The sequence below is a fragment of the Symphalangus syndactylus genome, chromosome 4, assembly GCF_028878055.3.
Source record: "Symphalangus syndactylus isolate Jambi chromosome 4, NHGRI_mSymSyn1-v2.1_pri, whole genome shotgun sequence".
In the NCBI taxonomy this organism is placed as follows: domain Eukaryota; kingdom Metazoa; phylum Chordata; class Mammalia; order Primates; family Hylobatidae; genus Symphalangus; species Symphalangus syndactylus.
In genome coordinates, this window is record NC_072426.2 from 43515858 (window position 1) to 43624056 (window position 108199).

Sequence of the window (108199 nt, forward strand, 5' to 3'; positions counted from 1 at the left end):
CCCTGTCTCTACTAAAAATACAAAAATTAGCCGGGCGTGGTGGCAGCCTTCTATAATCCCAGCTACTGAGGACGCTAAGGCAGGAGAATCGCTTGAACCCAGCGGATGGAGGTTGCAGTGAGCTGAGATCAAGCCACTGCACTCGAGCCTGGGCGACAGAGTGAGACTCTGTCATGAAAAAACAAAAACAAAAACAAAACAAAACAAAAAACAAAGAACGCAGGAATACTGGTCCCCAATGCACCTCCATTTAATTTACCAGTCTGGGCCTCACAAAAAGCAAATGGAGAGTGCCAGTGGACTATTACAAATTCAACCGAGTACAGAGGGTCCCCAACTTACAATGATTTGACTTAATGATTCTTTGACTTTATGATAGTGTGAAAGTGACACACATTCAGTAGAAACTAAATTTCAGTTTTTGAATTTTGACATTTTCCCAGGTTAGTGATATGCGGTGTGATGCTCTCTGGTGGTGCTGGGCAGCAGTGGAGAGCATGGTTTTTCGCTTTCAGTATTCAATACATTACATGAGACATTAAAACTCTTTATTATAAAATAGGCTTTCTATTAGATTATTTTCCCCAAGTGTAGGCTAATGTAAGTGTTCTGAGCATACTTAAAGTAGGCTAGGCTGAATAAACTATGATGTTTGATACATTAGGTGTATTTAATGTGTTTTTGACTTAAGATATTTTTGGCCGGGTGTGGTGGCTCACGCCTGTAATCCCCGCATTTTGGGAGGCCGAGGCAGGTGGATCACCTGAGGTCAGGAGTTTGAGAACAGCCTGGCCAACATGAAACCTTGTCTCTACTAAAAATAGAAAAACTAGCTGGGTGCGGTGGTGCACACCTGTAATCCCAGCTACTCCAGAGGCTGAAATAGGAGAATCGCTTCAACCCGGGAGGCGGAGGTTGCAGTGAGCTGAGACTGCGCCACTGCACTCTAGCCTGGGAGACAGAGTGAGACTCAGTTTCAAAAATAAATAAATAAATAAATATTTTCAATTTATGACGGGTTTATTGGGATGTAACCCCTCTGTAAGTTGAGGTGCATCTGTAGTAGCTCTATTGAAGTAGCGTCCCCAGGTGGAACACTTTTGCTAGAGCAGAGTTACGTAGCTTTAGATACCTAATAGTCATTTATTTGACAAATGCTTTCTTTTATATCCCTATCAAAAAAAGAGGATAAGGCTGGGCACAGTGGCTCATGCCTATAATCCCAGCTCTTTAGGAGGCTGAGGTAGGAGAATCACTTGAGCCCAGGAGTTCGAGACCAGTCTGGGAAATACAGCGAGACCTCATCTCTCCATTTTTTAAAAGAGGATCAGAGGCCAGGCCCAGTGGCTCATGCCTGTAATCCCAGCACTGGGAGGCCAAGGTGGATGGATGGCTTGAGCTCAAGAGTTCAAGACCAACCTGGGCAACATGGTGAAACTCTGTCTCTACAAAAAATACAAAAATTAGCCAGTTGTAGCGGCATGCGCCTGTAGTCCCAGCTACTCAGGCAGATGAGGTGGGAGGTTGGCTTGAGCCTGGGAGGTAGAGGTTGCAGTGACCTGAGATTGCGCCACTGCACTCCAGCCTGGGCAACAGAGCCAGACCCTGTCAAAAAAAAAAAAAAAAAAAAAAAAAAAGAGGATCAGAAAGAGTTTACATTCTCTTGGAACAGACAGCAGTATATTTATAGTCTATTCCCAGGACTATTTTAACTTTCCCACTCTCTGTCATAGTACCATCTAAAGAGACCTGAACTGGCTGGACATCTCACAGAAAAGCACGGTGTCCACTGACCAGACCCCCATGTCATTGCCACTGATGCACCAACATTTCTTCCTGGGCTCACATCTATGGCTGTATGAGGGCTTCCTAATGACCAACTGCCAGGGTAGGAATAAACTCCAGCTTGGTTCACACATGGATTTGTCTAGTATATGGGAGAAAGCCAAAAGTGGATGTCAGCTACACTACAGTGCCACTCAGGAGTGGACTTGAAAAGCAGCTTTGAGGGGAAATCCTCCCAGTGGGCAGGAGGGTTGGGTGGTGCTCCTGGCCATCCATTCTGTGTAGAGAGAGAAGTAGCCTGAGGTTGGAAGATACTCATTTTCACGGACTGTGGTGACTGTTTTGCCCAGTTGATAAGGGGCCTAAAACAGAAAGATTGGAAGATTGGGCACTAAGCAGCTTAGGGTAAAGGCATGTGAATGGACCAACGAGAGAAGACAAAGTGTGAAGATGTACGTATCAAATGTGAATGCTCACCAGAAAACATCCATCACAGAAGAGGCACTAAACAACCGGGTAGAAAAAATGACTTGGACAGATGTCAGTCAGCCTCTGTCATGGGCCACCCTAGCACAATGAGCTTAGGAAGGAGTGGCCACAGTGGCAGCAGTGGAGGCCACACACGGGCTCCTGCCGACCAAGATTGATCCAGCTACTGATGTTGCCAAATGTCTAGTATACTAGCAACAGAGCTCATTGCTGAGCCAGTGATATGGCACTATCCCTGAAGGAGACCTTGGTGGCTAGTTGACTACATTAGGTCCCTTCCATCCTGGAAGGGCCAGAGATTTGTTTGAACAGTGATAGACATGTATTTCAGGTATGTGTTTGCCTTTCCTGCTCAGGGAATGTCTAACACTAAAATCTAAGGGCTTACAGAGTATGTTTGATTTATCAACAGGGTTTTGCATGTAACATCACATCACAGCATAACAGCAGGAGATGCAGCAGTGGGCACACGACCATGGGCTCCACTGGTTTTATCATCCACCACATCACCTCAGTGTCCTCAACATGACAGAATGATGGAAGGGCCTGTTGAGGGCACAGCTGAGGCAACGCTTGGCTATGATGCACTGAGGTTGGCGTCACAACCTTCAGGATGCAGTTTACATGCTAGATCAGTAACCTTTATATGGTGCTGTGTCCTTAATAGGTAGAATACATGGGTCCAGGGACAAAGGAGTGGAAGTACAAAAAGACTCAACATCAGAACTACGTGGGGTGTTTAGCTGGACACAATGGCTAATGTCTGCAATCCCAGTTACTTGGGAGGCTGAGATGGGAGGATTGCTTGAGGCCAGGAGTTCAAGAGCAGCCTGGGCAACATAAAAGACCCTGTCCCCTTACCTAACAAAACAAAACAAAACAAAACACTACTTGTGGAATTTATTCTTCCTATTACCGCAACCCTGAGTTTTGCATATTTAGATGTTATGGTTCCCTGTGGGAAATGTTTCCACCAGGGGACATGGTAAGAGTCATATTGAACTTTAAGCTATGGCATCTTAAACTCTTTGTGGCAAGCGATGAATGGTCAAGAAGTCACCATCTTGGCGGGGGCTATGAACCTGATTATCAAGAGGCAGGGCTGCTGCTACAAAGTGGGGACAGGGAGGACTACGCTGGACACCCAAGTGATCCACTGAGTCTTCTCTTAGTATTTAGAGAAGTACTAATGGTTTAATGGTAAATGGGTAAATACAGCAGCCAGGCCTGAGAAGAACCTGCCAACTAGGGGCTCAGATCCTCATGGCTGAAGGTCTGGGTCAGTCCTCCAACTATGCCATCTAGACTAGCAGAGGTGTTAGCCAAGGGTGAGAGAAATCTAGAATTGATAGTAGAGGAGGCATTTAATGAGTATCCATTGTAGTCTTCATACCAGCTGCAGTGGCAGTGGCTGCAGTTCATTCCACTGACCTTTCTCCAGGAAAAGAGCCCTGCACTATCCTGAAGGAGCTGTTCCCAGAATTTATATGAAGCAAAAAGATCTAAGTGGCACAAGGGGTAAACTGTTACGAATGCTGTGCTGTGTTACCGAGATTCCCCCTTTGGGACTGGAAGATCTATTCCCTCGGCCACAGGAAAGGTTGGCTGACGGCTGCAAGTTCTTAGATGCAGACAGCCAGTTCATCCAAGGTCATGCTCCCTTCTCATGGACAGCTCACAGTCAAAGACTCATCTATGTGGGAGTATAGAGTCTCAGAGCTCATGCTCCACTTGGAACAACTCAGAAGAAACACCCCAACTTCAGAACTCTCTATGTGGTCAGCTGATGCCTTGTGATTATACTGCAGGTCAATTTATTCCTCTCTAACCCTGTTTCCTTCTTGTTCTGCACAGGTGTTGATTCTAAGGCAACTCCATCATTAACTTCCTCCATGCTATTCATCATCTCAGAGCTTGCTTCTCATAGAACACAACTCACAGGAATATGTTTATAGCATTTTACTTTTGGTGACAGTTGTAAATTATACCCTGATCTTTCTGTTAATAAATCTGAGATTATTTAATAGGAACTTAGTTAGTTTTATGCCCAATGGGGTATTACTGTCAAGAGGCCTATTTTTGGCTTCCATATGATATAGCAGAGAAAACAAGGCATGTTTTAGAAAATATACCTGTTGCTTTGTACCACTAGTTAAGTGCTAGATTTTACACCTTTAAAGGAGAGGCAGGTAGTCTAGGTTTTGTTTAAAACATGACATTTTTGTTAAAAAAGATCTTAAACTTGCCACAAAGGAACTGTAGAGTATTTCTCTTTTGTAGAAAGAGTTTGAGTTTTAGCATTGCAAAGTCCTGGCTTGAATACCAGTTTTACTCTTTATTAGCTGTATAACTTTAGAACAACTAGCCTAATTTAGCTAAGTTTGTCTAGGGAGAGCAGAATAGTAAGGGGTTAATTGTGTAGACTCCAGAGCCAGATCATCTGGATTGAAAGTTCTGTCGGGCCCGGGCGCAGTGGCTCACGCCTGTAATCCCAGCACTTTGGGAGGCCGAGGTGGGCGGATCACAAGGTCAGGAGATTGAAACCATCCTGGCCAGCATGGTGAAACCCCATCTCTACTAAAAATACAAAAATTAGCCGAGTGTGGTGGCATGTGCCTGTAATCCCAGTTACTTGGGAGGCTGAGGCAGGAGAACCGCTTGAACCAGGGAGTTGGAGGTTGCAGTGAGCTGAGATCATGCCACTGCACTCCAGCATGGTGACAGAGCGAGACTGTCACACACACACAAAAAAGTTCTGTCACTTACCAACTAGATAAGCTTAGATGAGTTACCTAACCTCTGTATACCTCAGTTTCCTCCTTTTTAAGGTGAGGATAATGATAGTACCTACTTTGTAGGTTTGTTAAGAAGATTAAATAAATTAATACATGTAAAGTGCTAGAGACAATGCCATTGAGCAACTGATCAATAAACATGAGCTATTATCACTACCTGTACTATAGGTTAACAATACTTGCCCAAAGGGTTGTGGTGAAGATTAAATGAGGCAATGTATACGATATAGTTAGCTCAGTGTTTGGCAAATAGTAAGCCCCTAAAAAATTGTAATCATGAAAATGAGTGTTGATTGACAGAGCCCAAAAGGTAAAAGAGTAAGAATTTAAAAACCTACACAACTTAAAAAAAGTAAGAGTAAGAATTTAAAACTACACAAAACTACACAAGCTATTTTGTAAGATTATTTTAAAGATTACATCTATGTGCTAGGTGATGGGAATACAGAGGGAAACAAGGACACATCAGATGGTATTTGTCCTTGAGCTTAGTCTAACAGGGTTTGAATGAGAGTGAATGTAACATGTTAGTCTTGCCTGGCACTAAGGAAGGTATTATGTGAGTGCAATAGTAATTGAGGTTTTTGCATTGTTGGAATTTGCCGTTTGATATTGGAATGCATTCTTAAATAAATGGGGTTATGTTATACATCATTTTAATGGGCCTTTCTCGTTTTGTGTTTTTGTGCTAGTGACTTATTACTTGCTGTTTATTTTATGTTTATTTTAGACTATGGAAATGATGTTAAGACAAAAGCAAATTCAAGCTATTTTCTTATTCGAGTTCAAAACAGGTCTTAAAGCAGCGGAGACAACTCGCAACATCAACACATTTGGCGCAGGAACTGCCAACAAACATACAGTGCAGTGGTGGCTAAAACAGTTCGCAAAAAAGATGAGCGCCTTGAAGATGAGGAGCATAGTGGCTGGCCATGGGAATTTGACAGTGACCAACTGACAGTAATCATTGAAGCTGATCCTCTTACAACTACACAAGAAGTTGCCAAAGAACTCAACATTGACCGTTCTACAGGTCGTTCGGCATTTGAAGCAAATTGGAAAGGTAAAAAAGCCTGATAAGTGGGTGCCTTATGAGCTGAGCGAGAATCAAAAACATCGTCGTTTTGAAGTGTTGTCTTCCCTTATTCTACACAACAGCAATGAACCATTTCTTGATCTGATTGTGACGTGCAACAAAAAGTGGATTTTATACGACAACTGACGATTACCAGCTCAGTGGCTGGACCAAAAAGAAGCTCCAAATTACTTCCCAAAGCCAAACTTGCACCAAAAAAAGGTCATGGTCACTGCTGCCAGTCTGATCCACTACAGCTTTCTGAATCCCGGCAAAACCATTGCATCTGAGAAGTATGCTCAGCAAATCGATGAGATGCACCAACAACTGCAACTCCTGCAGCCGGCATAGGTCCACAGAAAGGCCCAGTTCTGCTCCACGAGAATGCCCGACTGCAGGTTATAGAACCCATGATTCAAAAGTTGAATGAATTGGGCTACAAAGCTTTACCTCATCTGCCATATTCACCTGACCTCTTGCAAACTGACAACCACTCCTTCAAGCATCTCGGCAACTTTTTTTTTTTTTTTTTTTTTTTTTTTTTTTTTTTTCTTGAGACGGAGTCTCGCTCTGTCGCCCAGGCTGGAGTGCAGTGGCCCAATCTCGGCTCACTGCAAGCTCCGCCTCCCGGGTTCACGCCATTCTCCTGCCTCAGCCTCTCCGAGTAGCTGGGACTACAGGCGCCCGCCACCACGCCCGGCTAATTTTTTATATTTTTAGTAGAGACGGAGTTTCACCGTGGTCTCGATCTCCTGACTTCGTGATTCGCCCGCCTCGGCCTCCCAAAGTGCTGGGATTACAAGCGTGAGCCACCGCGCCCGGCCGCATCTCGGCAACTTTATGCAGGGAAAACGCTTCCACAACCAGTAGAATGCAGAAAATGCTTTCCAAGAGTTTGTCAAATCCAAAAGCATGGATTTTTACGCTACAGGAATACAAACTTATTTCTCATTGGCAAAAATGTATTGATTGTAATGGTTCCTATTTTGATTAATAAAGATGAGTTTGAGCCTACTTATAATGATTTAAAATTCATGGTCCAGGCTGGGTGCGGTGGCTCACACCTGTAATCCCAGCACTTTGGGAGGCCAAGGGAGGAGGATCACTTGAGATCAGGAGTTTGAGACCAGTGTAGACAACATAGTGAAACCCCGTCTCTACCAAAAGTAGAAAAAATAAGCTGGGCTTGGTGGTGGGCACCTATAATCCCAGCTACTTGGGAGGCAGAGGCAAGAGAATCGCTTGAACCCAGGAGGTGGAGGTTGCAGTGAGCCAAGATCATGCCACTGCACTCCAGCCTGGGTAACAGAGGGAGGCTCCATCTAAAAAATAAAATAAAATAAAATTCACAGTCCAAAACTGCAATTATTTTGCACCAATCTAGATAGCTGGAAGTAAATATTACTTTTGCACCAACCTAGATAGATGGAAGTAAATATTATTAGCCACATAGAAGAAACAGAATATAAACCGTATAGGTGTTTTTTTTTTTTCTTTTGAGACATGGTCTGGCTCTGTTACCCAGGCTGGAGTACAGTGGTGTGATCTAAGCTCACAGTAGCTTCCAACTTCTGGGCTCAAGTGATCCTCCCACCTCAGCCTCCCAAGTAGCTGGGACCACAGGTGCACGCCACCACGCCCAGCTGTTTTTCCTTTTGTATTTTTGGTAAAGACAGGGTCTTCTTGTGTTGCCCAGGCTAGAGTTTTTTTTTTTTTTTTTTTTTGTGAGGGACAAAGTCTCCCTCTGTCACCCAGTCTGGAGTGCAGTGGTGCTATCATGGCTCACTGCAACTTCCACCTCCCAGGCTTAAGCAGCCTTGAGCTCCTGGCCTCAAGTGATCCTCCTGCCTCAGCCTCCCAAGTAGCTAGGACTACAGGCATGTGCCACCATCCCTGGCTATATATATATTATATATTATATATTCATATATATATTAATTATACTATATATAATTATATAACATATAATATATTATATATAATGCGTTATATAACATAATATATAGAATATATTATACATTATATAATTATATATAGCATTATATATTATACAATTATTATATTATATAATTATTATACATTATATAATTATATATATATATACTCTGTAATTATGGTAAATAGCTGATTGAAAAAAGAGAACCCAAAAGGTAAAAGAGTAAGAATTTGAAAACCTACACAAGGCCAGGCATGTGGCCACATATATAATTTATATATTAAATATTTAATAATAAATATAATATATAATAAATATCTATATTATTTCTATATTATATAATAAATAATATATTTATTTATATATTTATTTATATAGTATATATAATATATTATATATATTTGTAATATATAAAATATATATTTATATAATGTATATTATATACATTTTATATTAATGTATATTTTATATATTATATATTATATATTTTTTATATTAATATATATTTTATATATTATATATTTATATAGTTATATATATTTATTTAATATATATATTTTTATATATTTATACATTTACATATAAATATATACCTTTACATATATTTTATATATTGATATATTTTATATTATATAAAATATATATTATACATTATATTATATATTATATAATACATATATTATATGTATTATATTTTATATAATATATATAATATATATTATATATAAATATATATATAATTTATATATTATATATAATATATAATATATATTATATTAATATATAAATATATTATAATATGTATTATATTAATATATGTTAATATATTATAATATGTTATATTATAATATAATAATATATTATATTTATATATATTATATAATATATATTAATATATAATGTTATATATATTAATATATATTATATATAATATGTAATATATATTAATGTAATATATATTATATAATATATAATATATATTTTATATAATATATTATATTATGTATTTAATATATTATATATTATATTTTATATATTATAAATATATATTATATATTATATATTTATAATATATATTATATATTATAAATATATAATATATAATATATATTATAAATATATAATATATAATATATATTATATATAGTATATAATATATATTTATAATATGTAATAATATTATAATTATAATAATTATTAATATAATAATATTATTAATATAATATATAATTAATATTATATATAATACATAATTAATATTATATATAATATTAAGATATTATATATAATATATAATACATATAATATATTTTATATAATATATATATTTATATTATATATTATATAAAAATTATATATATTATATATTATATATATTATTTATATGTAATATATTGATATTATATATTATATATAATATCAATATATTATGTATAATATTAATATATAATATATAATATATAATATATTATACATTATATATAAATATATATATTATTTATATAATATATATTATATATTATATATGTTATATATTATATAAAATATATATTATAATAGATATTTTATATAATATATAACATATATTATAGATAAACATATATTTATATATTATATATAATATATTATATATTATATATATTTATATATTATATATTATATATATTATATATTATATATTATAATTGAGTGACCCAAGAGAGGGCAAGTGAGAAGCAGCCGTGAAAGTCATACACATCACTTCCATCTTATTCTGTTGGTCACACAGACCAGTGTTGACAGCATTTGAGAAGGGACTTCAAAGGAGTGTAAATACTGGAAGGCAAGGATCATCGGGGAATATCTTGGAGGCTGGCTACTATAACACAGTCATTTCAAAAAAAAAATCATAAGAGTTGGAACATAAAATTGGAGAAATTATTTAGAAAGGAGAACAAAGAGACAACTAGATGGAATATAGAAAAGAAGAGATAAGAAAATGACATAATCAATTCAGGAAGTCCAATATATGACTAACAGAAGACCCAGGACGAAAGAGGAGAGGAAAAGATGGGAAGAAATTATCAGAGAAATTTAGCAAGGTTTCAAGATACCAAGTTATTGTAGAAAAGTCACACACAAACACATGCACAAGCAATGAACAATTAGAAAAATTTTTTTTAATAAAATTTTAAATTTGGTATAGAGACAGGGTCTTGCCATATTGCCCAGGCTGGTCTCCAACTCCTGGGCTCAGGCAATCCTCCTGCCTTGGCCTCCCAAAGTGCTGGGATTAGAGGTGTGAGCCACCACACCTGGCCAGAAAATTAAAAAAAAAAATTAATGCCATTTACAATAGTGTGAAAAAATAAATGCTTAGAAAAAAATTTAACAAAAGATGTGAAAGGTACTGAAAACTACAAAACATTGCCGAAAGAAATTAAAGCTATTTTCTCTACTTATTTAGAAAAATAGATAAATACACCATATTCATCTATTGCAAGACCCAATATTGTTAAGATGCCAATTTTCCCCAAATTAAGGTGTAGCTTCAACTCATTTCCAACCAGTAGATTTTTTTTTTTGGAGAAGTGGATTAACAATTTATAAATGTATGTTGGAATACAAGAACTTAGAATAGTCAATGCATTCTTGAAAAATAACAAGTTGGAATAATTACAGTACCCTACTTCAAGGTTTACTATAAAGCAATTGTATTGAAGACAGTGTAGTATTGCATAAAGATAGACAAACAGATCAATGGAAAAGACTAGAAATTTCAGAAATAGGCCCACAATTATACAGTCAATAGATTTTTTACAAAAACACCAAAGATGCATCTATCTATATAGACATATATATATATATATATATATTTTTTTTTTTTTTTTTTTTTTTTGAGATGGAGTCTCACTCTGTTGCCCAAGCTGGAGTGCAATGGCCCGATCTTGGCTCACTGTAATCTCTGCGTCCGGGCTCAAATAATTCTTCTGCCTCAGCCTCCCGAGTAGCTGGGATTACAGGCATGCATGACCACACCCAACTAATTTTTGCATTTTTTTAGTAGAGCTGGGGTTGCACCATACTGGCCAGGCTGGTCTCGAACTCCTCACCTCAGGTGATCCACCTGCCTCAGCCTCCCAAAGTGCTGGGATTACAGGCATGAGCCACCGCGCCCGGCCAACACCAAAGTTATTTAAGGGGGAAAGATAAGTATTTGCAACAAATGGTGCTGGAACCATGTAGACACAAATAAGCTCTCAAATCTTACCCCATACTATTTGCAAAATTTAGTTTCAGATGGATCTCATTTTACATTTTACACCTAAATGTAAAAATCCAAATTCTCAAGTCATCAACAGACATTGTTGGGAAAGTAAATAAGCACACAGAGTAGGAGAAAATATTTGCAATTACTACATTTGATACAGGACTTATATTCAAAATATTTGATAAACTATAACTCAATAATGAGAAAATAAACATGTTAACTAAAAATTGGCAGTCTTGACAGGCACTTCCCAAAGGGAGGTATATGTGAATGATACATATGACATGAAAAAGTGTTCAGAATCATTAATCATCAGGGAAAAGCAAATTAAAACCACAGTGAGAAAACCATACACTCATAAGAATGATTAATGTTAAAAACACTGACAACACCAAATGTTAGCAAGGATGTAGAAACATTAATATTTCACACACTCATGATGGGAGGATAAAATGGCACAACCAGTTTAAAAAGTGATGTGGCATTTTCTTGTAAAATTAAATATACACCTACCCAACCCAGCAATTCCACTTTGGTTAGTTTCACAAAAAAGGTATTTACATAGTAGCACTTTGTTCACAATAGAAAAAAACGGGAAAAAGGATGTCCACTGACAGGAAAAAGGATATTTTGTGGTCTCTTCACAAAATGGAATACTACTATAAGCAATGAAATGTAACAAACTGCTGATGCATACAACAACATAAATAAGTATCAAAACCATTTTGCTTAGGGAATGAAACAAGACACAAAAGAACACTTGTGGTATGATTCCATTATTATTTCATTATAGAACACACAAAGCTAATCAATATCAAAAAAATCAGAACACTGGTTGTGTCTAGGAAATGGAGATGGTTTGATTGAGAGAGGATGTGAGAAAGTTTTCTGGGGTTGACGGCAGTCATCTATATCCTGATGAAGGTGTGAGTTAAACAAATGCACGCCTTTTTTTTTAAGAGTCAGGGCCTGGCTCTGTAGCCCAAACTGGAGTGCAGTGGCACCAGTGTGGCTCACTATAGCCTGGAACTCCTGGACTCAAGCAATTCTCCCACTTCAGCCTCCTGAGCGGCTGTGACTACAGGCATGCCCCACCACCTGGATAATTTTTTAATTTTTTATAGAGACTATGGTCTTGCTCCATCATCCAGGCTGGAGTGCAGTGACACGACCATTGGAGCCTCGAACTCCTGGCCTCATGCAATCCTCCTGCGTTGGCTTCCCAAAGTGCTGAGATTATAGACATGAGCCACTGCACCCTGTGACACCATGCATGATCAAAATGTATGCATTTGTCAAAACGGATCAAACTGCACACTTAAGACTAACATATGTCACTGTATGTACATTTTATCTCAATTTAAAAAGAAACGAGGAATAGTGAGATAAAACATTAAGTATTGGTACATTTAAGAAAAAACTGTATATTGTGAAAAAATGTTTGGCTTTTATAATTGTAATTAAAAAAAGAATATTTACCATGATTACAGCTACGCTTGCTAAAGTTTTTAAGCAAAATCTGTTCTATCTGCTCTGGGAGGTTAAAAGAAAAAAGTGTTTCTGTACTTCACTGGCATGCTTTAAATTGTATTTTCTTTTTAAATTAAATTAATTTATTATTTATTTTTTGAGACAGGGTCTTGCTCTGTTGCTCAGGCTGGAGTGCAGTGGTGAAATCTCTGCTCACGGCAAACTCTGCCTCCCTGGCTCAAGCTATCCTCCCACCTCAGCCTTCTGAGTAGCTGGTCCAATAGGCACATGCCACCATGCCCAGCTAATTTTTGTGCTTTTGTAAGAGACAAGGTCTCACCATGTTGCCCAGGCTGGTCTCAAACTCCTGGGCTGAAGTGATGCACCTACCTCAGCCTCCCAAAGTGTTGGGATTACAGGTGTGAGCCATTGCGCCCAGCCTAATTGTATTTTCTTTCTTTATCCTTTTTGTGTATTTGTATTTTATTCTGTTCCCTTAACTTTGCCAGTGAACTCCGCAAACAGCTGCTTCCTGACACTCTCCCAGTTATTAATGTGAATTTTCAGTCTTTGTGAATTTAAATAAATGACTATTTTTCTCTTAACTGGTTTCTGATAGATAAAAGCTCAGATTATCTTATCAGCTAATACTTTCTGACCTAAACTCGGTACTTTTGTTGATGAAAGTCAATCCCTGTAAGTTAGTCACATTTTCCTCACACACCCCACCTTTTTTTTTTTTTTATTTTTTTTTTGGCAGAGGGCAAATATAGAGATGCCACAGTTCTCAGCTGGTGAAACACTGTACTGCTCACAATCTAGCTCTAACATTCTGGCTTGCTGAATAAATTGATAGGTAGGCAGACAGACAAATAACTAGCTCAACAATTCTGTTGCTCCTTGTATTTATTATGATGGCACAATTATTGATTGGGTTTTGATCAGTAGAATAAATAATTAGTACAAATTGGTCTCTAGTGTGACTTTCTTTGCCACCTCTTATTTATACCTGGCTTCACTAGTATTTCTTTCTTTCTTTTTTTTTTTTTTTTGAGACGGAGTCTCGCTCTGTTGCCCAGGCTGGAGTGCAGTGGCGCAATCTCGGCTCACTGCAAGCTCCGCCTCCCGGGTTCACGCCATTCTCCTGCCTCAGCCTCTCCGAGTAGCTGGGACTACAGGCGCCCACCACCACGCCCGGCTAATTTTTTTTGTATTTTTAGTAGAGACGGGGTTTCACCGTGGTCTCGATCTCCTGACCTCGTGATCCACCCGCCTCGGCCTCCCAAAGTGCTGGGATTACAAGCGTGAGCCACCGCGCCCGGCCTTTACTAGTATTTCTTTGCCTGTGTGGCATTTTCATCTATCCTCTTTGCTATGTTGATATTTAAGTCCCAGAAAAGAGTGGGTAGGAACCAGAGTAGCTCTCAAGGTGACAGGCAAATCTTCCAAGTGAAAAAAAATTTTTTTTTCACTTTTATTAATTAATTAAAGATTTGCATTGTTTTTGCTGCTTTCTTTTCACAGTTCAAACAGACAACAATATCAGTGTTACTATAGTTATTTATTTTTGAGACGGAGTCTCGCTCTGTCACCAGGCTGGAGTGCAGTGGCGCGATCTTGGCTCACTGCAACCTCTGCCTCCCAGGTTTAAGTGATCCTCCTGCCTCAGCCTACCGAGTAGCTGGGATTACAGACGCGCACCACCACCATGCCCGGCTGATTTTTGTATTTTTAGTAGAGACGGGGTTTCGCCATGTTGGCCAGGCTGGTCTCAAACTTCTGACCTCAAGTGATCCGTCCGCCTCGGCCTCTCAAAGTGCTGGAATTATAGACCGTAAGCCACCACGCCTGGCCCAAATATGTGCATTTAAAGCTACAAATTTTCCTTTTACACAGTGTCACTGCATTCCACAAATTTGATATGTTGTATTATTATCTTTTATTTCAAATTATTTTTAATATTTTTTATTTTTGAGACAGTCTTGCTCTGTCGCCCAGGCTGGAGTGCAGTGGCTCCATCTCGGGCACTGCAACCTCTGCTTCTCGGGTTCAAGAGATACTCGTGCCTGACCTCAGGTGATCCACCTGCCTTGGCCTCCCAAAGTGTTGGGATTACAAGTGTGAGCCTCCGTGCCCGGCCTCAACTTATTTTTAAATTTCCATTGATCTCTTCTTTGACCTAGAGATTTGGAATTATGTTGCTTAATTTCCAATATTTCCGGAATTTTCTGGCTTTTTGGGGTTGATTTCTAATTTTAATTCTATTACGGTTGGAGATGATACTCTGATTTCAATCCTCTTAAATTTGAGGCTCACACTGAGGATTAAGTATAAAAAAAAATTTTTTTGAGACCTGTTTCATGGCCTTGCCTCACAAACTTTTGTTTTAAGGTGGGGTGATTATAGTGCGTTCAGGGATGGATTTTTCTTCTGCTTTGGTTATGCAGAGTGCGCTGTGGCCCTTCAACACTACACTGTGAAATCTCACACGCTATTTTCCTCATCTGGAGGTCCTATAGGCTTACCAACTAGGGAGGAGCATCCAGTTCAGGCCAGCGTAGTCTTCAGCTGCACCTTGGGACTTTTGGGGGAACGCCGTTGCCCTCTCAGAACGGCTGGGCGGAAGGGTGGGTTTGTGAGCCCTCCAGGCTCAGGGTGGGTCGCTCAGGGGCCATCTGGGGACTTTGGGAAGCAATGAAAGTTGTATCCTAGAATTTTTTTCTACTGGTCTTCTCTTTAGAGGCGAGAAAGCCAAGTTAAGAAAACCCAGACTCAGACGGAGGTGGAGCGGGACTGCGTTCAGGCAAGGTGGCAGAACGCCTCGCCCTGGACGAAGAGAGCACATCTCTTGCGAGGCCTAAGGAAGCAGGGCTCCCATTCGCCTCGGCAACCCAGGGACCCAGCCAAGGAAAGCGCCTCCAAACGAACCCTTCCTCTCCTTCTTCCTTTCCAGCCGCTCAAACTTTCACGAAGAGGAACTGGGTGTGGCAAAGAGGCCGGACCCGGAACCGCTAGTCCGGTGACCGAAGAGAGGGCGAGGAGGAGCCCGCGAACCTGCCTCTGCCCAGGCCCCGCCCACTCGACGTAATTTGCTCGCCCCTCTCCACCCTCAGAAGGGTGGAGCCTGAGGCCCCGCCTCTAAGCCGCCTCTCCCCTGAGTGCCGGGCGGCCAGCAGGGCGGGGCAGGAGGCTGGGAGGGGACTGGTGCGGGGGGAGGGGGAGAGGAAGGGAGCGGTCACGTGTGGCGAGCGGCCCGAGGTCACGTGACGGGGCGCCGGAGCAGAGGGAGCCGGGGCTGGGAGTTCTCCTGAGTGAAGAGGAGTGGAATAGGGGGGACGCGGCGGCGGCGCTGACAATGGTGAGTGCGCGGCGGCCCGCGCGCTCGCCTCCCGCCCTCGCCTTGGAGCGTTTGGCGGGCCGGCCAACCGCGGGCCGGGCGTCGCCGGAGGAGGGGACGCGGGAGCAGGGCGGGGAGCGGGGTTAGGCCTGGCGGGCCACCCCTGGGTCTGGGAAAAGCGGGCGGCGCCACCTCTTCCCGGTCTCGGCTAGGCCCGAGCACTTACGGGCGGCGGCGTGCTCTCCTGGCCAAGTCGGAGCCTCTGCCCGCGTTCTTCGACCGCTTGTCGGGGCTCTTGCTGGGGACTCGGACCCCGCCTCTGTGGGGGCTCGTCGCCGCTTTCCCTTCCTAGGTAGCCAGTCCCTGTTCTCCTCCCGGGCAGCCTCTCTTCCATCCAGGTGGGGTGACCCGGGAGCCCTCCAGCTCCGGACCCTGCGGTGGACTTGGGCACTCTGTCACGAACTTGATAAACTCTGATATTTTAAAACCTGACTGTGGTGACATTCTTCGATTTCATGACCCCAGTTCAGGCTTTCTGTTGACACTTGTAAAATGGGAGAGAAAAATAAAAGGACGTTGGAATGGGGGACATCTTTAACTCCAGAGACACCCGTTTGGTGCCCGCCGTTTTAAGCATTGGCTCTCATTTCCGTCCCCAAGCTATTTCTCCGAACTTAACGCTCTGGGTTGTTGAAACGGCCTGGGGAGGCAGAGGAGGGAGGGGAATCAGTGCTCTTACCACAGTCCGCGGAAGCAGTAGCCTGGGCATTGTGGTACTTAGCTGGGTGTCGGCAGTCTCCTCTAGGTTAGATCTCATTTTACCCATTTTCTGGTAGTAGTCGTCAATTCGCTTCATTTAGCGCCTACTGTATGCTCTCCCAATACTACCTGGTTTTCCCAAAGCTCACTGATTGGATAGGCTGCTTGAGACTTTTGGCTTAAAAGGCCGAGCCAGGTATATTTTTTAAAAACTACTTCGAATAAATAACTTTTAATTTCAGTAATGGTGTTGGCTTTCATAAAAAAAATCCAGACATTAATGTTCATTCTTAGAGCTTTTTTTCTTTCATTCAACAAATAATTGCTCAGGTGTGCCCAGGGGAGCCGAGTAAAATGGAAACAGCGCCTACCTGCTCTCGTAGCTTACAATGTAGGGAGAGATAAACATATATTTGTTTAACGTGGAAATTAGAATTGTGACAGATACTAAGAAGGAAGTATTGGGGGACCTTGCCTAGTCAGGGAGTTAGGGCAGGCTTCTTTAATTGAGTATCATTTGAAAAGAAAACTTAAAAGGTCCTCCTATTTTTTGCTTACATTTTTAATTATTACTTTTAATACGCTTTTTTGAATTATGTTCAAGAGCAGTTTATATTTTTGAGTTACTCAAACAGAAAATAAATTGTAAAACTTTAAAACATTGAAATGGGCACAGATGTAATATATGTATGAAAATATGCTGTTTCATTGCTTGTGTATGGGCTAAGTGAATGAATTTTGAGAGTCAGCCTTCTACCTCAGAAATGCAATGAGTTGCATTTCTTTACATCCACTGGACTTAATGAAGTTCCTTCAGTAGGGACTAAAAAGTTGCCTTTTTATGTATCTACCATGTATTTTTGCTAATTGGTAATGCTCAATATTTGGTTTACAAATTATATGAAAAATTTTAAATTAACCTAAAGTCAGTGATGGGAGGTTTAGGTCAAGATTAGAAAACTGTAAAAACAATTGCTAGCATGTTTTTATAGTCATATATGTTGCAGTCCAGTTATTTAAAAGCTCCTTAAGAGTTTTAACTTGCATATTAATAGTTAATCCTGAAAATCGCAATATTCCAGATGCGCCCTTGAAGATATCTTTACCAAAAGAAGTGAGTAGTATTTTTGCACTTAAAAGATCTCACCGGATGCAGTGGCTCACACCTGTAATCCCAACAATTTGGGAGGCCGAGGCCCGAGCACCTACGGGCGGCGGCGTGCTCTCCTGGCCAAGTCGGAGCCTCTGCCCGCGTTCTTCGACCGCTTGTCGGGGCTCTGGCTGAGGACTCGGACCCCGCCTCTGCGGGGGCTCGTCGCCGCCTTCCCTTCCTAGGTAGCCAATCCCTGTTCTCCTCCCGGGCAGCCTCTCTTCCATCCAGGTGGGGTGACCCGGGAGCCCCCCAGCTCCGGACCCTGCGGGAGACTTGGGCACTCAGTGTGTCACGAACTTGATAAACTCTGGATCACCTGAAGTCGGGAGTTTGAGACCAGCCTGGCCAACATGGCGAAACCGCGTCTTCACTAAAAATCTCCCCCCAGAAAAATTGGCCAAGTGTGGTGGCGCATTGCTGTAGTCCCACCTACTCGGGAGGCGGAAGTTGCCTGACCAACACGGTGAAACTCCATCTCAACTAAAAAGAAAAAAATTAGGTGTGGTGGCGCACACCTGTAATCCCAGCTACTCAGGAGGCTGAGGCAGGAGAATCACTTGAACCCGGGAGGCAGAGGTTGCAGTGAGCCGAGATCGCGCCACTGTACTCCAGTCTGGCGACAGAGTGAGACTACGTCTCAAAAAAAAAAAAAAAGATCTCAAAACTGAATTGCTGTCTACATCATATCCTAACCCTCAACAAATTTTATTCTTTCCTTCTAGTCTTTACCAGCTTGACAGTTATGTGTTTTACTTCCTCTTTGACATATCAGAAGTATTAGAATTTTATTTAGAATAATTAGAAAAAGAATTTGATTTCGTTACCCTTTATTTCAAATGATAGAAGTTGCACATCTTGGAAAAAACTTTGAAAGCGAGACTTTGGGTTGAGATCTTTCTTTTTCAGTTCTTTCTAAAAGGCAAGCTTTTTTCCTCATTTTTTTCTTTTTGTTCTCTACCTGTAAAATGTAAGATATCCACAATTTTCTGGAGGTGTTTTTTAGTAAGACTAGTTCTTTTATTATTATTATTATTATTTTTGAGACGGAGTCTTGCTCTGTCGCCCAGGCTGGAGTGCAGTGGCGCGATCTTGGCTCATTGCAACTTCCGCCTCCAGAGTGGCTGGGACTACAGGAATGCGCCACCACACCCGGCCAATTTTTTTTTTTTTTTTTTTTGTATTTTTGGTGGAGACGGGGTTTCGCCATGTTGGCCAGGCTGGTCTCAAACTCCCGACCTCAAGTGATCTGCCCGCCTTGGCCTCCCAAAGTGTTGGGATTACAGGTGTGAGCCACTGTGCCCGGCCGACTAGTTCATTTTTGATATGCCCTAATGTAAAAAAATTGAATGTTGGCCGGGCGCGGTGGCTCACGCCTATAATCCCAGCACTTTGGGAGGCCGAGGCGGGCGGATCACGAGGTCAGGAGATCGAGACCATCCTGGCTAACACGGTGAAACCCCGTCTCTACTAAAAATACAAAAAAAAAAAATTAGCCGGGCATGGTGGCGGCGCCTGTAGTCCCAGCTACTCGGACGGCTGAGGCAGGAGAATGGCGTGAACCCGGGAGGCGGAGCTTGCAGTGAGCCGAGATAGCGCCACTGCACCACTGCACTCCGGCCTGGGCGAAAGGGCGAGACTCCATCTCAAAAAAAAAAAAAGAAAAACAAAACAAAACTGAATGTTAACCCAATGCTATATTGTCATGGAATAACTTGTTAAAGTGCAGTAATTTATTACTCAACCTATTACTTTTTTGCATATGCTATACTAGGCTTTTTAAAAATGCCTTTTGATTGCTTCCAATTTTAGTGTTTTGCTTGTATTTAAAAATATCTTTTTTTTTTTTTTTTGAGACAAGCTCTTGCTCTGCCGCCCAGTCAGTGGCTTACTGCAGCCTTTACCTCCTGGGTTCAGCCTCCCAAGTAGCTGGGACTGCAGGCATACACCACTACGCTGGGCTAATTTTTAAAATTTTTGTAGATATGGGGGTCTACCTGTATTGACCAAGCTGGTCTTGAACTTCTGGTCTCAAGTGATCCTCCAGCTTCCCAAAGTGCTAGTATTACAGGTGGGAGCCACTGTGTCCTGCTACTGTTTTTAAATTATGAAATATTTCTTGCATCCAGAAAATAATAGAGGATAGCACGTAGTTTTTCACATATTTTTAATGGTTAGGAATTTAAACATTTAAAGAATGGTGTCAAAACATTGTTTATCATTACGTTGTTAATTGTGAAATTTTATAAAATGAACTTGGTTTATACCATTTTAATTAGTGGCAATTTTAGTTCTATTAAAATTTTATTTAACTTTGGTGATTTGATTTTTTTTTTTTTGAGACGGAGTCTCACTCTATCGCCCAGGCTGGAATGCAGTGGCAAGATCTCGGCTCACTGCAACTTCTGCCTCCTGGGTTCAAGCGATTCTCCTGCCTCAGCCTTCCGTGTAGCTGGGACTACAAGTGCATGCCAAATTTGTTCTATTTTTGTAGAGATGGGTTTTCACCGTGTTAGTCAGGATGGTCTTGATCTCCTGACCTTGTGATCCTCCTGCTTTGGCCTCCCAAAGTGCTGGGATTACAGGCGTGAGCCACCGCGCCTGGCGATTTGATCTTTTAATGTCAGCTTTCAAATCCCAAGTGGAACTCTATGTGTGTTTAAGTATATGCATGTGGAAAAAAGTTATAATATTTCATTTTCTCTGTAAAACAATTTTTATAGTTTTCAAATCTCAGTTTTCTTTTAAGTAGCTCTGGGAAGTGTCAGGAGGAATGAGAAAATTAATTTTAAGGCCAAGCAAGGTGGCTCACGCCTATAATCCCAGCACTTTGGGAGGCTGAGGCGGGTGGATCACTTGAGCCCAGGAGTTTGCACCCGGCCTGGGCAATGTGGCAGAAACCCTGTCTCTACAAAAAATATAAAAACGAGCCAGGTGTTGTGGCTCATGCCTGCAGTCCCAGCTACTTGGGAGGCTGAGGTGGGAAGCTAGCTTGAGCCCAGGAGGCGGAGGTTGCAGTCAGCTGAGACCATACCACTGCGCTCCAGTCTGGGTGACAGAGCGAGACTCTGTCTCAAAAAAAAAAAAAAAAGGAAAATTAATTTTAATTTTTCTATCTCTGTTTTATAACTCAAATGAGTTAATGTGGATGTCATAAGGAAGGAGAGCTCATTCTTATTGCTCTCTCTGCCAATTAGCATTATCCTTCAATATAACTGATTTTGTTTTCCATCTAAAATAGACTGCTACTTGAAGATGTTGTCTTCTACCCTTTCATGATTGCTCCTCCCACACAACCCCTGTACCCTGCTAGCTCAGCACATATTCGATTAGTAAATGTTAGCTGCATGATTTTGAGCTGCTATACATTCTCATTTCTGTAGCCCTTAGAAAATGTACTACAGTATTTCAAAATTTACCGTTTTGATCAAGTTTTGAGTTTAAAACTCAAAACTTGGAGTACGAAAGCCACCTAGGAATGGACAGTGCGTGTGACCTATCACTGATGCTTTTCATTTTCTTTTTTCTAAATTAGTTCAGAATAGTTTTCTGATTAAAATTAGTTTTCTGGTTAAAATTTGAGTTTGTTATTTGTAATTTTGCCAGAAAAGATTAAAACATGTCAAAAAGAAAAATTTTTTTTTGAAAACAGAGTCTCTCACTCTATCCCCAGGGCTTGAGTGCAGTGGCGCGATCTCGCTCACTGCAACCTCCGCCTCCTGGGTGCAAGCGATTCTCCTGCCTCAGGCGCCCACCACTACGCCCAGTTAATTTTTTGTATTTTTAGTAGAGACGGGGTTTCACCATGTTGGCCAGGCTGGTCTCAAACTCCTGACCTCGTGATTCGCCCACCTTGGCCTCCCAAAGTGCTGGGATTACAGGCGTGAGCTACCGCGCCTGGCCCAAAAAGAATTTGCTACATATGTCAAAAGTACTAATCTGGTAATTCTTTTAGTTGATTGCTTAAAATTATAATCCCTTTTGTTAATATAGGATTTAGGAAAACATCTCATTTGAGTATAGCATCACTTTGTGCCCTACATAGCCACAAAGCAAGCTAACAGAAAGCAAACTAATGACTCTCGTAAGTGAGGACAGAACTGAGGTTTAATATAAATTTGATATAAATTGCTACTATACCAATGCTAATTTGCTCAGAAAGGCTAATATTAACTATTTCAGATTTCAGTTAATTTCTCTTGTGTATTTGTTTATTTTCTGTTAGTAGAATGGTATGTGTTTATTCAAAATTAACATTCAACAGGTATTTTAATGCCTTCTGCTAAATGCCATACACTGCCTTAGATGAGCCTCATGGAGTTTACAGTTCAGTAGGAGAGTCAAGTACTAAATAAGCCTTGTGAAACCTAAATTTGGAGAATCCAGTTTTGATTAGGAAGTCAAGGAAGGTCTCATGGAGAGGGAGTCAAACTGAAACTCAAAGGGTGAATTAGGTTAAGAATACTTTGCTTGGCTCTGAGACAAGAAGGACACTAGCAAATTGGAACTGTTGAAGAAAGAACTCTGAACGTTAGAGGCTGAGTAGCTGGAGAGATGACTAGTGTCAGATATATGTAGGCCACATTAGAGAATACATTGCGTGTGTGTCTGTTTTTAAAATAACAATTGAAGTAAAATAACTATGGAAAAGTACACGAATAGGTGTATAGCTTGATGAATTTTCACCAAGTGAAATACCTCTGCATCAAATGCTCAGTTATAAAAAAAACAGCCAGAACATTGCTAGCAGCTGGAAGCTCCCTTTGTGCTTTCTTTCAGTCACTGCCTGACTTGTAATACCATAATGTACCTTACATGTTTTTTGCTTACTATGTGAGTGGAGTTATACATACGTTTTGTGTATTCCTTTTGTGTCTGGCCTCTTTCACTCAACATTATGTGTATGAGATTGATTCTTGTGTGTAGTTGTAGCTCCTCTAATTCTGTTGCTGTTTGGTGTTCCCATTTATATGAATGTATACTAAAATGTATATATCCATTTTCTTGTTGATTGATATTTGGATTGTTTCTATTTGGGGCTATTATGAATAACACTTGTGAACTTTTTTTTGGAGACAAATTCTCGCCCTGTTGCCTGGGCTAGGGTGCAGTGGTGCAATCTTGACTCACTGCAACCTCTGCCTCCTGGGTACAAGTGATTCTCCTGCCTCAGCCTCCCGAGTAGCTGGGACTGCAGGCATGCGCCACCATGCCTGACTAATTTTTGTATTAAAGACGGGGTTTCACCATGCTGGCCAGGCTTGTCCTAACTCCTGACCTCAAGGGATCCACCTGCCTCGGTCTCTCAAAGTGCTGGGATTACAAGTGTGAGCCACTGCGCCCAGCCAGATACATGTTTTTTTAAAGATCATTCAGAGCCAGATGCAGTGGCTCACGCCCACAATCCCAACACTTTGGGAGGCCGAGGCAGGAGGATTGCTTGAGCCCAGGAGTTCGAGACCAGCCTGGGCAACATAGTGAGACCCTGTCTCTACAAAAATTTTTTTTTAAAAAAGATCATTCTGGGCTGGGCGCGGTGGCTCATGCCTGTAATCCCAGCACTTTGGGAGGCCGAGGCGGGTGGATCACAAGGTCAGGAGATCGAGACCATCCTGGCTAACATAGTGAAACCCCGTCTCTACTAAAAATACAAAAATTAGCCAGGTGTGGTTGCAGATGGCTGTAGTTCTAGCTACTCGGGAGGCTGAGGCAGGAGAATGGTGTGAACCCGGGAGGCGGAGCTTGCAGTGAGCCAAGATTGCGGCACTGCACTCCAGCCTGGGCAACAGAGCAAGACTCCGTCTCAAAAAAAAAAAAATCATTCTGGTTGTTATGTAAGACAGAATATGAAGGGATGTAGGCTGACATGATAGGAGACTGTTCTCTGTATAAACTTAAAAAGATTAGAAGACTAAATTTCATTGTGGTTAAAATAATCCATAACTATATCCAGTATCAAAATTGCTAATGGATTCTGTATTATTACCAACTAATGTGTTTTGGCATTGATAAGCAATTGATCTTTGTCCCTTATATTTGTCATATTCAGGATTTATAGAACAAGGCTTGTAGATTTTCTTTGGAAAAATTCACAGAAATTTTATTGTCCTTCATTATAGCCAGTTTTACTACAAGGGCTTTCACAATGTAACATATCCTGTTCAGACCAAATATAGCAGTGGATTTTATAGTAAGTAGTACATTTGGATTTGTATGAGTACTTTGAATTGTGTAAATTCTGCTATAATAAAAGAACTTCATAAATAAAAGTAGAAATAAAGGTAATTTTTCAAGCCTAGATGTTAAGAATTAACTTCTTAGATTTCTGACATATGTTAATATTTAATTATTTATAGTGGTTTTGTATGGGATTGAAATTATAGCATGCTAAAATTTGTTTAGGGTTTTTTTTTTTGGTCTTTTTTGTGATTAAAAACATAACATGAAATCTACCCTCTTAACATTGTACTTAAGTTGCTCAGTTTTGATGTAGTTTTTTTTTTTTTTTTTTTTTTTGAGACGGAGTTTTGCTCTTGTTGCCCAGGCTGAAGTGCAATGGCGTGATCTTGGCTCACTGCAACTTCTGCCTCCTGGATTCAAGTGATTCTCCTATCTCAGCCTCCCGAGTAGCTGGGATCACAGGCGCATGCCACCACGCCCAGCTAATTTTTGTGTTTTTAGTAGAGATGGGGTTTCATCATATTGGTAAGGCTGGTCTTGAACTCCTGACCTTAGGTGATCTGCCCACCTCAGCCTCCCAAAGTGCTGGGTTTACAAGCATGAGACACCGCACCCGGCCTTTGATGTAGCATTTGGTATATAAGTTTTTATCATTTCCTTATGAACTCACAGATTTGCAGTCTATTTAACTGTAGTTCACAGGTAATTAAATTCAAATTATAAAATGTAGTGACTGACTAAACATGATAATTATGACCATTTTCATTTTATTTCAGAGTTTTCTTGGAGGCTTTTTTGGTCCAATTTGTGAGATCGATATTGTTCTTAATGATGGGGAAACCAGGAAAATGGCAGAAATGAAAACTGAAGATGGCAAAGTAGAAAAACACTATCTCTTCTATGACGGAGAATCTGTTTCAGGAAAGGTAAATCTTCTGTTTGACAAAACTATCTAATTGTAAGATATCAGAATTAGTTATCAAAGTGGTCTGCGCTGTTTCTTAAATTTGAATAATTTTATGAGGGAGAGAGTTTTTTTTTCCCTAAAGGTCAGCTAAAATATTTGATTGATTAGAAGATAATCTTTCCTGCAAAGGAAAGATTCTTACCCTGGAAGGCTTTCAAGGGAAGAGCCTCTAAATTTCATGCAAAATTTCCTGTTTAAGTCTCCGGTGTGGTTCATTAAAAAGAAATTTTTTTTTTTTTCTGTTTGTGATTATGTGCTTCTGTCTGGCTTCAGACAGTTTCTTCAGATCGGAGCTGTAATTCGCCCAAAGTTTGTTTTTCCTTTAACGTTAAGTTAGAGATTGAGAGTAATTCTCTGGTATAACTTTCTAAAGGTTTTTTTACATTCTTTGTAACTTACCTCTCTGTACTGCTACTATTGTGTCTGTTGATCTTATTTCTAGGTACTCTGTAGAGGACTTGAGTACTTTTGGGATGTGTCTTTGCATGGTCAGATATATTTATAACACCTTCTATAAGGTTTCACTTTTTTCCCCTTTTCTTTATCCGGTAATGTATATGGTTTTTTGTTTTGGGTTTTTTTTTTTTTTTTTTTTTTGAAATAGGGTCTCACTCTGTTGCTCAAGCTGGAGTGCAGTGGTGTGATCATGGCTGACTGCATGCAGCCTTGTACTCCTGGACTCAGGTGATTCTCCCACCTCATCCTGTCTGGTAGCTGGGACTACAGGCACACACCACCACTTCAGCTAATTTTTATATTTTTTTGTAGAGATGGGGTTTGTCCATGTTGCCCAGACTGGTCTTGAACCTCTGGGCTCAAGCAACCCACCCACCTAGGCCTACAAAAGTGCTGGGATTACAGGTTTGAGCCACCACACCTGGCTGATTATTCTTATATTTTAGGGAGTATGATCAATACTTATTAGTGGTCAGTGATAGTGGAGAATGGTACTATCATAGACAAAAGCAAACCACAAAACATTTGAAATAATTTTTAAAATAGAAAATACTAGGATTTTTCTCCCCTGCTTATTCTGTTAATATATTCATGTGGTAGACAGTTTTGGAAATATATATAGTCTCTTCATATAGAAATAATTCACTGTTAAAATTTGGATGTGTTTAATCTCTGCATTAATTGATATTTATGTATATGTAATATATTAAGCATACTTTTTCCTCTATTGTTTGATATGTAAGCAGTTCCTGTTTTTCAGATGGCTTTCTTCATATCTTTGGTAATATGGACATCTGTATACATAAATTTTTCTCTAAATTTCTGTAGGACAAGATTATTTCCTTAGAATAGATTCCTGAAAGTGAGCTGCTAGGCCAAAATTCATGAAATATCTGAAGGATCTTAATACACATTAATCTGGAAAATGTATTTGCATTAAATTACATGTCCACCTATGGGTCTTTTTCACCCAACGGAGCATTGAATATGATCACTTTGTAATCTTTGCTATTTTGGTAGGCAGAAACAATCTTACTATTTTAATTTGCATTTCTTTGGTTACTAGATAAATTGAACTTAGATTTACCAGCCATTTGAGGTTTTTTTTTTTTTTTTGTACTGCATTGTGTCTTCTGGTCCTTTGCCAGATTACCTATTGGGGTCTTAGTGTTAAATCTGAAGTGAATTTTTTGGTTTTCAACTTTACTTCCCTTGTATTCTTCCTTTTAAAAGATGAATAAAGAAAAAGGCCAAGTGCGGTGCCTCACACCTTTAATCCCATCACTTTAGGAGGCAGGATCACTTGAGCCCAGGAATTTGAGACCAGCTTGGGCAACATGGGGAGACCCTGTATCTATTTAAAAAAAAAAATGGAGAAAAAGAGAGGCCTAAAGAAGAGCAGACAATCATCAAAAGGATGGAGCATGCCAAATGAAAGACGTGTAAAAGTAGTAGTGTTCGGCCTATTGAAATGACTTGTTAATGGGCTGGGGGCATAGGAATACCAATGTAGTTTTCTTTCTAGGGAGAGACTGAACCTAGTATCTCAGGTATTTCCTTTGTAGATATGACATGTAAATATCTCTCCTGCTAATTTGTAAGCTCCTTAAGTTCAGAGGATCAGAGTGTGCTTCTGTAGTCTCCATAAAATACATGATAGTGTTGATTATATAATAGGCTTTCACTGAATATTTATTTGGTTTCTTTACTGTTTTTAAGTCTTGTAGAGAATATCCTTAGTCTAGTTTAAAGTAATCTTATGTCACCTGGACCGGTTGAAGTTCATGGCTGATGTTTATGGATTAAAGGAAAAGGGGGGTGTTTAAGGTAAAAGTAAAGCTACTCCAGTGTGTTTTTTAAAAAGAATAGTTGGTGTTCGAATTACATTTTGATCCTGGGTGTGGTGGCTCATGCCTGTAATCCCAGCTCTTTGGGAGGCTAAGGAGGGAGGATTATTTGAGCCCAAGAGTTCAAGACCAGATTGGGCAATGTAGCAAGATCCTGTCTCTAACACTAAGTAAATAATTTTTTTTTAAATTACATTTTGGAATTGCTAGAAATCATATGTAGACCTGATCAACTATGGATAGCATTTTTTAAAATGATAAGATCTCTTATAGGTAAGTATTTTCAGTTCAAAAGTTACTGTATCTTGAATCTGATTATTTATTGGTTTGAGATTTTTTCATTTTTAATGTTTTTATTGAAAAAACACATGTAGAAAACCATACACAACAAAAATAAATTATTATAAGGCATATTTTCTTATAATCACCATCCAAGTCAAGAAGTAGTACTTTGCCAGCTACCCCATGTGTCCTGTCTTCATCACACTCCCATCCCCTCAAAAGTAACCACTGTACTGACTTTTATAGTAGTACTTTCTTGTGTTTGTTTAGTCTTGCTCATTTAAGAAAAATTTGATACGGTTTTTAAATCTCTCTTAATCTCAGGTTCCCTCTTCATACCTTTCTTTAACTTGCAACATCTGTTGAAGAACACTTTGGTCATTTGAACTGTAGAGTTCTCTATGTGTATTCCTGGTATAGTTATTGCCTATAAGTTGGCAGCTAGGTCCAGAGGCTTGAATCAAACTCAAGTTTGATTCTTCTGGCAAGAATATAGGTGGTGGTGTGTCTTTTTCTTTTTCTTTTTTTTTTTTTTTTTTTTTGAGACAGAGTTTTGCTCTGTCCCCCAGGCTGGAGTGCAGTGGCGTGATCTTGGCTCCTGCAACCTCCACCTCCTGGGTTCAAGTGATTCTCCTGCCTCAGCCTCCTGAGTAGCTGGGATTACAGGCACACGCCATGACATCCGGCTAATTTTCGTGTTTTTATTTTTAATAGAGACGGGGTTTCACCATGTTAGGTCAGGCTGGTCTCGAACTCCTGACCTCGTGGTCTGCCCACCTCGGCCTCCCAAAGTGCTGGGATTACAGGTGTGAGCCACTGCGCCTGGCCTGTCTTTTTTCTTTTTTGCAACTGTTGATACTCAGTACCTAGATTGATTTAACTCATTGGGAGTTGCAGAATGGTGATACTTTAAATTCTGTCATTTTGTTTTTACTTATGAGATGGAATACATTTACAAAGAGACGTTATCTATCTCTTGTGACCTAGTGGTACAGCTCATATAGAAAAAAGAATGCTTTACCTTTTTCGGCCCGTTTTATTTATTTAATTATTTTGAGATGGAGTCTCGCTCTGTTGCCCAGGCTGGAGTGCAATGGGGTGATCTCGGCTCGCTGCAACCTCCACCTCCTGGATTCAAGTGATTTTGCTGCCTCAGCCTCCCGAGTAGCTGGGATTACAGGCACGTGCCACCATGCCCAGCTAATTTTTGTATTTTTAGTAGAGATGGCGTTTCACCATGTTGGTCAGGCTGGTCTCGAACTCCTGACCTCATGATCCACCCGCCTCAGCCTCCCAAAGTGCTGGGATTACAGGCGTGAGCCACTGTGCGCGGCCTTTGGCATGTTTTAAAAAATAATAACTTGGTTCCTTATCCTCCAAAGGTGTAAACTACGAGTTTTATTTCTCAATAACTTATAAATTCATGATTTAAACATACTTGATGTTTATAAATATTGCCCTATTGAAGCTCTAGTTGTACAATCCTGTGTAACAAATTATCACAAACTTAGCAGCCTAAAATAACAAATTTATGTCTTAGGATTTTTGTGATTTAGAAGTCCAGGTATAGGTTAGCTGGGTCCTATGCTCAGGGACTTACCAGGTTAAAATCAATCCAAGGTTGCAGTCTCGTCTGAAGTTCAGGATTCTCTTCCAGGCTCACTGGTTTTTGGCAGAAATTTCCTTGTAGTGCTGTGACTGATACCCTTGTTTCTTGTGCAGTGGGCTTTCTGCTCCTGTAGGTTGCCCTCAGATCCTTGCTGAGTGGCCCCTTTCTCTCAGTCTGCGTTGTCTTCAAGTTCAGGAGGAGACCATCACTCTGACATTCATCTTCTTTTAAAGAGCTTACCTGGTTTGATCAATTCCAGTTAGGATAATCTCCATTTTGATTAACTAAAAAAATCAACTGATTAGTAACCTGATCACAGGAGTGGTATCCTATCATATTCACTGGAGTCACCCACACTCAAGAGGATTATACACATGTGTACACCATGGGGTAGTAATATTGAGGGCTATCTTAGAATTCTGCCTACCACATTTGTATTGACTCTTACGAAGGACATGGGGCCCTAGGATTTTTCTTTTTTTAAGCTGTATTGATATATATATATATTCGCTATAAAAATTCACCCACTTTAAGTGTGCTTAAAATTTTTAGTAAATTTGGAGTTGTACAACTATCACCACTAATTCCACAACATTTTCATTACTCCAGAAATTTTTATAAATGCTGTAGCCGGGCGCGGTGGCTCACGCCTGTAATCCCAGCACTTTGGGAGGCCGAGGTGGGTGGATCACGAGGTCAGGAGATCGAGACCACGGTGAAACCCCGTCTCTACTAAAAATACAAAAAATTAGCCGGGCTTGGTGGCGGGCGCCTGTAGTCCCAGCTACTCTGGAGGCTGAAGCAGGAGAATGGCGTGAACCTGGGAGGCGGAGCTTGCAGTGAGCCAAGATCGCGCCACTGCACTCCAGCCTGAGCCACAGAGTGAGACTCCGTCTCAAAAAAAAAAAAAAAAATGCTGTACCATTAGCAGTCATTTTCCATTTCCCCTCTTCCAGTCTGACAACCACTGATCTCTGTTTCTATGAATTTGCCTATTCTGGACATTTCATATAAATGTAATTGTACAATGTGTGGTCTTTTCCTGTTTTGTTTCTTTCACTTAGTATAATGTATTTGAGATTCATCAATATTGTAGCATTTGTTATTAGTATATCATTGTTTTTTATTGATGAATAGTATTCCATTTTATGGCTATACCACATTCTTGTTTATGCATTCACCCGTTGGGTATTTGGGATGTTTCTACTTTTTCGCTGTTGTGACTAATGCTGATGTGAACATTTGTGTAGCAGTTTTGTGTGGACCTATATTTTCCTTTCTCTTGAGCATGTACCTAGGGGTGGAATTGCTGCCTTATGTTAAATAATGTTTAAGTTTTTAATAAACTGCCAAAGACCCTAGGAGTTTTTGGTGGCTTTCTTGCTAACTGGTATGACAAGATGTGTAAGGGTCTTTTATGTTTCTGCTTCATACCTGCACTCAGCCATATCTTTCAAGGCCATAGTTGCATGCAAAGATTGCTCATTGCTACTGTGTTGGACATTATTTCTAGGCTGCTCAGTGGATAGATCGGGAGAGTTTTTAAATATAGATTTAATAAATACATTTATTTTTGTGTATATTGTTTAAGATAAAATACCTCAGGGGCCAGGCGCGGTGGCTCACGCTTGTAATCCCAGCACTTTGGGAGGCCGAGGCGGGCGGATCACGAGGTCAGGAGATCGAGACCACGGTGAAACCCCGTCTCTACTAAAAAATACAAAAAATTAGCCGGCCGTGGTGGCGGGCGCCTGTAGTCCCAGCTACTCGGAGAGGCTGAGGCAGGAGAATGGCGTGAACCCGGGAGGCGGAGCTTGCAGTGAGCCGAGATTGTGCCACTGCACTCCAGCCTGGGCGACAGAGAGAGACTCCGTCTCAAAAAAAAAAAAAAAACAAAAAAAAAAACCTCAGGAATCATATTGTCATTTCCAATTCAATTTCAAAATTAGAAGTTTTTACTTAACCTCTTATGTTACATGTGTATCTCCTTTCTTCTGCATCAAGAATACTGATTTTCAGAGTCAAAGGGGAAGATGTAATTAGCATATCCCATAATTTACTCACTATCTTTATCCCACATTATATACATAATAGTCTCAGAATAACAATACTAATATTACCACTACCAATATGATTATGAAGTTAGTTAAAAAAAATTTAGCATTTGCTCTGTTTTACTCACATTTCTTAAATGTACCATAGTAAGTACACTGTCAGAGTGTATAGTAATTATATACTTTATGTGCTTCCTTTCGCCCTCACTTAGTCTTGGTTTTATAAATAACTGTTCATATAGTGTGCACCACCAGTCCTTATATCTTTGTCTCTTTATTTGTTTCATTGTCTGAAGCTTATTCTCTAGTTACTAGAGTCTAATAGATTCCTCAGGAAATGCTCATGGGAACAATAAGGCCTAAGTTTTTGCATATTGGTAATGGCTTTTTGGTGTCCTTTATACTTAAAAGTTTTTCTGAATAATCTTGGCTTACCTTTTCTTGAGTATTTTATTTATTTTGTATTTATTTATTGTTTTTGAGATGGAGTCTTGCTCTGTCACCTAGGCTGGAGTGCAGTGGCATGATCTTGGCTCACTGCAACCTCCACCTCCTAGGTTCAAGCGATTCTCCTGCCTCAGCCTCCCGAGTAGCTGGGACTACAGGTGCCCACCACCATGTCTGGCTAGCTTTTTTATTTTTAGTAGAGATGGGGTTTCACCGTATTGGCCAGGCTGGTCTCAAACTCCTGACCTTGTGATCCGCCTGCCTTGGCCTCCCAAAGTGCTGGGATTACAGGTATGATCCTCTGTGCCCGGCCTTCTTTAGTGTTTTAAGTCTATTATTACTGCATTGTCTTCTGGCATAGGGTATTGTTAACAGTTTTTTCATTTGAGGAAAGTTTTCTTGAATTACAGCCATTATTTATTAGTATTTATTCCATTCCTTTGCTTTGGTTTTCTTCTTGATATCAGTATTTTTGAGTCTTGTTTGAGTGTGGTTTTTTGCTCTTGTATTCCTTCTGCTTAGCCTTTATTTCTAAAATGATTTTTTCTTCTATTTCTAATTCTTTTCTGATTTTTCTCAGCCTAGCCTAAGATTTTCTTTCATGTGTTATATCATTTTCTTAATATTGTATAGGCTGTTTTGAAATAAATTACAGTTTTGATCTATCTTGTCTGTAGAAATGCCATTCTGTTCCTTCTCTTTTTTTCTTAAAATAACTTTATATGGGATTTGACCTTGATATATTTATGTTGCTAATTTTTATGTGAAATTAGTTTTCCCCAATTTTTTTTTTTTTTTTTTTTTTTTGAGATAAGATCTTGCTCTGTTGCCCAGGCTGGAATGCAGTGGCATGACTATGGCTTACTGCAGCCTTGACCTCCAAGGCCCAAGTGATCTTCCCACCTCAGCTTTCCAAGTAGCTGGGACCATGGGCATGTGCCACTGTGCCTAGCTAATTAAAAAATATATATTTTTTGTAGAGACAGGGTCTCGCTGTGTTGCTCAGGCTGGTCTCAAACTCCTGAGCTCAAGTGATCCTCCCATCCTGGCCTCCCAAAGTGCTGAGATGTGAGCCACTGCACCCGACCTCCTGAACTTTTTTTTTTTCGTGACGGGGTCTCACTCTGTCACCCATGTTGGATGCAGTGGCGCGATTTCAGCTCACTGCAACCTCCGTCTCCCAGGCTAAAGCGATCTTCCCATCTCCCCCTCCTGAGCATCTAGGACCACAGGGGTACATTACCATGCCCAACTTTTTTTTTTTTTTTTTTTGGTATTTTGGGGTAGATACGGGGTTTCACCATGTTGCCCAGGCTGGTTTCGAGCTCCTGAGCTCAGGCGATCCACCTGTCTCAGCCTCCCAAAGTGCTGAGATTACAGGTGTGAACCACAGTGCCTGGCCCTTCATGAACTTTTGATGGTTTGGTTTAGGATAGTTTTTCTAACCACCTATCCTAGACAGGAGGCCTGACTGGTCAGTTTTGAGTGTTCTAATATTGGATTGTGCAAAACCCCTTCCAGCTTTAGCTCTTATTCTCAGATTGACACCGTGCTTTCCAGTGAATATATGTGAGTGATTTGGGAGTTCTTAGGTCCATCAGACACTCCATTGCTTTCTTTGATTCCTCCTGCACAACACTAGTATCATGCAGGTTTTGTGGCTATTAACCTGGTTTGTCCCTACGTATTATGTTTTGGGATTGTGGGAATACTTTATCTTTTTCTGTGGTAAATTGGATCCTTAGGTTTTTTTGGTTTTGCTGTCTAGTTGGTCCATCTGTTTTTATGTGAGGATCTGGGGAGATTCAAAGACTGTGTTGCCATCTTCCCAGAAATTGATCTGAGATTTTAAAAGGCCATGTGTAACCATTCTGGCAGTTTAGCAATATGTATCAAAATCTTCAAAAGTGGATATCATTTATAGTAGCCAGAATAGGCTGGATTATTACTATGTAAGAGACAACCCCAAAACTCAGTGACTTAAAAACAACAGTGGCAGTGGCTTCTTTCTTGCCCAGGCAACGTGTTCCTTGTGAGTTAGCTGAGGGCCTTATTCTGTGCCATGCTCAGTGATGGAGCAGCCAGGAACATCACACTCATCGTGGCTGAGGGAGAGAAATCTCTGCAGAGTCTCTCACAAGCCATTAAAATGCCCCATCCTAGAAGTAACAGAGCATTTTTGATCAAATTTATTGTCTCTAGAAACAGTCTCGTTCGTACATCACCCAACCACAAGAGGGTAGGGAATACAATCATACCATGCATTCAGAATGTATACAGCTGGAAATATTTGAGCAGTGCCTATATTGATTAATATTATTTTGATCCGCAGATTCTTCTGATCAGATTTTATCCTAAAATAATCAACTTTGTTCATTGCACTGTTTATAATATTCAAAAATTGAAAGCCACTTAAATGTCCAGACATTAAAAAACCTAATTATGGTAATAACCATTAAGTGTGCTTAGGGCCATTATTAATGTGATGATATAGACCTGTATTCATTCACATGAAAAGAGGTTTGCTGTAATAACAATATTTACTGAGTACTCACCATGACCCATGACCCAGGTATTCCTTCTTAAGTTCTTTACAATGATTCCTTTTTTTTTTTTTTTTTTTGAGACGGAGTCTTGCTTTGTTGCCAGCCTGGAGTGCAGTGGCGCAATCTTGGCTCACTGCAACCTCTGCCTCCTGGGTTCAAGTGATTCTCCTGCCTCAGCCTCCTGAGTAGCTGGGACTGCAGGCGCATGCCACCACGCCCGGCTAATTTTTTGTATTTTTAGTAGAGACGGGGTTTCACCATGTTGGCCAGAATGGTCTCGATCTTTTGACCTCATGATCCGCCTGCCTCGGCCTCCCAAACTGCTGGGATTATAGACGTGAGCCACCATACCAGGCCTTTTTTTTTTTTTTTGAGATAGGGTCTCACTGTGTTGCCCAGGCTGAGTGCAGTGTCATGATTACGGCTCACTGCAGCTTCATCCGCCTGGGGGCCCAAGTAATCCTCCTCCCTCAGCCTCCGAAGTAGCTGGGACCACAGACATGTGAACCACCCTGCCTGGCTAATTTAAAATTTTTTTTTTTTTTTTTTTTTTTTTTTTTTTAGCGATAGGGTCTTGTTGTGTTGCCCAGTCTGGTCTCGAACTCCTGGACTCAAGTGATTCCCCAACCTTGACCTCCCAAAGTGCTGGGATTATAGGTGTGAGCCACTGTGCCTGGCCGAGGATTATTTTAAAGATGATCTTGTGCTTAGTAAAATTAGGATAACTAAAGAAAATGAAAAAAGTGGTATACATTTTGTAATAACCTCAAAAAGACTATCTTGAGAATCAGCTTGAGGCTTTTAAAGGTAAGAAGGACATTTTAAACCTCATATTTAGAATAAGATGAATAAGAAAATAATATGCTCGTTTGGCACACTTATTTTAATATAACAAATGCAAAAGAAAGCTTCCCCCCCCATTCAAAAAAAAAAGATTTAAATTGGGAAAGGTAGGATCATTAAAAATTAAAACAGAATGAAATCTTTGTTATGATTAAGGAGATTAAAAATAAACTAACTAGTTTTCAAACATCCTGGTGACCATACCAGACAAATGCTATGCAATAATACTGAAAGAATTTTGCAGAACTGGTCACCAAATCTCTGCTAGGAGTCCTTTAGTAATTGTGGAAAATGGGAGAGGTTCTAGAATATAAGAAAAGCCCTTATTTATAAAATGGAGTAGAAAGTTTGTTTCGGGTAAACTTAATATTGGTTCCTGACATATCTTTAGATTATTAAATAGATGATCAGTGAACATGCTAAAAAGAAAGCTTAAAGGAAAAAGAAGAGGAAACAATGGGTTGTTTATGACCAAGCATGTGTCACTAAGAAAAAATCTTGCCACACGAATCTAGGGTTTTTGAAATGTCCTAGTGTAATAAAAAGATCACTGGGCTAGCACTGGAAGATCTAGCCTTAACTTTACTGCTGTCTTGGTAGGTAACTCTGGACAGTCATTTAATTTCCTGGATCTCACCTATAAGTTTAGGAGGTTAAACTGCATCGATTTCCAAACTTGGCTTTGCACTGTAGGATGCTCTGCATGAAAATCTTTCATATATTAGATATTATGTTGGATCTTGGAGGTCTGACATCTCGCCCACAGCAAGAATAAATTCCTTTTTAATATTCCTGACGTGAGTTTCTGTATGCCTACTTTTCAGAGAGTGGGGATTCTGCTGTTCTGTTAACAGTATCCACTCTGCTTTTTAGAGATATGCAAAATAAATCTAATCCTTTTCTAAATAAGAGTTCTCTTTAAACATTTTCCACATCACTGTCTTGTTATCCTAAGTCTTCTCTAAGCTAAATATGCTATTTCCTTTAGTTATTGTTCAAGAATCCTGGGTTTTGAGTCTTTATCACCCAGATTGCTTTCTTTTATTTTTCAAATTAAATTTAATTTTTTTTGAGACAGGGTCTTGCTATGTCACCCAGGCTGGAGTGTAGTGACGTGATCATGGCTCATTGTAGCCTTGACCTCTCGAGCTCAGGTGATCCTCTCACCTCAGCCTTCCAAGTAGCTCAGACAACAGGCACACACCACCATGCTCAGCTAATATTTTATTATTTTTGTAGAGTTGGGGTCTGCCCATGTTTCCCAGGCTAATCTCAAACTTCTGGGCTCAAGTGATCCTCCTGCCTCTGCCTTCCAAAATGCTGGAATGACAGGCGTGAGTCACTGTGTCCAGCCTCAAATTCTTACATAACCATATAGAAAACTGGTTTGCATTATCTGTATCTAGCAGTTCCACTCCTAGATACATATTCAAGAGCTTACTTTTTTTTTTTGAAAATATATGCTTTTATTTTTCCGTGATTACAAACACAACTGAATATCAAATGCACAAAGTAAGAATTATATGAGGGAAAAAAATCAGATACGTTCATATATATGTTGCCTTTTCAAGGCTATTTCCATCCAGAATAACCTTGGTTTGCCAGGGCCAATAGAAAGAAGTCACAAAATCACCTTTAGTCAAATTTGTGTGTTTGCTTTCTTCTATAATTCCAATACCTCCACCATCAACGACTTGAGATAGCTGCCAAGGTGTTATATAATCAGTGCCAGTGTCTTCATTCATTCTACAACGAAGGCTGTCACTTCACACTTGGAAGGTTGCACAGCAGCCAGGCAGAGGCGCTCCTCACTTCCCAGACTGGGCGGCCGCCGGGCAGAGGCGCTCCTCACATCCCAGACGATGGGCGGCCAGGCAGAGACGCTCCTCACTTCCTAGATGGGGTGGCGGCCGGGCAGAGGCTGTAATCTTAGCACTTTGGGAGGCCAAGGCAGGCGGCTGGGAGGTGGAGGTTGTAGCGAGCCGAGATCACACCACTGCACTCCAGCCTGGGCAACATTGAGCATTGAGTGAGTGAGACTCCGTCTGTAATCCCAGCACTTCGGGAGGCCGAGGCGGGCAGATCACTCGAGGTCAGGAGTTGGAGACCATCCTGGCCAACACGGCGAAACCCCGTCTCCACCAAAAATACAAAAACCAGCCAGGCGTGGTGGTGTGCGCCTGCAATGCCAGGTATTCGGCAGGCGGAGGCAGGAGAATCACGGGAGCCCGAGGCAGGGAGGCCGCAGTGAGCCGAGATCATGCAGCTGCACTCCAGCCTGGGCAACAGAAGGAGACCGTCTCAAAGAAAGAAAGAGAAAGAGAGAAAGGGAGGAAGGGAGGAAGGGTAGAGCTCTTACTTTTAAGAGCAATTCTAGATTTTCAGAAAAATTGAGCAGAAAGTAGAGTTCTATGTACTCCCTTCTTCCTCACCCCAGCCCCACATGGATTCACTGTTAATAATCTTGCATTAGTGTGATACATTTGTTAAAGCTGTGGAACCATTATTACATTATTATTAACTAAAGTCCATAGTTTACATTAGGGTTTACTCTGTTGTACATTCTCTGGGTTTTGATAAATGCATAATGTCATGTATCCATCATTGTGATGTCATATAGAATAGTTTAACCACCCTAAAAATTCCCTGTGTTTCATTCACCTAGTCATGCCGCTGTGGCACCTGCACTACCACCACCATCCAGTCATCGGCAACTGCTGTTCTTTTTACTGTCTATAATTTTGTCTTTTCTAGGATGTCATGTAGTTGGAATCATATAGAATGTAGCCTTTTTAGATTGATTTATTTCATTTAGCAATATTCTTTCAAGGTTTCTCCATATATCTTTGTTACTTGATTGCTCATTTATTTTTTAGTGCCAAATCATATTCCATTGTATGGATATACCAAAATTTGTTTATCCGTTTACCTACTATCTTGGTTGGTTCCAAATTTTGCTCATTTTTCTATCTAGTTGACTCTTTTTCTCTTATTGATGTGTAGGATTTTTTTGTATGTTCTTGATAAAGGTGTTTTATATATCTAGATATGGAGTCCTTTATATATGTATCATAAATATTTTCTCCTAATTTCTGGCTTGACTTTTTAGTCTCTTAATGGTGTCTTATGATAAGCAGTTCTTAATTTTAATACACTAGGATTTAATGTTTCCTTTTTGTTTATGCTTTTCATATCTAGTTCCAAAAATCTGCCTACCCTTTGGGCACAGAGATATTCTTCTGTTTTTTTCTCCTATAAATGTTATTTAATTTAATTAATTAATTTATTTATTTTTGAGACAGAGTTTCGCTCTTGTTGCCCAGGCTGGAGTGCAGTGGCACCATCTCGGCTCACTGCAACCTCTGCCTCCCGGGTTCAAGCTTTTCTCCTGCCTCAGCCTCCTGAGTAGCTGGGATTACAGGCACCCACCACCACACCCACTAATTTTTATATTTTTAGTAGAAACAGGGTTTCAGCATATTGGCCAGGCTGGTCACGAACTCATGACCTCAGGTGTTCCACCCACCTCGGCTTTCCAAAGTGCAGGGATTACAGGCGTGAGCCACCACACCTGGCCTAAATTTTATTTTTATACTTCACATTTAGATCCTTGTTTTGCTTGGAATTGGTTTTCAGTTTGTCTGTGGTGGTGACATAGGAGTCAAGTTTATTTTTCTTCTTCTGTGTGGATACTAATGAACCCAGGATGTATACTGAAAAAGCCATCCTTTTCCACTGCACTGTCATACCACCTTTGTCATAAATCAGTCTGTGGTGTGACATAGGAGTCAAATTTATTTTTCTTCTGTATGGATAGCTAATAAACCCAGGACATATATTGAAGAAGCCATCCTTTATCCTGCTGCACTGTAATATACCACCTTTGTCATAAATCAGAGGTTGTGTGAACCTGTTCAGAACTTTATTCTGTTCTGTTGGCCTATTTGTGGCACGTACTTTTTTCTTTTCTTTTTTTAATAGCCTAATTGAGTTATAATTCACATGCCATAAAATTCACCTATTAGAGTGTATAGTGATTTTTACTATATTTGCAGAGTTGTCACCATTATCAAAATGTAATTCCAGAACATTTTCACCACCCCAAAAAGAAATCCCATACTATTAGCAGTCACTACCTGAGAACCACTAATTTACAAATCTCCTTTCTTTATTTCTGAATTTGTTGATTCTGGACATTTCATATAAATGGTATATACTGTGTGGCCTTTTGTGTCTGGCTCCTTTTACCTAGCATAATGTTTTCAAGGTTCATCATGTTGTAGTATGTACCCATACTTCATTCTTTTTTAATTTTTATTCAATCATTTATTCATTCATTCATTCAAGATGGAGTCTCACTCTGTCACCCACGCTGGAGTACAGTGGTATGATATGGGCTCACTGCAACCTCTGCCTCCTGGGTTCAAGCAGTTCTCTTGCCTCAGCCTTCCAAGTAGCTGGGATTACAGGCGCCTGCCACCGCACCCAGCTAAGTTTTGTATTTTTAGTAGAGACGGGGTTTCACCATGTTGGCCAGGCTGGTCTCAGACTTCTGACCTTATGATCTGCCTGCCTCGGCTTCCCAAAGTGCTGGAATTACAGGTGTGAGCCACCATGCCTGGTCAACACTTCATTCTTTTTTAAAAAATTGTGGTCAAATATATATTACATAAAATTTGCCATTTTAACAGTTTTAAAGTATATAATTCAGTGAAATTAATTCCATTGATAATGTTTTGCAAGCATAGCTACTATATTTCCAAAATTTTTTCATCACCTCAAATAGAAACTTTGTACCCATTAAGCGGTAGGTAACTCCCCATCTTCCAGCCCCTGGTAACCGCTAATCTACTGTCTGTTTCTATGAATTTGCCTATTTTAGATATTTGGTATAAGTGGTCATATAATATTTGTCCTTTTGTGCCTAACTTATTTCATTTAGCATGTTTTCAGGGTTCATCCATGTTATTGCATGTATGAGAACATCATTCTTTTTTTTGTTTGTTTTTGGTGCCAGACAATATTCTAATATATCTGTGTCGTATAAGAATATATCACATTTTGTTTATTCATCAGTTGAGGACATTTGGGTTGGTACTATTTGACCATTATGAACAATACTGCTATGAACATTCATGTACAGGTTTTTGTGTGAACATATGTTTTAACTTCTGTTGGATGTTAGGAGTAGAGTTGCTGGGTCATATGTTAACTTCCTGTTTAATTTTTAGAAGAACCGTCAAATTTTTCCAAAGCAGCTGCACCCTTTCACATTGCCTCCAGCAATATATGAGGGTTTTGGTTTTTCCATGTTCTTGGCAACACTTACTAATGTGTCTATTTTTTATTATAGTTATTCTAGTGGGTATAAAGTGGTATCTCATTTTGATTTTCAGTTCCCCAATGAGTAATAATATTGAACATCTTTTCGTGTGCTTATTGCCATATGTCTGTGTTTTTTGGAGAAAAGTCTATTCAAAGTTTGACTATTTTTTTAATTGGGTTATTTTTCTTTTTATGGTTGAGTTGTAAGAGTTCTTTATATATTCTGGGCACAAGTCCAGATATGTGTTTTGCAAATATTTTCTCCCATTCTGAGTTCTCTTTTCACCTTCTTGGTGTCTTTTGCAGTGCAAAAGTTTTACATTTTGATGAAGTCCAATTTATCAGTTTTTTTTTCTTTTGTTGCTTGTGCTTTTGGCATTATTTCTGAGAAATCATTGCCTAATCCATAGGTCATGAAGATTTGCACCCATATTTTCTTCTAAGAGTTTTTTAATTTTAGCTTTTACATGTAGGTGTTTTATCCAAATGAGTTAATATTTGTGTATGGCGTGAGGCAGCAGTCCAACTTTAATCTTTTGCATGTCAGTATCCAGTTGTTTCAGCACTATTTGCTGGAAAGAATATTCCTTCCCCATTGAATTGTCTTGGCACTTCTGTGGCATTTTATTTTTTATTTGTTTTTAGACAGAGTCTTGCTCTGTTGCCAGGCTGGAGTGCAGTGGCGTGATCTCGGCTCTCTGAAACCTCCACCTCCCAGGTTCAAGTGATTCTTCTGCCTCAGCCTTCCCAAGTAGCTGGGACTACAGCACATGGCACCATGCCTGGCTAATTTTTTGTATTTTTAGTAGAGATGGGGTTTCACCATGTTGGCCAGGATGGTCTCGATCTCTTGAAGCATTCCTTAAGACAGCTGGAAATATTTAAATTATCACAAAATAAATAGGGAAATTTTTTGTTTTTGTTTTTAAGACAGTGTCTCGCCCTGTCGCCCAGGCTAGAGTGCAGTGGCATGATCATGGTGTGCTGCAGCCTCAGTCTCTTGGTCTCAAGCAATCCTCCCACCTCAGCCTCCTGGGTAGCTGGGACCACAGGCACATGCCACCACACTCAGTTAATTAAAAACACTTTTTTTTTTGTAGAGATGAAGTCTCACCATGTTGCCCAGGCTGGTTTCAAATTCCTGGGCTCAAGCAATCCTCCTGCCTTGGCCTCCCGAAGTGTTGGGATTAATGATGTGAGCCACCACTCCCAGCTGGGAACTTCTTAAACTTGATTTACTCAAGTCTTTTTTGTCTTTACTTAGAATATTTACTGCTTTTGTTCATGTCAAGTGACAAATCATCCTTAACCCATTTATGCCTAGTGTTCCACTACTGGAACGCTAAGCTTGTGGGAGTTATTGATATCCTACTGCTCAAGGTCATCACCAAGGTCTGATTTTTCACACACACAAATTTGCAACCTCCAGCATAAATGGGTTAAGTCTAGCTCAACTGGACAGTGCCCTAAATTTTTTATGCCTTAAGAATATATCTGACCTAGGTTCCCCCTTTTTAAAAATATAGCTTACATCTCTGTACCTTCTGAGTAATTTTGCGAGTCTTTTTGACTATGTTTAATTAAGTATTGAGGTATAGTTGTTTTTTTGGAATCGTGAGCATTTTGACTAGTGATTTATCTGGGGATTTTTTTGAGAGGGGTTCATAAGTTACAATTCCTTAACCAGGACATTTTTTAAAAGGCAACCCCTCAAAATATTAAAATTCATGTTTGTTGACAGTTTTGTTTTTAAGTTTTGATTTTGACTTGCAATCCAAATTTATAATGAAGTACAAAAAGTAAAACTCACTTTGAAGAGAGGACTTTTCTCCTTTAATTTATACAGTTTTGGCCGGGCTCAGTGGCTCAAGCCTGTAATCCCAGCAGTTTGGGAGGCCAAGGCAGGCGGATCACTTGAGGTCAAGACCAGCCTGGCCAACATGATGAGACCGCCATCTCTACTAAAAATACAAAAATTAGCCAGGTGTGGTGGTGGACACCAGTAGTCCCAGCTACTGGAGAGGTTGAGGCAGGGGAATTGCTTGAACCCGGGAGGTGGAGTTTGTAGTGAGCCGAGATTGCGCCACTGCATGCATTCCAGCCTGGGCAACAGAGTGAGACTCCGTCTCTAAAAACAAAAACAATTTATACAGTTTCCAGACAGCAGCTTTAAGAAGGAATGGTTTTTGCTCTTTTTTTAACCCTTTTTTGAGAGAGGGTCTTGCTCTGTCACCCAGGCTGTAGTGCAGTGGCACAATCTTGGCTCACTGCAACCTCCACCTTCTGGGCTCAAGTGATCCTCCCACCTCACCTTCCCAAGTAGCTTGGACCACAGGCATGTGCCACCATGCCCAGCTAATTTTTATATTTTTTTGTAGAGACAGGGTTTCGCCATTGTGCCCTGGCTGGTCTCGAACTACTGGACTCGAGATTCGCATGCCTTGGCCTCCCACAGTGCTGGGATTACAGGCATGAGCCACCGTGCCCAGCCCCTGTATTGTGTTTTCATATGAAAACTTTGTCAAACTGTTTAGGTATTGCTGAGAATATTTTTTCTATAAATATGAAATAGCTACTGTCACAACACACAGAGAATAAAAGAACCTCTTATTGTATCTATTTAAGGTAAAGACATATTTAGTAATTAAGATAGTTGGTAATTATTTCAAAGTGAGATATTGTTTTAGAAGTCAAATTTTACTGTTCTCTACTTTCATTTATAAGACATTTTTATTTCTTTTTTAGAAATTGAATCTGGTAAGTAAAATGGCTTGAGGTGGTACTACTATTGACAAGCCACTTACAGTGAACTCTGGATCTATTCCCTGTTGCAAAAGTCAACACAGGGGTATGTTTAGTCCAAGATTATAGTAGTTTATAGTTTAGTTCTTTAAGCAAGGAATATTTTTGTGGCATCTTTAATCAAAATGCATATGGACTATGACAGCAGTTGCAAACTAATCTTGGATTTCCACTGGCAGCAGTTGGAAACTAATTTTGGATAATCACAATATCCAGCAACAATAATATACAGATAATTTGGTATCTGATTTAAAATGAGTGTATAAGCCAGGTGCGGTGGCTCACGCCTGTAATCTCAGCACTTTGGGAGGCTGAGGCAGGCGGATCACAAGGTCAGGAGTTCGAGACCAGTCTGGCCAACATAGTGAAACCCCGTCTCTACTAAAAATACACAAAAAATTAGCCAGGCATGGTGGTGTGCGCCTGTAATCCCAGCTACTCAGGAGGCTGAAGCAGGAGAATCGTGTGAACCCAGGAGGCGGAGGTTGCAGTGAGCCGAGATCGCGCCACTGCACTCCAGCCTGGGCGACAGAACGAGATTCCCTCTCAAAGAAAAAGAGAGAAAAAATAAATAAATAAAATAAAATAAAATGAGTGTATAAATGGTGTGTGGTACATCGATAGTATATGTTTGTCTTAAACAGTGTAGAATAATACAACTCCTTAAATAAATTCTGAAGATATCATTATTCAAGACATCTAGAATATTGTATACTGAGGCATGAGCTTTGAGACTCATTTGTTGGAGCAGAGAGTATGGTTTTTTTTTTTTTTTCTTTTTTTTTTTGAGATGGAGTCTTACTCAGTCGCCTAGGCTGGAGTGCAGTGGCATGATCTCAGCTCACTGCAAGCTCTGCCTCCCAAGTTCACTCCATTCTCCTGCCTCAGCCTCCCGAGTAGCTGGGACTACAGGCGCCCGCCACCACGGCCAGCTAATTTTTTTGTATTTTTAGTAGACACGGGGTTTCACCGTGTTAGCCAGGATGGTCTTGATCTCCTGACCTCTTGATCTGCCTTCCTCGGCCTCCCAAAGTGCCGGAATTACAGGCGTGGGCCACCGCGCCCAGCCGAGAGTATGTTTTGTATGTAGATTTGTTTTTTGTTTTTACATTCAGTTTAAACATATATAGTCTCAAGTATCTGCACACAAATTACTCATTAATAGCAAAGGGGGGAATAATAACTTTAAATTAGAGAAACTTGGTAGATTAACCAAGTGACCAAAATTAACATCATCAATATTGGGACAGAGTGGCATCCTATGCTTCCTAATATGATGCATTGAAATAGATACAACTACACTTTTGTGGTCTTTTTTCCAAAAGTGTGTAAAGCTGAGTCTAACTGTGATGAAACATCCGACACACCAAATTGAGGTACAGTCTATAAACTGTCCTGTATTTTTAAATAAGTCAGGGTCAAGAAAGATGATGATTGAGGAATGTTCTAGATTAAAAAGGATACTAAAGAGATATGTAATCCTGGACAGGAGAGGAAAAGACTATAAAGTACATTATTGGAACACATTTAAAAATTTTTTTAAGACGGTGTCTCCTGTTGCCCAGCATGGAGTGCAGTGGTATGATAATGGTTCACTGCAGCCACGAACTACTGAGCTCAAGTGATCCTCACACCTCAGCCTCCCAAAGTGCTAGGAGTACAGGCCTGAGCCACTGTGCCTGGCCCTATTGGAACAATTGATAGAATTTGAATATAGGCCATGGAATGTTAACTTTCCTGGTTTTTTTTTTTTTTTTTGAGATGGAGTCTTCCTCTGTCGCCCAGGCTGGAGTGCAGTGGCATGATCTCAGCTCACTGCAACCTCTGCCTCCCGGGTTGAAGTGATTCTCTAGCCTCAGCTTCCTGAGTAGCTGGAAGAGGCACATGCCATCATGCCCTGCCAATTTTTGTATTTTTAGTAGAGATGGGGTTTCACCATGTTGGCCAGGCTGGTCTCTAACTCCTGACCTCAAGTGATCCACCCCCCTTGGCCTCCCAAAGGGCTGGGGGAGGGCTTACTTGAGACTCAGTCTTACTCTGTCACCCAGGCTGGAGTGCAGTGGCACGATCTTGGCTCTCTGCAAACTGTGCCTCCTGGGTTCTAGTGATACCCCCACCTCAGCCCCCCAATTTGCTGGGACTAGAGGCATGCCCCAACACACCTGGCTAATTTTTGTATTTTTTTTGTAGAAATGGGGTTTCACCATGTTGGTCAGGCTGGTCTCGAACTCCTGACCTGAAGCGGTCCGCTCACCTAGGCCTCCCAAAGTGCTGGGATTACAAGCGTGGGCCACCGTGCTCAGCCCAACTTTCCTGATTTTGATAATTGCATTGTGATTATGTAAGAGAATGTCTATTTTCTTTTCTTTTCTTTTCTTTTTTTTTTTTTTTTTGAGATGGAGTCTCACTCTGTCCCTCAGGCTGGAGTGCAGTAGCACAATCTCGGCTCACTGCAAGCTCCGCCTCCCGGGTTTCACACCATTCTCCTGCCTCAGCCTCCTGAGTAGCTGGGACTACAGGCGCCCACCACCACACCCGGCTAATTTTTTCTATTTTTAGTAGAGACAGGGTTTCACCATGTTACCCAGGATGGTCTAGATCTCCTGACCTCGTGATCTGCCCACCTTGGCCTCCCAAAGTGCTGGGATTACAGGCGTGAGCCACCGTGCCCAGCAGAGAATGTCGATTTTCTTAGGAAATACATATGAAATGTTTAGGGGTAATGGAGCATCATGTCTCCAACTTACTCTTTGTTGTGGAAAAAAGTATATATATGCATGCCCATATATATGTAGAGAGACGATGATAAAGCAGATGGGGCAGAATATAAAACTTGCGCTGAATCTGGGTAAAGGTTATTTGAGATTTGCTTGTGCTATTCTTGCAAGTTTTTTGCAAGTTTTTGAATCATAATAAGAAGTTAGAAAAGTATAACTGAATTGGTGTTAAGACTTTTGACATAGGTCAGGCGTGGTGGCTCACACCTGTAATTCTAGCACTTTGGGAGGCCGAGGCGGGCAGATCACGAGGTCAGGAGATCTAGACCATTCTGGCTAACATGGTGAAACCCCGTCTCTACTAAAAATACAAAAAATTATCCAGGCGTGGTGGCAGGCACCTGCAGTCCCAGCTACTCTGGAGGCTGAGGCAGGAGAATGGTGTGAACCCAGGAGGCAGAGCTTGCAGTGAGCTGAGATCACGCCACTGCACTCCAGCCTGGGTGACAGAGTGAGACTCCATCTCAAAAACAAACAAACAAAACCCACAAAAAATTAGCCAGGCGTGGTGGCGGGTGCCTGTAATGCCAGCTACTCAGGAGGCTGAGGCAGGAGAATCACTTGAACCTGGGAGGCAGAGGTTACAGTGAGCTGAGACCGCACCAATGTATTCCAGCCTGGGCTACAGGGCGAGACTCTGTCTCAAAAAAAGAAAATTCTTGACCCAGCTCACCAGCATAGTTAGTTTACTTTTCTGTGCTTCCTTGCAGAATAGCTTTTAAACCAAAATGCTTAATTATGCCTTGAAATTCTGGGATTCTTCAGATTGCAGAAGAGCCTACAATAAGGCTTAAAAGCAACTGTGTTTTAACATCAGTGGGAGATCAAGGAAAATTTCAGAGTTTGCAGTTCGGTGGGAAAACTGAAAAACTTTGCATTTCTATTTTAATAGTGTGGTTTCATGATGGTTTTTGAAGAACTGTAAGTTTTAAAAATATCAGACAAAGCCATGTTCAAATAAAATCATTCTTAAAAACTGCTGCCATGTAGATATTTTCAAAAATATAATTTTTTCCTATATGCATTATTGGTACAGATTAGAGAATAGTTGAAATTACTGCTTAGCTTTTGAAATAGCTGGGATTATGCTTGTTTTATTATTTGTGGTTCAAATATAAAATTTTTAATGTTAAGCCTGTTTAATTACTACTTTTCTTTCTTAAATATTTTTCTGACTTTAATAGTATTTTTTGCCTTTTTTTTTTTTTAAGAGGCCTGGGCAACATAGTAAGACCCTGTATAAAAAAAATTAGCCAGGCATGGTGGCATGTGCCTGTAGTTTCAGCTATTGGGGAGGTTGAGGTGGGAGAATCACTTGAGCCTGGGAGATTGAGGCTGCAGTGAGTCATGATGGTGCCACTGTGCTCCAGCCTGGGTGACACAGCAAGACCCTGTCTACAAAAAACAAAACAAAACAAAAACTTAAAAACCAGAGAAGAAAACAATTACCCATAATCAATAATCATTCATTCCAGAAGTAACTGCTGTTAAGAGTATTCTGTAGTTTCAAAAAATATAATCGGCATATACTTGTATACAATTTAACCACGCTTTGTTCACGTAACACATCATGCACATCTTCCCACATCATTAAAAATTCTTTATCATTATTGTTTTTAAACTTTTAATAATATTCCATATGGTGTATCACAATTTACTTTTTTCTGAGTTATTTTGAAGGCAAGTAACTAACTTACATTGGTTATAAGATAGGGAAGACACAGAAGATGAATATTTTAATCTATGCAGTTTACAAACAGAAGTAATTGGACCTCTTTTTCTTGGTCCTTGATTTCTATTATCTTTTGAGAAACATTGTTTGTAAGAAAAGCTTTTAAAAGTTACATTACCAGTATTTGTTATAGTAAAGAATAAACGGCCGGGCGGGCGCAGTGGCTCATGCCTGTAATCCCAGCACTTTAGGAGGCCGAGGCGGGCGGATCACGAGGTCAGGAGATCGAGACCATCCTGGCTAACACAGTGAAACCCCGTCTCTACTAAAAATACAAAAATATTAGCTGGGCATGGTGGCAGGCGCCTGTAGTCCCAGCTACCTGGGAGGCTGAGGTAGGAGAATGGCGTGAACCTGGAAGGCAGAGCTTGCAGTGAGCCAAGATCGCGCCACTACACTCCAGCCTGGGCGACAGCGAGGCTCCGTCTCAAAGAAAAAAAGAAACCTAGAAGTATGCTTTTTTGTATGAAAAAGGATCCTACCTAATTCTTAAATGTTAAGTTTTTTTTGGGGGGGCGGGGGCGGGGGAGATAGAGTCTTGCTCTGTTGCCCAGGCTGGAGTGCAGTGGTTCACTGCAACCTCTGCCTCCCGGGTTCAAGTGATTCTCCTGCCTTAGTCTCCCAAGTAGCTGGGATTACAGGCATGTGCCACCACGCCCAGCTAATTTTTGTATTTTTAGTAGAGACGAGGTTTCACCATGTTGGCCAGGCTGGTCTGGAACTCCTCATCTCAAGTGATCCACTGTCCTTGGCCTCCGAAAGTGCTAAGATTACAGGCATGAGCCACTGTGCCCTGCCTCTTTTTTTCTTTTTTTGTTTGAGACAGGGTCTTACCCTGTTGTCCAGGCTGGAGTGCAGTGGTGTAATCTTAGCTCGTTGCACCTTCGACCTCCTAGGATCAAGGGCCCCTCCTGCCACAGCCTCCCTAGTAGCTGGGACTACAGGCACACACGCCCCAATGCCCAGCTAATTTTTTTTTTTTTTTTTTTAGTAGAGACGGAGTCTTGCTATATTGTCCAAGCTCGTCTTGAACTCCTGACCTTAATTAAGCAGTCTTCCTGCCTCTGCCTCCCAAAGTGCTGAAATTATAGGCATGAGCCACCATGCCTAGCTTGGAATTTTATTTCTAACATATATAGTTTACAGAGATCTTTCTCAAATTAAAAAGTTACAAATTTGGCTGGGTATGGTCACTTGAGGCAGGAGGATTGCTTGAGGCCAGGTGTTCGAGACCAGCCTGGGCAATATATTGAGACTCCACCTGATTCTCTGCTTTTTCTTTCCTTTTTCTGATTTCTGTTCTTTGACGGTAAGATTATATTCTCAGACTACATACACCTTTCAATAGTAGCCAGCACAGGGCTGGGTACATTCAATGAGCAAGTGAATAAATGAATATACAAAATACAATCAGAACCTTAGAGAAGGGGAACCCGGTAGGACTGTAAACACATGCAGAGAAACACCCATCATAGGGGCAGGCTGGCTTCAGGTTTAGACCCTGGTCATCTCACAGTGAACTAATGGTACTTAAACGGAGCCCTGACTCCCATGCCAAACAATGTGAAGTTGTATCCTTGACTGTCTCAGGTAATACTTAGAGAAGAAGAGTATTATCAAGAAAGACAATTGAGAAACAACCTATATGACCATACAGGGGATTCAGCAGGTAAATGGTGGTGTCGCCAAACAATAGAATTCTTTGTAGATCTGGCCAGGCATGATGGCTCATGCCTGTAATCCCAGCACTTTGGGAGGCCGAGGTGGGTGGATCACCTGAGGTCAGGAGTTTGAGACCAGCCTGACCAACATAATGAAACCCCATCTCTACTAAAAATACAAAATTACCTGGGCGTTGTGGCACATGCCTGTAATCCCAGCTACTTGGGAGGCTGAGGCAGGAGAATTGCTTGAACTTGGGAGATGGAAGTTGCAGTGAGGTTGCACTCTAGCCTGAGCAACAAGAGCGAAACTCCGTCTAAAACAAACAAAAAAGGAATTCTGTGTAGATCTTAAAGATGAGTTTGTGGCCAGTACAGTGGCTCATGCCTGTAAGCCCAGCACTTTGGGAGTCCAATGTGGCAGAATTGCTTGAGGCCAGGAGTTTGAGACCGGCTTGGGCAATATAGTGAGACCTCATCTCTACAAAAAAAATTTTTTTTAATTAGCCTGGCATAGTTATGCATCCCTATAGTCCCAGCTATTTGGAGGCTGAGGCAGGAGGATCACTTAACCCTAGGGGTTCAAAGCTGTAGTGAGCAATAATCATGCCACTGTACTCCAGCCTGGGTGACAGAGTGAGACTCTATCTCTTAAAATGTGTGTGTGTGTGTGTGTGTATTTTTTTTAAGATTTCCACTTGGCAGATATATGAGTTTAGGGATTTTGAGATTATATACTTTACTCCAAAAGTATGTAAGATAATGGCCAGGTGCAGTAGCTCATGCCTGTACTTCTAGCACTTTGGGAGGCTGAGGAAGGAGGATCATTTGAGCCCAAGAGGTTGAGGCTGCAGTAAGCTATGATTGTGCCCCTGCACTCCAGCCTAAGCAACAGAGTCCTTTCTGGAAAAAAAAAACTATGTAAGATAAATCATACTTGAATTTAAATCTTTAGGCATTCTTTTTTTATGGTGGGTAGCAGACTCAGGACAAAAGGCACTGCTTTTAAGGTTAGGAATTATAATAATATATTGGTTACAGAAAACTGAAAGTGATACCTCAATTACAACAAGTATGAAGCTATGATTTGACCCACAAATTTCTGAGCATTGTCCATAATATAGTCCTAGTTGTGTGGATGTTAGTCTTGCTTGATTTAAATGTCCTGGAATTGCGTCTGTTTTTAGGTCAGTTCTTGAAATTAGTAATTACCTCACATTAAAATGCTTTTATTAGTCATAGAATTAACTGTTTGACCAGAAAACAAGTATGAATAGTTGAAGGCTGTTCCTTTTTTGAGTCTTTTTATAGTTCTCCACCTATTAAGGATTCCTTCTTAACAAAGCAGACTTAATGTTGATGTAAGTAAGAGGTTCACCCATGATTGTGTATAACTAAATTACACCTTCTCTGGTGCTATAACATCATCCTGATTTAGGTATGTGGTGGTGTCTCAAACTTCATAAATGAATACCTGAAATATTTATATATTGCATTCATCTGAAAGGAAGCTACTAGTAGGCCCACTCAAAGGATTGTTAACATCTCTTATAATTTCATGTTTTGGCAGGTAAACCTAGCCTTTAAGCAACCTGGAAAGAGGCTAGAACACCAAGGAATTAGAATTGAATTTGTAGGTCAAATTGGTGAGTTTTAAAATAGTATTACTTCTTTTTCTTTGATAACTGAATTTGAAGAGGGTTGGATTTTGCACCAAAATAATTGAATTAGAGCTTAGGTTTGTAGAAGGAAGGAATTGATTTTGCATAATAAAAGAGAGGACTTACTTTATAACTATATTAAATTGTGTTTCTTTGACTTGTATGAAATGATATTTGATACATCATTTCATGATATATATGAAACTACCAGCCTTGAAAAATAATTCAAGTAAATTAGTTGACCTACTGAAATTTTCATCTGCCTACATTTTTCACCATCCTTCTTATAATTAGCAGTCTCACCTTCATTCTTCATTTTCTAATTACCCATGCCATTTGTCTTTCTGATCTAGTGTGTGCCTGTAGCCAGACTCACTTGTGTCAACACAAAATTCCATGTGAGAAGGAAAGGTGTAGTTTCTTCTTGACTTAGATCAACTTATGTACATTTCCATACATGATTCCAGATACATGCTTGATTTAGTAGGGAGTTAAACTATATAAATCTTTCTATACTGCAGATCCAGAAGAGAAAAGAAAATATGTCTTTATAATATTGTCTACATAACTAGGCTTAAAATCTAGCTTTCTAAGTTTCAGTGCATATTTTTAAAGTATCAGAATTGGAATGGGTAGATATTTGTTTATATGTCTGTTCTGACTGAGTGTACTTACATGTCTATTCTGACTGAGAGGCAAGTTGTAGCAACTGATAGTTGGTTTTAGTCTTTTTGTGTTTTGTAATTTTATGAAGGTAATATATTTGCCTAACTAAAGCAAAACAGAATTTTTGCCTTGTCTGGGGGAAGTTCAAATAATTGCTGGTAATGTGTCAAATGGCTTCATATTGGGAGAGCCCCAACTACATCAAAGGAATGAACTCATTTTTAATAGAAATTTTCTTTTTTTTTTTTTGAGACGGAGTCTTGCTCTGTCGCCCAGGCTGGAGTGCAGTGGCGCAGTCTTGGCTCACTGCAAGCTCCGCCTCCCGGGTTCACGCCATTCTCCTGCCTCAGCCTCTCTGAGTAGCTGGGACTACAGGCGCCCGCCACCACGCCCGGCTAATTTTTTTTTTGTATTTTTAGTAGAGACAGGGTTTCACCATGGTCTCGATCTCCTGACCTTGTGATCCACCCGCCTCAGCCTCCCAAAGTGCTGGGATTACAAGCGTGAGCCACCGCGCCCGGCTTTAATAGAAATTTTCATTGTGCTATGCCACTTGAAATCTTTTATGCCTACATGAAGTATAATTATAAAAAGGATAATGGAATTCAGAGCATAGGTCTAGTTTATTAGAGACAAACTTAATAATTCTTTTGGTAAAAATTGTTTGCGTTTGAAGTAGATGTTTGGGTTTTATTGAAATGGATATTAAATAATTGGTCTTTTTGCCTTTTAAAATTTCTTAGAACTTTTCAATGACAAGAGTAATACTCATGAATTTGTAAACCTAGTGAAAGAACTAGCCTTACCTGGAGAACTGACTCAGAGCAGAAGTTATGATTTTGAATTTATGCAAGTTGAAAAGCCATATGAATCTTACATCGGTGCCAATGTCCGCTTGAGGTATGAATGTGTATTATAAACTAAACAGAATCAAAACCAGAAAGTAATGGCTACTGTTGATAATCTTATTTGAACCTCTAATTATAATTCTAGATTGGAAGATTTAAGATTTTTAAAAATTCTGTCACATACTTTGTGGCTAATGCTGATTTGAGGTAATAGAGCGTTCTAACATTATAGAGTTAGACAACATTGTTATGAGACATTTCAGTTATACACTTCCCTGGTATGAATTGTCCCTTACGTACTTCATTTGTCACGTAAACTGAATGCTAAATCCACTAGTGTCCCAGAAAATCTCATTTAGTATATGGTTCAGAAGTAATCTGGAGTACCAGAGAGGCTCTGATACATCTAAAATGACACAAGTAGTGGATGGCAGAACAGAAGTAGGAACTGGGTTTTCTAAACTCTCAATTCAGTGTCCTTTCCCTTCACTAAGTCTGTATGCAGGAAGCCAGGGATGCCTCAGAGTCCAGGGCATTTGAGGATCTTAATCTGAATGCATCAGGTCCGAGATCCTGCTTTCCCTGTTTAACTTGGCATTATCTATCTGGAACTGCGTTTGACAACCCAAATTTCAAATAGCAGTTCCTTAAAGAAGTGATCTGGAGAGGTTTCTTCAAGTAGGCTTGATGACAGCCCTCCAAACTCACCTGGTAAAGTATTTACACTATTCTTAAAATTGAACTTTGTATTTTTTTCATGTCGGGGGCATTCAAGAAAATTGGAACTCCTTCGTGAAGTAATGAAGTAAGTTGATCCCAAAGGAGTTCCAGCAAGAAGGAGAAGCCTGAGTTGCAGTTAATGTTTGCTGATTTAAAACGTGAAAATTTATTACAGGCGATTTAACTCATCCTCTCTTTTAACTTTATAGGTATTTCCTTAAAGTGACAATAGTGAGAAGACTGACAGATTTGGTAAAAGAATATGATCTGATTGTTCACCAGCTTGCCACCTATCCTGATGTTAACAACTCTATTAAGATGGAAGTGGGCATTGAAGATTGTCTACATATAGAATTTGAATATAATAAATCAAAGTAAGTATCTTTCACAGATAAGTTGTTCAGGGAAAATTCAAAAATTAACTTTTCAGGTGTTTGTCAGTTGGTCAGAGTAAGGATAGAATTGACATTAATCTGATGTTAACAAATCAACAGGATCTCTGAGCTAAAAGAAATTTTAGGAGTTTGGTCTGGCTTCCACCCAGTAAAGGTGTCTTTTATGTTCTATTCCTGATAAATCTCTGCTTGGCCACTTTGTGTAGAGGATGTCACCATCTCAGAAGGCAGCCAATCCTTCTGAGGATACAATTTATCTTACTGGCTTGACATTACCTCATCCTAGCCATCTCTTTTCACATATTTTCACCTTTACCACTTAATCACTGTTAATGTCTCTTTGTATATCATTCCATGGGGGAAGGGGGAAGAAGGCATATATGTTTATATATGTTGTATTTCTACAAAACTGGCTCATATTTTGTGTTTAATGCCTTTTTAAATTTTATTATGGGAAATTTCAAGCATATACTAAAATATTTGAACAGTATACTGAATAATATAATGAATCCTCATGTACCCATTGCCCAGCTCCAACAGTTACCAACACACGATCCAGTTTATCTGTATTCAGCTCTCATACTCTCCATAGGTTATATTGAAGCAAATTCCAGACATTTAACCCATAAAATTATGTATCATTTTATCAATTAAATTATATATCTGGAATTTGCTTCAATATAATCTATGGGAAGTTGTATCTATCATTTTATACATAGACTAAGATGTTCTCAGAAACATTACTTACATGAACAAAAGATTGCCATTTAAATGCCCACTGGTACTATAACAGTTAAATAAATTATGGTCCAACCATACTGTGGAATGCTAAAGAAGGGTTAAAAAGATTGAGGCCAGGTGCGGTGGTTTACACCTGTAATCCCAGCACTTTGGGAGGCCAAGGTGGGCGGAGTTCGAACACCTGAGGTCAGGAGTTTGAGACCAGCATTGTCAACATGGAGAAACTCCGTCTCTACTGAAAATACAAAAATTAGATGGGCGTGGCGGTGCACGCCTGTAATCCCAGCTACTTGGGAGGCTGAGGGAGGAGAATTGCTTGAACCTGGGAGGCAAAGGTTGCAGTGTGCTGAGATCGCACCACTGCAGTTCAGCCTGGGTGACAGAGCGAGACTCCATCTCAAAAAACAAACAAAAAAAAGATTGAGACATATGTATTTAGTTCTCCAGAAGCATGTCCATGATATATTAAGTGAAAAAGCCATAAAAACAGCACACGTAGTACTGTTTCATTTCTGTAAAATACTCATGTATTTGGATATGAATAGAAAAGAATCTGCAATGATACTCTGTTGTTAACAGTGGTTATCTGTAAAGGATGAAATTATGTATTGACTTTACATATCTCTTATTTAAATGTTATATGACAAGCTTGTTTTCTGTGTCTATTCAGAAAAAAGTTTTAAAAAGTTATATATCATTCTAAATATAACTACAATACTCTTATATCTAAAAATATTAGTAATTCCTTAATATCTTCATACACCCAGGCAGTATTCACATTTCCCTAATTGTCTCACAGATATCTTTCTTTTTTCACATGCTTTGTTCAAATCAATATTTAAACAAGGGCCACACATTGCATTTCGTTGTTTGAGCCTTAAATTTTTTAATTTATAGGTTTCCCTTCTTTTTTTTGTTTATTAGTTTGTTTGTTGAAGAAATGGATGTGCCCTGTATTATCCCCTTCATACCCCAGTCTTTTGTTACATTATTTTTATTGGTTGTCACTCCTAGGTTTATATCCCTGAATATGTAATACATATGGCCTTCAGAATCTTAAAATTATATTGTTGATGAAATTATCAAATAGTTTAGGACCTGAAACCACTGAAGCTTCCCTTCAGACTGACATTATTTTACACACACACACACACACACACACACACAGTTTTTTGTTTATTTGAGTCTCGCTCTGTCGCCCAGGCTGGAGTGCAATGGCGTGATCTCGGCTCACTGCAACCTCCGTCTCCTGGGTTCAAGGGATTCTCCTGCCTCAGCCTCCTGAGTAGCTGGGATTATAGGTGCCCGCTACCACGCCTGGCTAATTTTTGTATTTTTAGTGGAGACGGGGTTTCACCATGTTGGTCAGGCTGGTCGCAAACTCCTGACCTCATGATCCACCCGCCTCGGCCTCCCAAAGTAAGCCACCGATTGTAGGTGTGAGCCACTGTGCCTGACATATTTTTTTTTTTTGGAGTCGGAATCTCTGTCGTCCAGTCTGGAGTGCAGTGGCACGATCTCGGCTCACTGCAACCTCTACCTCCTGAGTTCAAGCAATTCTCCTGCCTCAGCCTCCTGAGTAGCTGGGATAACAGGCATGTGCCAGCACGCCCGGCTAATTTTTGTAGTTTTAGTAGAGATGGAGTTTCACCATGTTGGCCAGGCTGGTCTTGAACTCCTGACCTCAGGTGATCTGCCCGTCTTGGTCTCCCAAAGTGCTGGGATTACAGGCGTGCCCAGCCTGACATAATTTATATTAATCAACTCTTGAGATACAATTTTGAGAGCCAAACCTGGGAGGACGCTAAAAAGTCCTCTGGATATTATAGGGATTCCTAAGTTTATTACCACATCATTACAAGGTATGTGGGAGCGACCTTTGGTTATTAGCTATCACAACAGCAGACTCAACCTATGTAGGTAGGTTTCTTTTACTTTGTCTTTGTGGGCAGATGATTTATGTTAGCTGCACTCTTGTAGAACTTGAGAAATAATGACACTAAACTCTTATGTCTTTTAATGTTGAAAATATCTTCATACACCAAATATTTCAAGTATTTTTGTGTGTGTGTTTGTTTTGAGAAAGAGTCTGGCTCTGTCACCCGGGCTGGAGTGCAGTGGCACAATCATGAGTCACTGCAGCCTCAATCTCCCAGGCGCTCAAATTACCATCTCACCTCAGCCTCCTGAGTAGCTAGGATCACAGGCATGTGCCACTAATTTTGTACCACCCAGCTAATTTTTAGAAGAGATTACATCTCCCTACGTTGCCTAGGCTGGTCTCAAATCCTGGGTTCAAGCAATCCTGTCGCCTTGGGCCTCCCAAAGTGCTGGGATTATAGGTGTGAGCCACTGAGCCCAGCCAGAACAGTTAACCAGGGTAATTCTTCTTCTGAGGTAGTCAAGTAAAAAGTTTGATTCCTTATTTGCATAGTGAAATGATGAATACTTTTTTGAAAAAAAGAACACTAAACAATATGAATAATCAAAATGGTTGTTGTTGGTTTTTGTTTTTGTTTTTTGGTGAGCCAAAGTTTTATTTATTCATTTGAAGTATTCTTTGATGACATACTGGCCTGAGACTCCTTGCCATAGTTCTTAACTACTGCACAACTGGAACCAACCACTTTACGGGGTTTCCCCCATCTGTCAGTTTTATAGAGGCTTACCCATTCCCCAGTTTCTTGTTGTCATCAACCGGGGTTTAGCACAAAGGACCTCCACCAACTTAACATACATGGGCTCATCACAATTAGATGCAAGCACACAAAGATGAGCTTGGTGCCTGTCTAAGGCTTTGGCAGCTTTGCGAACTCCACATGCTAGGCCATCATGGATGAGGGTGGTCTTCAGCACCTCTTGTAAAGCAGTAGTAACGTCCATTATACCTCCAGCAGCAATGCCTTCCTCAGCCATGGTGGTGAGTGAAACTGAATCTTGAATGCACTCAGGTCGCCACCTCTGTGCAACTCAGTAGCGGCCAGGAAAGAGCTCAAAATAGTACTTTTTTTTTTTTTGAGATGGAGTCTTGCTCTGTCACCCAAGCTGGAGTGCAGTGGTGCGATTTGCCTCACTGCAGCCTTCACCTCCTGGGTTCAGGCAGTCCTCCCGCCTCAGCCTCCCAAGTAGCAGGGATCACAAGCATGTGCCAGCACGCCCAGCTAATTTTTGTATTTTTAGTAGAGACACAGTTTCGCCATGTTGGCCAGGATGGTCTTGAACTCCTGACCTCAAGTCATCCGCCCGCCCCGGCCTTCCAAAGTGCTAGGATTACAGGCAAGAGCCACTGTGCCCAGCCTCAAAATGGTATTCTTAAGTAATTATACTAAAGATGTCTATCGAAGTCTTTTAGGACATAGTTCACTCTTTTTGCTTGTTTTTAAACTGATATTTAGTGAGATATGTTCTTCCCAATAGGTATCATTTAAAGGATGTGATTGTTGGAAAAATTTACTTCTTATTAGTAAGAATAAAAATACAACATATGGAGTTACAGCTGATCAAAAAAGAGATCACAGGAATTGGTAAGTTGAAAAGAGTATGTAAATTAAAATTCTTTGTTTTAGTTGACATTTTAAAAATCTTAAAATATTGTTTAAACATAATTAATTTGATATCCACATTGAGTACTAATTTTGCTAGTTAATATTGCTGGCAGTAAGTGATTTAATGCTTTTTTAAAATTAATTTTTGATTGGAATTTATTTTTTATAAAAAATTAATTTTTGAACAGGTAATAAATTCACATGGTTCAAAAATAAAATGTAAAAGAGTATACAGTAAAAAGTATCTTATTTCTGTACTCTAGCTACTCATAGGTAATATGTTTATTATAAGCTTAAAAATCCTCAGTGGAGCAGGTCAAAACTCCTGTGCTGATCAGTAGGGGGATTGTGCCTGTGAATAGCCACTGCACTTCAGCCTGGGCAACAGAGTGAGACCATTCCAAAAAAGGAAAAACAAAAACCGAAACTTTCCAATTAGTTATTATGTGTACAAGCAAGTACCTATATATAAGACACACCCCTTTTTACTTAAATGGTGGTGTATAATGCATACTTCGCTTTGCCACTTAGTAGTGCATCTTACCACAGTCAAGCTAATTAATATATTCCATTATAGTTTTAATTTTCAGTTTTCTTATTGAGGATGAACCATCTCTTCATATGAATAAAAACGATTTTTATTTTCTGTAAGCCATTCATATTCTTTGCCCCATTATCTATTGGACTATTCTTTTTCTTACTTATTTGTAGAAACTATATATTAGAGAAATCAATCCCCCTCCACTTTTTTTTTTGAGACAGGGTCTCACACTGTTGCCCAGGCTGGAGTGCAATGGTACAATTACAGCTCACTGCAGCCTTGAACTCCTGGACTTGAGCAGTCCTCCAGCCTCAGCATTGTGGGTAGCTGGGACAACAGGCGCATGCCACCACACCCAGCTAATTTTTTATTTTTTGTAGAGACAGGGTGTCACTATGTTGCCCAAGCTGGTTTCGAACTCCTGGACTCAGCGATCCTCCTGCCTCAGCATCCCAAATTGCTGGGTTTACAGGTGTGAGCCACTGTGCTCTGAATTCCTTTTTCTAATATTAAGGGTAGCAAAAATTACCCTCATTTGTCTTGTTTGTGGTGGTTTATGCCATGTAGAAGTTATTGATGTTTATGTAGTCAGATTTATCAGTTTTTCATTTTATGGCCTCTGGGTTTTATGCCATGGTTAGAAAGGTCTTTTTCACACTGAAGTTCTAAAAATAATTTTCTGTGCTTGATTCTACTGGAGTAATACATTGTGGTTTAGGGATTTTGTTTCATTTTTAAAATTTTAATTCATTTGAAATGTGTTGCGATGTAAGAGGTGAGGTATGTATCACCTTTACATTTTTCCAGATGGCTGACCAGTTGTCCTGATATCATTTATTGGTTCATCCCTGCTTTTTGATTTTAAAATATAAACTTACTTTGTCCTCTTAACATTGTTGGGTGTTTTTTTTTTTTCTTTTTTCTTTTTTTTTGGAGACGGAGTCTCCCTCTGTTTCCAGGCTGGAGTGCGGTGGCGCGATCTCGGCTCACTGCAACTTCTGCTTCCAGGGTTCAAGCAATTCTCCTGCCTCAGCCTCCTGAGTAGCTGGGATTACAGGTGCACGCCAACATGCCTGGCTAATTTTTGTATTTTTAATAGAGACGGGGTTTCACCATGTTGCCTAGGCTGGTCTCGAACTCCTGAGCTCAGGCAGTCCGCCTGCCTTGGCCTCTCAAAGTGCTGAGATTACAGGCATGAGCCACCGCTCCTGGCCTCATTGTTGGGTTTTTGCTGAAAGTAATTCTAGGCAACACTTTATAAGCATTTATAGTCAGTATTCATAATTTAAAACATCTGTGATTTCTTTTATTATTATTATTATTATTTTATTTTTAAATAAAATTCTCACCCAAGGCATGATCTCAAGAGGTCCTGAGAACATGTACCCCCACATGTGATTTCTTAATCTCCATGTTTCTACTTGCTAGTAAATTTAAGTGATTTTAAAATCACTTCAGATTCTCCTTTGTTGTTTCAAATAACTTCAAATACTCCTTTGTTGTTTAAAAAGAAATTGTTGGCCAGGTGCAGTTGCTCACCTGTAATCCCACTACTTTGGGAGGCTGAGGCGGGCAGATCACTTGAACCCAAGGAATTCGAGACCAGCCTGGGCATCATGGTGAAACCCCATCTCTATCCCAAAAAATACAAAAATTAGCCAGGCATGATAGTGCATGCCTGTAGTCCCAGCTACTTGGGAGGCTTAGGTGCGAGGATTGCTTGAGTTCAGGAGTTTGAGACCAGCCTGGGCAATATATTGAGAACCCATCTCTACAAAAATTGGAAAAAAAACAGGCATGGTGGTGCACACGTGTAATCTCAGCTACTTGGGAGGCTGAGGCAGAAGGATTGCTTAAGCCCAGGAGGTTGAGGCTGCGGCCAGCCATGATTGCACCACTGCACTCTAGCTTGGGTGACAGAGCAAGACACCGTCTCTAAAAAAAAAAAATGTAGTGGAAAAATAAGAAGAAGGCATAAGGCTATTAATTATATCCTGGAATATTTAAATTAATGTTATTTACATTATTGCACTAGGACCCAGTACCACAACAGAAACAGAAACAATCGCCAAATATGAAATAATGGATGGTGCACCAGTAAAAGGTAACACTTTTCAGTTACTTCTTTTGTATAGTGCAAACAGCAGTGTTCATGGCAGTTTTGTTTGTATTTATTTAGTGTGAAAGTATCTTTGAATTCTTAAACCATTCTTATAATGATAGCTTTTAAGGTCATCTTTGTATAGCTGCAAAGAAGACTGTAATTGTATTTCCTAGTCTGAAATAAGGTTTAATTTTTCAGTTTCAATTTAGGATTTACTAGAGACAGTTATGTGTATCTATTCTCTAGTTTTGAATTTGTAATCTTTTCATTGTCTTCTATTATACAATAGTTCATCTTTGTAAATCTTTTTTCTCCTGCTGACCACAAAATGGAGTATGGCTGAGCATTAATTCATGTAGGTTTTTGGAGTCATTATAGCCCTCAAGAAAATAAGCCGTTCCATTACTAGATAATCTTCAGTATCTGAGACAATGAAGCCAGTATTTATCATTTTAAAATTTATTTCTGGGTTTTCTTCACTATTTGTACTAAAAATCACAAAGCCAGAACCATTTATTAAGTGCCAAGTGTAGATGAGGCGATGTAGTCTGAGGTGCTCTAAAACTCTTTGAGCTAGGTGGTTGTGTCCCTTATGAGGCATGTCTGTGTACTCTTGTGTTATGCAACATTACTTTGTAAAATACCAGCAGCCACCAGTTTTTATGTAAAATTATGAGTTTTATATCTTTCAGCAAATTGGTATGCATGAGGAAATTATTATGTAAAAAATATTCAGGCCAGGTGTGGTGGCTCATGCCTGTAATCCCAACACTTTGGGAGGCTGAGGTGGGCAGATCGCTTGAGGTCAGGAGTTCAAGACCAGCCTGGCCAACATGGTGAAACCCCGTCTCTACTAAAAATATAAAAATTAGCTGGGTATGGTGGTGCACGCCTGTCATCCCAGCTACTTGGGAAGCTGAGGGAGGAGAATCGCTTGAACCTGGAAGGCGGAGGTTGCAGTGAGCTGAGATCATGCCACTGCACTCCAGCCTGGGAGACAGAGTGAAACTCCGTCTCAAAAAAAAAAAAAAAAAAAAAAAAATTCAAGGGCCAGGCGTGGTGGCTCACACCTGTAATCCCACCATTTTGGGAGGCCAAAGTGGGTGGATTGCTTAAGTCCAGGAGTTTGAGACCAGTCTGGGTAACATGGCAAAACCCCCATTTCTATAAAAAATACAAAAATTAGCCAGGCATGGTGGCATGCACCTGTGGTCCCAGCTACTTGGGAGGTGGGAAGCTCACTGGAGCCCAGGAGGCAAGGTTGCAGTGAGCCAAGATGGCACTACTGCACTCCAGCCTGAATGACGGAGGGAGATCCTGCCTCAAAAAAAAAAAGAAAAGAAAAAGAAAGCCGGGCGCGGTGGCTCACGCCTGTAATCCCAGCACTTTGAGAGGCCAAGGTGGGTGGATCACCTGAGGTCAGGAGTTCGAGACTGGTCAGCCTGGCCAACATGGTGAAACCCAGTCTTTACTAAAAATACAAAAAAAATTAGCCGGGCATGGTGGCAGGTGCCTGTAATCCCAGCTACTCAGGAGGCTGAGGCAGGAGAATTGGATGAACCCAGGAGGTGGAGGTTGCACTGAGCCAAGATTGCGCCATTGCACTCCAGCCTGGGTGACAGAGAAAGACTCCATCTCAAAAAAAGAAAAAAAAAAAAGAATATGCAAATAATTACCCTTAGGAAAATAGAAGCAATGAGAATCTGAATAACAGTCTTTTTGGTAATAAAAGAATGTCATCATTCTGTCCGTTTTTAGCTTTGAATGTATGAGTAACAAGTATTCGATAATTTATACACATGATTAGAAATTATGGTAAACTGCATGAAAGAAGATAACAAAACAACTTATAGAGCACTTATCTGTTGGTACTGTTTGAGTTTTTTAGGCATATTAACCCATATAGTCCTTACACATTCCTTGTGAATACTATTGTTATTCCCCATTTCACAGATGAATAACTTAAACAATGAGAAAGTGATTTTTCCAAGGTCACACAACCAATAAGTGGTTGAGATTTGAAGCCAGGTATTCTGACTCTAGAACAGTAGTTCTCGTCTAGGGGCAACTTCACCCTACAATGAATGTTTGGTGTTGTCTGGAGATATTTTTGGCTGTTACATTTGGAGAATACTATTGGTATCTAGTGGGTAGAGGCCGGGGTTGCTGCTAAACATCCTGCAAAGGATAGGACCCTCCCTACAACAGAGAATTATTCAGCCCAAAATATCAGTACTACTGAGGATGAACCCTGTCTGGTCTTTGTTATTTTGCATCTCATGAGGATGTGAAGCATTAGTGTCAACTCTATAGTGCGTAGTCCTACCTGTTATGTGACTATATTTAATCATCTTTAGAATTAAGTGGAAATTCCTTTTCTTTCAGGTGAATCAATTCCAATAAGACTATTTTTAGCAGGATATGACCCAACTCCAACAATGAGAGATGTGAACAAAAAATTTTCAGTAAGGTACTTTTTGAATTTAGTGCTTGTTGATGAGGAAGACCGGAGGTACTTCAAACAGCAGGTATGGTGCCACTTAGGCTGGTATTATGTTCTGCGGCAGATCTAAAAATACCTCGAAAGCGCTCTTCTAAGCTTCATTGTACTGAGCGAGTGGGAGTTTCTAAATAAATAAATAACACTGTGGGTATGATAGATAAAGAAGTAGAGGAAAATAAAATCCTGTGATAGATGCCTCACCAATCATTCTGCAGTACTCCAGAATGAGCTATAATTTTTCAGGGCTTTTAGTTTTCTCTTACAAGTTCTTTTGTTTTTGTTTTTTAATAAAAACAACACCTGCTGCTTATTTAGAAAAAAATAAGGCAATAAAGAACAAAGAATGAAGTAAAGGTCAGCAGAATTTCCACCACCATTGCAACTAATGTGTGTATGTGTGTTTAGATCATATTATGGATACTGCTTTTTTTTTTCTTACTGTTTTTAATTTTTTGTAGGGACAGAGTCTCACTATGTTGCCCAGGCTGGTCTTGAACTCTTGGGCTTAAGCAATCCTTCTGCCTTGCCCTCCCAAAGTGCTGGGATTATAGGCATGAGCCACCGTGCCCAGCTGTATTCTTTAATTTGCGTTTTTACTCAGTAGTGTCTTGAATGTCTTTCTCTTATCAACAAATATGCATTATTATTATTACTATTTTTATTTTTTGAGATGGGGATCTTCCAAGCAATCCTCCAGTCACAGCCTCTTGAGTAGCTGGGAGGTACAGGCACGTACCACTGTGCCCTGTTGATTTATCCCTTTTTAAGCAATTCTGTTATAAATGTCCATGAGATGACTGAATTCTAATAATTTTTTTTTTTTTGAGACAGAGTCTCGCTGTGTTGCCCAGGCTGGAGTGCAGTAGTGTGATCTCAGCTCACTGCAACCTCCACCTTCCAGGTTCAAGCGATTCTTGTGCCTCAGCCTCCCAAGTAGCGGGATTACAGGTGTGTGCCACCACACCAGGTTAATTTTTGTATTTTCTTTTTTGTAGAGACAGGGTTTTGCCATGTTGGCCAGGCTGGTTTCAAACTCCTGGCCTAAAGTGATCCGCCTGCCTTGGCCTCCCGAAGTGCTAGGATTACAGGCGTGAGCCACCATGCCCAGCCTCTAATACTGTTTTGTTTTTTGTTTTTTTTAAAATTATTTATTTATTTATTTTTTTTTTGAGACAGAGTCTCGCTCTGTTGCCCAGGCTGGAGTGTAGTGGTGCGATCTCAGCTCACTGCAACCTTCACCTCCTGGGTTCAAGCAATTCTCCCGCCTCAGCCTCCTGAGTACCTGGGATTATAGGCATGCACCACCATGCCCGGCTAATTTTTCTATTTTTAGTAGAGACTGGGTTTCACCATGTTGACCAGGCTGGTCTCGAACTCCTGACCTCAGGTGATCCGCCTGCCTCAGCCTCCCAAAATGCTGGGATTACAGGCATGAGCCACCTCGCCCGGCTGCCTCTAATTCTTTGTTTAATATAAAGTGTTCATTACAAACTTGTTCTCCTTTGAAAATCAATTAAAAGCTTTTGGTGAATTTTGAATGAAGATAGTAATTAGAATGGTATTTTGTATTCTGAATCAGATTAATAAACATGTTGGATGTCAGTTGAGTGTTCAAAGCTAAGTTAGAAATTATTCTGGGCTAAGTACTGTGAAAAATACAAAAACTACCTTTTATAAACGTGATCTGTCCTCCATGTTCTCACATTGTAGATATCTGGGAAAAAGAAAAATAATATAAACTAACAGAATTCTTAAATAATAGTTTGACAGTAATTTAGAAGAGAGAAAATCTATTCCAGTATTGCCATCCTAATGTTGTATAATTAAACATACATGATTTATAACTTCGAAATAAACTACATGATTTTTACAATTTCAAAATCAATTGCATATCATGGCACTATTGGAGGTAGTCTGTTATTTCCCATGTGTACTCATTTGGATGTTTAAATTCTGATATGTTGGGGGAAAAAAAAACTCAGCCTATAATGACTTCATGAAGCAAATAATTTTAGGAATTTAGAAGAGGGAAGTTCTCAGGATGGATTGGTTAGGGTAAGAGTTAGGTAGAGAAATCAAGATTTGAAGACTGGGGAAGATGTAGGGCGAGTTTATTTGGATTGCATTGGAGGCAGAGAGTAACTCAGTTTGGCTGATGGGGGAAAATGGTCTAGGGAGGGAAGAGAATAATGTTGGTAAATTGGATAAAGGTTATAGAGGGGCATGAATACCTGTTTGGAGATTTATCCTGGAGGCACTGAGAACTACTAAAGAGCAATCCAAGCAATGTGCTAGAGGATTAACCTGGTAGTGATAATGAAGGATTAGATAGAAAGGGCTCTGCCTCTCTTGCCTCTGAGGAAGCTGTTTTAATATCTAAGTGACAAGAACTTGAATTTGGATGAGGGCAATGGAACAATTAAAGGATGGATTTGGGGAATTCTTTAAAGTAACAATAGGACTTGTTGACACATTGGATTGGTGGTGGTGGAATGCATGGGTGCTGGTGATAGGAGCACTAGAGGTAGAAGGGGCAGTCAAGATTAGAGCTGGAAGAAAGTAGATCAGTTGGAAAAGAGGAGGGCTTTTGTAGGGAAGAATTTAATTTTATTATGGTTAAAATTGAAGTGGCAATCATGATTTCCATGGTGAAAATTTAAGGCCATCATAGAGATAAGGCATCATATCAAACATTAATTTGTTAATATCTTGCATTTGTTTACTAGGAGATAATTTTATGGAGAAAAGCTCCTGAAAAGCTGAGGAAACAGAGAACAAACTTTCACCAGCGATTTGAATCTCCAGAATCACAGGCATCTGCCGAACAGCCTGAAATGTGAACTGAACAGGAGAAAAAAAGAAAAGCAAAAAACTCCTGTAACCCTTGAGATTAAGTTCAGCAGGTTAAAGATGGTTGCAGCCGGAGGGGGCGGAAAAAGGCCAAAACTCCATATATATTAGTCTTCCTTTATCTTACAGCGCTGCATTTATTTTATGATACAATGAAATGTTCTTTCATGTATATACATTTTTAAAAGTGCTTTCTTTGAAACACTGGAACTTTGTTAAGCTGCCTTTTTTTTTAACTTCCTACTTTGATGATAAGCACTCAGATATATATCAGCGTAAACATGAAAAATTTTCATGTGAGTAGGCTGGTATTTGTAATTTTGCTTTCTTTCTGCATAATGTTGATTATAAATCCTTCTCTCTTTTCAGGCTAATGATTACCTCTTATTCTCTACATGCAAAAAATTAAATATTTTGTGTTCAAATAAAATTAGAAAATCTGAGTGGCCCCTTGTGTCCTGCAGAGATTTAAAACATGGCATCTCAATATTTTTGAGAACTACATTTGTTTTTAACGTATGTGTTTGAGAAAAGCATATGGAGTGTTTCCCTGCAGGCGCTTCTGAGTACCATTCCGTGGCTTCCAGAATTTTATCCTCTTTGAGGTCTTCTGTGCTATGAATATTAGATTTCTTTCCCCAAGGGATTATGTGGCAGGTCATTATGGCCTTCTTTTTTTTGGCCATATTAAGTAACAGTTTTGCTATTTTCCAGTAGTACCGTTGTGTGTTTTCTGCAATGTGGAGTTGACTTAGGTTGGCATTTTAGATTTGTTAAAACTATTTTTTCCATAAATACTTTGAAACATATTTATATATTTCAATTTAAGGAATCTTTTTGCCATGTGTATGCAAATATTATTTTCTTCATACATTCATTTTCTTTTCAGGGGAAAATTTTGGGATGGGGGACTCAGGAGGACCTGTGAAACATGTTATCTAGATCTGGGTAATTTCATGTTTATTAAACTCGAACTTTGGCTAGTTAAACTCACATTGAAACTTCATCCAGTCTCTTAATTTTTTAACACTAAATTCAAGTCATTTGTTTAAAGTCTCTAAAAAAGAAGATTGCAGTCATCCATTCATATGCATGGGGTCTGATCGCAAATACACTAAATGTGGAGTGTAGGAACCAAAATGAAACCTGCTGTATGGAAACTACTTTCACTTATGGTTCATTGGTGTTTGTACCAATATTTTTTTATGCACTTCAGTGCAAGTCTTGTCAGTTAACCTTACTTTATGAGTAAGCTAAATAACCCAAATTACATTTCTTTAAACCTGTTTTACTACTATGGCACTTTGATAAAATGGTCAGGAACCAACTTTACAAGCAAAAGGGTCCATGTACCATGTGCTGGAGCATCTGTTCTACATGTGGATATCTATGAATGGTAATGTTTTCCTTCATGTAAGTGCCTATTCAGAGTTTCAAAATTTTAAAATGCCAAATATTTTCATGGTCATTTGCATGTAGTAATCTAGAAAATATTCAAAGAGATTTTGAAAACCAATTGTATTTAACCAGCCTCAAATTGTGCAACCATGATGTATAATAAAGAATTTGAAACAGAAACTGAGCTTGCTGTTTGCATGATTAAAATAGCTCTATTCTCAAATCTCTTCTCATTGTTACATTTATTGTCGAGGATAGGATTGTTCAAGTTTAGGAAGCTGTAACTGTGATAATGAATTTTTATAAATATTACTGGTTTCGATTTTAAATAGCTATATAATGCTTTTAATAGGCTGGCTTAAAACTGTCATATACAGGATGCCTGTCCATTTTGTTCAAGACTTTTCGTAGCATAACCAATTTGAAAAATAAAAATTCAAATTTAATATTTGGTGATTTCAGTCAAAAGTCAGCCAGTTAATTAGAAGTCATAAACTGAAAAAGAAATTTGTGTCTTTGATGAAGAGTTACAATGTCTAACCCATTGGTTCTCAACCCTGGTTGCATATTAGAATCACCTTAGAAGCTTTTAAAATAACCAGGCCTGGGTCCTACTCTGACCAATAAAATAAGAATCTCAGAGACTGGGCCATAGGCATTAAAAACAAAACAACCTCAAAAAAATACCTGTAATCCCAGCCACTTCAGGAGTCTGAGGCAGAAGGATCACCTGAAGCCAGGAATTCGAGACCAGCCTGGCCAACAAAATGAGATTCTGTCTCTACAAAAAAATTAACAATGAGCTGGGCATGGTGGCATGCACCTGTATTCCCAGCTACTTAGGAAGCTGAGACAGGAAGATCCCTTTGAGAGGTGAAGCCAGCTGGACTTCTGAGTCGCGTGGGGACTTGGAGAACTTTTCTGTCTTACAAGGGGATTGTAGAATGCACCAATCAATGCTGTAGCTAGGATTGTAAAACACACTCTGTGGCTAGCTGGAGGTTTGTAAAATGCACCAATCAGTGCTTGTAAAAACGCACCAATCAGGCTGGGTGCAGTGGCTCACGCCTGTAATCCCAGCACTTTGGGAGGCCGAGGCGGGCAGATCACCTGAGGTCGGGAGTTCGAGACCAGGCTGACCAACATGGAGAAACCCCATCTCTACCAAAAATACATTAGTCGGGCGTGGTGGCACATGCCTGTAATCCCAGCTACTAGGGAGGCTGAGGCAGGAGAATTGCTTGAACCCGGGAGGCAGAGGTTGCAGTGAGCTGAGATCGCACCAATACACTTCAGCCTGGCTAGAAGTTTATAAAATGGACCAACCAGCGCTCTGTAAAATGGACCAATCAGCGGGACGTGGGTGGGGACAAATGGAATAAAAGCTGGCCACCCCCCAGCCAGCAGCGGCAACCAGCTCGGGTCCCCTTCCATACTGTGGAAGCTCTGTTCTTTCACTCCTCACGATAAATCTTGCTGCTGCTCACTCTTTGGGCCCGTGCCACATTTAAGAGCTGTAACACGGCGAAGGTCCACCGCTCCATTCTTTAAGTCAGCGAGGCCGGGCGTGGTGGCTCAAGCCTGTCATCCCAGCACTTTGGGAGGCCGAGGCAGGCGGATCACAAGGTAAGGAGATCGAGACCATCCTGGCTAACACGGTGAAACCCCGTCTCTACTAAAAAAATACAAAAAATTAGCTGGGTGCGGTGGCGGGTGCCTGTATTCCCAGCTACTCGGGAGGCTGAGGCAGGAGAATGGCGTGAACCCGGGAGGCGGAGCTTGCAGTGAGCCGAGACTGCGCCACTGCACTCCAGCCTGGGCGACAGAGCGAGACTCCGTCTCAAAAAAAAAAAAAAAAAAAAAAAAAAAAAAAAAAGTCAGCGAGACCGCAAACGCACTGGTAGGAACCAACTCCGGACACACCTTGAGTACAGGAATTTGAAATTACACTGAGGTTATCATGCCACTGCACTCTAGCCTGGGTGACAGAGACACCACATCTCAAAAATCTACCCAGAGTTGAGAACCACTGATCTAAACCATTAAAATTTTTATTTCTCTCACTAATGAATTTTCTCATTGTTTTGATATTGCTGGGGAAGAAAAACTTTTATCCTCTTAGGATGAGTTCTTGGGGGCCTGCAAATTAAATAAACGAGACGTGGCCAGGTGCCTCTTTGAGAGACCAGGGTGGGAAGATCACTTGAGCCCAGGAGTTTGAGAGCAGCCTGGGCAACATAACAAGACCCCATCTCTACGAAAACAAAAACAAAAACAAAAAAACATAGGGGAAGTGGTGGGGCGTAAGAGTACTTACAGGAAAACAAATGACTTAGAAAAGATAAAAGCTTTTATGAAAATAGATGGAAGATAAAATTTTGTTACAAAGTCTGTTCACGTGTGGTACCCATTTATTGTCTCAGGATAAAAGTCAGTCTTTCCTGGTTGCTCCCAGGAAGGGGATTTTTTAGCTCTTTTGAGAGCCCAGGCTTTTAGACAGCTAAGGGATTTCAAAAACAAGTGATTATAAAATTAAAGATGCTCTCATTTAGAAAAAAAATACAGGTCTAAAATATAAAACAATGCCGGGCGCGGTGGCTCACGTCTGTAATCCCAGCACTTTGGGAGGCCGAGGCGGGTGGATCACGAGGTCAGGAGATCGAGACCATCCTGGCTAACACAGTGAAACCCCGTCTCTACTAAAAATACAAAAAAAAAATTAGCCGGGCGTGGTGGTGGGCGCCTGTAGTCCCAGCTACTAGGGAGGCTGAGGCAGGAGAATGGCGTGAACCCGGGAGGCGGAGCTTGCAGTGAGCCGAGATTGCGCCACTGCACTCCAGACTGGGCGACAGAGTGAGACTCCGTCTCAAAAAAAAAAAATAAATAAATAAAAATAAAATAAAATAAAATAAAATATAAAACAATTATGGATTAGAACTGTTACGCAGCTCAGTGTTAGAATAAAGCAAAGGTTTTCCAGGAGTGGTATTATGCCCTGGAAACAAAGCAAGACAGAGCAGGACCATGTGGGTACCATCTGTACAAGTTCTACAAATGCAACCGACAGGTGCCCCATCCCTTTCAGCTCTAACATTTCATGATTCTAAGGCTAAATCTTTTTTTTTTTTTTAATTTTGAGATAGAGTCTTGCTCTGTCACCCAGGCTGGCATGCAGTGGTGTGATCTCAGCTTACTGCAACCTCTGCCTCCCAGGTTCAAACGATTCTCCTGCTTCAGCCTCCTGAGTAGCTGGGACTACAGGCACGTGCCACCATGCCTGGCTAATTTTTTGTATTTTTGGTAGAGATGGGGTTTCACCGTGTTAACCAGGATGGTCTTGATCTCCTGACCTCATTGAGAGGTGAGGCCAGCTGGACTTCTGGGTCGGGTGGGGACTTGGAGAACTTTTCTGTCTTACAAGAGGATTTTAAAATGCACCAATCAGCACTCTGTAGCTAGGATTGTAAAATGCACCAATCAGCACTCTAGCTAGCTAGAGGTTTGTAAAATGCACCAATCAGTGCTCTGTGGCTAGCTAGAGGTTTGTAAAATGTGCCAATCAACACTCTGTAAAAACGCACCAATCAGCTCTCTGTGGTTAGCTAGAGATTTGTAAAATGGACCAATCAGTGCTCTGTAAAATGGACCAATCAGCATTCTGTAAAATGGGCCAATCAGCAGGACATGGGTGGGGATAAATAAGGGAATAAAAGCTGGCTGCCACCCTCCCCTCCACCCCAGCCCCCAGCCAGCAGCAGCAACCCACTTGGGTCCCCTTCCACGCTGTGGAAGCTTTGTTCTTTCGCTCTTCACAATAAATCTTGCTGCTGCTCTCTCTTTGGGTCCATGCCACCTTTGAGAGCTGTAAAGCTCACTGCGAAGGTCCACAGCTTCATTCTTGAAATCAGCGAGACCACGAACCCACCAGAAGGAACAAACTCCGGACACATCATGATCCGCCTGCCTTGGCCTCCCAAAGTGCTGGGATTACAGGCGTGAGCCACTGTGCCCAGCTAAGAGTAAATCTTAAAAGTTCACTTAGGATAAGCAATAGTGTCTAGATCATGATAACCTTAATGTCAGAAAATACTAGAAACTTCAAATTACAAAATTTGGTAGACAAGGTATGAGAGAGTAATCTACAGGATATGCTTTTGTGAAACCTACACCAGATTTTGTTAATAGCAAAAGCAAAGGCGAAGAAGAAATTAACTTGTATTATTTCTGCCACCTAGGTTATCTTCTCCCACTTCCTTTCCCCTTCTCCTATTTATTTCCGTATTCATGTAAATATTCATGTAAATATTTCCGTATTCATGTAAATATTCATTAGCATATTTACAGACTATCAGTTAGTGCTTGCTACGGTTTGAATGTGTCCCCTAAATTTTTTGTGTTGGAACTTAATCATCAAATTTATATATTGATTGGAGGTGAGGCCTTTGAGAAGTAATTAGGATTAGATAAAAGTTCTTAGTGTGGGTCCCCCATGATGTGACTGGTGGCTTCGTAAGAAAAGAGAAACCTGAGATGACACACAAGGTCTTGCTCTCTGGCCATGTGATGCCTTCTACCAGGTTATGTCAAGAGGGCCATCACCAGATGCCAGCCTCTTGATCTTGGACTTCCTAGCCTCCAGAACTGTAAGAAATAAATTCATTTTCTTTACAAATTACTCAGTCTGTGGTGTTCTGTTATAGCAATGCAAAATGGACTAAGTGTTATCTTGGCCCTACCCTGAAGGAACTTTAATCCAGGGCAGTGGTTCTCAAAAGTGTGGTCTCAGACCAGCAGAGTTGCATCATCTGAAATGTTTTAGAAATGTAAACTCTCGGATCCCACTCCAGATCTACTGAATCAGAAACTTCAGGGATCGGACCCAACAATCTTGTTGCACTCTAACGTTTAAGAACCACTGACCCAGAGACACAATTACGATAGTTTTCATTCTATGATAGAGCCTCTACTGGGACCTGTGATGTGTAAGAGAAGCACCCAGTGTGTTCAGAGGTACAGAGGTGAGAAACGATGATATAACTGGTGTATAGTTCCAGCATGAATAGAATGGTAGATGTGGGGAGTAGAAATAAAGCTGGAAGAGGCATATAGGGCCAACCAATGTAGCACAGAACCTGGATGCCGTACAATGGAATATGGGCTTTATCTGAACATTTATTCAGAATCACCAAAGGACTCTAAGCAGCAGTAACTTACCAGATTTGTGTTTTCAAAAGATCATTATGGTGCTATGGCAAAGTATAGGAGGATACCATTTACATAGTTACTGCACTAATCCATTCAACAAGCAAAATAAAACATTTATAGAGGCTCTAATATGTGTTAGGTGCTGATTACACTTACTGCTATAAATACGACATAATCAGTATAGATATGACATCTTTTTTGTAAAAGCAAAAATTTTATATTGAATTTTCCCATTTCAATGTTTATAGTAGAACTTAACAAATGGCTGAAAGGAAAAGCCTGTTATGTCCTATCACAAAATTCAGATTGCACTTTCTACCTGCAAGGAGGTGCAAACAAAATTACAGTTAAAATAGTTTTGAGAATTTTTCTGTAAAACTATACTAGGGTTGGGCTAGATCTGTAAGACTAGTAACTGCCAGGTGCTGTGGCATGCACCTGTAGTTCCAGCTACTCAGGAGGCTGACGCAGGATTGCTTGAACCCAGGAGTTCAGGATCACCCTTCCAAAAAAAAAAAAAAAAAAAAAGACTAGTACAAATGTTGATTATGGCCCAATATGCTGCTCCGGTCCAAAAAGCCCACCTATTTGCTTTGAAATCAGAAAGACTGGCTGGGCATGGTGGCTCACACCTGTAATCCCAGCACTTTGGGAGGCCGAGGTGGGTGGATCACTTGAGGCCGGGAGTTCTGAGACCAACCTGGCCAACACGGTGAAACTAAAGAGAATACAAAAATTAGCCAGGTATTGTGGTGCAGGCCTGTAGTCCCAGCTATTCTGGAGGCTGAGGCATGAGAATTGCTTGAGCCTGGGAGGTGGACATTGCAGTGAGCTATGATTGCACCACTGCACTTCAGCCTGGGCAACAGAGTGAGCCTCTGTCTCAAAAAAAAAGAAAAAAAAGATTTAGATTAGTATCTGACTCTACCACTTATTGGCGCAAGTTACTTAACCTGGTGACAATAATACCTCTAAATGGTTGTCAAGCATATTAAAAGATTAAAAGGAACAACATAGTGCTTGCCTCAGTTACATATTAAATGTTTGGTTTATCCTTCATTCTCCTAGTTTCCAAATCTGACGAGACATCATTGTTTATTGACATTTTCTAGCATAGTCACTCACTACATTATCTAAGGAGTCTTGTAAAACCTTCCCATTCCACATACATGGTCTCCATCATAACTCAGACACAGGAATCTACCAGCTTCAGCTAGAACTGTTGCTAAAGTTGTAATTTTCCTCCCTGCATATTTGTGTTGATCCTAGTCTATCCTAGGTACTTCCTAATGAATGATTTCTCTTCTCAAAAATATAATTACTACTTGTAAGCCATAGAATTAGGTCTGCGTGAACTCTGTTACTTACATTTTTTTCAATATGTCTTTTCCTTAGTTAAGCCTCTGCTTACGTCGTTTCTTCCGACTAGAATTTACTTACCGCTTCTCTATATGTTTTACTTTTAAGTCTGGCAGAAATCTCCTTACCAATCTAAAATTGCTCCTTTCTTTGAACTGCCATTAGTCTATTAGAGCAATAAGTGCATTATTTAACGTGTACTGTTCTTATTACCAAAACCAGATCAGAAACTTTGAAAGCAAAGGACTGTCTCCTTGTATCCCTGATGTTTAAAAATTATTTTGTGAATCAAAGGCACGTGGCAAATTGTTACTGGAATCCTATTAGACACACAGTATTGTATATTACATAACACGTTCCTTCAAGTTGTAAGATCTTAATGATGTAAGTATAAAGAGATGTGGAAATGCTAAACTTGTGAATTTTTTTTTTTTTTTTTTTTTTAGGCGGAGTCTCACTCTGTTGCCCAGGCTGGAGAGCAGTGGCCCGATCTCGGCTCACTGCCACCTCTGGCACCCAGGTTCAAACGATTCTCCTGCCTCCGCCTCCCTAGTAACTGGGATTACAGGTGTGCACCACCACGCCCGGCTGATTTTTGTATTTTTAGTAGAGACGGGATTTCACCATGTTTGCCAGGCTGGTCTCGGACCCCTGACCTCAGATGATACACCGGCCTCGCCCTCCGTAAGTGCTGGGATTACAGGCGTGAACCACCACGCCCGGGTTAAACTTGTGAATTTAACATGTTGCAGCCTCACATAAGGACACGGTATTCAACAAATGCAATGGAACTAGACTATGGCTGGGGTACAGAGCACGTATTTTTGCCATGTGGTCACAACTATGTGGTCATAGCTGCTAGGATGATGTACACAAACTGCTCACATTAAAGCAAAAGTACTTATGTAATACAAGGGGCTTAGTAATGCAACAATATTTCTTAGCAACATTTCTGAGGGGCATATCAAGTTATTATCGCTAACGTTACCATATCAGGAAAGACGGTTAACAATGCAAGAAACTTTTGGGAAATGCTATCTAGTGTTTGAGTCCGCAAGACACACTCGTACCCTGAGCATTCGCAGTTGCTGCTCCACCATCTATTCGCTCACTGCTCACCCACGTGCTTCTGGACACTTGCTTACCCAAGTACTAGTTTGCATCACGTGACACGACTAGCAGGCCCCCTCCGCTCATCTATGATATCCCAAAGATGCCTGATTATTTTCCCTTCTTTAGGGAAAGCTGGTCCCAATCACCAACAAAACAGAGAAAGAGAACGAGAATTATCTCTAGCGGTTTTCCCTTCTAATCTTTTTCCCTGAAAGAACACCCTTACGGCACGGCTTTTTCCTTAACGGTCAGGCGTTTTCCCGGGCAGCTTACCTGCTCGGCCTGGGTCTTTCTGGACAGCAGGCGCTGGAGGTGCGCGTCACTGTCCGCCGCCGTGTCCGCGGCTGCTACTGGTACCTGTAGAACCTGCGGCCTCGATGTCCTTCTCCCGTGCCCTATTGTGGGCTCGGCTCCCGGCGGGGCGCCAGGCTGGCCACCGGGCAGCCATCTGCTCTTCCCTTCGCCCCCACTTTGGGCCCTTTCCCGGGGTTCTGGGGCAAGTTTCTGTCCTTGCCACCGCCTCCTCCTCTGCCTCCGGTGGCTCCAAAATACCAAACACGTCCTTGTTCGTGCCCCTGACTGTGAAACCTCAGGGCCCCAGCGCCGATGGCGATGTCGGGGCCGAGCTAACCCGGCCTCTGGACAAGAGTGAGTGCGGGAACTACCGAGGGCGGCAGGGGGTGGTGTCTGCTGGGCCGAGGCTGGTTGGTAGGAAGCTGCACCCCCTTCCCCTGGGGATCCTTGGTCCCATCGAGTGTTGTCATCGTGCCTCTCAGTGTCTGCCTCCTTCGCTGGTGTGTGAGCCCCTCAAACAGCTTGGGACTGTGTCTGATTAATTCTTAGCGCCTCGTCCCAGAAGCGGCCTTTTCCCTTTTACTGCCTTGCTCTCTGAATGGTTTAAACACTCGTATGTTGGGAAGATTTGACTTTTTTTGAGTTGTTAGGTAGACGCCAGCTCTTTCTTGCATTCTTCTTTGTTTCTCTCCCGCCCCCGAATGGGATGTGGCAGTGAAAAGCCAGCGGAGACTTCTTTTGGATTCTTTGTCATTGAGGAGGCGCCGACTCATACCACGCTGTTAGGCTGTGTGGTGCTTGCCAAGAGGAACCAGACTCAGATCCATATCCCCTCTTAAGAAACGTAACGGTATCGTGGGGGAAGACACGTGTAGGGAAAGTGAACGGTAATACAAGGTAGAACATGACAAGGTCTAGAACAAGGTAGGGTGTTCCCGGCTCCAGAGAGAAAAGAAGAGGGTAGCATCAGTGAGTGGCAGCGGGCTTTGCTCAGCAAAACTTAAGTTTGGATGGATTCGTTGACAGAGAGGCATGTGAATGTTTTCAAGGTGAGTTTCGGGATGATTAGGGAGGTAAGGGAGTTTCCTCTGACCATATGAAAATGGGAGGTTGAGGAAATGCTATCCAGAATTGTCTCCAGGAATAGGAGGAGAAATGTCTCACTTTAACAAGCGACATTGGTGCCTCCTATTGTAAATCTAAAATATAGACTACAATATGTTTTTCAGAGCAGAAGTACAGTACTTTCACTAAACATGTGATGGAACTCACAGTATATGCTACTCTTTGACATATTCTTCCAGTGTTAAGCAAGGCCTTTCACTTTACTTGGAGTTGGGAGACTGTCTTTATTTTCTGCTGTTATAATATAATACCTGAGACTGAGTAATTTATAAACAATAGAGGTGTATTTGACTCATGGTTCTGAGCCGGGATCTGATGAGGGCCTTTGGCTGCATCATCACATGGTGGAAGGTGGAAGGGCAAGTGAGCCTGTGAGACAGAGAAAGGGGGCTGAACTTATCCTTTTTTTCCTGTGATAACTGACTCCTGTGATAATGGCATTAATCCACTCACCAGGGCAAACTCATGTCCTAATCACCTCTTAAAAGTTCCACCTCTCAACTGTTAAAATAGCAATTAAATTTCAATATGAGTCTTGGAGAAGACATTCAAACCATAGCAGAGAATGTGTTATTTTAATAATGTAATTATACTATTATTTATTTTGAAATTGTAAAAATACATAAAATTTACTCTTTTAAACTTTTTTTTAGTTTTTTTCTTTACTTTTTTTTTTTTTTTTATTTGAGACAGGGTCTTGCTTTGTTACCCAAGCTGGAGTATAGCGGTATGATCATAGCTCACTGTAACCTCCAACTCCCAGACTCAAGCAATCCTGGCTCAGCCTTCTAAGTAGCTAGGAATACAGGTGTGCACCACCATGCCTGGATAATTTTTAAATTTTTTGTAGAGATAGGGTCTTGCTATGTTGCCCAGGCTGGTCTCAAACTCCTGGGCTCCAGGGATCCTCCTGCCATGGCCTCCCAAAGCACTGAGGTTACAGACCTGAGCCACTGCACTCAGCCAGTCTTAATTGTTTTTAAGCACGTAGTTCACTAGTGTTAAGTATATTGACATTGTTGTGAAATAGATGAGAACTTTTTCATCTTGTAGAGTTGAAACTCAAACAATAGTTTACCCATTAAAGAACAATTTTCCATTTATTTTATATTATTTGAAGGCATAAGGTAATTTGGATGAGATAATTTGCCTTATTGTATTCAAATATTGTTAAATTCTTATTTTCTGCAGCTATTCCAATTCACCTGAAAATGTAAATGTCTTTGCTGCTTCCTGTAAGAAGATAGAATAAAGACATGGGTTTGTCAGCACTAGATTTTCTTCTGGTGGAGAATCCTTAGATACTTCATTGGGTCTGTGTGCCAGGTGATTTTTCATCTCCTTTGACTGGGATTGGTCCAGATGTTGAATTTACTAGAATGATTTTTCAGCATGGCAGGAGGGGCTACAGAAGATGGTGAATTACTACACTCTGATATAGCCATGTGGTTAAGGTGTCAGATTTCCACTTAGCTTAGCAATCAGGACAAGAAGCTGTCACTTCTCAATCTCTTTTGCCTACTCATAGCCCAAAAAATTGAGGTACTTAAAGGCTTTGTCCTGCGTCACCTTGCTGCCTTATTCTGTGCTCTCTATGGGGTGTCTCATTCTCTCTCTCCCCATCACTAATTCAGTATTCCTCTCAGATCTTTGTCTCTACCCTGGACCTCTCTCCTTCACCCTGGACCTATGTATCTCGCTGCCTACCAAGTGTCTCCACTTGTCTTTCTTACACACACCTCACTTTAGCATGTCAAGACAACTTACCTTCCCCTCAGCCTGCTCCTCCAGGTGCTCAGGTCAAAAGCTAGTAGTCTTTGTTCTTCCATCCCTCACCCCTACATCTAACAATCAGAGAAAGCCCGGTTGATGAGTCTTGCTGATTCTACCTCATAAATATTTAATTCGTTCATTTCCCTCATTCTCCACTGCAACCAGCTTAGTCTAAATTGCCAGCTTTCATCTTTTGACTGGACTGCACATATGGCCCCTTATGTGTCTCCTCATATGCCTTTGATCCCTCGTTTCTATTCTCTACCTGCAGTCAGAGTGTTCTTTTAAAAAGACTAGGCTGGGCGTGGTGTCTCACGCCGTCAATCCCAGCACTTTGGGAGGCCCAGGAGGGTGGATCACTTGAGCCCAGGAGCTCAAGATGAGCTTGGGCAACATGGCGAAACTCCATCTCTACAAAAAATACAGAAATTAGCCAGGCATGATGGTGTGTGCCTGTAGTTCCAGCTACTTGGGAGGCTGAGGTGGGAGGGTTGCTTGAGCCTGGGTAGTAGTAGAGGTTGCAGTGAGCCGAGATTGCACCACCACACTCCAGCCTGGGTGACAAGAGTGAGACCCTGTCTCAAATAAAAAAAGAAAGATACAATTTTAATTTACATACTAGAAAGCTCACCCTTTAAAAGTGTATAATTCACTGGGTTTTAGTATATTTGCAGGATTGTACAATCATCACCATAATTTCATTTCAGAACATTTTTATCACCCTGAAAAGAAACCTGATATCTATTAGCAAGTCACTCTCTAGTCCCCCAGTCCCCAGTATCTTTTTTTTTTTTTTAGCTCTAGATAACTACTAATCCACATTCTGTCTGTTGATTTGCCTGTTTTGTGTATTTCATATTAATAGTGTCATATAGTATGTGGTCTTTTGTAACTGGTTTCTTTTATTTAGCATAATGAGAAATTTCACATTTTGGAAGCATTTTAATTTGAGTAAAGCAGCATGAATCTTATATAACACCGTAGTATTAGTCACAGAAAATAGGTTAATTCTAAATAAATGTGATCTGTCTTTAGTTTGTATTGAGTTTATAGGTCAGCAGAATTTTCCCAAGCAATGGCATGTACCTTTTTCCAATCTTTTATTTGTCATTGGTTTTTCTACCCTTGGTACCAAGAAATTGTTGGCCAGGTGCAGTGGCTCACGCCTGTAATCCCAGCACTTTGGGAGGCTGAGGCTGGCAGATCACCAGCCTCAGGAGTTCGAGACCAGCCTGACCAACATGGAGAAACCCTGTCTCTACTAAAAATACAAAATTAGTTGGGCATGGTGCATGGTGATGCATGCCTGTAATCCCAGCTACTTGGGAGGCTGAGGCAGGAGAATCTCTTGAGCCCGGAAGGCGGAGGTTGCAGTGAGCTGAGATTGCGCCATTGCACTCCAGCCTGGGCAACAAGAGTGAAACTCCATCTCCAAAGAAAAAAAGAAACTGTTGTTCCTACTTGGCACAAAGTAACAGAGACCCAGAAATCTGCCTGTGATCTGAAATATAAATATATACACACACACACACACACTGTGTGTGTATGTGTATCTCATATTTAATTGTGGGCAGATCTAGTGATTCTGAAATTTCCTCATTCTGTCAAACAAAGTTTTATTAGTGGAATGCTTTGTTCAGGCTTGATTTCTTCAATGAGTGTTGTGTGTGAAAATGTGGTTGGCACGTTTGTGAAAGGTAAAAATACAGGTCACTTGGCCTTTCTGAATTTCATGGGTAAAGGCTGTGTCCTCATTGTGGCTTCTCCTCCTAGAAATACATAGTGTGTGACTGAGTCAGTAAAATGTTTATTGAATAATGCTGTAGTATTTTAACATATACAACCATAATACAATCTCAGCTTCATTAGTTTAAAATACTTTTACCTGTAAGATTATTGATTCATAGTGGCATGTTATCTCCCAATAGCATAGACATTTTTCTGCTGTCACCCTTGACAGTCATCTAACCCTTGCTTGAGTAATTCCATTGGCGAGGAGCTCTCACTTTTCACTGTTCTAATTGTTAGGAAGTTTTTGTATAAATTCCACTGAAATCTGCTCCCACTGACTTTAGTTATGCCATCTAGCACAAAACGAGTGTAATCTTTTATCTCTGAAATCATCATCCTCAAACTTAAGATCAGCCTGGCTTCCTTAAGCATGAGGATCTGGTCCTTGCTATATTGGTTGTCTTTCTGGATGTGTTTTAGCTGCTCACTGTTTGGATGTGCAGAATGGTTATAAGTGAATGACAGTGTGGCTCTCTACCTATAAGTGGCCTGGTGAAGGCTTGAGGCTGCCTCTGATCCTGGAGTGCATCGCTCATTCCTCTGTGGTATAACAGGGTGCTGCATTATTTGACTCGATCATTTTTCTTTCTTTTTTTTTTTTTTTTTTTTGAGGTGGAGTCTAGCTCTGTCGCCTAGGCTGGAGTGCAGTGGGCCCATCTCGGCTCACTGCAAGCTCCGCCTCCCGGGTTCATGCCATTCTCCTGCCTCAGCCTCCAGGGTAGCTGGGACTACAGGCGCCCGCCACCAGGCCTGGCTAATTTTTGTATTTTTAGTAGAGACGGGGTTTCACCATGTTAGCCAGGATGGTCTCGATCTCCTGACCTCGTGATCCACCCGCCTCAGCCTCCCAAAGTGCTGGGATTACAGGCATGAGCCACCGCGCCCGGCCGACTCGATCATTTTTCTTAACACTCCCATCGCGTATCAATTCATAAAGAAGGATTGACTAAAACCTTCTAGTTCTTGCAACACTCATTAGACTGCTGCCTTTAGTGTTACTGCTTCAAGTTTCTTTTGCTTTTTTTTCCAGCATTTATCTAAGATAAGGAAACACGTTAAATTTTGACATCTCTCTTCTAGATGAAGTAAAGAAGGTCTTAGACAAATTTTACAAGAGGAAAGAAATTCAGGAACTGGGTGCTGATTATGGACTTGATGGTAAGGCCCAAAACATCTTCATAGAGGTATTTTATTACCTTTTACAGTACAGCTTGGTCAGGATTGTGTGACCCCTTGTGTGACCTGGCTGTCGTAGTCTGGAGACACGTCCCTGCCCTTTGCTTCTGGCTGGGTGGGAGACTGGCGAGGCTCACCTGGTGAGCCATACTGCACAGCAGAGGAGCTGCAGCTGTGGCCTTCCTTCATGCTGTGCTAGGACTTCAGTTTTAGCCCAGATCGTAATAAACCAGCTGTACTACCAAAAAGAAAAAAAAGACTCTTTGATGAGTTTGGTGTGGTGTGTCTGTGTGCTTTTTAAAATGAGAACTACACCTTACATCTTTTTGTGTTTCTACAGCTCGTCTCTTCCACCAAGCTTTCATAAGCTTTAGAAATTATATTATGCAGTCTCATTCCCTGGATGTGGACATTCACATTGTTTTGAATGATATTTGCTTCGGTGCAGGCAAGTGTTTAGAGACTTTTTAAAATCCTGTTGAACATACCTTCTGTTTCTTCTCAAACTTCATGCTCATTTCTCTAGAAGGGCTTATTTGGTTTAGAATGTTTCTGGTAACATCCTCTGTAAATAATTCAGTGCTTTGACAGGATGACTTCTAGGTTGTTTGCTTTTATATTGGGTCCCTGAGCTAGTTATGACATCACGCATATGTCTTAGACTGGAGGAAGACTGGGGCCCAGTGAAATAAGCTCTCACACAAGTTAGAATTAGTGCATAGCAGATTCCATCTGTTTTTGCCACTGGCTTCCTTCTCCCTCATAGCAGGACAAAGTTCTTGCTATAAAAGAAAAAAAAAAGTCAAAATATTATAATTTTATTCCCACAGGCAGTTTGGCTTTGGTTATGTGTTTGACTCTTAGACCTGTACCTTGTGCCCAGCACTGAGGATACAACGCAGAATGGGACATGCCCCAGCCTCCTCTCAGAGCCACTAAGATGTGTAGAATTCTTGCTGAGGAACAAACACATGTTTTGCCTGTCTGTGGTTTTCGAGGTTTAAAAAATGTTTGCGCCTTCATCTCTGTAATGTACATGTCTAGGTTCTTTATTTTTAATTTAACTTTTGCCAATGCTAATCTTTGCCTGTTTGTACTAAAGGAGTAGAGCGTGGTGGTTGCTAGCCAATTTCCTGTTTTCCTGAAAATATAAATGAAATTAAAAGGAAAAAGTAAGACAAAACAGGATCCCAGAAAAGGATAAGGCCCGTAACTTCAGGACTTTTCTACTTTTTTTTTCTTTTCTTCCCTTTTTTTTTTTTTTTTTTTTTGAGACAGGGTCTCACTCTGTCACCCAGGCTGGAGTGCAGTGGCTCAGTCTCAGCTCAGTGTGTAGCCTCAACCTCCTGGGCTCAAGCCGTCCTTCCAGATCGGCTTTCCAAAGTGCTGGGATTGTTGATGCGAGCTACTGTGCCCGGAGAGGACTTTTCATTTTACCCTGGCAATGCCCCCGCAACTTAGCTTGTTGAGAAAAAAGATTTCACTAAATTTAGTTACGAATTTTATGTTGATTGCACATGTTAATACAGTGTTTTATTTTCCAGCTCATGTGGATGATTTATTTCCATTTTTCTTGAGACATGCCAAACAAATATTTCCTGTGTTGGACTGTAAGGATGATCTACGTAAAATCAGTGACTTAAGAATACCACCTAACTGGTTAGTTTCTCCATTTGTGGATTTGAAATTTTCAGTTTCTAATCTTGGATGATTCGTGGTCATTATTTTTTTTTATTGTATTCTAGATAACAAATTATAAGGAGTCTGGATTAGGTTGTTTTCCTAAAATAAAAAGAGGCAGTTAACTCTTTTAGGCAATTCACTGGTATCTCACCTTGATCCGGATTGAGTGTGGTTTTAGGTTTTATTAGGGCAGATCTAGAATAGCCCTGACTTAAGGATGTTGTCCTTAAGTCTAAACTATGGCCTTCCTGGTGTTTTAGCTGAGTGCCTGGGTGTTAATGAGTTCTTTCCACCATGGCCGGAACTGCAACATCCCCTAGCACTTGAGACATCTTTGAGACTTTCCACTCAAACCCTTGGTAGGCTGCTCATTCCTGGACCCTGCCGATTCTTACCTTGTACATGGTTAGCCCAGCCCTTGGCCAGGAACTCACAGGGAACCCCCACACAGACTTCTGGGCTCTCTTCTCTTCCACACTCTTCTCTTCCACACTATGCACCCTTCTCTTCCACACTCTATTCTTCACATTTTAGCTGCTAAAGCAGCTCTGAACTTGATCTCTGCTGCTCGCTTCAGTGGGACTGTCATATTCTGCTTGGGTTTCACCTCCCTATGCCTTGCTGGGGTGCAGTACGGCTCATCCCAAGTGTTCTTTTCTTTCAAGGATTGCAGTCCTGCACTGCCTGTGGCCCGTGTCCCCACACATTTACTGCATGTATTTTGCCCCGCTTTGTACTTGGTTTTTTTTTTGTTTGTTTGTTTGTTTTTGAGGCAGAGTCTCACTCTGTTACCCAGGCTGGAGTGCAGTGGTGCGTTCTCGGCTCACTGCAACCTCTACCTCCCAGGTTCAAGTGATTCTCCTGCCTCAGCCTCCTGAGTAGCTGGGATTACAGACATGTGCCACCACACCTGGCTAATTTTTGTATTTTTAATAGATACGGGGTCTCACCATGTCGGCCAGGCTGGTCTCGAACTCCTGACTTCAGGTGATCCTCCTGCCTTGACCTCCCAAAGTGCTGGGATTACAGGCATGAGCCACCATGCCTCACCTGTACTTGTTTTTAGTGGGAGGACAAGTCTAGTGCCAGTTATTCCACTATGGCCAGAGGTAGAAGACTCTGTTATTATATTTGTATATGTTGGAATTCAGGGGCCTAGGAATGTTTGCCTTTAGAGTTATGTGTTTAGAGCTGTGGGAATGATGTGAACATAGTATGGAACTGATAGCAGCTTAAATTTATTTTTAGTAACCGCTGAGAAAAAGAGATTTGTACAATGGGAAAAATATCCAAGACATTAATTTGCATTTGGGTTTTTCTGTCCTCTAGTTAGTAAATGCCATTCTTGGAAACCAGTCATTTTAATGTGGATATGAAACCCATTGTTTAGTTTTTCAAAGACTTGATCTTGTGAATATTAAGAGGACATTTCATTTGGAATTTGTTTCATTTGCTATCTTTGCCAGGATGGATTTTGAGGTTAATGGATTAAGCTGTTTACTTACTCATGTTTTAGGTACCCAGATGCTAGAGCCATGCAGCGGAAGATAATATTTCATTCAGGCCCCACAAACAGTGGAAAGACTTATCACGCAATCCAGAAATACTTCTCAGCAAAGTCTGGAGTGTATTGTGGCCCTCTAAAATTACTGGCACATGAGATCTTCGAAAAGAGTAATGCTGCTGTCAGTATATTACCAAATATTTGCTCGTTTTTTTCTTAATTTTCTTTTTTGGTGGGAGTGGGAAAAGATGTTTGTAGTAATTTACTGTTAACAAGAAATTACCATATTTCATCATATCTAAGAGGCTGTCAGTTGTAAGATGTACCATTATTTTATATACAGTTAGGAAGAAAGAAAAAGATGCTTCCAGCTGACTCTGACATGCTATCAATTCTTTTTTTTTTTTGAGATGGAGTCTCGCTCTGTCGCCCCGGCTGGAGTGCAGTGGCGCGATCTCGGCTCACTGCAAGCTCCGCCTCTCGGGTTCACGCCATTCTCTTGCCTCAGCCTCCCCAGTAGCTGGGACTACAGGCGCCCGCCACCACGCCCGGCTAATTTTTTGTATTTTTAGTAGAGACGGGGTTTCACCGTGTTAGCTAGGATGGTCTCGATCTCCTGACCTCGTGATCTGCCCGTCTTGGCCTCCCAAAGTGCTGGGATTACAGGTGTGAGCCACCGCGCCCGGCTCTGTCAATTCTTAAGATGCATCTTGATTTCAGAGATACAAAAACGTGAAAACATGTGCCAGTACAGTGAATGAAATACAACATTAAAGAACATTTTACATATGTAGAGAAATGCAGAAAGTAACATACAAATAAGCTTGAACCTATTACACCACCTCATCATATCTTAACATTTTATCATACTTGCTCCACTTACTTTTTTAAGAAATAAAATATTGTTGCTGTAGTCAAAACTCTGTAGTTCTTTTCCCCCTCAGAGTTAAGCACTACTCTATGATATTTAATTTACCTTTTATAGATTAGACCTCTGATGCTATCAGCTAGAACTAATGATAAAGACTGAAGCCACCTTTTCAAAACTGAAAGGACTGAAGCCCTGTGGTCTGAGGCATCATTTTCACTAAATGGGCTACATTTTGGTTCATTGTTTTATTATGACTTTATAATGTGAGTTTAACCAGTTTTGGTAGGTAATTTGCATTCTCTTTTTTTTTTTTTTCTGAACAGTTTGAGTAATTTACATACATAATGCCTCTTTATCTGTAAATACTTGAGAATATGTTTCCTCAGAACAGACTTTTACGTAACCACAGGATATTTGTCTGAAGCAGGACATTTAATATTGATAGATTACTCTTACTTAATACACAATCCATATTCAAATTTTATCAATTGTCCAATTACACCCCATCCTCCACCCCTCCAGGGTTCTTTTCAGGGTCTCACACTGTATTTAGTTGTCATATCTCTAGTTTCCATTAATCTTGGACAGTTCCTCGGTCTTCCTTTGTCTTTCATAACCTGTACATTTTGGAAGACTACAGGTCAGTTGTGTTGTGAACTGTCTCAGTTTGGATGTGTCTGGTGTTTCTCCATGATTAGATTCAGGCCATTATGACCAGCCATCCCAGTTTGCCTGGACTTCTCCAGAATTAGCACCAAGAATCCTCCATTCTGGGGAACCCATTAGTCCTAGACAAACCAGAATGGTTGATCACCCTGGTACAGCATTAATGTTGGTCCGTCTCAGGGAATTATAATAGGAGGTCTTTACATTCTTAAATTGTATTTATAATGTTCTTCTTGAATATAGAAACAACTCATTTTAATGAAGTCAAATAGTTCAGAGATGTACGAAGTTAAAATGTGAAACTGCTGCAGTGTCTCATGCTTTTGTCACCTGAGGATTTAGCTGATTTGAGATGTTTCCAGGTTTACCCAGGTTGTGGAAGAGAGTGGCTCTTATTTTACTTTATTTTTTATAAAAGGGAAAAAAGCATTGGGAATTTTTTTTTTTTTTTTTTTTTTTTTTTGAGACAGTCTTGCTCTGTCTCCAGGGGCTGGAGTGCAGTGGCATGATCTCGGCTCACTGCAACCTCCATCTCCCAGTTCAAGCGATTCCCCTGCCTCAGCCTCCCAAGTATCTGGGACTACAGCTGCGCACCACCACTCCCAGCTAATTTTTGTATTTTTAATAGAGACGGGGTTTCATCATATTGGCCAGGATGGTCTCTATCTCTTGACCTTGTGATCTGCCCACCTCAGCCTCCCAAAGTGCTGGGATTACAGGCATGAGCCACCATGTCCAGCCGTGGGAACATTATGTTTTAACTGTGAAACAAACTAATTTGGTGGTAGTGGAGAGAACACTCTGTTAAATATCCAAAACGTATTTTTGCATTATTTTCAATAATTCTAGGGTTTTTTCTGTCTTTCTAGGGTGTGCCATGTGACTTGGTGACAGGTGAAGATCGTGTGACAGTTCAGCCAAATGGGAAACAGGCTTCACATGTTTCTTGTACAGTTGAGATGTGCAGTGTTACAACTCCTTGTATGTATATGCTGTTTAAGAAACTATGGTTTGGTATTTTTAATTTTTTTTTTTTTTTCGAGACAGAGACTTGCTCTGTCGCCCAGGCTGGAGTGCAATGGTACTATCTCGGCTCACTGCAACCTCTGCCTCCCTGGTTCAAGCAATTCTCCTGCCTCAGCCTCCCAAGTAGCCGGGATTACAGGCACCCGCCACCACGCCCAGCTAATTTTTGTGTTCTTAATAGAGATGGGGTTTCCCCATGTTGGTCAGGCTGGTCTCAAACTCCCAACCTCAGGTGATCTGCCCACCTCGGCCTCCCAAAGTACTGGGATTACAGGCATGAGCCACTGTGCCTGGCCATGGTATTTTTAATTTGAAAATACACTTGAACATGTGAAATACGATATTTTTGTGTGAAGAAAAAATTTAAAAATCTAGAAAAAGAAGAGAATAAATATGACAAACATGTGATCCTGCCACCACTGACAAATGCTTGCACCTGAAGTTCTTTCCCTTTTTCTCTTAAAAGAGCTAAAATGTTAATAAGTATAATTGAAATTTCCTTTGTACCACTCTCCAGTTTAATTCCTCTCTCCTCTTTTGTTCTAACTAGTAACAGATATTTGGTGTGTATAGTTTTTCTGTCTCTTTTCAGGATATATATTATATCATTGATATGTATTATCAGTATTCTAGATTGCTGTGTTTTAAAACATTTATGTGATTATTATATTATTATTGTTCTACCACTTGCTTGTTTACTCCACAAATGTGTTTAGATCTATCTAGTCTTATTGAAGTATCTATAGCTACATATTTGTAGTTATTTCATTTAAACTGTTTTATATTATTCCATCTTAGGACTGAAATTATTTGTTCCCCATTTGTTAAAGGATATTTAGGTTGTTTAAAGTTTTTTCCTGTTATGTACACTGCCACAATGAGCTTCTATTTAAAGTTGTTTTGTTTTGTTTTTGAGTCAGGGTCTCACTCTGTCACCCAGGCTGAAGTGCAATGGCGCAGTCATGGCTTACTGCAGCCTTGACCTCCTGGGCTCAAGCAGTCCTTCCACCTTAGCCTCCTGAGTAGCTACAACTACAGGTGTGAGCCACCACACCCAGCTAATTTTTATTAATAAATTTTTTGTGGAGATGGGTTCTTGCTGTGTTGCCCAGACTGGTCTCTAACTCCTGGCCTCGTGTGGTCCTCCCACCTAGGTCTCCCAAAGCAGTGGGATTACAGGTATAACCCACCGCACCTGGCCTTAACATTTAAGTGAAAATTAACTTTTTCCTTATTATGTAAGCAATCATGTCTTCGTTATTGAAAATATAAAAATGTAAGCAAGCGAACAGAAGAAAACAAACGTACATAATTTCCCAGTCCCACCTATCCAGAATCAGTAGGTGTTAATTAACCCTATATATTTTCCAGACTTTGTCAATATTTGTGTTCATGTTCTATATGCATATAGTTATGTGTGCATGGTGGGTATATATATTGGACAAATAGGAAGGTACTTTACTATTTGGTAGCTTGTTTTTTTTCATTTTAATAATCAACTTCGTGAGATGAATAGATTTTAAAAAATCAATACATTATAAAGTAATATATTGTACAATAGCACAGAAGTTTATAAATCAGAATTTCTTATCTACGTCTTCTCTTCTAGTCTTGTTTGTACATATCCAGATCACTAAGTACTTTTTTTTTTTGAGACAGAGTCTCACTCCTGTCATCCAGGTGGGAGTGCAGTGGCTCGATCATGGCTTATTGCAGTTGTGACCTCCTGGGCTCAAACAATCCTCCCGCCGCATTTTAAAATTTTTTTTTGTAGAGAAGAGGTCTCACTTCCTTGCCCAGGCTGGCCTTGAACTCCCGGGCTCAAGCGATCCACCTTGCCTTGGCCTCCCAAAGTTCTGGGATTACAGGCATGAGCCATCATGTCCGGCCTCAATAAGTAATTTTTAATCTGATGATTTTTCAATATAAAATTAGCTTTCTTTACTTTCCTAAGTGTCATTGTATTTTTAAATGTTCTCTTTTCAATTCTGTAGTATTTGGGGAAGAAAGTAAAAATATGATATATGAATTACAGGGAATAGAATAAGGTATTTGGAAGCATTTTAGCTTTAGAAAATGAGATGAGACACTACTTTTTGCCATAGCGATGGATTTAAAACCCCTAACAATGAGCATGACTGAGGCCCAAGGAATTATTCCTTCCACTTCACTTTCTGCTCCTGAGAGCTGCCTGGTTTCCTGTGGTAGAGATGCTTCATTAGTAAATGAAGGGCTGTCACCTCCTTGTTCTGGAACTTGCCTTCTTTTACTTGTGTCCAGATGTGATAGTTCTCATCAGACAAATTCCCCAGGCTGTCTCTTAGATTGCAAAAAAATAGGACAAGTGGAACTGCTCAGTTTGGGAGGCAGTGTGGTAGAGTACCTAAGAGTATGGACTTGGAGCTGGGTGTGGTGACTTGTGCCTATTAATTCTGGCTACTTAAGAGATTGAGATGGGAGGATTGCTTGAGGCCAGGAGTTCAAGGCCAGCCTGAGCAACACAGCAAGACCCTCATCTCCAAAGAAAAAAAATTTTTTTTTTTGAGCTGGAGTCTTGCTGTGTTGCCCAGGCTCGAGTGCAGTAGTGCAATCTTGGCTCACTGCAGCCTCCACCTCCCGGGTTCAAGTGATTCTCCTGCCTCAGCCTCCAGAGTAGCTGGGACTACAGGCGCATGCCACCACACCTGGCTAATTTTTGTATCTTTAGTAGAGACGGGGTTTCACCATGTTGGCCAGGATGGTCTCGATCACCTGACCTTATGATCCGCCCGCCTCGGCCTCCCAAGAAGATGTTTTTAAAATTAGCTGGTCATGGTGCTGCGTGCCTGTAGTCCCAGCTACTTGGAAGCTGAGGCAAGAGGATTGCTTGAGCCTAGGAGTTTGAAGTTACAGTGAGCTATGGTTGTGCCACTGGACTTAGGCTGTATGACAGTGAGACACTGTTAGGAAGATCACTTTCAACCCAGGAGTTCAAGGCCATCCTGAGCAACAGTGAGACCCTGTATCTAAATTAAAAAGATAAAAAAAAGAGTATAGACTTTGGAGCTAGATGGCCTGGGTTTGAATTTCATCTCTACACTTACTTAGTATATAACTTAAAGCAAGTAACTTAATTTCTTTGGGCCTCTGACTTTTCTGTCAAATGGAGATAGTGATAATACTTAACCTCATAGATTTGTTGTGAGGATTAAGGAGGAGGTACTTAGGAGGTAAAACACTTAGAACAAACCTGCCGGAAAAGAGGAACCCAGTAAATGATGGTGGTAGTGGTGATGGTGATGCTTGAATTTTGATGTTGGAATTTGTTTATAATACTATTTAAGTAGATGGTATTGCTCATGTTAACTTTTTTATTTTAAGATGAAGTGGCTGTAATTGATGAAATTCAAATGATTAGAGATCCAGCCAGAGGATGGGCCTGGACCAGAGCACTTCTAGGTTGGTGGTCGTAATGCTATAAAACCCGTGCTTCATGTCATCTGTGCTGAGATGCATTTTTATCTGCTTGCCATTGCCAACCAAATAGAGTCACCTAGAACCTTTCTTTTTGACACAAAAAAGTCAACTAAGTATGAATTTTTATTTTCTAAATATTATTTTAATAATGGGAAATCCATTTTTTCCTGTGCTAAAACTAGCATAACCATGTAATTAAAGTTAAAATGTTCAAATCTCATATTTACACAAGTACAATTTATGTTTTGGTGTGTTTCATGCTAGTCTTTTTTTTTGTATGTGCATATGGTGTTTTGAGAACATCTAATTTTGTATCTTGCTTTTTTTCAGTTCTGTTTTTCATGTGACATTTTTCATATTACATATTAATATGATCACATATCTCTATTGAAAGGCAATACCATAATTTGCTCCATAGAGTTGAACCTTTTTTTCCCTATTACTAATAATGCTGCAGTAAAAATCTTTGTGGCCAAACCTTTTTATTTTTTGAGACAGGGTCTTGCTCTGATGCCCAGGTTGGAGTGTGGTGGTGCAGTTGTGGCTCACTGCAGCCTTGACCTCCTGGGCACAAGCAGTCCTCCCATCTCGATCTCTCGAGTAGCTGGGACCACAGCTGTTTGCCAACATGCCCCCGGTTAATTTTTAAATTTTTTGTAAAGACATAGTCTCCCTATGTTGCCCAGGCTGGTCTTGAACTCCTGGGTTCAAGCACTCTTCCCACCTCAGCCTCCCCAAATGCTGGGATTACAGGCATGAGCCACTACACCCAGCTTATTTTTTATTTTTTTAAATTATTTCTTTAGGATAAGCTCCTGTAAGTGGAGTTCTTGAGGTCCATAGACATGAGTGAACATTTCTACTGCTTGATGTTGGAGTGAATTTTTGATCATGTTTTAGGGCAGGTGTTTTCAAATTTAAAAACAAATAGCTGAACTTGGCCGGGTGCGGTGGCTCACGCCTGTAATCCCAGCACTTTGGGAGGCCGAGGCTGGCCGCTTGCTTGAGGCAAGGAATTCAAGACCAGCTTGGCCAACATGGCGAAACCCCGTCTCTACTAAAAATATAAAAATTAGCCAGGCGTGGTGGTGCATGCCTGTAATCCCAGCTACTCCAGAGGCTGAGGCACGAGAATCACTTGAGCCTGGAAAGGAGATACTACAGTGAACCACAGTGAACCGAGATCATGCCACTGCACTCCAGCCCGGGCGACAGAGCAAGACTCTGTCTCACGAAAAAAAAAAAGCTGAACTCTTTTTTTTAAACACAGAGTATACATTGAAGCCTGTTATGTAAAATACGTGGAAGTGGATCTGCTCAGGGATAAGGAGCTTGGAGTTTCTTCTGCCCTCCAACCCCCAACCTCTGAGGTACCTCAGCGATTCCATGGAGCCTAATTTGAAAAATACAAGTATAGGACCTGTGTTCAGTACTTAGCATCGAAATGCCAGCTTCTAATCCTGGCTCGTTTCACTCTGATAGAGTTGAAACTTTGGCCAAAGCAATTTAAAAGTCCTGAGATTAATAAAAATTGGATAATCTTTGCCCACTAGAAGTTGGTGATTATTTCAAAGTTTGCATCAGAGATAATATTTTTGAAAATATTTGGTAAGGTTGTAAAGCAATATGTAAGCCAACGTAAAGTACTTTGGCTATGTAAAATGTTGTATATTTAATTATAAATCTTTAAAATTAAGAAACCCAGTTTTGCATTGACAGGACTGTGTGCCAAAGAGGTTCATTTGTGTGGAGAACCTGCTGCTATTGACCTGGTGACGGAGCTTATGTACACAACGGGGGAGGAAGTGGAGGTATTCGATCAGATGCTTTGTTCTCCAGGTGGCATGTCAGATAGTCCAGACTACCTAGGCAGTGGCTTCAGAGGCCCTAGATAATGCCAACGTCAGAACTTAACTAAAAAGAAAGCTTCATTTTCTTGTGATCAACTAGACCATATATATGTAATTGAACCTCATGATCTGAAGTTCTGACAAGAGTGGTCGTCACACCCTAAGTCTTCCAAGAGTACAGGAAATTCTTCACTTCTTGACAAAACCTTGTGGGGCTTGAGTAGATCTCTTCAAATTAAACAAATCAGTACTCTTAGAAGTTGGAGACCCAGCAAGTTTGTCATTTTCAAAGTCTTGTATGTCAGATATTGGGGCCTTTGATACACATCTAATTGCCAGACACCATTTATATTCCTTTTTGAAATTCTTAGAGTTGGAAGTAACTGGTTTCCTTTTAATCCTACTTCTCTTTTTCTTTATCAGAGTTCTGTAATAAAATGAATTATTATTATTATTATTATTATTTTTGAGACAAGGTCTCACTCTGTTACCCAGGCTGGAGTGCTGTGGTGCAGTCACAACTCACTGCAGCCTCAGCCTCCTGGACTCGAGTGATCCTCCCACTTCAGCCTCCCGAATAGCTAGGACTGCAGGTGTTTGCCACCATGCCCATCTAATTTTTTATTTTTTGAGCAGAGGGCATCTCACTGTGCTACCAAGGCTGGTCTCGAACTCCAGTGCTCAAGCAATTCTCCCACCTTGGCCTCCCAAAGTGCTGGGATTATAAGCATAAGCCAAGGAAATAGTTTTGAATTAGCCTGTTATTTTATTTTTGTGCTCAGTTTTCAAGGAGAGATGGTGGAATGTAGTGGAAGAAATTTTGGAGTCCATTCTGTGTTTTGCCATTCTTAGCTTTGCATTCTTTAGACAAGTCACAGAAGGTTAGACTTGCAAAATGTGCCTCAGACATTAGTTTTTTATTGGACTCAGTTTTACTATTTTATAAAATGGAAATAGCAGTTAATAACCTTTCTGAACATAACACATTGCCATGAAAATGAAATATATGAGAAAAAGCTTTGAAAATAGATGAAACACTCTTTTCATCTTATTAATTTAGAGATGCCAATGAGAAGTGATGGTAACACTTATAATATCAAAATAAATGTTTTTCTGTGTTTTCTTTTGAAAAACATTGGTACTTATCAGTTTTTAGCTACTCTTAACTGCATTACAAGCTTTTCACTTAATTACTAGTCACAAGAAGTTGAGTTGGGTGTGTCATTTTGCCATTTCATGTCTTTATTGTAGGTTCGAGACTATAAGAGGCTTACCCCCATTTCCGTGCTGGACCATGCACTAGAATCTTTAGATAACCTTCGGCCTGGGGACTGCATTGTCTGTTTTAGCAAGAATGATATTTATTCTGTGAGTCGGCAGATTGAAATTCGGGGATTAGAATCAGCTGTTATATATGGCAGTCTCCCACCTGGTAATTATTGACTTTCCTCATGATAAGATATGAAATCTCCTATCTTTGCAATTTATGTTGAGATATGTATATAAAAAAGTAAACAATATTGAATTAAGCTGCTTGATGTATTGGTAATTTGTTAAACGTCATATAAAATAAATAATTTTCTATTTCATCTTAGTGGAAATAGAAGTATTTTAATTATAGTTCTTGTTAGTTGCTGCTATTATTAGACTGTATCTTAAATGTTGAGTTTATTATTTTCTTACAGAAATGTCATTGAAATCTGGACTTGACCATGTCCTTTTAAGTTGTAGTCCTGAAATCTGTGTCCTCAGGAATAAGGCTAGTGTGGTGGGGGATTGTGTTGCTATATGACGGAGTATTTGAAGGAATGGATGTAAAGGATAAGTGGCTCCTTGAAGATATAAAGAAATAAAGTTTGAAACAGTAAAGATTTTATCATTAAAAATGGGAAGAACAGGAGGTGAGGGTTTCCAAGATGTACTTAGCTTGATGTAATAAAAGACTGAGAACACTGATTTAACATAAATTGTTCTTGTTTTAGGAACCAAACTTGCTCAAGCAAAAAAGTTTAATGATCCCAATGACCCATGCAAAATCTTGGTTGCTACAGATGCAATTGGCATGGGACTTAATTTGTAAGTAATTTGTTTTTAATAAGCATGAATATTTGGTGAGTTAAATGGTGGTTTTTTTGTTTTTCAATTTTCTAATTGGCATTAATGACCAAGCACTTTGATTTGGGAGAATAAATATTATAGGCTAGATTTGAGATTTATCTTGCCTACACCTGTTGAGGGAAATAAAAAGAAAATATTAAATAGTGCCAGGACTTTTTTTAGGAACAGGGTCTTGCTCTGTTACCCACGCTGGAGTGCAGTGATCCAGTTGTAGCTCAATGCAGTCTTGAACTCCTGAGCCCAAGTGATCCTCCTGCCTCAACCTCCAGAGTAGCTGGGACCACAGGCGCACACCACAAAGCCTGGTTTTTTGTTTTTTTCTTTTTTTTTTTTTTTGGGTAGTGACAAGGTCTTACCCTGTTGCCCAAGCTAGTCGCTAACTCCTGGCCTCCAGTGATCTTCCCACCTCAGCCTCCCAAAGTACTAGGATTACAGGCATGAGCCACTACACTCGGCCCACACTAGGACGTTTGAATGCTGCCCTCCACTACTGCTAACCTATTGTACTATGCCACTTTATTTTCAGTTTCTCAGTCAGATGTCCGAGTGCCTATTATGCATGTGGGGCTAGTTATTATCTCTAAATGGTAACAGTGTTAAACCTAAATATTATTTATTTATGTATTTATTTATTTTTGAGACAGAGCCTCACTCTGTGCCCCACGCTGGAGTACAGTGGTGTGATATGGCTCACCACAGCTTCAAACTCCTGGGTTCCAGCGGTCTTCCTGCCTCAGCCTCCTGTAGAGCTACAGGCACACACCACTGAACCTAGCCTATGTTTTTAATTTTTTATAGAGGCTTGGGTCTTGCTATGTTGCCCAGGCTGGTTTTGAACTCCTGGCCTCAAAACAATCCTCCTGCCTCAGCTTCCCAAAGTGCTGGGATTATGGGTGTGAGCCACTGTGCTAGACGTTCCTTAATTTTGTAAGTGGCAGTCAAGGTTGCAAGAGGACCTAAGCTAGTATTGGAGTGAGCATTATGCAAGTATTGGAGGGTTTTTCATACAGTCTGCAGGATCACTTTTATTTCTGTTTCAGGAGCATAAGGAGAATTATTTTTTACTCCCTTATAAAGCCCAGTATCAATGAAAAGGGAGAGAAAGAACTAGAACCAATCACAACCTCTCAAGCCCTGCAGATTGCTGGCAGAGCTGGCAGATTCAGCTCGCGGTTTAAAGAAGGAGAGGTTACAACAATGAATCACAAAGATCTCAGTTTATTAAAGGAAATTTTGAAGAGACCTGTGGATCCTATAAGGGTAAGGTGTAACATGTTAATTAACTACTTCTCTGTGGAGGACAGTCATTCTTTCCCTCACCCACCATCCAGACTCTCACCTCAGACACATTTCTGGATACAGACATAAGTGAAAGAAAATTTTGTGCTATGAAAACTGCATTAAAAAAAGCCCTACTTTACTGCTTTGGAGAGCCACAGAGATCCTTTGATCAGAGAATGGTATGTAAGTGAAGGTCCAGATTGACGAAGTCTAGTGAGCCTGATTTGCCTTTACTTCCTTCCGGAATCTAGCAGCGGGAAGGAACAGGGAGGAAAGCAATTTCTTCAGCTGAGCACACAGAGCTACATTAGTGGACTGAAAAATGACCAGAAGCCTGAATATAGACGAAACCCTTGAGCATGGGGCAAAAACAGCCTTAAGCAATACAACTTCATCCAGTGAGGAGAAGGTTAAATTTTGGTTAATATTGGTTAATGAGTTAGAATTGTACATATTTGAAACAAACTTTCTAGTAATAGTTAAAATTTAAAGTTCCCTGGAAAATTCACCTACATGGCTTATCTCATTTGTCTGTGACACTAGATGAAGGGGAATATAGACATGAGATCATGCAGGGAGAAGCATGCAGGGAGAAGCTTCCAAGAGAAGGCTGTCCTGGAATCATTTCTGTAACTTCTTAGCAGTACAGTTAGGTTCGTGGGTGGCTCCTGTGACCTCCCTGCTTCCCTCCCGGGCATCTCATGTCTTGGACTCTTCTTCCCTCCCTTATGACTAATCTCTCTTGCCTCTTTTCCTCTTTGTCTTTTTCATTCACTTTCTCTCTCCGTTTCATACTTCATTCCTTATACTTACCTGTGGCCATGTCCTAACGCTGTAATGTGTAGTTAAAGAGAACTCACTTCCAGTTTAAAAATGTTCTCATGTCTTTCTAGATGTATGTATGTATGTTAGTTTTATTGCCTTGGTTAAAGTGACTGGGTTTTTCTCATTCATTTTAATTCAGTGAGGAGAATTGAGACATGGAAAATGGTTTTACCCTGGAAAACAGGTTTTTTTTCCTTTTTTTTTTTTTTTTTTAGATAGTGTTTCACTCTGTTACTCAGGCTTCAGTGCTGTGGCATGATCACGGCTCACTGTAACCTCAGTCTCCTGAGCTCAGGAGAGCCTTGCACCTCAGCCTCTTGAGCAGCTGGGACTTCAGGTGCTCACCACCATGCTTGGCTGATTTTTAAAAAATTTTTTGTAGAGATGGGAATCTCCTTATGTTGCCCAGGCTGATCTTGAACTACTGTCCTCAAGTGATCCTCCCACCTTGACCTCCCAAAGTGTTGGGATTACAGGCATGAGCCACTGCACCTGGCCATAAAATCTTTTTTTTTTTTTTTGAGACGGAGTCTTGCTCTGTCGCCAGGCTGGAGTGCAGTGGCGCGATCTCGACTCACTGTAAGCTCTGCCTGCTGGGTTCAAATGATTCTCATGCCTCAGCCTCCCGAGTAGCTCGGATTACAGGCACGCACCACCACACCCAGCAAATTTTTGCATTTTTAGTAGAGACGGGGTTTCACCATGTTGGGCAGGATGGTCTCAATCTCCTGACCTCGTGATCCACCCACCTCGGCGTCCCAAAGTGCTGGGATTACAGGCATGAGCCACGGCGCCCAGCCCATAAAATCATTTTTTATATGCTGCCAGATCATCATAGGCTTTAGAAATATGACTAAAATGTAAGCAAAAGACTAATTTCTCAGTGGCCATAATCTGTCATTTTTACTAAATCATCTCATCAACTTTTCTAATTGGTAATAAATGGTAAAATGATATTTTTTCTCTTTTACTCAAATTCTTGGCATTTACTTCATTTGGTGAGAGTTTAGCCTGATTGTATTTATTTGGTGAGAGCTTAGCCTGAATAGGACTTTATCATGCAATAACTTAAGAAAATTTGTCCTTTTTAAAAAAAAAAAAAATCAGCTTATGATTGTTTTTTCTTTTACCAAAAGGCAGCTGGTCTTCATCCAACTGCTGAGCAGATTGAAATGTTTGCCTACCATCTCCCTGATGCAACACTTTCCAATCTCATTGTAAGTGGAAACTCCCTTTCAAATCTCTCCTAAAAATGTTGATATGTCAAGTGATTACTGGTTAACCTCATGAGCATGAATGGATAGTCTGCCTTTGAGAAGTTGCTATTTATAAAATTTATTTTACAAGCGAAAATTTTTTCTCAAAATCTTTTGGGACTTTAGTCCTGAGGAATTTCCTCTCAGTATTTCAGGTGGGGAAGGATATGAGGGAGTGATTAAAGCAAGCCTTTATGGAAGTTTGTTCTGGATTAAAGAGATTGTCTTTTATAGACTTGAGTATGTTATTCATTGTTCATTTTAATTCACTTAGGCAGTCCAGTAATTTCGTGTCTTTTTTCCCCAGGATATTTTTGTAGACTTTTCACAAGTTGATGGGCAGTATTTTGTCTGCAATATGGCTGACTTTAAATTTTCTGCAGAGTTGATCCAGCATATTCCACTAAGTCTGCGAGTGAGGTATGTTTTCTGCACAGCCCCTATCAACAAGAAGCAGCCTTTTGTGTGTTCTTCACTGTTACAGGTAAGCCTTTATCTTTAAGCTATTTCGAGTGCCTTCCGGTTGATGCAGTTTCCCCAAACAGTACTTTGTTATTCAAAATAAAATAATTAGAAGAGTACTCTGTAATATGAGAGACTTTGTAAAAACTTAAATAGGGGTTAACAGTAGCAATAGTGTTCAGTTTTCTTAAGTGTAAAGCACTGAGCCAGGGGTTACTGTCTTGTATGAGCACCATGCCAGGGTTCTAGCCCCTTTTAACTCATTTGGGTAGGGATGCAAATCTCTGACTTCTGAGAAGCACGGGATTCCTGGGGGCCAGGAAGGACAGTGGACTATGGTGAACCATAAATCTCTACCAAGGCTGGGCGCAGTGGCTCACGCCTGTAATCCCAGCACTTTCGGAGGCCGAGGCAGGGGGATCACCTGAGGTCAGGAGTTCGAGACCAGCCTGGCCAAGCTGATGAAACCCTGTCTCTACTAAAAATACAAAAATTATCTGGGCATGGTGGTGGGCACCTGTAATCCCAGCTACTTGGGAGGCTGAGGCAGGAGAATCACTTGAACCCAGGAGGCAGAGGTTGCAGTGAGCCAAGATCGCACCATTGCACTCCAGCCTGGGTGACAGAGCGAGACTCTGTCTCAAAAAAAAAAAAAAAAAAAAAAAAACTCTACCAAGGTTTATCATAACAATACTTTTATTTTATTTTATATATTTTATTTTTGAGACAGGGTCTTGCCCTGTTGCCCAGGCTGGAGTGCAGTGGTGCAATCACAGCTCACTACAACCTCAACCTCCCCGGCTCAAGTGATCCTGCCACCTCAGCCTCCCAAGTAGCTGGGACTACAGGCATGTGCCACCATGCCCAGCTAATTTTTGTATTTTTTGTAGAGACAGATCTCTCTCTGTTACCCAGGCTGGTCTCGAGCTCCTGGAGGCAAGTGATCATCCCGCCTCAGCCTCCAAAAATGCTGGGATTACAGGCATGAGCCACCTAGTCCAGCCTAATATTTTAATTATTAAAAATGTTTTTGAAAGTATCCAAATGTCCAACAAGAGGGAAAAGGTAAACTACATTATGGCATATCCACTTGATTGGATATTAGGAAGACATTGCAATGATAATTATGATTATAATGAAGAAATCTACATAAGTGGTTACACTATAACAGTAAGTGAGGGAAGCGATTCAGAACTGTATGTACCTTATAAACACAACATGTTCTCTCACCTCCCACCCTATTTCCTCTGCTTTGCATGCTCTCCCCACCCCACTAAACCCAAAGGCCTCCTCTTCTCTGAATCTTGTCCTGACTCACTGAAGTTCACTGCCATTTCCTCTGTAGGCCTGAGCATTCTGCATATGAGCTATATTCTAATCAAATCTAGCTCTAAACTTATTTTTTAAATAACATAAATAGTCCAGTGCTGTGGCTCATGCCTGTAATCCCAGCACATTGGGAGGCCGAGGCAGGAAGGATTGCTTAAGCCTAGGAGTTTGAGAACATCTCCAGCAACATAGCAAGACTCCGCCCTTTTAAAAAAAATTACATAAATAGTACATTCTCTTTATACAAAATGAAAACATTACAGATAGCTTAAATGTGGCTCACTCCCCAATCTTAGTCCTCTGAAATAACTCCCTGTGTAAGTTTGTGTGTATCTTTGCAGACTGTTTTTCATTGCGTTTGCCTACGTGCATGTTCATGTGGAAACACTAGATTTGTTGTGAGGGTGCATTTCCTCATAAAAAATTGTCTCTTTTTTTTTTGAGACAGAGTCACTCTGTCGCTCAGGCTGGAGTGCAGTGGTGTCATCTCAGCTCACTGCAACCTCTGCCTCCTGGGTTCAAGCGATTCTTGTGCCTCAGCCTCCTGAGTATCTGGGATTACAGGCACGTGCCATGCCTGACTAATTTTTGTATATTTTGTAGAGGCAGGGTTTCGCCATGTTCCCCAGGCTGGTCATGAACTCCTGAGCTCAAGTAGTCCACCCGCTCAGCCTGCCAAAGTGCTAGGATTACAGGCATGAGCCATTGTGCCCAGCCCTATCAATGCTATCTTAATGAATTACTCACAACTTGCCTTTTTTTTCTCTTAATAATATGTGTTAGAGATCTTCCATGTCCAGATGTTTACCTAGAAAATAGTTTCTAGGCATTTGTGAAAAACTTAGCTAGCATAAGGTTGAAGTTTATGGAAGAGTCTTAAAACTGCTGTAAACTGACCTGGGTGGAACTCAGTCCCATGGCCTTGGCCCCATTCACACCGTCCTTTAAACGGCTATTCTAGGGAATAGAAGCTCTTTATTAAGATGTAGGGAGTCTCTGGAACGTGCGGGTCAACAGTTGCTTGTTTTCTTAAGATAAGGTCTCACTATGTTGCCCAGGCCGCAGTGCAGTGGCACAATCATAGCTCACTGTAACCCCAAACTCCTGGGCTCAGGTGATCCTTCCACCTCAGCCTCTTGAGTAGCTAGGACTACAGGTGCGCGCCATGATGCGCGGTGTGTTTTCTTTTTGAGATGAAGTCTCTCACTCTGTTGCCCAAGCTGGAGTGCAATGGTATGAGCTTGGCTCACTGCAACCTCCGCCTCCCAGGTTCAAGCGATTCTCCTGTCTCAGCCTCCCGAGTAGTTGGGATTACAGGCGCCTGCCACCATGCCTGGCTAATTTTTTGTATTTTTAGTAGAGATGGGGTTTCACCATGTTGGCCAGGCTGGTCTCAAACTCCTGACCTCAAGTGATCCACCCGCCTTGGCCTCCCAAAGTGCTGGGATTACAGGCGTGAGCTGCCACGCCCGGCCGCTCCATGTGTTTTCTGTTTAAAAATTAGAATATGAAATCTAGAGGCTTTTCCTTTTTTCTTGATCTTTGTCATTACTGAACTATGAAAGAGCTCAATCACATTAATGACTTAGGATGCCCCTTAGGACTGTGATTTGGAAGCTGTGCTCCATGGAGCTCCTTTAGGGCCAGCTGCTGGATGGCTGGATGGCTGGCTGGATGGATGGCTGGCTGGCTGGCTGGCTGGATGGATGGATGGATGGATGGGCGGATGGGCGGGCATCTCTCCCTGCCCTCTCTGCATAGCTCCTTACTTAGCTCTTTTATGTATTGGGCTTCCACTAGTTGTTTGTGGCCAAAAAAAATAGAGCCACTGCTTTATAACTTGAGAACTCATGCTTGGCCTGTCCTGTCTAGCAGGTAGTGTGGTCACATTTCTACCCTTTATGGCTATCCTACTTGGCATTTATTAAACTTAGCAGAGTGGACCAGACTGAATTTAACAAAATTGTGGTATTATTTAACCACAGTTGATCTAAAACTGCTCTTCCTCTCTGAAGTATTAACCTTGCTTAGGTTAAGCATTTAGAGATAATTTCCCCTAATTAGGAAATGAATCATTTGAAATCAGCTTGAATCTTGAAGCTGAAGGTTTTATTTAAACTCTTGCTTGAGGGGTCTTGCTGTGTGGTTGTATGTCTATCTTCTGTAGTACAGGTGATGTATAATATTGCCTAATGTCTGGAATGCAACATGGTTTTGAAAGCACATTCCCCAGCAGTGTCTTGTGGTGTCTCACGTCACCGATGAGGAAGCTGAAGCAAAGAGTGGTGACTTGGCCAAAGCCACACAGCTCGCAGGAGGCAGATCCAAGATTGACTTCTGACCAGCCTTGCACCAGGCCACCTCAGAGGGTTTCTGTATAATAAGGGAGGACAGCCAGGTGCGGTGGCTCACACCTGTAATCCCAACACTTTGGGAGGCCAAGGCAGGCAGATCACAAGGTCAGGAGTTTGAGACCAGCCTGACCAACATGGTGAAACCCCGTCTGTGCTAAAAATACAAAAATTAACTGGGCGTTGTGGCGGGCGCCTGTAATCCCAGCTACTCAGGAGGTTGAGGCAGGAGAATCACTTGAACCCAGGAGGCGGAGGTTGCAGTGAGCCAAGATCGTGCCATTGCACTCCAGCCTGGGTAACAGAGCGAGACTCCGTCTCAAAAAAATAAAAAATAAGGGAGGACATTAACAAGATAGAGAAACTTAAGCTTGTATTTGAGGTTATAGGACTATTACATAATGAGATAGAAATAGGAGTGTTCAGGTACTGTCTATCCATAGCTTAGAACATCACATATTCCTAAATAAGAGTTAACAGACTTAGGCCCTGGACAGTTAGTCCTTCTACAGCTTCTTTTTTTTTTTTTTTTTTTTTTTTAACTGCTCCGTGTGGAGCAGGGATACCCTATAGGTAGTGTGCCCAGAGTAGCCCTTGAACTTCTGCTGCACATATTATTACCCTGGTTTTAGAAAAAGAAGGAAGTCATCTTTTTTTTGTTTTTTCTTTCTCCAAATGGTCTCACTCTGCTGGAGTGCAGTGGCACGATCATGGCTCACTGTAGCCTTGACCTCCCTGGGCTCAGTAATCCTCCACCTCAGCTTCCTGAGGAGTAGATGGAATCACAGGCACATGCCACCATGCCCAGCTAACTCTGTGTTTTTTTGTAGAGATGGGGTTTCTCCATGTTGCCCCAGCTGGTCTCGAACTCCTGGGCTCAAGTGATCTACCCGCTTCAGACTCCTAGAGTGCTGGGATTATATACATGAGCCACTGTACCTGGCCTTATAAAGTATTAAATGTTCTTTAAAATGTAGAAAAGTATAAAGGAGAAAAGAAACCACCTGTCTATTGAAATACAACCACAATTAATGTTTTGTTTTGCTTTCTTTTTTTTCTCTTTCTAATTATAGACTTAAGGGAATTCTGACACTTCTCTGAAACTCTTTTCCTCTTTCTCTGTCAGTTTGCCAGGCAGTATAGCAGGAATGAGCCCCTGACCTTTGCATGGTTACGCCGATACATCAGATGGCCTTTAGTTCCACCTAAGAATATTAAAGACCTCATGGATCTTGAAGCTGTCCACGATGTCTTGGATCTTTACCTGTGGCTAAGGTACCAACATTTTTCCTTTATGTGCTCTCATTTTTCTAGTGGACAAATTAAAGTTTTTATGAATTTGTTTTTCTATTTCAAATTATGGACATATTTGCAAGATACTCTGTATTATGTCTGTTGTCCATAAAGGCAGTTCAACTGATGGAATGGTTTATACCCATTCCAAAAATGACTTGAGTTCTTGCAATTCTAGTTAAGATGGCTAGGTGAGAAGGAAGGTCCACTGGACTCCTGCTGGTCAAAGGATGGTCCTTGGACCAAAAGCATTGGTATCACCTGAGAGCTTGTTAGAACTAAGGAGTATCAGGCCCATCCCTGACTTGATCAGATTCTGCATTTTAACAAGATCCCTGGGTGATTCACTTGTACGTTATCATTTGAGAAGTCCTGTTCTAGGCCAGTGATTCTCAAAGGAGGGGCATGTCCCTCTCCAGGAGTATATCACAGTCTATTGAGGTATAGTGCCGACCCACCCTCAGGATGACATATTCCTCGGGTGTGTGGGGGCAGAAATCAAGGTTGAGCAAAGGCACTGAAGAGAGTTTGCAAAAAGAACATTTAGAATTAATCAATGTCAAGATGTAGGTGTGCCATTGAGAGTTGTCCAGACTGCGATAAGAGCTGTTGCTATAATGCTAATGTGTCTTTTTCCTAGCTACCGATTTATGGATATGTTTCCAGATGCCAGCCTTATTCGAGATCTCCAGAAAGAACTAGATGGTATTATCCAAGATGGTGTGCACAATATCACTAAATTGATTAAAATGTCTGAGACGCATAAGCTGTTGAATTTGGAGGGCTTTCCATCAGGGAGCCAGTCACGATTGTCAGGAACCTTAAAGAGCCAAGCTAGAAGGACGCGCGGCACCAAAGCTCTAGGGAGTAAAGCTACTGAACCACCCAGCCCTGATGCAGGAGAGCTGTCCCTTGCTTCCAGATTGGTGCAGCAAGGACTCCTCACTCCAGACATGCTGAAACAGCTAGAAAAAGAGTGGATGACACAACAAACTGAACACAACAAAGAAGTCTGGGACTCATCCAAAACGGACGAGAAGAAAGAAGGAACCTGATTCAGACTAGTTTTCTGTTCCTGTGTTTTTTTTTTTTATTTAATTTTGCAAATAAAAATTTATTTTGAATCCTTTTTCCTCATATGCATTTACTCCCTCCTCTAGTATTGTGGCTATCTGGTACCGGGGGATTTTTGGTGTGTGTGTGTGTGTGTTTGTGTGTGTGTTTTTTTGTTTGTTTGTTTTTTGGGTTTTTTTGCACAGAAAAATCACTCTTGACGACTAAACTTGTTTTTTTTTTTCAACATTTAGAAAATACTAGGATATCATAGAGGTTTAATTTAAATCTTTATATAATGGCCATTTGTAGGATAGTACTAAGACAGCGCACTATAAGGAACTCTGCATGGGAATAAAATCACTTTGGTGAATTGTTTGACCAGTTTCTTATGCCATGCTGAGGATGTCGTGGATGCAGCTCTTTGACAAACATTGCTGTCTATTGTACCCATATACCAGAGGCTATTTAGGTGCTGGAAATATGCAGTAAGCAAGACTGACAATGTTCTACTCTCATGGATCTCATATTTGGTAGGAGAGATAGGAACAGGTTAACAAATAAATCCTGTCGGATCGGTGAGGGCAGAGATTGTAGTCTATTTCACTGCTGCATCCACAGTATCTGGAATATAGCAGGAGCAAAATCAGTCTGTGAGATGAATGGGTGTAATTTTAGAGATGAATGTTAGAAAGAAGTAGAATAAGGAAAGAGTGATGCTGAGTGGCAGGGAAGGGCTGTTTTAGGTAGGGTGGTCTTCCCTTGTCCAAAGGCCAGTCTGATGCATAGTGGCCTACACTTGTCCAATGAAGTTTTCAACCCTGTTCAGAAACCTGGCTAAAAGGGGTTTAAAGGTGGAAGCTTTGGAGTTAGACAGATGTGGTTCCTTTTCATATCACAGCTTCGTAGCCTTGCCATCTCTGGGCTTGATCTCACATCTGAAGAAAATGGTCAGTACGCTCATTTAGAGTTGTTTTGGAGATTTGTAATTACGTGCCATTTATCACAGGGGCCTGGCACACAGGAAGCATTTTATTATATAAATGAACCTGAAGGTTTGGGTCCACTCTGGGCTGTGAATTGAGCTCTCAGATTATTCTGACAACTGAACTAATTTCTTGAGCAACTATTGAATTGGGGCTGACCTCATGGTAGGGATTAAATATGATTTGACTCAAATTGGGTGAGGGAATGTAGCCAGATCTGCAACCTCTCTCTGCTTTTTTCTTTGATAGTTCAGAGGTAACATTTAACTGAGATGACAATCTTCATTCTGACCTTTGCCTTCATGGAAATAAAGGCAGAGTGGGTGGCACTGACTCTATTTCCCTCTTGCTTATGGATAAACTAGTGAAATGCCTGGAAGGGCTTATCTCTTGATATTCTGCAGTGGGGCAACTGCAGCTTCTAGAATTTGCTTACCCCTGTGACTTACACCATAGCAGACATAATCATTCTTGTCCAGATGGTTACAAGAAATATCTATGAACTGAACCAAATAGTGGATTTGGTCCTGTTGTATGCAAGTGATGGGGTACATCACTTAGAGTGCTGTTAACTCTCCTATTTTCTCCAGTTTGGGGGCCAGAGTTGTTAAGTCAGAGAAAGACTTAGGCAAGACACTTAAAAACTAAGGCAAGTGAAAAGTCCTGAATATGTTAAATAAAGAAGTGGCTGGGCGCAGTGGCTCGTGCCTGTAATCCCAGCACTTTGAGAGACCAAGGCAGGAAGATGCCTGTAATCCCAGCACTTCGAGAGACCAAGGTCAGGAGTTTGAGACCAGCTTGGGCAACACAGTGAGACCCCATCTCTACAAAAAATTTAAAAGATTAGCCGGATGTGGTGGCATTCACCAGTAGTACAGCTCCTTGGGAGGCTGGGGTGGAAGGATCACTTGAGCCCAGCATATCGAAGCTGCAGTGAGCATTGATCATGCCACTGCATTCCAGCTTGGACAACAGAGCGAGACCCTGTCTCTAAATAAGTAAATAAATAAAGTTAAAGCCTCAAATTAAGAGAGGTGGGGGTGGGAGGTGCTGCTTGAACATTCAGCTAACGAGCATTTATAAATAGTGGTAGTTTGCCCTTTCGCGTCTCCTTCCTTTGGAGGGAAAGGAGGGCACTGTGGTTAGAAGAAGAGACTAAAGAAAAGATGGCAGCATGTGAAGCAAAACAGGAAAGATAGAATTGGAGTGGCCCTGCAGAATTCTCTTCAGTGTACCTAAAATTGTTACCAAGAAAGCAGCCTAGTCTTCCTTCTCTACAACAAGCTTGACATGTCACTTATCTTTCTTTGTGGGCTTCAGGGCCAGCTAAATTCCAGGCGTTCACTTCCATTTCACTATGGTCGTGTCACTCTTTGTGAAAGACAGCTGTTTCCTATCCTTGCAGTCTTCTCACAGATTCTGAAGTACTCGCCTGAGAGCCCTCCATGGATTATTATGGATTCCACTGAACTTAAACATGGGATGTGGACTAGGGCTTAGAGACTAATCTCAGCCTATCACTATACAGACCTGATAATTTAATAAAATGTGATTAGAAAATGACTGGGAATAATATCCAGTGACTTGTAATGTTTTGTATGTTATATATGTGGAAGAGTGTAAATCTGCAAAATGAAACTCTTGAAAAGTAACTGTAAATCACAAATATATAAAACTATCATCACAAATTAGAGTCTCTTATGACTCAAAACTGGGAGTCTGTAATTATGATGTAGTCATTCTGTGTGTGTCTAACTCAAACCTATTAGGATGTAATGAAAAGTAGAGATTTGCTATGGGACAGGCAAATGGATAAGGGAATCATGCTGAGATTTCCCTCTCCTGTTTCACAGCTTTAAAATATATAAACCTGGCTGGGTGCAGTGGCTCACCCCTGTAATCCCAACATTTTGGGAGGCTGAGGTGGACAGATCGCTTGAGCTCAGAAGTTCAAGACTGGCCTGGGCAACATGGCAAAACCCTGTCTCTAAAAAAAAAGCAAAAATTAGCCAGACGTGTTGGTGTGCGCCTGTAGTCCCAGCTACCCAAGAGGCTAAGGTGGGAGGATCACTTGAGCCCAGGAGGCGGAGGTTGCAGTGAGCTGAGATGGCACCACTGCACTCCAGTCTGGGTGACAGTACCAGACCCTGTTTCAAAAAAATAGATAAACCTCCACCTATAGTATCTCTAGATAAAGTAATTTTTAAGTCTTCTTCTGTTTCTTACATTATTCTAATTCCTTTTTTTTCCTAGCTTGGTTTGATTTCTACCTTTATTGTTGGAAACTTGTCTCACGTGTCTAGTGATCCTTGCCTGTGTCTATGTTTAAAAGTGAAGAAATAAGCTAATGGAGAGCTCTGTTTATAGGCCTAATGTCTTTTCAGTTTTTATGCAGGTTGATTGGATGATAAGCTGGCTTTTTAAATGATTCCCCAAATGTCAGTATCTGTAAGGTTTATTTTACTTTATTTTTTGAGTCAGAGTCTCATTCTGTTGCCCAGGCTGGAGTGCTGTGGCATGAACTCTGGTCATTACAACCTCTGCCGCCCAAGGCCAGATGCAGTGGCTCACGCGTGTAATCCCAGCACTTTGGGAGGCCAAGGCGGCGGCAGGGGGGAGGGGTTGGATCATGAGGTCAGGAGTTCGAGACCAGCCTGGCCAATATGGTGAAACCCAGTCTCTACTAAAAATATAAAAATTAGCTGGGCACGGTGGCATGTGCCTGTAGTCCCAGCTGCTCGGGAGGCTGAGGCAGGAGAATCCCTTGAACCCGGGAGGCGGAGGTTGCAGTCAGTTGAGATCGCTGC

General features: G+C 40.7%; 3 protein-coding genes and 1 long non-coding RNA gene across 5 annotated transcripts; 2 read left to right on the top strand and 2 right to left on the bottom strand.

Annotated features, from left to right (window-relative positions):
• Window positions 1–15979: 15979 nt before the first annotated feature.
• VPS26A (VPS26 retromer complex component A) lies at window positions 15980–67726 on the top strand. Of its 2 annotated transcripts, XM_055274528.2 has the most exons (9): window positions 15980–16158; window positions 25003–25152; window positions 51145–51220; window positions 52645–52801; window positions 53679–53843; window positions 58023–58129; window positions 60727–60795; window positions 63181–63323; window positions 66025–67726. In XM_055274528.2, exons 1-9 carry the CDS (start codon window positions 16156–16158, stop codon window positions 66136–66138), a joined length of 984 nt encoding a protein of 327 aa, XP_055130503.1. In that variant the 5' UTR covers window positions 15980–16155; the 3' UTR covers window positions 66139–67726. The 2 variants fall into 2 exon arrangements, with proteins under 2 accessions (XP_055130503.1, XP_063493265.1); XM_063637195.1 differs by lacking the exon at window positions 63181–63323 and having other exon boundaries at window positions 16012–16158.
• On the bottom strand, window positions 40645–75231 carry LOC134736343 (uncharacterized). The gene is made up of 3 exons (XR_010120298.1): window positions 75181–75231; window positions 64967–65012; window positions 40645–41473 (listed from the first exon to the last, which is right to left on the bottom strand). It is a non-coding gene; the product is annotated as an uncharacterized lncRNA (long non-coding RNA).
• Window positions 57144–57521, bottom strand: LOC129480379 (small ribosomal subunit protein eS12-like). The gene is given in 3 exon segments (XM_055274078.2): window positions 57144–57285; window positions 57288–57308; window positions 57311–57521. Coding segments are annotated over 3 exon segments (372 nt in total). The 3' UTR covers window positions 57144–57145.
• Window positions 75232–75511: 280 nt separating the features above from the next.
• SUPV3L1 (Suv3 like RNA helicase) lies at window positions 75512–104482 on the top strand. Its single transcript, XM_055274529.2, has 15 exons — window positions 75512–75871; window positions 81287–81364; window positions 81723–81830; window positions 82927–83041; window positions 84582–84750; window positions 86976–87087; window positions 90493–90570; window positions 92308–92399; window positions 93690–93870; window positions 94421–94514; window positions 95597–95816; window positions 97799–97879; window positions 98226–98402; window positions 103187–103335; window positions 103994–104482. Exons 1-15 carry the CDS (start codon window positions 75601–75603, stop codon window positions 104406–104408), a joined length of 2340 nt encoding a protein of 779 aa, XP_055130504.1. The 5' UTR covers window positions 75512–75600; the 3' UTR covers window positions 104409–104482.
• Window positions 104483–108199: the final 3717 nt, after the last annotated feature.

Coding starts and splice junctions, on each gene's coding strand:
- VPS26A (XM_055274528.2), top strand. Junction 52,802..53,678: donor GGTGCCAATGTCCGCTTGAG/GTATGAATGTGT, acceptor TTAACTTTATAG/GTATTTCCTTAAAGTGACAA. Junction 63,324..66,024: donor GGAGGTACTTCAAACAGCAG/GTATGGTGCCAC, acceptor TTTGTTTACTAG/GAGATAATTTTATGGAGAAA.
- SUPV3L1 (XM_055274529.2), top strand. CDS start 75,601: ATGTCCTTCTCCCGTGCCCTATTGTGGGCTCGGCTCCCGGCGGGGCGC. Junction 83,042..84,581: donor TTAAGAATACCACCTAACTG/GTTAGTTTCTCC, acceptor CTCATGTTTTAG/GTACCCAGATGCTAGAGCCA. Junction 87,088..90,492: donor GTGCAGTGTTACAACTCCTT/GTATGTATATGC, acceptor TTTTATTTTAAG/ATGAAGTGGCTGTAATTGAT.